Here is a 144,179-nt window from a genome sequence, read left to right on the forward strand (position 1 = left end):
ATGGCAAGCAAGATGCAAGCAAGACCGAGCCCCGCCCACCAACAATTCACTAAGCAGCCGACCATGGCACATGCACTACAGAGCAAACAATTCGTGCGAGAGCGAAAGTGTTTGCCAAGAATGTTTTCATTAATCAAGAACGAAAGTCGGAGGTTCGAAGAAGATCACATACCGTCGTAGTTCCGACCACAAACAATGCCGACTGGCGATCCCCATGACCCGCCGGGCAGCCATTACTCCCACTGGCATGCCTCCGCATAAAGTCAAACTTAAAATTGGTTCAGTCGTCATACTTCTCAGAAGCCTCAAGCCAGCAAGAAGTCTCTGTAAAGGCACTAGACTGACTGTTCTCAGCATTCACCGCAATGTACTGGAGGGTAAAACAACTGCAGCTCCTACCCAGGGCCGGATTTATATGAAAAGAGGCCCTAGGCTATTCCACTTATGAGGCCCTTTCACCTTCCATTTTTAAGTTTGTAAATTACATGAGAGATAATAAAATTTTGCTAACAATTTGAATGTAGGCCCCTCTTGATCTTGAGGCCCTAGGCTGAAGCCTAGTTAGCCTATAGGAAAATCTGGCCCTGCTCCTACCTCACAAACTGTCCATATTCCCCAGATTTCACTGACCCCATCAGATTCAAATTTGCCTTTTACTTTTACACGCAGACAATTTCCTGTTAGATTGGCCTTTGCAATGACAATTAATATGGTGCAGGGTCAAACTTTCAAAAAGATATGCCTGTATCTGCCAAAACCAGTTTTCAGTCACGGACAATTGTATGTTGCTCTCTCCAGAGTTCCATCTTTTCATTCACTTACAGCGCACAGGCACGCGCACGAGAGAGACACACAGACAGGCGCGCGCGAGAGAGATAGAGACACACACATACACACAGGCACGAGAGAGAGAGAATCCCTGACCCCATCAGATTCAAATTTGCTTTTTACGTTTACATGCAATTTCCTGTTAGATTGGCCTTTGCAATGACAATTAATAAGACACAGGGACACACTTTCAAAACGATATGCCTATCTGCCAAACCCAGTTTTCAGTCACGGACAATTGTATGTTGCTCTCTCCACAGTTCCATCTTTTCATTCAATTACAGTCATATCCTCAAACCCACCCCATTTGGACAACTGTGTTTTTCACGAAGTGTTCACCCATCAATACATAATTATGCGGCGTATGCTACGCCGCAGGTTGGCTAGTATATCTATATTATATACTGTATATACCACACACAATATTGAATACAACAAACATACTGCAGAAAAGTCTTGGCAAGCGGTCAATTCATGGTACACTTTTAGGTAAGTCTGAATATATGAAACCACTACCCTGTACTCAAATACACCCCAAATGTACAGTACAGACTACAACAGTTGAATTAATGTGAAATTAAAATGTGCAACAATGAGAATAAATGTGCTTAATGAAGGCCATTCTAGACAAAAAGCAAAAATTATGTATTAAAATATTTTTCTTAGATGGCATTAAGCTCAAGTAATGATGCAAGATCTTTTTATAGACTTAATGAGACCATGTTGAAAACCACTAAAAAATTAAGTTGCATTTTATTGAGGTATTCAAAAAACTGCCTCTTCTTTTTGACCTACCAATATGCAATAACTGCTAAACAGGTTATCAAGATTTAGCACAGTGAAAAATGTTAACTTGGAGCTTTAGAAGTAATATCAATGCCACATACCAAATATTTATTAATAAGCTATGAGATCGAGTTCAAAATGTATGCTGAAAGAAGCCCCTGGTTTTATCAAATTTGCAGAAATATTTACCGTAAAGTACAGTCAACTGACCTTTTGAGCTTGATTTCTTTTATTAAATTTTTTTTACCAAGGTATATTATAAAAACATTGCCATAAACAAATGTTTAATCATTTCTTTGTAAGGTGTGACCCAAGATTTACTCAAAGTCAAATGTCTCTTCTACAACAGAACCATCAGTGTTTCACATTACTCTATTTATTACTTTTTAACTATTCAAAAGTTTAGCGCATATAAAAACTCAATTTGGTTTTTCATGAAACAGGGGAACAGAGAACAGGATTAAACAGTTGTATCTGTTGGGCTGCTATTCAGGTTTTCAAAAAATGTGATTAAAAACAAAAACAGAAATTCAATGGCTGATAGCAAGATGGGGAAAAATATACCCACTATTTACACTGCAAGTTATTTATATCCTTGTGACCAGGATTTATGAAATACTTCCATTTCTCGACTGGATGCAGAGGATTCCAAGGGTCTGGTTGCCAAGCTATTCCATTCCGAAGAAAATCTGGAGAAATTTTCCCTGGGCAAAGCAGAAGGATTCTCATCTCTCCAAGAACCTGAAAAAAGGCTGCTTCTAGTGTAAGAGGAACTGGACAAAGAGGATGGCCTCTGTGAAAATTGCACATCTTTCATTAAATAATCACCATGGCCTATAATAAAACAGAAATATTAATTTTTCTTTTAAAATGTTTTTTTTTTTTTTAATATAAATTAAAACCAAAAGCAATGCTTTAAAGTGACCACCCTATTTATAAAAGACATGGAACAATTGTCCCAAAAATACTTAAATAATTTGTGTATGCAAATTGTTCTCTCATTGTTAATCCCTTTTCCAGATATTGTGTTTCAAGAGCAAAGGGCTTTTAAAACAGGCAGTCCACATTCTACTCATTTAACTAAGAAAAACAACTAATTGGTGAATTTGTATTCATTAGTGCACAACTCAAGACAATTGGTGATAGTAACGACAGACCCTAAACTGACCCACTAGGAGTAGAGTGTTCTGTCAATATACCCTGCAATGGATTGGCACCAAGCTGTATCAACTTGTACCCAGTGCTGTTCAGAAGAGCTCTGTCTACAGATTTCCCTGAAACATAAGTAGGTGTGAAAAATGGATGGATGGTAAAGGTTGTGTGGATTGCAGCAGATCAGTACCAACATTTTTACTTTGTAATTCCTGCTAAACATTTTATGATCAGCATCTTCATGATAGACAAAGTTGTTAAGTGGTATGACATTATCTTGTTAGATTTTGGCTGCCCACTGCTTATTAACCTCTAGGTAAGGAAAAATGAAAACAATGAAATTCCAAGAATAATATCCAAACAACCAAGTATGTGGAGATTCATTAGATTCTTCTGCAGTAGGATATAAATGATTCATCACTTGATTCTAAGCCAAGATTGATTTCATATGAATACTAAAATGAATAGAAAAACACTTGTTAAGATTTAATGTTTGGAAAGCTGTCAGAGTCCACTGGTCTGGTATGTAACCTCAAGCAAACTTTTGACATGACAGAGAAGGAAGGTTCAACATACCCTAAACCACACAAAAATGCTCTGAAAATGCAAATTTGAAACACAGCATTTTTGGGGGCAGATAACATATTGCCAGAAACCTCGAAGATAAACATACTTGAAGAAAGAATGCATGCTTTCCTTGCATATGAACTCGGATACAAAAACAGCATTAGAGCCGTGGACAGCTCCGGAATGCAAGTAGAAAAAATATGGCCAGAAACTGATCAACATAAATGTGTGTATACAATGTACAGTGATGGAAAAGAAATTGAAAACATAGGTCACAAAATGATAAATGCCACACTTACATTTTCGGAACATTTTAAAATGCCAGAACATTGCACCAGAACAACTGATAATGCCATTGGCCTGTCATGTTCCAGTGTTGCCAAACACTAAGTGTGGGAGCACTTCACCGAAAAAGAAAAAAAAGATGAATGCAGATTATGCAAAGCGGAGCTTTCTTTTCATGGCAGCACCACCGCGATGCATGAGAATCTGAAATGCAAGTATCCTGGAGCTGTGATGCTGCAGTCTCTTGAGAGGTAAGTTTTAGCGAGTAAAGTTAGTGTCACGTGTTAACGTTGATATTTGTACTATAATGTGCATATCAAGGTTTTGACAATGATAGTTAACCCTTAAACCAACACATACTTGGGGGTTAATGCACCCCTGGACACCAAATACTTTTTAGCTGCACTTTTTATGTAAACGTCGCAATTCACAAAGAAAATGTGAACTTTTAATGGAGCATATATTTTTTTTCATGCAAAGAGCATCACAATTACTGCAACACTGATCATTTTACACACTGCAAATAAACTGTAAAAACTATTCAAAAAACAAAAACAAACAAAAAAAAAACTACTGCAACAATCTATTATTATATGTTCAAGGTGCAACTGAAGTCATTGGTGAAATTCAGTAAATCACCGAGCCAACTGCACTTGAACTGGCTGCACGCAAACACACAGTGGTAAGCGCTGATGCTTGCAGGCTTGTCTAGGGCTGCAGTTCTGCTGGAGCCATCAGTGGTCGTGAGCTGGCTGCTCAACGAATATACGGCTTTGACTAATCACCTCCGGCGTGCTGGGAAATTGGTTTGTGAAACAAATATAGCTGGTTGCGGGGTTCAATGAATATACATTTCCGAATATACTCTGCTCCGGCATGCTGGCAAATTGAACTGAGAAACAACTTTAGCCGGTTCAGGTGGTTTAAGGGTTAAGTGAATATAATTTCAGTTATGTTTGCTAACATGTTTGGAACTATAGTAAACAAGTGAATAGGAGTACCTGAGCTGTCCTAGTTTTTTTTTTCTTCTTTTTTCATATATTATTTGAGTTCATATGAATAGTAAACCATCTCTAACTAACGTTAGGTAATTTGTGTTTTGGAGTATATCAGTAATTAGCTTGTTAAATATTTTAGTCTGTTATTTTTTTTTATTTTGGCATAATATAGTACATGATGTGATAAACTACAACACTTTTCCTTCAGAGTGTGATGATTAAAACATCTTTGTCTGCAAAATCATTCTTGTGTATTCCTGCTACCTCTACTCCCTCTGAGCGTCTCTTCTCAGCAGCTGGAAACATTGCCTCAAAGAAGAGAGCCAGCCTCACACCAGAGCATGTCGAAATGCTCACGTTCCTGCACTGCAATCAGGAATATATGAACTGAATCTTTTATAAACTGTACATTATTGTTTTATTTTATTTGAAGCTTTATTTAAACTTTTGGACTTTAAGACACACCAGTGGACATTTTTGGTTAAGTTAAATGTACTTTTTTGTTTAAAGGCTATGTGCACTTTAGTTTGTATTGTTTAATGTATTTCTTGTTTATTGTGATGGTCACACTAATATAAAACATCTGATTATTTTCAAATTCATGTATTTCACTGGTTGTTATTGTAATTTGATTATTATTAACTTTAATTGTGTTAATACAGAGACATCAGGGTGACATTCACAGGTGGACAGACGTGAGCAGATGAGGCAAGACATGCACTGGAGCCCAGAACAGGATGTGCAACTACAGGTCGCAGGCATCAAAATAATCAGGCATGAAATAAATCGTGACTAACCAAAAAAAAAAAAAAAAAAATTGAACGATTAGTTGACTACCAAAATAAGCATTAGTTGCAGCCCTAATGACCACGATGGCAACCTAAGATAACCAGTCTTACCCGTTTCTGGTTTGTCATAATCCAACCTTACTCGAACATATGGCCTAGAAGGAAAAGGTTCTGGAGAGACATGGTCACGCTAAAAGAAAAAACAAAAAATTTGTTATTAAAACTAAATGCTCCTTTCATTGCTCAAAGGGCATTCTCAGCTAAAACAAAATCGCCAGTTGACCAACTTTACTACTCACAACAGAAGTCTGAAAATATTTCAGGACATATGTCCTTTTTTAAAATTGAACTCATTTCAAATGATTTCTAAATTAAAGAACTATTAACAAAATAAACCCACACACATTTACGTGATTCAAACTTGATTTGTAACTACTTTCAAGCAAAGGCATCAATGCTGTTGGATGAGACATATATATACAAAAACTTTCACAGTAAAACTCTACAACAAAAAAATCCTCACTGTGAACTATGAAAAACATAAATGAAATTAGATAATGCTAAAGTGGACCAGAAAACAAAATAGCTGCTTTTAAATCATTACATAACTCACAGAACGGAAGCAAGCCAAACATTTTCAGATCTTTAATATTAAACCAACTTACTAAAACCATTTGGTTGGAGTTCTCTTCCATGAAAGCTTCTTGCTTGGATTTTACTTCATACTCTAAAAGTTTTTGGGCAAGTTTCTGTGCAACAGCCAGAACCACACTAGTATCAGGAGACTTAGTGCTTATACTAGGATTCTGGAGAGTAAAAAGAAAAAGCATTTTCCAAAAGAAGGAAACAATTTCAATGATGGAGAGGAGAAAAAAGAATCTTAATCGTTTTTCTTATGGGAAATAATGTATACATGGTCTCCAAACATTAAAAAATTGTTTTCTCTCTCCTGGGGCCTCATGTATAACGCCGTGCGTAGAACTCACACTATAACATGGCGTAAGCACAAAAGCGGGATTGTGCGTACGCACAGAAAAATCCAGATGCAGGAATCTGTGCGCACGCATACTTTCACGTTCTACTACTACATAAATCCCGATTTGCGTGAAAAGTAACGCACGTGCACGCGCCTTCTGTCCCGCCCCAACTCCTCCCAGAATTACGCCTCTTTGAATATGCAAATCAATATAAATAGCCTTCTGTGAAAAGACAATGGGAAAAGCACGGGAGAAAATATAAGAATTTCAGCGAATACCAAGTGGAGGCAAAGGAAAAACGTACTATTTGTTGGTTTAAACAGTGGTATAATCAACAAAAGGAAGCTGATCGAGTGACAGAGTGTCGGAGAAACTCGAAGGCTCAACTTCACAAAGTCGCACAGTGCCCGAAATAAAAAAGAAATCACATATCAAAGTCGCCGTGAAAAAGCGAGTCGTAGCCCACCGTCTGAGTGTCATATGAAAGCTTATTAGGGTACAGACAAAAAAAGGCACACAGTGGGGAAAAAAAGCACGAAATGTCAACTTTAATCTCAAAATTTCCACTTTAATCACGTAGTTTATTTTGCCATTAAAGTAGATCATAAACTTCATCTTAAAATCGTTTAATTTACTAGTTTCTCAAATCCCATTGTAACTAAAGTGGCATGTTAAATGCTTTGTTCTGTATTTGATCTTCTATGTGCTCTATGTGTATGAATCACTACCTGCTTTTTAAACGGGCTTTCTCTTTCTCCGACAGGACAAATAATCCATTACATTCGTGATATTACAGCTCTCTGAATAATTAAAATACTGAGATGTATACGTGATATCTTTTTCATGATGATAGGAATTAAAGCATGTTATTAAACATGGGAACACGGTGGCGCAGTGCTTGTTCATATCTCACGCAAGAGGCTTGCTGTGCCATGTGCAACCTTCAATGAAATAATTTATCACAGCAGTACTGTCTCTTTCAAACGTACTAACCTCCAATTCCTGTCCTTACTTTTCTTTCTCCAAAAACTCAATCGCCACACAATAAGCTATGTAATAGACGTGAAGCCATCTGTAAGCTTAGAACTTAGATTCTTCAAAACTTTTAAGGAACATTGAAATATCTTAGTAGTACGTGTTTAATTATTCTATCCGTCTATCTTTCCAGTGTCGCGTCAGCACCAGCAAGAATACAGCTCAAGGCAGGAACAATTACTGAACTAGCTAGCGCTGCGGCACCGTGTCCTCACATGTTTAATTATTAACAATACAGATTATTTAAATGAAGTTAAAGTTTTATCTGTATAATATAATCAATATGTTTTGCTGCATTTCGTCTTAGAAATTAATACCGTCATCACATGTAAATACGCGCTTTATAAAGTGGCGCAGGTTGTGCAATATTATAACTGTATTGCAAGTTTACAGTGGGGTAATTGTACTTATAAGTACAAACAGTTCTACAAGGAGCACTTGATGGACTGATTTAGTGCGTTTAGAGTTCTTGGGATGAAACGGTTTCTAAACCGCGAAGTCCGTACAGGGACTAAAGCGTTTGCTGTGGCTCAGGCAGCATCTGCTTCATGCTGTGTACCGATAATTCTCTTTCCAATCAGCTGCTGCTGTGATTTCCCACTCAGATACAGTGATATAAATACTCCGAGTGGTGCAGTGAGAGTAATGTGGGAAAAGATGATCTGCTGTGGCAACCCTTAACGGGATCAGCTGAAAGAAGATGCAGTGAGAGTTACAACGCTAAAGCAGTTATGGTATTTGGAATACTATGGCTATTCCCTGGACCATTATATTGCTACAGGTTAATTACAATCAGATGCATTACACTAATAAACAATATGCAGTTAATTTCAGTGTATTTATAAAGCCGCGCCAGGAATGTGGATTTAAGAAAGAAAGGGTGATCACACAGGAACAGTAGCACTGCTTTGACACTGGGTGCTGCCAGTCTGCAAAACCGGGCGGATAAATTGCGTACGCCAAGGAATGAGTTACCGTGGAAATGTGCGTGGCTTTACGCCAAGTTTAGGTTTTATAAATCGCGATTTGAGCGTGGAAAGGTTCGTACGCAACATTTCTGTGCGTATGCACCGTTTATACATGAGGCCCCTGGAGAGGGAGTCAAATTTAAAACAGTTTATTGTGGAAAAAACTTAAAAAAGATTTTTAAATTAATAAAAGCCATGAGATAAGAAAATTTAAGGGAAGGTAAATAAATCTGCATATTATCCACCTTGACAGCAAAGATAATACCAATGAGAAGACAAAAAGCCTTTGTACAAACTTACCATGACTGGCGATGTGTGATCAAGCAGTGGCCTTTTTCGGGATGGAACATTCAAGTCACTACAGTGAAGAAATAATTTAAAAGGAATGTGGTTTGTTAAAAAGTAAAAATATTAAAACAAAAAAATCTTAAAATATTGTTTCTATATTTGATCATCAACTGACCAAATGTACAAAAATTAGACTATTAAATGCAATTGGCCCCCATATCAAATGTTTACATATTTTTACTCTTAGAAAACTAGGAAGACCACTAAAAAGGGGACTGAAAAATTGGTTGGGTGCTGTGAACTACCTATGCAACCATTTCTTTTACTCAAATGATTTTTGTATCAGCTTGGCACTTGGTACAATGTTGAGGTTTGACCATTCTTCCAAAGTGTTTTACTCCAGGTTTTCAAATTAGGTAGATGAAACTGAACACGTCAATGGTCAAATATTAGAGAATGTCAGTCAGATCTAGATCAAGTCTTTAACTTGGTCATTAAAGGACATTAACTTTTTGTTCTTAATTCACTCCAATGTCATTTTAAACATTTTTTTTAGAAGCATTGCCTTGCTGAAAGATTAAACGTTTTCCCAAACTTCAGATTTTTACCAAACTTAAAAGATCTCTAGCTGTAATTTACATTGTCCATTTTTCCTCCTATGTTAACCAGATACCCAATCTGTGCCAATCATAATCAGCCTACAACATATTTCCACCATCATATCTCACTGTAGGTGTGGCCTTTTATGTAGTGTGGACAGTGTTACATTTGTGCCACATATTTCTATGAACTTTAGTTAAAAAGCTACTTATCGGTCTCACTGGACCACAAGACATTTTTCCACATCACAAATGGATCTGTTACATGCTTTTTTTTTTTTTGGAAAACACAAGAAGTGCTATCATGTGGCTCTTGTTGAATAATGACATCTGTCCAGCCACCTTCACAAACAAGCCTGTGTTATGCAGACTTCTGATATGGCTGACTGCAGCTACTATAGAACTCAGTAGCACAGACTGGAGTAAAGTGGCATCAAAGCAATAGTCTGCTTCTCTTCTTTGCTCATTTCTCACTGGTGGAAGCTATTTGTAAAACAGCTACATCATTATGCATTTTTTTTACATAACAGACAGAATACGTTCAAGCAGCACATTTGCTTTTTTCCAACTTAAATATCACATTAAAATGTACTATTTTGTGTTCCCTTTATTTTATAATTTGGATGAAGATTAAATTCCAAGTTAAACTTATGCAGACAATCAAAAAGAAATCTTAAGGGTTCACAAGTTTTCCAGCACCACTGTTAATAAAACATGCTGGTTTAGAAATGAGGAGAATGAACAAAAAGGAAGAACGTTAAAAAAAAAAAAAAAAAAAAAAAAATCTTCTGACTTGGCAGTCACAGTCAGGCATTATATGGGTGGTAAAATGTCAGAGAGGTTGGGCAGGATAGTTCATAATTAAAGGAATGTAGTTTCCCAAGAGAGGAGAAAAAAAAAAAAAAAAAAAAAAAAAAAAAAACCAACTCTGCTCTGCCCCTTTTTATATAGTTCTTCCGAGTTACAAGACCAGTCCAGTCTGTCGTTGATGTGGACATCCAAGTACAGTGGAACCTCGGTTCATGACCATAATTCGTTCCAAAACTCTGGTCGTAACCCGATTTGGTCATGAACCAAAGTAATTTCCCCCATAGGATTGTATGTAAATACAATTAATCTGTTCCAGACCATACGAACTGTATGTAAATATATTTTTTAAAGTTTTTAAGCACAAATATAGTTAATTATACCATAGACTGTACAGCGTAATAGTAAACTAAATGTAAAAACATTGAATAACACTGAGAAAACCTTGAAAAACAGAAAGCTTAACAAGAGTCCGCGCTATAGAGCTACAAACCGCTCGCTAAAAACACTTAACGAGTTTTAAGCATAGGGAAAAACATGAACATTTGAAAAATCCGTAATTTAAAAAACCACCAAGAAAAGTAACATTGCAACAATGTGAAAACAAAATCAAGGTGCATTCTTTAACTGCCTTCTCTGCCTTATGCGTCCAGCCCCCCCCGATGCGTGTGTGTCACTCTCGCGCTGGCTCGCTGCACAGGGAGAGACTGAACACGTGAGGAAATCATCAGCGCGCACAAACCAAAAGGGAAACTGGCTTGTTCGGATACTGAGTGTGTGGTCGTGAACAGATGCAAAAGTTTGGCGAACTTTTTGGTCATAAACCGATTTGTACGTGTTCCGAGACGTTCGTGAACCGAAGTTCCACTGTACTTATAACAACGACTGGAGATAGAGGCATTAGGTAAGGCAAAAGTCAGTAACCACTTCCTTGGTTTTGCTGGTGCTAAGGTGAAGACAATTCTTTCTGCAAAAGAGACAAAGTTCTCCATCTGACTCCTATATGTTGTCTTGTACACCTCACCAACAAAACCCATATGTAAAGAATCTTCTGAGAGTTTCTGCAAGTACCATGACCTAGTATATTTATAATCTGAGATGTGCAAAGTAAAGAGAAAATTAAACAGGACTTTCCTATGGGTGCTCTAGTGCTGTTCCCATTTGTATCAGAAACACATTCTTTGTAGTCTCATAAACTGATCTCCCCAAACAGTTATTCATTCCTGGATAATGGATTAAATTTATATAAAAACACAAAAAAATACTTGCCATATGAACATAAAATTATGAATCTGAAAAAAGTTCTGGCATACTTACTATCTTTGATTGCTACTTTCATATTGGCTCGATTTCCATCGGCTAGTGTAGTCAGTATATGTGCCTTCAGTGCTAAATGCCCAACGATCTGGAGATTCTTCATGAATCCGCCTTCTTTGCAAAGCAGCTGGATCATCATATAGCCTTTCTGTTGGATTCTCCTCATATAACCATCTTTCTCTGATGTAGGGATCTTCATCATTGTATCTCCTCTGTGCAATATTTTCATGTAAATGAGGTTGTCTCTGGTGTAATCTGCTTCCAGTAAGATCTGACTGATAATTCTCTTGGTATGTTCTGTCTGAAATGCCTTCTCTGAATTGTCCCCATGGGCTTGACTCACTGAATCTTGTTTTATCACTCAGACGTAGCCTTTCAAAATCTTCAGGAGTACTCTCACTGAATCTACCACCAGGATACAGGCTTACATTTTCAGCGTAATTACCTGGAAAAAAATCACTTAAACTCTCCTCAGGTAATGGCCTTAGACTATCCTCACTGTAAGAAAAATCTACAAAGGAGGGGAGAGAAAGAGTAAGGAAAAACACATTACTGTGTGTATGTATATTATATATACACATATCCTCTCTCCATCTATTTCATTCATGCTAAACCTACACACATATGCAATGTATTTAAAAAGGCTACCTATTCATGAGCTTGAAGGACGACAGTGGTGGCAGGTTACTATTTTAACAAAACTTTTTTTTATTCAAACTTTTATTTTGAATAAACATGCTGTGATTTCCCAGATAATACTTTTAATATAAGTGCTTAAGGGGCTCATCACTCTCAAGATGGTGGGAGCCATGTGCACTGCCAGTTAAGTGACAGGTAAGAGTGAGAGAAAATGCAGCCATACTGGATCTTGGTAAAAGAAATGGTTCTTGCAACATTTAACATTTTTTCAGATGGGGAAATTGTTATCAGTGTCATCACACTCGTATGCACCATCTTCCTCTTCAAAGGAGGTCTCTACTTTGGAGCCAGTCCAAAGGAGAGGCAACACACAAATGTGGGTTTACTCACAAGATCCAAGAAATACAGCTGAAAATTTTACTAGTGGAGAAGAAGGTCTTATTAATACAAGCTGCACAGAGAAAAAAAAAAGAGGGCTGTTTGCAGCCACTGACACTATACAGCTTCTAAAAACAGTGAATTAGGTACAGTATCTGGATGGATATTGACCACTAATTTTGTATTACTACTCAGTGACGACTTTGACAATTGCATGGTGAATGATGTAGAAATCTGGAAGGGCATGACAGAAACAAACAGCCTACATAACCTGAATTCAAGTAGTGAATTGTTATTGAATTTCTGAAGTATTCATGGATTGTTCATTTAGAGCATATTTAATGCAAAGTATCTTGGGGTAAAAGGTCAATGACAGCGTTTACAGTGGAACTTCACATTCTGAAAACTAGTGAAGAAAGATGCTGTGCCGTCATCTGGTCACAACTTATTGCCAAGATGGCTCAGGCTGTTCTGGAAACAATTAGTAAATGACTCTGGTTGGGAGAAGTTCAACCCTTCTAGAAGAGGCTAGAGAAAATTAGATTTGTTTTAGACATGTAGCACAGGAAGCTGGGGCCAAAATGTGGTTGATGCCTAAAACAACTGCTGAATACCAGTAGTAACAAAACCGTAAGATATTGAGACTATTACACACATGTAATATCGAGCTTCTGACATTGTGCGACCATGAGCAAATCACTTTATCTGCCTATGCTCCAGCTGGAAAAACAAAAGAAATGTTCCCAATTGTATCTCAAATGTTCCACACTACCTTGGACACCCTGGTGAAAAATACCATACTAAAATATTAATAATGTGTTACAACTTTAAAAAGTAACAAAAACATTTTCTTTAAGTGCATTTTTTTTCCCCCAAACACACTTCAACTGTAATTTTGCACACTTAAAAAAGTATATATTTTAAATAGAAATGAATTTTATTGTAATTAAGCACATTTGTTTGGAAGTATAGTTTTGTATTTTTTGTACATTATCAAAAATACACCAATGTAAATGACCTTTGGTGCACTTATGCATATTTTGTAACAAGTACATTTTGGTGTATTTTTGTATACTTTATAATAGTATACTATACTTGTGAATTTGCCTTAGCATACTTGTACATAAATATTCTTGTTCACAAGTACAGATGTATTTTTTGTATACTTTAAAATATTATAAATGTAAATTTCCTTTTCTGTAGTTAAGCATATTAGTTCATAAGTAAAGTGTACTGTATATTTTGTAGAAGATACATTTAAATATGTTAAGGTACATTTAGTAAGAATTATACCAGTTTCATTTTTGAAAAAAAGTTTAAAGATTCTTTTAAAAATAATTTTTTAAATGTTAAAGAAACCTTGGCACTTAAGGTATGATTAACAACTCTGCGTTACCTGCAGAAGCTGGCAGTAATGAAGATTCACTAGTGCAGAGGGCTGGGAGGAGAAGGCACTTAACTTCGTACAATTTCTACCAATTTTGGTAGCATTACACAATTTGAAAAGCCAGTTTTAACGTTTTTCTTCATACAAGAACGCTCATGACTACTTGATTCAGTCAGAAAAATGATCCAGCTTGGACACAGATCCAGGAAGCACAAGGAAGAGAGAACTGGAGATATAAAATTTTACTAAACTCTTATCAACTGGTCACCTGTGATATATTGTTGAGTGCTAACCAGAAAATTTTAGACCAAATTAGAAGTACCATGCTGCACTTTCATCAAGTGAAGATGATGACACCTACCAGCATCCCCACAACCGCCTAGATTTAATAAAAGATGTTTTGGCAGTTTTAAATATTAAGTACTAAATGGGGGTGGCATATGTGGGTAGCGCTGCTGCCTCGCAGTTAGGAGACCTGGGTTCTCCTTGCGTGGAGTTTGCATGTTCTCCCCGTATCTGCGTGGGTTTCCCTAGGGTGCTCTGGTTGCCTCCCACAGTCCAAAGACATGCAGGTTAGGTGCATTGGCGATCTTAAATTGTCCCTAGTGTGTACTTGGTGTGTGGGTGTGTGCCCTGTGGTGGGCTGGCACCCTGCCTGGGGTTTGTTTCTTGCCTTGCGCCCTGTGTTGGCTGGGATTGGCTCCAGCAGACCCCAGTGACCCTGTAGTTCAGATATAGTGGGTTGGATAATGGATGGATGAAGTACTGAATGGTTAACACGTGACATGCTTAACTCCCCCTCCTCCCCCCCCCTTTATATAAAAAAAAAAAACAGGATCCTACTAAATGTACAGTCCCACTGAAAGGTCAGCCTCTTTACAACATGCGAGTTCTATGGGGCCTACTCCTCAACCATATAATTGTTTTCCAACAAACTGCATATCAGTGTTTAATGAATAGACTGATAATGTGTAAAGTAAACATTTGACTTCCCAGTATTTCATTAAAGTAGTACGCATTTTGTTTTTCAGGTTTTGCGTTTTATGGACCACATCACCAAAAACGATTGTTCAAGTGAAGGGTAATTCTAAACTGATACATGCAAGCACCTATGGATATTATAATACTTTCATGTGCTGCGACAAAATTTTATTTATATAATTGCTTAACAAACACCACATCAGAAAACCCCTGCGAACAGGACAATTTGATAATTTCACATTTAGGGACAGAACCACTAGTGCTACCACGAACACAGGGTAAATAACTTATGACTGATGTTTCTCGAGACAAAGATATAATTGTGTTCTCTCTATGGAAACAAACTGATGAATGCATTTGGGAAATTTACATTCACTTTACTATAAATTTTCAATCAAAGTTTGTCATATTAATTTCTAAGTTATGTAATGTGGCTTTAATAGGTTGCAGTATGTCTGGACCATTAGGGATCTCAGCAGAACCTGCTTGATTAGAATGCTCTTGACAGCGAGTATTGTGTACCCATATCACATAGTAGATAGAGTAGCAATCCACTTGTGCTTTTACAATATTTGATATATTCCCTTTTTCCATTACAGATTACTTCAGAACAATGATGACAGTACAGGAGGCAAACTAACATCACACAGTAACTTTGCAACATAAAAATGTGCCAATCAAAATCAACAATGAACTATATTCCTGGAAAGAAGTGACATTTTTGTCCTGAGATGGTTTTTAGTTTAGTTGAGCTCTCTTTACAAATGAACACTTTTCAAGAAAAGGGTTAGACATGTTATCTTGACTTTTGATTAAATTTATATTGTTGTGATTTATATTGTTTTGGGGCTGAAGCCAAGTGCCCTCAGTTCATTATAAATAAATGCAGTAATTATAAAAGAAAAGGTTGACTTTCAATTTAAATTTGTGTATTTTTTCCCATATGTACTAATAACATGTAATTTTTTACCAAAATGAAATTATTAGTGTATTAATAATATAAAAATAATTGCATTAACAGATTACACTGTATATATTTTAGCATGTTTGGAACATAAAAGCTTAATTTTTAGCTATAATTTTAAGATACAAGCAAAGGTTATTTATAATGTATTAATTACAAATTATTTCAACATTATTCACTTAAAATATAATTATAGTGGTCATGTAATAGAAAAAAAAGTATAGAACTGATGATATTATAAGGTACAAGTTACATTTTAATATACTATTTTGCAAATTTAAATAAACTTAGAGTACCAAAATACCAAATACTAAAAATATTTTAAATGTATTTGTCAGCTATTTCACATACATTATTAAAATGAAATATAATAGTGCACTTGTAATAGATAAAAATTACATTTTAAATCTATTGTAAGCATGCAAAAGGTTTTTTTTTTTTTTTTTTATAAAGTATATACAGTATAAAGCAATACAATCATACTGCAATACACTTAAAATAGCCCCACTTTAATATGTTAAAGTATATTTACTGTAACACAAATAAAGTAGATCATGTACAATTTTGGTACAACTTAAAAATACATTTAGCAAAAAATTAGTTGTTCCGATGTAACACATTTGAAATATACTTATTAGTCCTGGCCAAAGTTTATTTTTCATACTTTAACACACGAGCATTTAGTACACTTCAGTGTATTTTTTTTTCTCCTGGGTAAAGGAATCAATACAATAAGTACAAATTATCAAGTCTTAAAAGTGATTAAAAAAAGACTAGAAAGAGAACTCACAAAAAAACATGCTTTTCAAACCAAATTCTCAATTTTATCTCCTTTTACCTCAGTTGTACCTCAAATTCCCAAGGAATTTTAGGAGGAACATCTGAGACAAAGTTGATTTTAAAATGAAACATAAATGACAATCTCTTTTAAGTCTCATGAGCCATCAAAGATAACCTTTGAGCAGTAAAATTATCTTACATGAAGTCATTTACCTGTAAACAATGTGCCATATTATCACCCCTTCATAATTAAACTTCTGCTTAACAATGCAACTGGATGAATGTACTGCCAGTACTCTCCTTCATTGTTCAAAGTGGCAGCGAGATGGTTCTAGCCATCACAGATACTCAAGTAGTGATTCTGCTAAACTTAGGAACTAAAACTTTCACTTTTTTTGCTTTATATAATACAATGCAAAGAGCTCTGATTTATTACCACCCTCATTTGGGTCCTGTTCTTCATTTAAATGTGATTATCACTTGTAAATTATACAGAAACAGTGAAGGTAGTTATTGCTTTAACCAAGATATTTTATATGTAAAAACTGATGAAAACCTCTAGTAAATTAACCATATTATAAACGTACTTGTTCATATTAAGCAGTAGAGACGTAGAGGAGGTTTGCTCTTACATTACTGTATTTTTATTCCATTAACGACAGCCGCGCACAGAGGGCTTGGACATGAATAAAGTAGTAAGCAAAGACAGCCGTGCACAGAGGGCTTGGACATGAATAAAGTAGTAAACATTTGCTAAAGTTTATTCTAACAGAAGAACCACCATAGAATAATTTTAATACTCTGCTATAATGCAGTTCTGAAATTCTGTACAGTGCAGGGCAAGTCTGTCCAACAGAAAATGATGTTCACTCTGTAGAATCATAAATTAATGATGTTCCACAACATCATACTTGTTCTGCATTTTATTCAAAAATCAGGCAGCATAAATTGAAAGTATTCACATACAGCATTTAAGTTATGTACTATAATTATAACTTTAGCTAATGTTTGTTATTTCATGTAACTCATCTCAAGATGTGTTATAACTGGAAAATAAAGCACATGTGTAGTAAAGGTGTTTTCCTGATAACTAGACATAATCAGCAATCATAGACAAAAATTTTGGCCTAGGATTAAACTTTAACAAGCCAAGTCTCTTAAAGTGCCCCTTATCCCTTTTTGAGCCATCACCCACAAGAAGGTCGACATGTTTATTACTGCACTAGTAATAAACATGCACTATCATCAAAAAATGTAATTACATTCCCAACTGTAGATTTCACTGTATACATTTGGCGGACGTTAGCTTGTGTATTTAGTAAAGAATATTTTCTCATTTCCCAAAAAAGTTGCCACATTACAATGAAACAGCACATAGGACGTCCATGCTGGCAGGAAATCAAGGAGTTAAAGTAATCTTACAGGTGATATCATTTAGGTTACATTAAGCTTCTACTCTTAACCATGGAAACATATCTAATTCACAAAACTCCAGGAGCACACTGTAACAGTAAAGCCTTATTAAAAAGTGAAAACACACATTAACAACCGAACAAATAAACAATGACAAGAAAAAAAAGCTTTCATTTTTGTTGTCATCTTTCATGCAAAAAGCCAGTAACACATACCATTTGGAGCACCTCTCCTCTTCCCAAGTGATGAAGGTTTTTCTATTTTCAGATCCATCAAAGAGTGCATGCTTTTAGGATTAACTGTTGTGGGGTTAAGAAAACGTGGACTGGTTTGCATTTGCTTAACCAGCTGACCAACAGAACCAATGCTTGGCATGGCAACAACACCTGCAACACAAATGGAGATCTCATACTATACACCATTTAAAAGATGCAAAGATAATCTATTTTCTATTAACCATCAATAGTTATTGAGGTAATGCTAAAAGGTATAAAATTGAGAGGATCAGCTCTACTACAGGAAAAAAAAAAAAACAACTTTTTGCTGACAAATGTAAAACTATACAAGGTTGCCAGAACAGCATTAATGATGTAATTTTTATTTTAATGTCTCAATTAGTCAAGCAGGAAAGTTAACCCTTATGGCACTTGTACACATGACACTAAAGAATTGAAATTAAAATATATTATCTAATTTACACATGATGAAGCAAATACTTGGATAATGTGCAATTGTTGTCGGTTCCACTTGCAAGAATTTACTTAAATATTACAGGTTAGGACAGGATATTTGAAATGCTTACGTTTTTCAGCAGAAGTGTCTTTACACTTAGTTTTTTCTTGAGGTTCTTCCTTTTTAACTTCACCTGGAAACAGTTCAGGTGAATTTAATTAAATTTATATTATTTAGTAAAATATAAGTTAGCTACATTGTATCATAAGGCTATCCCTTGTCTGAATTTCAAAAATGTCAATTTGTGTTAACAATTTGAATATTCAAATTACACTGAAAATTCAAAAATACTTTCCAATTTACACATGATGAAGCAAATACTTGGATAATGTGCAATTCTTGTCGGTTCCACTTGCAAGAATTTACTTAAATATTACAGGTTAGGACAGGATATTTGAAATGCTTACGTTTTTCAGCAGAAGTGTCTTTACACTTATTTTTTTCTTGAGGTTCTTCCTTTTTAACTTCACCTGGAAACAGTTCAGGTGAATTTAATTAAAATTTATATTATTTAGTAAAATATAAGTTAGCTACATTGTATCATAAGGCTATCCCTTGTCTGAATTTCAAAAATGTCTATTTGTGTTAACAATTTGAATATTCAAATTACACTGAAAATTCAAAAATACTTTCCAATTTATACATGATGAAGCAAATACTTGGATAATGTGCAATTCTTGTCGGTTCCACTTGCAAGAATTTACTTAAATATTACAGGTTAGGACAGGATATTTGAAATGCTTACGTTTTTCAGCAGAAGTGTCTTTACACTTAGTTTTTTCTTGAGGTTCTTCCTTTTTAACTTCACCTGGAAACAGTTCAGGTGAATTTAATTAAAATTTATATTATTTAGTAAAATATAAGTTAGCTACATTGTATCATAAGGCTATCCCTTGTCTGAATTTCAAAAATGTCAATTTGTGTTAACAATTTGAATATTCAAATTACACTGAAAATTCAAAAATACTTTCCATGTATCATGTTATCTCAGAACTGCTATGCATCGTCACTCGACTTTTCATATAGTAACCTGATACTTGCACAACATTTCTAGGAAAATCCTACATGCATTTTTTCTTAGATGGCTTCCAGGACTTCAAATCATAAAACCTACCTGTGCCAGTCAAGCTAGCTCTTGCCATAGGGACCAACCAATGGTTCATTAAAAAGAGTCTAATAGTGGATTAAGGGACAGGCTTGTGTTGTTTGATAAGGTCAAATTAGTTACATGTACTAGACACTGTGTAGCCCATCTACTTCTATACATTTTTATTTATTTTTTTTTAAATATACTTACTTGTATTTCCCGGTTTTCGTAAAAGTTCTTTGGGCTTCTCAAATATCTGCACCTGGGGAGAGAGAGTGTTTATATAATAAAGATTTCTGCTGAAAATTGAAAAATAAATATTGCCACAAAATCCTATAACCACTTATGTGTAGGATCAAAAATCTAAACTTAATATATAGCAGTGTACCATGATGTCAGCTGAAGTGACTGACTTGATTATTTCACCCTTGTTAAATATTTCTTTGCTAAACAACCTAGACATACTGTATATAAAATAGAATGTCTGTTCCCTATACAATTCTACACCCTTTGACTTACCTGGAACAGTTTAGCATAGTTGCTCTCTAGGACTATATGGACAAGACAGACTACTTTGTTACCCTACATTTTGACCCTGGGAGTCCCATTAAGTTTGTTCTTTTCTGTGTGTACCAGTTTGCACACCACTGCCACCTGCTTACTCAGCAAGTATTATAATCATATACCCTTTGACTGATGTGAACCAAATTTGGCACAGTTGCTCTCTAGGACCATGTGACATTTTTTTTGGCACAAAGCAAATGAAACAGCCAAATAAACTTAAGTCAGCCAAGCTGACAATGTAACCAGTATTTAACATTAGTGACCCAGGAAATACCACATGCTGCTTCTATCTAATGTAATATGAAAAGAAGTATCTTATGCTTTTGCAGGGGGGTATTGGGGGACTCTTGATCAAGAGTGGAAGTGGAGCGCGGCGCAACACAAGGCAAAAATCAAAGCTTGTTTTTTTAACTCCTGCTTTGTTGGCTTTTCTTTATTATTTATGAACAACTAATTGTCCACCTTGAACTAAGAGGACGAGTCAAACAGAGAGCGCTCATGGTTACAACTCAGCAAGGTGTTACTGGAATTCTGAACTCCAAATCGTACCGAATAAGAAATTCTTGACTTTTGAGAATAGGGACAGTGTTTGGATGATGAACAGGGCAGCCAACAGGGTCACCATTTTAAAACTGCATAAACCTTTGTTTTCTTTCCTTAACCCATTCTAAAAATTAGTAGGCAATAGTGGGTACTTTGACCAAGCAGTAAATAAAATGTACCTTCACTTCTCCACAACCCTCCTTGCATTCAATCATTTCTGCTTTTTCTTTCAACAACGAATGCATCTTCACAAGTCCAGCCTCTTGCTCTTCAAGGGGAATCAAATCTGGATGCATCTTTTTCTGTAGAAGCAGAAAAACAAAATTCTGGAAAAAACATCCATTTAACAAATGAAACAGTACAATTCACAACTAAATTTGAAATGCTAATCTAAAATCTAAACACTAAAACTTCAATCAATATGCAGGGGGCTCGTGTATAAAACCTTGCTTAGATTCCATACTAAAATGTTGTGTAAGAAAAGAAAAAAGTGCCCAAGCACAAAAATAATCAGGTTTATAAGACTGTACACCAGGTCTCATGCAAACTTAGTTTTACAAAACTATGTGATCATGCTTGCACTTTTAGCCATTCCTTATCACCTCTTACGATATAACCATGTATGGTTTAAACAAACCACACACACACCATGCTGTTTCAGAATACTCATGACCTAATCACAGTATAAATTGGGCCATGTTACTGAGTGATGTCCATTTTTAAATCAGGGGAGACACAGAAAACTCTGTTAATGTGAAGCTGACGTATCATTGACATTTGGTGGAGCTTAAGAAGTGGCAAGGGAGTCCTGGTCCATCCAACGGATGCACTACGTTACTAAACCAGGTCTCAAATAAAGGATTTTCTTCCAAACTTTTAAGGCCACAGTTAAGGAAAATATGTTAATAAATGAATTAGGTGCATGGTATGGCAGTGCTACTGTCTTGCAGGAAGGAGTATAAAGGTTACAATCTGAGAGCACCCTACATGGATTGTGCACATGGGTCCATGTGGGTTTTCTCCAGTTTCCTCTCACTGTCCAAACATAGGTTAGGTGAACTGGCGATGCTAAATCATCCAATGATGTATGCGCTCACCATGCAATATGCTGGCACCCTGTCCAGGTGTTGATCATGCCAGTGCACTTTGCTTACTAGGATAGGGTTAAGCTGCAACCTGCCCTGATAAGCAGTTTTAGAGGATGTATAGAAGGATGTATCAATACATACTACTGTATAATCTGCTGTGCTTATAGTGACTTTCACTTGCATGTCGCCAAACAGATAAATACTTTTCAGTTACTGGTTAGTCATGGCTTCAGCATTAGCTCGAGAGGTTATTTCAACTTGAATCTGTTGTATTCAGTACTTTTCTTCTATACAAAAGATGCTCCTGTCGGCAAAACAGTCAGTAGTCAGTACATGCAACTGAAACGGTAGTGCATGTGGCTGTGGCTGATGCTCGATTGTATAAACAGTGGCGTGGCGGTCTTGGTAAATCATGTGATCCCTGTTCCATTACATGTTTATAAGAACAGGGTTCAGGAAATGCATGGATGGACATAAGAATGTGACTAACGCATTATTAAAGGATCAAAGAAATTATATTTTCTGTTCACTTCACTGTTCTGCTGCCCGAAGTCGCTACAATGCTAACACTAAAAACGTTTGAGTTGGACTTAATGGATAATTGAAACCTTCCATAACGTTGACAATTTTCACAGAAAGGTGGCGTTTTATAAATACTAACTTTTGCGCAAGAAATTGCTTAGGCATGTTTCCATGTCTAACAAAGTTTTATACATCAGGCCCCAGGTGCTTTATTTAAAATTAAACGATTAAAAACTGTATCCAACCAAGAACTGGATAGGGCACATAACATGGAAGGATGGAGGTACAAAATCAAAGTGTACCAACGTGTTTAATTATAAACAAGTCATTGATAAAGTGTTTTAAGTGCCCAGAGAGGCTAACTATTAACTATACAAATGTGTATCTTTCCAAAAATACATGAATAATAGAAATTCTGTAGAGGCTGGTAGCCTGCAAATGTGCAATATTAAAATGGGGGGTTTGGGAAACACCTAGTAAAAGTGGTTGTAAAAGAAGAAATAAATGGAATGCCTCTGACAAAAGTAAAAGGCCTGGGTTTACAGATTTTAAAATGTAAGAGTCAGATTAACCCTCAGGCTCTCAATATACTGAATGTTAACAACAGTGAGTAGTCATAGACCAATAATTAAACAAAAAACAAGTTTCCAATCTGCTGCAATCAAAATTAAGACCTACTTCAAAAAGAAGTTTTCAGATGGACCACAAACGAATACACTAAAGTAAACTTCTTTATAATGGAGGCCAAATAGAAATACTTGCTTCAAGAAACAATATATTCTTGTTACTTTATTAATGTACTTTCTTCATTTAAACAGTGTATTAGAATAAAGATGAAATAAACATTGCCAAACTACCATAAAAATAATTTTCTTGTGTGACCAAAAACTTTATGAATATGTACGTATTGCACATAATAAACAATATCTTTTTGATGAAAGGTATAAGGAAGTTTTTCAAAAAATTCAGATATATTAAATCAACATACAAGTTTCATAAGGCACAAATACAAGGCACATTACATATATTAAATAAGATGTATTTTGGGGACATTTGAAATATAGGATTGTCTGGTAGTGTTGCAATTTATATTTCGACTTATACATTAATACTCATCTGTGTGTACCGTTTGTTTTTTTGTAAGTGCCGGACTATTGTGGAATCAAAAAAGAACTGCCTATAAAGGCCACAATGGTGAAAGTGTTGTACAATTTATCCGAAACTCAACATAAACATAGACAAAGCCGTATTAATATTTTGAAAGCAGTACCTAATGCATTTGGTCCTGACCTTCTAAAAGTTTTTGATGAAATTAAAAAGGGACGCCTTGTAATTATACTGTGAGTGCAGGTGCAAAGGTACAGAATTTGCTTAGGCACAGAAAATTACAGGATACTGAGGACTTCTTCCTCTTCTTTTGGCTGCTCCCATTGGGGGTTGCCACAGCGGATCGTCTTCTTCCGTATGTTTCTGTCCTCTGCATCTTGCTCTGTTACACCCATCACCTGCATGTCCTCTCTCACCACATCCATAAACCTACGCTTAGGCCTTGCTCTTTTCCTCTTCCCTGGCAGCTCTATCTTTAGCATCCTTCTCCCAATATACCTAGCATCTCTCCTCTGCACATGTCCAAACCAACGCAATCTCACCTCTCTGACTTTGTCTCCCAACTGTCCAAATTGAGCTGGCCCTCTAATGTACTCTTTTCAAATCCTATCCATCCTCGTCACACCCAGTACAAATCTTAGCATCTTTAACTCTGCTACCTCCAGCTTGGTCTCCTGCTTTCTGGTCAGTGCCACCATCTCCAACCCATATAACATAGCCAGTCTCACTACCGTCCTGTAGACCCTCCCTTTCACTCTCACTGATACCCGTCTGTCACAAATTACTCCTGACACTCTTCTCCACCCATTCCACCCTGCCTGCATTCTCTTTTTCACCTCTCTTCCACAATCCCCATTACTTTGTACTGTTGATCCCAAGTATTTAAACTCATCCACCTTTGCCAACTCTACTCCCTGCATGCATGCTCACCATTCCACTGACCTCCCCCTCATTTACACACATGTATTCTGTCTTGTTCCTACGGACCTTCATTCCCCTCCTCTCTAGAGCATATCTCCACCTCTCCAGGGTCTCCTCAACCTGCTCCCTACTCTCACTACAGATCACAATGTCATCAGCAAACATTAAAGTCCACGGGGACTCCTGTCTAATCTCATCTGTCAACCTGTCCATCACCATTGCAAACAAGAAAGGGCTCAGAGCCGATCCCTGATGTAATCCCACCTCCAACTGGAATGCATCCGTCACTCCTACCGCAGACCTCACCACTGTCACACTTCCCTCGTGCATATCCTGTACAACTTTTACATTCTTCTCTGCCACTTCCAACTTCCTCATACAATACCACAGCTCCTCTCAAGGCACCCTGTCATATGCTTTCTCCAGGTCCACAAAGACGCAATGCAACTCCTTCTGGCCCTCTCTAAACTTCTCCATCAACATCCTCAGAGCAACCATTGCATCTGTGGTGCTCTTTCTTGGCATGAAACCATACTGCTGCTCACTAATCATCACCTCACTTCTTAACCTAGTTTCCACTACTCTTTCCCATAACTTCATGCTGTGGCTCATCAATTTTATTCCACCGTAGTTACTGCAGTCCTGCACATCCCCCTTAAATATTGGCACCAGTACACTTCTCCACTCCTCAGGCATCCTCTCACTTTCCAAGATTCCATTAAACTTCCTGGTTAAAAACTCCACTGCCATCTCTCCTAAACACCTCCATGCTTCCATAGGTATGTCATCTGGACCAACGGCCTTTCCATTTTTCATCCTCTTCATAGCTGTCCTTACTTCCTCCTTGCTAATCCGTGGCACTTCCTGATTCACTATCTCCATATCATCCAACCTCTTCTCTCTCTCATTCTCTTCACTCATCAGCCTCTCAAAGTACTCTTCCATCTGCACAACACACTCTCCTCGCTTGCGAGTGCGTTTCCATCTTTATCCTTTATCACCCCAACCTGTTGCACATCTTTCCCAGCTCAGTCCCTCTGTCTTGCCAAACAGTACAAGTCCTTTTCTCCCTCCTTAGTATCCAATCACTCATACAACTCATCATACTCCTTTTCTTTAGCCTTCGCCACCTCTCTCTTTACCTTGCGCCTTATCTCCTTGATCTCCAACATCATCCTACAGACCACCACCCTATGCTGCTTAACTACACTTTCCCCTGCCACCACTTTGCAGTCTTCAATCTCCTTCAGATCAACTCTTCTGCATAGGATGTAATCTACCTGTGTGCATCTTCCTCCACTCTTCTACATAACCCTATGTTCCTTCCTCTTCTTAAAATGCGTATTTACCACAGTCCATACTTTTGGAAAAATCCACTATCCTCTGACCTTCTTCATTCCTCTCCTTGACACTATACCTACCCATCAATTCCTCGTCTCCACCGTTCTCTTCACCAACATGCCCATTGAAATCCGCTCTAATCACCACTTTCTGTCCCTTGGGTACACGGTTCATCACTTCATCCAACTCACTCCAAAAATCATCTCTCTCACCCATTGCACACCCAACTTGCGTTGCATATGCACTAACGACATTCATCATCACACCTCCAATTTCCAGCTTCATAATCATTACTCTGTCTGACACTCTTTTCACCTCCAAAACAGTCTTGACATACTGTTCCTTCAGAATAACTCCCACCCCATTTCTCCTCCCATCCACACCATGATAGAACAATTTGAATCCACCTCCGATCCAGCTGGCCTTACTCCCATTCCATTTAGTCTCTTGCACACACAATACACCAACCTTCCTTCTCTCCATCATATCTGCTAACTCTCTCCCCTTACCATTCATACTGCCCACATTCAAAGTTCCTACCCTCGGTTCCACTCACTTTACTTTCCTCCTCTCCTCCTGCCTCCGGACACGTCTCCCCCCTCTTCTTCTTCAGCCAACAGTAGCCCAATTTCTGCCAGCACCCTATTGGCTAGCAGTACTAGTGGCGGTTGTTGTTAACCCGGGGCTCGACCAATCCAGTATGGAAATTTGTATGGTTGTCCGCATATTGATTTGGCAAAATGTTACACCGGATGCCCTTCCTGATGTAACCCTCCCCATTTCTCTGGGCTTGGGACCGGCATGAAGAAACACACTGGTTTGTGCATCCCCTGCGGCTGGGTTCTTGATCTTTTTATTTTTATAAAAGACATCCTGCCATGCTCCGAAAATTGACACAGAACTTAAATTGATTAAAAATGTTTAATCAAAAATGAATCAATTGAGATACAAAAGTACCAGACTAGATAGTTTTAAATGCAAATTTAACTAAACTAGGTCAATCAGCCAAGAAAGCCAGGCAAACCAAATATAGGTAAATGTGACAAATGAAAGTTAAACTTAGTTTGGCGTTAAGTAAAAATGGAATAAAATATGCAAAACACACAAATCAAAAGATAAGCTGTAAAAGGGGTGTAAACAGATTGGAAATTTGTCTAGTAAAAGTACAACGGGAAGCAAAGTTGCATCTGACATACTTTTACCAACAAAAATGTACTTTGCAGAACTTTATCACTGACCAGATAATTATGCCGATGCTTTGCACCAGTGACATGAAAAATTATATCCAGGCATGAACGGACATCACAGAGTGTACACAGGTAGGAGGAATGTTGATTTCCAGGGCTCCGATATTCAGTTAGGTATTGTAGTCCTGAATAATAAAGAACATGAATTCTGGTAAATAATTCATAAAAGAAAAACACTGATATGATGTTTTTATCTTGCACATGGATGGAGGCAGAAAACAGACCTTGACAGGTCAGGACACCAGGGGCCTGATGCAGAACACTGTAGAATTCACACTAAAACATGTAGAACGAACAACACTGGAAATGTGTGCATGCACAAAAAAAAATTCAGATACATAACACTGTGCATACACCAAGTTCCACACACTTCCCCTTTATAAATCCCAATGAACTTGAAACTTGGGGCACGTGCACATGTGTACAGCCCCTCCCCAACTACTGCCAGAACTTTGCATATTTGAAAATGCAAATCAATATAAATAGCCCCTTCCATTAAGTGTTTTGTGGCTGCATACATTTTTGTCTGATACCACTGGGCGACCATCTGGCTGTGTGCCAACGGATGCTATTCTGGAGTCATAAAATGCAATAGTGGATGCTGTAAGAGATGTGGAAAATGAACTGAGGAATAAGGATTTACTATGTGACACTGAGTGAAAACAAATTAAATAAATAGGTTTAAAAAAAATAAACACTGTATATGATCACGGTTTTTACATTCTGCTAATTACATTAAAATGAAGTTGTAATGCTGTCTGATTAGGCTGATCATTTCGTAGGTCAGGGTCAGGTTCCACATACCTCATCTCTTCAGGTATGGGCAAGCCATGACCGTGTGCCACATTATGTAGCACACTACATTCTTAAACAATGCAACACTTTTTGTGCGCTACAGAGCAGCACATTAATAAGAGTAGAAATGCTTTTTATTTACATAAGCAAATTCATTCTCTGAAGGTGCCTTTATAGTGTTGCATCAGCGGAGAGCACCACAATGGATCAATTCTTTGCTCTTTACATGGCTTTTTGAAGTGATTTGTAATCCTTAAAAAGACTGCTTGCCTTTTGCTGCACTAGTTGGAAAAAACGCATGCTACTGTGCAGACTTGCCTCTTTTGTAAGCTTTCCTGGTATAAATAATGTGATGCCAGTTCATTCTTTTGGCAATGGAGTAATGCTTTGATGACATCACACATTTTATATGACTTTTGCCAACTAACATAATGAATATATCGTTTATAAATGTATAAAGAATCAAGACTAATCAGAAGTGCACCACTGCCAGCTGAAGATCATCAGGATGGGGATGAATGAGCTATAAAAATAAACCTTTGAGAAACCAGCTTTGATGCACAGTTGTATCCAATTGTAAATTGAAACTTCTATCACAACATATTAGTGAATTATGATCTTGTCCAATTAACCCTCACTGACCATAACCAAACAATCTTTTTACAAAATAACTTTTTCTAGATTGTATTCTATAATATTGCAGGTTTTCTGCCTATGGAATAAGTTAAGTGTCCTGCAATTACCAGGTTGACCATTTTTTACCATAACACAGGAGGAGACATTTTCTTTCACATGCTCATTCCAGAAAGTGGATTTGGTGAAATTAGGGGATGTTGGTGGTGGGATGATGGGAGTGCAATATAAGATATCAGGGTTTCACGAAACAGAATAACTGTACTTGCCAATTATAGGTTCAGTACGTTCAGGGTTCAAAACATACTCCTCCAAGGCTTTTCGGTTGGTCATTTCCTCTTCATTCGATGCTACAAACAAATTGTCATTTTAAAAGTCATTAAAAACTTGTATACTAGAACCTTGCAGTTACAATTCTGCACTCAAAGTAAAAAAAAAAAAAAAGTTTAAAAATGTGATACTAAAATATAATACATTAAAAAATTATCAAAAAAAATGTACAAAACCATAAACAGTAATATGTAAAATTACATTTTTAGAAATTGTGGACTAAAATAGAAAAAAAAATACTATGAAAGGATAAAAAAAAAAAAAAAAAACAATTAAAATGCAACAACTTCAAATTTAGAAATAAATGATATGTTGCTCAAATAACTTTCCCAGACGTTTGTAAACCAAGGCAATTCAATCACTGTTACAAGTTTATTAATACATTTGCATATATAAAAAAATATTAAATTTGCTTACATCAATTACCAATACATTAGAAGCAAGGCAATGGAGAATTAAGGGCATTTTAAAATAGGACAAGGAATCCAAAAATTACAAGTACTCAACATAAAAAAGAAAAAATGTGATGTATGCTGGACTTGGCAGCATTTACAAATTAAAATCTCAGGTGAGGGGATCTATGATACAAATGAACTTGAATTCAAGAAATAACTAACTAGAAAAATAGCAAACTTAATATTCAGACTATTTGACTTTGGTTTGGATGCATTTTACAAAAACCCTACACCAACCTGGAAAACTGTTACTAGGCCTCAACCTGTGAAATTGTCAAATTGACTTTCTGGGGTTCCTGACTCAGGTCTGTACACACAAGCATTTAACCCAGTAATTTACTGATAAATAATTGGTATAGCCTGCAGGTGCAAAAGAGATTTAAGTGAAACAAACCAAGCAAAATTTGTATAGTATACACATAAGGCACAATTTTAATTCATTTTGTTTAATAAAAAAAATATAGCAGTAAAATTAATATTTAATTTTTTTAGACAGGGCTGGGATTGGCTCCAGCAGACCCCTGTGACCCTGTAGTTAGGATATAGCGAGTTGGATAATGGATGGATATTGTGATTCTTCTCTAGTGCAATGATAATTATGGTGTACTTATTAAAACCTTTTCTGTTATAGTGAATTTCACAGCTTCCTAAGTTTGTTTTAGAACAAGCACACACATTTTTAGAAATGCTGCATGTTTTCGATCTCTACAGAAATTTTCAAAATTAAAATGGTTGCAGTCAGACTGTGACAGTTATTTCAAAGCCTTACTAATTTAGTTCTCGTTCTTGAATTTAACTCAAACTTTGGATTGTCGTCTTAGTAAATATTTAACGTCTATTCAAATTCAGTTTCTGCAGTAATTCAAAGACATTACTATTTCGATATTTTATCATCAATATTTTATTATAAAATTTGGAACAGTGAATTAAATGTACAAGTCTATGATGTAAAAGATGCCAAAAAAAAAAAAAAAAAAAAAAAAAACATCATAAGAAAGAGAACTTTGTGGATTCTGGCAGTCCCAATTCTGGTATGGATCAATTTAAAGAGTTTGTAATGAGAGGATGGGGTTACACTGAACCCACATAAACAGACGTAAACTTCAAATTGGCCCAGGTTGAGGATACGGAGAATTGGGGGAAATGAAGCCCTGCAGATAGGGTACTGAGACACAAAGTTAAAGGAATTAACCTTTTAATTACTCAAGACAGAGTTCAGAGACATGACATCACTAGGTTCAAAGCCCACATTTTCCTCCAGCGGGTTTAACTTTTTGTGTGTGCACATGCGTGTGTTCACTCATAACACCCAAGAGCTCCTGCACAGATTTAGTTGTGAACTCTAATACAGAACCACTTTCAGTTCTACACAATTAAAGAATACACAGCTATACTCACTAAAAAACCTACATGAAATAACAAAGATAATCTTTAAAATTTGGCTTATTATTATCTTTTAATAAAGAAAAACCATCAACCACCTTGGTTGGACTCCCTTAGACCCCAAGCACTGCACAAATGAGTGGAATAATATTCATTAATAGAGTTAATAAGATGAGTCAATTGAACTTAAAATAAAGGCAAATTTACATAAGGCATAGATTGAGGAATGAGTTGACATGGATGTGCAGCGCATTTATCCAATAAAATGCTCATACTGGCATCAGTGTTTGTTGCCAGAATTACTTCAAAACCCGAAAATGTCAAATGATGATTAGTAATAAAAAGACTAGAATAAAGTGATAGAGAGCTGGAATATTATTATTCTCTTGATTTCAGAAGGCATAACAGAATCTCCCTTCTGCATCAAAGCCCGTTTCAAGTGCTATTAGGCACTACAAACTTATGTTAGCTGGCTGAAGATGATGAAACCATCAAATAATGTTTATTACCAAAGCGAGAGACATCACCTTCTAAAGGTTTAGACTCTTTTATAAAAGGTGAGATCCGCCTTCCAGTGCCACAGGAAGTCAAGAAAGCTGTGCCTTACTGTACTCGACACCAGACATTTCTGGAAGAAATTACAGGTTGAGCATCCCTATTCCGAAATGCTGGGACCAAAGTATTTTGGATATTTTTGGATTTTTAAATATTTGCATACACATACCTGTAATAGATATCTGGGGTTTAACACTAGAATTACCAGAGCCTACGAAAAAACTCGTAGATCCGTCCCACCTTAAATCGCTTCTTAAATCCTTTTGCACCTCTCCGCCATCGTCTTTTGTCATCTAAATGTACAAGCTGCAAGCAGCTGGCTATTCCATCCCCCCACTGACTCAGAACGTGCACGAATTTCTCCCAGCTCATGCCTTGATTAATTATCTGGGAGTGAAGTGGAGTTTTAGAGTGGAAATAATAAATCGTTATTTGGAACACACGCATTTCATTTGTGTTCCGTTTCTACAGTAATCTGTGTAAACACATTTTTAAAACAGAAATTTTTCATATTCTAGTAGTAAATGACAAAATGTAGGCATAAACTATATAATGTATGAAGCCTGAAGTCCAAATATCAAAGAAACACTTTCACGAAAGGTACAAATATAACGGAACAAGTGCGTTTCAATTCAAAAATACAACTGCAGAAAAAAAAGCCGCCTTAGTGCGCGACATTGACAGTTATTTGCAACGACTGCTGCTGTGGCGCAACAGTATCAGTTGCTGACTGGCAATCAACAGGTCACGAGTTCGATCCTGCACGACTCCCTTTTGAGAAGTGAACTGCTCTTATTTTTACTATTTTAGAATAAAAAGATACATTTGATTTCAGTCTGTAACAGCCGGTGTAATTTATGATATTTGTAAAGGTTAGCTTTGTTTTTTTTTTTTTTATTCACTTTTCATTCTTCCTACCCCATTTGACACTGCTGTTTTCACATAAAGACGCGCTATAGCTCTGCAGTGTATCACGATACATACGACCGTGTGTTTCTTTTCCCCCAATCTTGCCCCACATGTTGCTGTATGCCGTTTCTTTTGTACTCCAGGACATGCAGAGGAAAGCATAGTAAAGAGCATTAACTTCAGCACTATATGCAATCATCAGACACTCCCCATCTGACACTGCTGTTTTCACATAAAGACACGCTATAGCTCGCCCAAGGAGCGCCCTTCCTACATTTACATGTGTACTTGTTGCAGTGTACACACCTCTCTGTGCTATGGTTTCTATTACACTGAGCAAGCACCTGTAATTCACAGCTCTATTCATTATCTCAAAACACCACACACATTCACAGTAATCACCAATTAAGTCCACCACTCACACCCACGCCCACAACCATACAGAACTGATTCCACATCAGAGAATTTCCAGTTCCAGCATAAATTCACAAACGATCTGATGCTGTTCGTTTTCAAATAATATTGCATTAGTGCGATGATGTTTTCACATATATTGTCTTTCTTTCAGGTGTGTAATAGAAACCACAGCATAGAGAGAAGTGAATACACTGTAACAGGTACACACGTTGTAAATGTAAGAAAGACGATCCTTGGGTGTGTGTGAACTGTGAACTGTTAACATTTGAATCTGATGACTGCATATAGCGCAGTCTTCTTCAGTGCGCTTATTCAGTGCGCGCAAGAATATGCAGTTCCAGTTGCTGTGTGCTACAACATGCTGGTGGTGATCAACGCACATTTTAAAAAAAGAAAGACACAAATAAGTGACGTTTTGAAGAAATCATTTTATGACGAAGCAAATAGTACCAATCAGAAAACATAATCGCACTAGTACAATATTATTTGAAAACGAACAGCGTCAGATTGGGTGTGAATTTATACTGTGGTGCTGTTAGAGTCAGATCAGAAGCTGAATAAGCTTCTGTTCTGACTCTAAGTAAAAATTATGAATTAATTAACAGAAATAACCGCGATCGACATTTTAAACTTAACGATTTATAGTGCATACCAATTTATAAATTTTATGTCCGTTTGAGGTTACAAAGAAAAAAAAAACACTTCCTCCACAGCGGGGAATCGAACTCGGGTCTGTAATGCACAGCAAGGCTGCTGTAGCGCTAAGTCAGCAAATCTTACTGCTACGCCACGGAAGGTGTTGTAGCATCGTTGAACCTTTTGTGAAAGTGTTTATTTGATATTTGGACGTCAGGCTTCACAAATGCTATAGTTTATGCCACATTTTGTAACATTTATTACTAAAATATGAAAAAATTTCTGTTTTAACAATGTGTTTACACAGATTACTGTAGAAATGGAACATGCATGAAATGCATGTGTTCCAAATAACGATCTATTATTTCCACTTGTGACAGACGACCGGCTATGGACTCCGGTCGTCACCCCCAGGCCGCTAGGAGGAGCCCTCCGGACAGCATATTTGCGCCCCGAGTTCCAGCAGGGCCTCATGGACTGTGTAGTGTTTTGACACAGCCCTGCTGGATACCTTGGGGGCCGCCAGGAGTCGCTGTAGGGGGGCTAGTGGGCTCTGGCATGCCCTATAACCCGGGAGTGCATCCCAGTCACGTGACTGGAAGAAGCGATGTGCTCCCGGGATGAAGAAAAGGACTGTTTGCCCTGACCCGGAAGGAAAATGGACTTGTGGGTTTGGCTTGGAGCCACTTCCGGGTCAGGGGCTATAAAAGGACTCTGGGTGAGCCCAGACACTGAGCTGAGCTGGGAGGTAGGGTGGCGACGTGTCTGGGAGTGGAGGATTGTGTTTATTAGAGAAGAGTATTGTGTTTATATGAGTGTGGAGTGGAGGGTGCTTTGTGCACATTATAATAACAAAATAAAAAGTTATTATTATACTTTCACCTGGTCGTCAGAGTGGTACCTGAGGGTTCGAGAGGTGGACACGAGCCTCAACTGCTACACACTCTAAAACTCTAGCAATTCAGTCACTCCCAGATAGTCAAACAAGGCATGAGCTGGGAAAACTTAGTGAACGTTCTGCGACGGTGGGGGATGGAATAGCCGGCTGCTTGCTGGCTCGTCTTAATCGGCTCATTTAGAAGACAAAAGAGAGGTGAGAACGGTTTTAAGGTGGGCCGGATCTACGAGTTTTTTCGTAGACTCTGGTAATTCTAGTGTTAAAGATGCACCGATTGAGATTTGAGGCCGGTTCCAATCATCACTATTTTTATTGGAAATTGGCCGATCTGAATCAGATTGTTGATTTTATGACGATCCCATTGCAGTGCGTCTCATGAACGGATTGGTTTCAAGTGGAGTCTGTAAACACTAAGATTTATTTAAGTTCAATTATAAATTTTTATATAACTTCTTGAAGCCCACAGTATTGTAGATATTTAAAAGTATAATTTATATAAAAGGCAAGATTACTTATAGGACATAAAAACCACCTCATAATACATATACAGCAATATACGAAATATTAAGTTACAACTTTGAAGTTTAATAAAGAAAGCATCTTCTTCAAACTCCATTGTATCTGGGAAAAAAAACCTTAAACTGACACACACACATATGCATTCTGCCACTAATTCACTTTTGATGCTGCATGTATTTAGTACAGATGTAAATTGAATGAAAAAAGAAAAAAAAAAAAAATCCACTCAATGTTTCCCTGCCTCTCATAATGAACCACATTTTTACATTTCAACAGCATTTCCAACAATCCAGCTGTAAAGGTGCGAATAACTGGGCAAAAGTTCCCTTATTAACTTCATCTTGCTGATCAGGTCTTTCAGAGCTCAGCCGTAATGTTGTCAGCCACAGCACATACTCACTCTTCTACTTCTATCAAGCTCTCTTGAACATGAGATCAGCGTCTAATAAAACGTATTCTGCAAAACTTTATTATCTCAAATAAACTGGATTTCTTTTTTAATTATTGAGACCTGGATTGTAAATGATGACTCTTCATGTTTTACCGACTTGGTACCATCAGGTTATTCATTTTTAAACTCTCCTCAGTTGACTTGTCAAGGTGGGGGCATTGGCACTGTTTTTAACAGTATGTTCTTTTGTCGGAGCCTTACAAGGGGTCCTTTTAGTAGCTTCAAACTGCAACTTTTCGAAATTTGCAGTTAAGGATATCTTCATTTCTGAATTCTCTGACCTCCTGGCTGATATTAACCTCTTCCATGACAAAGTATTTATTGTTGGTGATTTTAACATTCATGTTTGTTGTCAATCAAAACCTTTGGTTAATGACTTTTTATCACTATTGGACTCATTTGATTTTATCCAGCATATTAATATGCCAACTCACTCTCTTGGTCACACCCTTGATCTCGTTCTTACATATGATATTTCAGTTAATAATATTGATTTATGTGATGATTCTTTTACTGATCACTTTTCTATAATGATGGATTTGAATATTACTGTTGATGTTACTACAACTAGTTGTGCTCCACGCTGTTCTTGCTTTTAAAATTCTTCTATTATATCCGATTTTAAAACCATATTCTCTAGTCTTGATGTACATGTTCAATATGATGATATCGATAATTTCATTTTAGAATTTAATTCTTCTTGTAAAATGGTTTTAGACTCAATTGCTCCGCTCAAGATACGCTGTAATAAGGGAAGACCGGCTCCCTGGCTAAATGAAACTACGCGACTACCACGCCGTGGCCGTCAAACTGCGGAACGGCGTTGGAAAAAAGGATGGATTATTTCTAAACAGATTTTTAGGACTTCTCTATTCAACTTCCAGGTTGCAGTTAAGAAAGCTAAACATGATTTCTTCGCTGCTTTAGTATTCCGTCATTCTAAGAATCCTAGGGTCTTATTTAATTCAATTAATGCGGCCTTTCACCCTCATTTTGTGACGGGATTAAATAGTACTGTTCTTTCATGTGAGCAGTTTCTTTCATTCTTTGTCAGTAAAATTGATACAATCCGCTGTAGTATTGTTCCAACTGGCTATGAACTTCCTACTGTTAATCGTGGCATTGTCTTGGAATCTTTTGATCTTGTCTCACTTTCACAGTTAAAAAGTACTATTGACACCCTTAAACCTACTCTCAGTCCTCTTGATATTGTACCACCATGCCTCTTAGTGGAAGCCTTTGATGTTTTGGATCCACCTTTACTAGCCATTATCCTTGATTGGCTACTTCTGTGTGTTCTATTAGTGAGGGGGCTGTTCCCCCATATTTTTTTTTTTTTTTTTTTAATAAAAACAAGCTGCGGTGCGTCCCTGTCTAAAAAAGGCAGAATTAGATCCTGGAGTTTTAGCCAATTTTCGGAAGATTTCCCAATTGCCATTTCTGGCTGAAATATTAGAAAGAATTACTTATAAATCAATTGGTTGATCACCTTAACTCCAATAATTTATTTGAGATCTACCAATCTGGCTTTAGGCGTTATGGTGTTGAGACGGCTCTCCTGAAAGTATTCAATGACATCTCTATTATTACCGACTCAGGTGGCGCTGCAATCCATGTCCTCCTTGACCTGTCCACTGCCTTTGACACTATTGACCATGAGATGTTGCTGTTGCGGCTTGAACATCTTGTTGGGCTTAAAGGGACTGCTCTTAACTGGTTCAGGTCATATTTAATTGGTAGACACTTCAGCGACTTTATATTCCTCTTTTTCGTCTACTGCTCCTCTTAAATGTGGTGTTCCTCTGGGATCCATTCTGGGTCCTATTTTATTTTCTATATACCTTCACCTTATTGGAGCCATTTTTAGGAAGTTTAATAATTCTTTTCATTGCCATGCTGATGATACACAGGTTTATATTCCCATCTGCAACTCTGCAATGAATCAACTGCACAACTGTCTTTTTGAACTAAGATCCTGGATGGCTAATAATTTTCTCTGAATCAAAATAAAACTGAGGTGCTGATAGTAGGTCAGCTAAAGCCCAAATTGGTCTTGGACTTCTCGGCTTTCTCTGTCTTTTGCAAACAAGTCCGCAATCTTGGTGTTATTTTTGACAGTAACCTCTCTTTTGAGAAACAGATTAATTCTGTAGTCAAGAGTTGCTTTTTCCAGCTTTGTCTTTTAGGCAAGATCAAGGCTTTTCTTTTTATCTTCTAGGGATCTTGAGAAAGCTACTCATGCTTTTCTCGCCTTGATTACTGCAACTCGCTGTATTTTTGGATTAGCAAATCCCTGATACGCAGGTTACAGCTGGTCCAGAATGCTGCCGCTCGCTTTCTGGTTGGGGCAAGAAAGTCTGATTGCTGCATACAGCAATTCCCAAACGCGATTACCCTCCTCCTGCCACACACGCAAACTGTTTTACATGCTGCACACAGCGATTCCCAAATGCGACAAACTTTGATGGCTTGCCCACCTGCCTGCCTGTTACCAGCATTCACCACAATGTACTGTTAAACTATCGCAGCCGATACCTCACAAACTGTCCTTACCTTATTCCCCGGATATCCTTGACCCCATCAGATTCAAATTTGCCTTTTACACGCAGACAATTTCCTGTTAGATTGGCGTTTGCAATGACAATTACGTAATACGGTAAATCACAGGGACAAACTTTCAAAAACATATGCCTGTATCTGCCAAAACCAGTTTTCAATCCATTTAATGAATGCCTTTTCCAGGTTAGGGTGGTGAGCGTTTAAGCCTCTGTTCGCCCTCTTTACTTTTCGCATTTCTTTGATGGTACTTTCGGCTTTTCTCCATTTTCTGATTACGCATTCTGCTGGACCAAATTGCCGCTCAGCTGCCTGGTTCCTGTGTTCTTTCGCGTAATTGATCACTTCCAGTTTAAACTTTGCAGTATAGCTCTGTCGTGTTGTCTTCGCCATGTTGACTGGGTAATAATGAACAGCTACCTCTTTAAAACTATGCAATGGGATATTGGACTTTATGATTGTGTGCACATATGTCAGTGCCTCTCCTTCGCCTTCGATGGCTGTGTGACGGGGACAGAGAGGAGTGGTTTGAATCCAATTTGAATTATAAGGTTTGTTTTCAAGAGACAGTCGGTTAGCAGTGCTGCAATTGTAGCTACCGGGGTATGCCTCAGTCCGCGCACGATTAGCCGTTGCCCCCGCACTGGCATTTCACACCATTTCAAATTAAAGTATTTTTCAGGTGTAGCGTCGCTAATACTGTATCAATTTTGGAGAATGACACGGCGTTTGAAAGCTCATTTTACTATACATCCACCTGTATGCCTTATTATAACGTTTGGAAATTGTTTTACTTTGAATATTCACGTCACCGATACGTCATTTTTGCCGTCTAGTGCCGGTATGTTTCTCGCTCTTTGTTGTTGTTCAGAGATACTCCAGCCTAACACAAACACATGGATACAATCACTGGCGCTGGTGGCAGTGAAATACATTGCCTCTGCCAGCTTAACACTCTGGACAACATTCTGTTGGAACACCCTGGGTCATGTGGATATTACTTTGACACGTGCACCTAACTAAAGATTGTTACAGACCACATACAGTACACCCCTTCAGTAATCCATGAATTCAGTGGCCTCTTTCAGTAGGACAATCCATCTTGCCACACTACAAAAATTGTTCAGAAATGGTTTGTGGAACATGACAGAGTTCATGGTGTTGACCTGGCCTCCAAATTCCTCAGGTCTTGAACCAATCAAGCATCTGTGGGATGTGCTGGAAAAATAGTCTAAGCTATAGAGGTCCCACCTTGTAGCTTACAAGACGGATACCACAGGACACCTTCAGAGGTCTTGTGAAGTCCATGGTCGATGGGTGTGAGCTGTTGATTCTCTATTTTTCGAAGACCACTGTCAAGATGTTTTGGTGACCTGAGCAGACAAACGTGACTGAGGCCTTCACCTTTCTTTATTTTCAGGTTAGTTGCGGCCCACCAGGACACCCCAGGTTTAGAAGAAAAGCTCATCACTCTTCTCCTGTTTAAAATGTCTCTATTGTTGACTTACTGAACTCAGCAAAGCTACTAGATCATTGGAAAACATTTTCCATTTCTCTTTTACTTCAGAAGTAACCTGGTGGATTATATCAAAGTCTTGACAAAATTAGCGTCCTAAGGAGGCAATATTGTGAAAAATTATTTTTTTTTAATCTTTACTAAAAGCAGACAACTTGGAATCTTAGAGATCTTTAGCACACATGCATGAGAATTTCTTCAGAGGGCTAGCAATGTTGCCTCCAAATCTTTTATTCAAAGCTATAACAAGTAATGCAGGAATAAGCAGGTAAAGATGATGTAGAATCGAGTTAGGAAGGTTGCTCCATGTAAAAGGGAAAAGTTGAATATCCCTTAAGAGTCACACTCACTTGGTTCCCCAAACCATGGCTCACGTAGCTCCACCATTGTGCAGATTTTGTTATTATGTGGGTGGAAGAAAGAATTGATTCAACTATATATTTTCTTTGCCACTAGCAATCATACACAGCATAAACAGATCTATGTCAATGATAAATCTGTTTTCTTGTTTTTAGTTTTTATTATATCAACCCATGTTGATATACTTGTCAATTGAATCTTTCTGGCTCACCCAAGTATACTTCATTTCATTAGATATTTTACCCGACCATGTAGAAAGGTTTTCCTTCGGACAACTATTTCAAACAGATCTTTTATTTCCTCTTTCCACCTAGTTGGGTGTAATAAGAAGGGCCAGAAACATCCAAGATAGGTTGCTTCCAGCTTTCAGGGGCATGAAGGGAAACATCAGTTTCTTTCAGGATCCAACTTAAAAGGTACATAAGAAATAGACTGAGTGCATAGAAAGCTAACAATCTTGTACTTCCTTTTGCAGCCTGAAACACTCAAAACAACTGAAAGGCAACAATGACGCCAAAGCCATACACCCTAGCCCCACTACTTCTGGTCCCAGAAATGCTTCAAATGTCAGCTGCATAGCAGCAGTATTTCTTCAACCACAAAAAGCAAAAACAATGGTTGTGCTCTAAAGCATAATATGTCTACAAAAGGACAGGCTTTAAGCCTACTTAAGATTAAAAATATATATATATATAAATCCAGCATTAAATGGGATAACCATGAAGAGGATGCACATCAAATAAGGGACTTGGCATAGTAATGGAGGAGGAGAGGAATTTTACAGTTTGCACGTCTATTATGAAGCAAATCTAATCTTTAGTGAGACTACCTGCAACTTCATAGTTTGAGGGAGAGGGCGTGGGGGTGTTTGGTGGAGGGGTGAAGGGTGTAAGAAAAACACCCAAGTACATGAGAGTCTTAAAGACAAGCCATTTCAGAATAGAAAAAGTTGTACAAACTTCAGTGGATACTTTGAGCTGCAAAAGAGTAGGTTTTGCTGTCCAAAGCATTATATTTAACTCGGTAGTTGGTATGAGCACTGCTAAAAATATATAAATATACTTACCAAGCAACCCAAGTTCTCTCATTTTCTTTATAAGGACACCACACAAGCCATCCGTGAAAAATAAGCAAAAGGACTGAGTTAGTGACAGGCATTGGAGTTGATGAATACAAAATTAGTCGCACATGGAAATCATACAGCGTCCGACTGACAATACTGTAATCACTGTAGAAAAAAATAATGTGACTTTTGATGAAATTGTCAATAGTAAAGTTTACAAAATTCCCCCAGAGACATTCAAAATTAGACAAGCTGTAAAACTAAGATTGCTAACCAACACAGAAATAAAATAGAAGAAACAATATGTCATTGTTTCTGCTCAAAAGATTCTGTGTTTGGATTTGGGAAGGGAATGGCGAACTATTAGCAAATATTGAAACACTATTTGGTTATTTTAAACTTTCATCATTGATTTTGACTATGAAGAAACAGTGGACAAGGCCATTGATTTTCCCAGTTAAATAACTCCACCACTTAAAGGAAACTTCAAATTTGCATTTTGAAAATCCACACCTAAATACTACAGGGTGCAGCACACTGTATTTATGCAATGTATTAACTGCATGCTACAAAAGAATTTTACCACTTACCTTTCATCATTAGATTAATATCTTCTTACAAGACGACATGGATGACCAGGCAGCTCAGACCAAAGGCAGTTAAGTTTATAGCCCTAGCCAGGAAGGCCTACTCTTGTAAGCTACTTGTTGGCTGGCTATTTGTAGAGTATTCTATTTAAAATGATTATATTTTGAAGAAAGCAATTGGCCCTGCTTGTGATTATATTTTTGTGTGTGGGTTAAGTAAGCTCACATTATATAAGTGGTGTTAAGTACCCTGCCAGAAAGTGTCACTTTTAGGAGTGGGCTGAAAATCATCTAGTATACACTTCATAAACACTTTTACCAGTATACTGAAAAAAAAAAATGGGAAACTTGCTATGAATACATTTAACTCTTGTATACTACATACTAGGGCCTTTATTATATTTACAAATACACAAAGTTCAGATGGTATGAAAAATTTAAATAAAAAGTGATTCTTAAATTTACTTTGACTTTTATTTAATTGCAGGCAGTATGAACCCAAAATATTTCATGTTTTGGCTGGTCAGCTTCATTTCATTTGTAAATATACATCCATTCCTGCATTTCAGGCCTGCAACAGTCCAAAGAGTTGAGACAGGAGCACTCAGGCCCATTACTGAGATAAATTAATTAAATAGTGATGAGAGTTCAAACAGGTAATTGTAAACATGATTTGGTACAAAAGCATTACCCAGGAAAGGCTGATTCATTGAGGAGCAAAGATGGTCTCTGGTTTGGAGTTGTGCTGTGTGTTGTCATTTCTCCCCCCCGCAATGCAGCTCATATATTTTCCATATGAACTTAATCTTGACTGTCATCCACAATTGGTCTCCCTGACTTATAGTTTTTGCCAGTTGCTTGTAATTACTCAGCATCCTCGCTATATTCACTGGTCTAAAAGAGGTCCCTCGCAGATCTATGGCTCGGAAGAGTCAATTCCAAGTATACTGACATCTTACCGTGTTCACTGGCGTAACGCTAGGGCTGTCCAAGGAATAAACATGGGCCATCTTTGTCCTCTATAGGAAGTGTCTGCCCCCTACTCTCCCGGCTGTTCTAACTTTAGGCTTGCCCTTTAGAACACTCGCTCCATCACTAACAAGACCTCGCTGATTAATGACCTCATCTCCCAGAAGCAAGTGGACACGTTTCTTCTTACAGAAACTTGGCAACAACCTGGGGCCTCATGTATAAACGGTGCGTACGCACAGAAATGTTGTGTAAGAACGTTTCCACATTCAAGTCACGATGTATAAAACCTACACTTGGCGTAAAGCCACGCACTTTTCCACGGTACCTCATACCCTGTCATACGCAAGTTCTCCGCTCGGTTTTGCAGACTGGCGGCACCCAGCGTCAAAGCAGTGCTACTGTTCCTGTGTGGTTACCCTTTCTTAGATCCACATCCATTACGGTGGCTTTATCAAATACACTAAAATTAACCACATATCGTTCATAAATTTAATGCATCTGATTGTAATTAACCAGTAACAATATAATGGTCCACAGAATGGTCAAACTATTCTAAATACCATAACTGCTTTAGCGTTGTTACTCTCATTGCATCTTCTTCTTCTTCTGTCAGCTGCTCCCGTTAGGGGTTTCCACAGTGGATCATCTTTTTCCATATTACTCACACTGCACCACTCGGAGTAGTTATATCACTGTATCCGAGTGTGAATCACAGATCTACAGCGATTGGAAAGAGAATTATCGGTATACAGCATCAAGCACTCTGCCTCAGCCATTCGCTATTTGTACTGCTCTCATCCGACCAACGCTTCACAGCCTTTTCTGTTCGGACCTCGCGGTTCACAAACAGTTTCATCCCAAGAACTATAAAAACACTCAATCAGTCCATCAAGTGCTCCTTGTAGAACTGTTTGTACTTGCAAGTTACCGTGAGTTAATTGTACTTAGGATACAGTTCTAATATTGCATAACCTAAGAATCTTTATAAAGCGCGTACAGTATTTACATATGATGACGATATAATTTAAGATGAAATGCAGCAAAATATGTTGATTATATTATACAGATAAAACTAACTACATGGTGCCGCAGTGCTAGCAAGGAGCTAGCTCTCCGTTCACGGATTGTTCCTGCCTCGCGCTGTTTTCATGCTGTGGCTGGCGCGACACTGGAAGGATAGATGGATAGAATAATTAAACATTACTAAGATATTTCGATGTTCCTTAAAAGTTTTGAAAAATCAGCGTTCTAAGCTTACAGATGGCTGAACGTCTATTACAGAGCTGATTGTGTGGCGTTTGGGTATTTGGAAAAAGAAAAGGACGGACAGGAATTGGGGATTAGTACGTTTGAAAAAGACAGTACTTCTGTAATAAAGCATTTCATTGAAGGTCGCGCATGGTGCAGCAAGCATCTTGCTGTAAGACATGAACAATCACTGCGCCACCGTGTTCCCATGTTTAATAACATGCTTTAACTCATATCATCATGAAAATGATATCACGTATACCTCTCAGTATTTGAATTACTCCGAGAGCTGTAATATTATGAACGTAATGGATTCTGTGTCCTGTCAGAGGAAGAGCACGTAGTGATTCAGGCACATATAAGATCAAATACAGTACACAACAAAGCATTTAACGTGGTACTTTAGTTACGACGGGATTTGAGAAACTAGTAAATTAAACGATTTTAAGATGAAGTTTATGATGTTCTATGTTAATGACAAAATAAACTACGTGATTAAAGTGGAAATTTCGAGATTAAAGTTGACATTTCGTGCTTTTTTCACACTGTACCCTAATAAGCTTTCATATGACACTCAGACGGTAGGCTACGAGTCAACTTTGATATCTGACAACTTTTTTTACTTCGGGCACTGTGCGACTTTGTGAACTTGAGCTTACGAGTTTCTCCGACACGCTACGTCACTCGATCAACTTCCTTTTGTTGCTTATATTACTGTTTAAACCAACAAATAGTACGTTTTTCTTTGCCTCCATTTGGTATTCGCTGAATTTCGTCTATTTTTCCTCGTACTTTTGCCATTGCCTTTTCACAGAACGCTGGGCTTAAGGGCTATTTATATTGATTTGCATTTTCAAAGAGGCATAATTCTGGGAGGAGTTGGGGCGGGACAGCAAGCGCGAGCACGTGCATTTATTTCCAAGCTGAGCGGGATTTATGTAGCAGAAGAACGCGGAAGTTGGCGAACGCACAGATTCCTGCATCTGGATTTTTCTGTGCGTAAGCACATTTCGGCTTTTGTGCTTACGTCATGTTATAGTGCAAATTCTACGCACGGCGTTATGCATGAAGCCCCTGGTGACTACTTACATTTAATCTTGTTGTCTCCACCAAGCTATACCCACATATCTAAACTCGGGTTAACAGGTAAAGGGGGTGACCTGGCTGTGGTTTATATATCTAACTTGACAATGAAGAAGCTCTCCTTTTTTGAAGTCACATCTTTTGAATATATTGCTGTTAAAATGGTTTCCTTCCCTTCTGTACTGCTGTTAGTTTATCGCCCTCCCAAATCTGTGGTGAACTTTTTGTCTGAATTTAATGAACTTCTCACTGTAATCTCATCTCTTTGCCCTGCTGTAATTTTACTTGGTGATTTTAATATTCATGTTGATATCAACTGCTCTCTTACAGCTGAACTTACCACAACTTTGGATTGTTTTTGACTTGACACAGCATGTGGATTTCCCCACTCATACTCAGGGTCATATTCTTGACTTGCTGTGTTCAAATGGCTTGAATAATTTCTCTGTCTCAGGTTCACTCTCTGGTATTTCCGATCATAGGATTATTGAATGTAACTTTAGCATGATTACCACTACATCTGTCAAGAAAAAGTCTGTCTCCTATCACAACATTAGGTCTGTTAATTCTGATTTGTTTGCTGCTTCCCTTCAGTCTTCGTCTCTTTCTGAATTGCATAGTCTTCCCTCTTCTGAAAATATGGTTTCCCTTTATAACAGCTGTGTTTCCCAACTGTTAAATAACTTTGCTCCCTTAAGGACTAGGCATGTTCCAGCCTCCCACTCCTGTCCCTGGTACACCAATGAGACCAATGGTACACCTATGAAAGCCACTAGCCTTCGTCTTGAAGGGCATTATAAGAAAATGGGCCTCAGTTCATTCACAGCTTTACACTGACACTGCTCGTTCCAACTATTTTTCCTCTCTCATAAATGGTGCTAAGACTAGACCTAGAACTCTTTTTAGAACTGTTAATAAACTCCTCCAACCCCCTCTTCTAGCATGTCCCAATACAGCTGAACAGTGTCAGGCTTTCTTACATTTCTTTAATACCAAAATTGATCAAATCTATCACAGTTTCCCTTCCACACTGCAGTCACTCACTCATTCTGATCTGCCATCTCCATCATCAAGACTCGCTTGTTTCTCGCCTGTTGACTCTCCTGCTATCTCTGAACTTAGTAAGTCTAATGCCTCCTCCCGTCTGCTTGATCCTGCCCCCACTTTTCTGCTTAAGACATGCTCATCCATAATTAGTATTCCTATTGCCTCATTGGTAAATGCATGCTTCATCTCAGGTTCTGTCCCTACTGCTCTCAAAACTGCTGCAGTTACCCCAATCCTTAAAAAAACCTGACCTGGATTCTTCCTTTCTCTCCAGTTACAGGCCTATCTCTAATCTCCCTTTTTTGGCTAAGGTGATGGAACACGTGGTTGCTACACAACTCCATGCTTTTCTTCTAGATAATACACTCTGAGCCTTTTTAGTCTGGCTTCGTACACAGCACAGCACTGAGACAGCTCTTCTGCAGACCGGAGAAGTTCACAGACTACAAGGAGATCGCGGTTCCCTTAATATTCTCCTCCTTCTTGACTTAAGTGCAGCATTTGACACATTTAACCCTAAAATCCTCCTGTCATGTCTCTCTGCTGTAGGCATCTCTGACTTAGCCCTTCAATGGCTCACATCATATCATATCTTTCTAATAAACAGTATGTCACACTCTGCCGATATAAATCCTCCACCTCACCTGTGTCACATGGTGTCCCTCAGGGTTCAGTCCTTGGGCCATTACTTTTTCTACTTTATATCCTTCCTTTGGGTCAGATTATTCACAGACATGACCTTAACTTCCACTGTTATGCAGACGATATACAGTTATATCTTAGTACAGACTACCCTACAGATTCACCTTCCAGCACACTCACTGAATGCATCACTGATCTTAAGCTGGATGGAAGGATGGAAAAATAACTCTCTCAAACTTAATGCCAATAAAACTGAAATGTTACTGGTAGGTCCAAAATCCCAATTTTCTAAGGCATCTAATTTCTCTATTTCTGTTGATGGTACACTTGTCAAACCTGCTTCTGTTATCAGAAATCTTGGTGTTTTGTTTGATTCATCACTTAAGTTTGAGCTACACATTAGGTCGCTTTCCAAAATTTCATTCTATCATCTCTGTAACATTGCCCACCTCCGTCCATTTCTGTCCTTGTCTGATGCTCAAACTCTAGTTCATTGTTTCATAATGTCTCATATTGATTACTCTAATTCCCTCTTAATTGGCTTCCCTGCAAAATCTATACAGAAGCTACAGTACATTCAGAACTCCGCAGCTAGAGTCCTCACCCACACAAAGCATTTTGCTCACATCTCCCCTGTTCTCTCTTCCTCAGTCTCTCCGAGATTGCTCCTGTTTCTGCACTTTTTAAATCTAAACTGAAAACTTTCCTCTTTTACAAACTTTTGTCATCTGTGTAGTTTTTTTTTTTTTTGTTTTTTTTACTCTGTATGTAAAGCGACATTGGGTTTGTGAAAGGCACTCAATAAATGTAACATTATTATTATTATCAACAGTAACAACAATAATAATATAGTAATAATATTATATACAGTACACTAAAGTGGTAGAAAGGAACACCCTAGATGAGTCTACATGATTAAAAACCAAACTCAACTACAGCCGAATTTGGGGTGTCTAACTTAAGCACATGAATCTTGGCTAGTCAAAACAATTAAGTGGAAACTGACCAAAGTTTAACCATCCACTAAACCTTCTTAGCTCTCTAAATAATATGAATGAAAATAATGAGGAATATGAATTCCTGATAAAAGTTATGCATTTTGAATTTGAAATATTAAAGCAATCAGTTGTACACATCATCTTTTCAAAATAAGTGGTCTTTGAACTCCTCATTCTGAGATGGCATGGTTAGCACTAGAAGAAGTCTACTATATTTGCAAAGCTGGTTAATGAGCTGAACAAATTTAGTATATCAGTTATGTGCAAGAGAAGATGAAAAAAAAAATACAAGTGATTCTGTATGCTGGACTCAGGAATTAAAACTAACCTCTATATACACATGCTAGATATAGAGTTACTTCACACACACTGCATTGTGTAGGGGTCAAGGGAATTCATCCACAGGATTTACTATAATCTGAAAACTGCCTTTTGCAATTTAGATGCATACCGTTAAGCTACACAACAAGCACCATGTAAAGCAACTTCCCCATATCTACTATGTTAGAATATGGTTTTCTTCTTTCAAAGGGTGAAGAGTGACTAATCAGGGAATGAGCTGCTGTAATGAGTAAGACCAAAATAGGGAAGGGGCATGTAATAAGCAAAAATAAAGCAGTACAATTACAGTCTGTTTTCGGCTGTCCACAATAAACAATGCTGAGGTTTCATTTTCAGAAGTATATGGCACTGAAGAGTGTTTTCAAAAAAGTCTCAGTTTTGAAAATGTTGGGAGTTCTGCAGAAAAAAAAGCTCTGACCTTGGCATCATTGGGATTGCTCTCAGATTTCTGAGTCCTACATCTTTGGCAGATCCTACAGTGTGTCCTGGTGAGGAAAGTTGTCAAGGGCAAACTGGACATCCTCAGGTGAATCCTAAGGATCAGTGCTTGGTACTTTTCTTTCTGTGCACCAACAGGCTGGGCTCCATCATCCAATCCCATGGTTTCTCTTATCAGTGCTACATGGCCGTTCCCTCCGGAGGGCAACACATTATCAGCTAGAGTCTGTGCATGTCAGGTATATTAACCCAGATTAAGGACCACCATCAAAAACCAAGCTTCTTGTGATCCCAGCCAGCCAGTCTGCTCAACTCCCCATGTATGTACATCTTGGCTCACTGTTGCAAACACCTGCCAAGTCAGTATGAAACCTTGGGGTGGTGACTAGCTATCTTTTTCTGACCACACTTCTACTGTTTCTCGTTCATGCAGGTTTACACTGTACAACCTCCACGAGATCTTACCTGACAGTGTATATAGTACAATTTCTGGTCCAGGCTTTGATTTTGTCACTTCTGGACTACTGCAACTCTGCTCTGTGCTATCCAGCCGCTGCAGATGGTCCAGAATGCAATGTCCCATCTTGTATTTAACTGGCCAAGACGGGCACATGTCAATTCTCTTTTCTGGTCTCTACATTGGCTGCTGTAGCTGCATACATTAAGTTCAAATCCCTGATGCTTGCCTACAGAGTAGTTGAGTGCTAACCCATTGAGTACATGGAGACACTGGTGAAGCCCTATACTCCTCCTCACCCACTCCGGTCTGCCAGTGAACAGCATCTGGTGATGTCTCCTCTGTGGGGTATCAAGTCTCAATACAGACTTTTCCTGTGTAGCTCCTAGTTGGTGGAAGGGGCTATCGAAGAAGCAACTGAAAACCCATTTTTCTTTGGAATATCTGTCTAACTGATTGGATAAAACTTTGTTCTGCGATATTTTATATCGTTGATTAATTTGTTGTTAGATTAGGTTCAATTGCTTTATTGATTGCAGTCTATTCAATTTATTACAACATCTTTTTCACTTGTGAAAAAATTAACTTTGGTTACCTGTCCTACTAAATTTGCTGAACAAACAGGCTTAGTCTAATGTTACTCAATTATGTTTACCTCTTTTGAAAGTCAATTTGTTAAGAGTATGCAAAGCAAGAATACGTAAATTTAACCTATTAGTTGAATTTTTATTTTGTGCTTTTTTTTTTTTGCAAGTTTTAATTTTATTAATTAGTTTTTGCCACTTTGCATATATCTGTTGTGTCACAATAATCTATTTGGCCACTGAAATACATGGAATCGATGTTCCTGTCAGAGAAGGTCAGTGCTTTTCCAACATAGTTGTTGGGGAAAATCCAACAAAGTAGTACTTTAAACGAGGGCTTCAGGAAATGAAAAACCCATTCGCCTTTTACTAACGTTTGTTATCTTGTTCTCTATTTAGTATTGAAGATTATCTAATCTTTATTTATCAAGATTGATAGTTTTCATAACACACATCCATGGTCAATGTATCGTCTGCAGGGTTGTCAAAAGTATCAAAATATCAGTAAGTACCAACTAACATTTTTAAAATTGTTCAATACAGTAGACCCCCGCGAAGACGCAGTTCAGGGTTCGCGGACTTAGGTTCTAAGGAAAAATCCGTGAACGACCAACTATTAATTGTTAGCGGAAAGCACAAATATCCTTCGCAATTTCTTATGGCTTTTTTGTGGCAATACTGCGCTGTAGAGAGAACAGGAAACAATCGCTGAGGAAAACACGGTTTGGGATGGTGAAAGTAGCCAATCCGAGAGCGTTATTCATTTCACCTTGCTGCTGATTGACTGCTGCACTGTGACGCATCTCCAGCCGAGTGTCCTTGTGTTTTCCATTTTGTTATTGTATTCATTTCGTTATTCTTAAAACGCATAAGATGTCACCGAAACGCCCTGCACCTTCTAAGGCTTCTGGCACTGAGCCTAAGTGCCAGAAGAAGTTTAAAACTCTCCAGGAGAAGGTTGAACTACTGGATTTGCTCCGGGAACTAAAAAGTTATTCTGCAGTAGTGCACCACTATGGCATTAATGAAAGCACCGTGCGCTACATAAAGCAGCATGAGGCAGCGATCCGGAGTACCGTATATGCAAATGTCTGTGATAGTGCCAAAAAGGTAACGACTGTAAGGAATAAAAATATAGTCAGGATGGAATCTGCCTTGGCATTATGGATCACCGACTGCAGGAATAAGAACATCCCCTTGGATGGTAACATCATCCGTGAGAAAGCACGGAAACTGTACCAGCAGTTCGCTACAGGAGACAATGTAGAAGGTACTGAAGAACCGCAACCAGGACCATCAAGAGCACCGGAGCCTGAAGATTTTCAAGCTAGTAAGGGATGGTTTGATCGTTTTCAGAAACTATTTAATATTAAAAGCATTTCTATACATGGAGAGGCAACGTCTGCTGACAAAGCAGCCACGGAGAAGTACCCAGAGACATTTAGGCACATTATAGAGGAGGAGGGATACACGCCTGAACAAGTTTTTAACATGGATGAGACTGGCTTGCTCTGGAAGAACATGCCATCCAGAACTTACATCATGAAGGACAAAGCCAAAGCTCCAGGGTTTAAGGCACTGAAGGACAAAGTGACACTTATGTGTGGCAATGCTGCTGGCTACATGATGAAACCTGGCATCATCTACAAATCGGCGAACCCTAGGGCCCTTAAAAACAAAAATAAAAACCTGCTGCCTGTCTTCTGGATGCACAACCCTAAAGCCTGTATTACCAAAGTCCTTGCTTCAAACTGGTTTCACCAGTGCATCATCCCTCAAGTCAAGGAATACCTCCACGACTTAGGCATGGACTTCAAGGTGTTGCTTATGGATAATGCTGGCGGCCACCCGTTGGATTTGTATTACAAGGGTGTTCAGACTGAGTTCCTCCCTGCCAACACCACCTCCCTTATCCAACCTATGGATCAAGGCATAATCCGTGCCTTCAAGGCTCTTTATACCCGGATTTCTCTCCAATATCTTGTGGATGCGATGGACGCGGACAAGAATTTTACATTGAAGGATTACTGGCATAACTTTACAATCGCGACATGCCTGTCAGTCATCCAAGCTGCTCTTAAGGAGATGAAAAAGGAAACCCTCAACACCTACTGGAAGAAGCTGTGGCCAGAGTGTGTCCATGACAACAAGGGCTTATCACCCGAAAAAAATTTCGCATGATGCTGTCGACAAGGCTGTGGAACTGGCAAAGATACTGGGTGGCGAAGGTTTTGACGACATCACTCAAGATGAGGTGAACAACCTTATCGATGCCCACTCTGAATCCCTGATGGATGAGGATTTGTTGGAGTTTAAATAAAGTCTGCCAGCAAAGAGGAGAAGGAGGAGGAAGAAGAGACAGATCCAGTGCAAGAGGAGAAGGAGCAGAGCCCGACATTGGAATGTCTCTCCCAGATTATTCGGACATCAAAGGAGTTACAAGGGATGATTGAAGCATGGGATCCCTATATGGTTCGGGGTCTCAAAGTTAATAATGGCATCAATGCTGCCATTCAGACATATAAAACGCTCCTCGCCACCATGAAGAAACAATGACAGCAACTTCCCATCATAATGTTCCTGAAACCTATAAAGAAAAGCCAGCATGAAACCCCACCAGAAGACCCGTCCAAAGATACTACTCTTCCTGAAGCGCCTGAAGAACTGGTGGCACCCGATGAGCTTTAAATCCTCTGCATCATACTGCACTGCTACTTCATCATCATCAATATCATTCATCATTGGTGAGTACCTGTACATTTGCTGTATTTTAAATAAAATTATGTATTTACTCTACTTATAACAAAGAAAATTGACAGCGCATAGTAAAGAAAACGCACTTGCATGAATTACAGTACGTACAATGCATCCGGAAAGTATTCACAGCGCATCACTTTTTCCATATTTTGTTATGTTACAGCCTTATTCCAAAATGGATTAAATTCATTTTTTTCCTCAGAATTCTACACACAACACCAAATAATGACAACGTGAAAAAAGTTTACTTGAGGTTTTTGCAAATTTATTAAAAATAAAAAAATCACATGTACATAAGTATTCACAGCCTTTGCTCAATACTTTGTCGATGCACCTTTGGCAGCATTTACAGCCTCAAGTCTTTTTGAATATGATGCCATAAGTTTGGCACACAACCATGGCCAGTTTCGCCCATTCCTCTTTGCAGCACCTCTCAAGCTCCATCAGGTTGGATGGGAAGAGTTGGTGCACGGCCATTTTAAGATATCTCCAGAGATGTTCAATCGGATTCAAGTCTGGGCTCTGGCTGGGCCACTCAAGGACATTCACAGAGTTGTCCTGAAGCCACTCCTTTGATATCCTGGCTGTGTGCTTAGGGTCGTTGTCCTGCTGAAAGATGAACTGTCGCCCCAGTCGGAGGTCAAGAGCGCTCTGGAGCAGGTTTTCATCCAGGATGTCTCTGTACATTGCTGCAGTCATCTTTCCCTTTATCCTGACTAGTCTCCCAGTCCCTGCCACTGAAAAACATCCCCACAGCATGATGCTGCCACCACCATGCTTCACTGTAGGGATGGTATTGGCCTGGTGATGAGCGGTGCCTGGTTTCCTCCAAACGTGACGCCTGGCATTCACACCAAAGAGTTCAATCTTTGTCTCATCAGACCAGAGAATTTTCTCTCTCATGGTCTGAGAGTCCTTCAGGTGCCTTTTGGCAAACTCCAGGCAGGCTGCCATGTGCCTTTTACTTAAGGAGTGGCTTCCGTCTGGCCACTCTACCATACAGGCCTGATTGGTGGATTGCTGCATAGATGGTTGTCCTTCTGGAAGGTTCTCCTCTCTCCACAGAGGACCTCCGACAGAGTGACCATCAGGTTCTTGGTCACCTCCCCGACTAAGGCCCTTCTCCCCCGATTGCTCAGTTTAGATGGCCAGCCAGCTCTAGGAAGAGTCCTAGTGGTTTCGAACTTCTTCCACTTACGGATGATGGAGGCCACTGTGCTCATTGGGACCTTCAAAGCAGCAGAAATTTTTCTGTAACCTTCCTTAGATTTGTGCCTCGAGACAATCCTGTCTTGGAGGTCTACAGACAATTCCTTTGACTTCATGCTTGGTTTGTGCTCTGACATGAACTGTCAACTGTGGGACCTTATATAGATAGGTGTGTGCCTTTCCAAATCATGTCCAATCAACTGAATTTACCACAGGTGGGCTCCAATTAAGCTGCAGAAACATCTCAAGGATGATCAGGGGAAACAGGATGCATCTGAGCTCAATTTTCAGCTTCATGGCAAAGGCTGTGAATACTTATGTACATGTGATTTTTTTATTTTTAATAAATTTGCAAAAATCTCAAGTAAACTTTTTTCACGTCATTATGGGGTGTTGTGTGTAGAATTCTGAGGAAAAAAATGAATTTAATCCATTTTGGAATAAGGCTGTAACATGACAAAATGTGGAAAAAGTGATGCGCTGTGAATACTTTCCGGATGCACTGTATAGCGGTAACATTGGTATTTTACATTCTAGCACCATGGGAGACATAGCAGTATAGTACTGTACAGTATATGGGTTTACCTTTACATTCTGTTTTTAGGTAATGTATTAAGGTAATTTTTAGGTAATGTATTAATGTATTAAGCGAAGCTTGCAAAGAAATTAAAGTGCTTTGGGGGCATACTGTATTTAGGGTTTAAACTATAAAATTAGGCATTTAAAAGACATTTTTTAACCACATCCAAAAGTCAGTTTTTCACAATTTGCGGGTGCTCTAGGAATGTAACCCCCCCAAATTTTGGGGGTATACTGTATTCATTTTTCAAGGTATCGATTCTACAGCCTATATTACAAATGCACTTCTGGTTCGTCATGGCCAGAGTTATATCTCCATTTCCACCCATTCAAAGACCATAATAAGATGGCAACTTCAGCAGTGTCGAAGCCTTCACTGGTACACTTAATTACAAGACCAGATTAAGACCTGCACCAGCCCCTGGAGAACTTAATGAATAAAGCTCCTTAAAAAGAGTTAATTTTACTTTTAACAAGTAAGTGCACAGAAACCCAGTTGTTCCATACAATGCGGTAGTTCCCACTTTTGATTTTGGGGCACTCAGGCAAACTGTCTTTTCATTGGGGTGTCCTAGTCTGGTTTCCACATGGCAATTTTGGCATGCAGACACTTGATTACTTCATCAACTGGGGAAGCTAGAGGAATGTCCGAAGGGTAGATCAGCCTACAGTTCTGTGACTCTCGATTTTTTTAACCTTCACTGCGAATTGTGCTGAAAAACCATGTTACTATCTATGCAAGATTTTTAAAATACAGTAATCCCTCCTCCATCGCGGGGGTTGCGTTCCAGAACCCCCCGCGAAAGGTGAAAATCCGCGAAGTAGAAACCATATGTTTATATGGTTATTTTTATATTGTCATGCTTGGGTCACAGATTTGCACAGAAACACAGGAGGTTGTAGAGAGAGACAGGAACTTTATTCAAACACTGCAAACAAACATTTGTCTCTTTTTCAAAAGTTTAAACTGTGCTCCATGACAAGACAGAGATGACAGTTCCGTCTCACAATTTAAAGAATGCAAACATATCTTCGTCTTCAAAGGAGTGCATGTCAGGAGCACAGAATGTCAGAAAGAGAGAGAAAAGCAAACAAATCAATAGGCCTGTTTGGCTTGTAAGTATGCGAAGCACCGCTGGACAAAGCTGTTGAAGGCGGCAGCTCACACCCCCTCCGTCAGGAGCAGAGAAAGAGAGAGTGAGAGATAGAGAGAGACAGAGAAAAACAAACAATCAAAAATCAATACGTGTCCTTCGAGCTTTTAAGTATGCAAAGCACCGTGCAGCATGTCGCTTCACGAAGCAGCTGCACAGAAGGGAGCAACATGAAGATAATCTTTCAGCATTTTTAGACGAGCGTCCGTATCATCTAGGTGTGCGAACAGCCCCCCTGCTCACACCCCCTACGTCAGGATCAGAGAATGTCAGCGCAAGAGAGAGAGAAAAGTAAGTTGGGTAGCTTCTCAGCCATCTGCCAATAGCGTCCTTTGTATGAAATCAACTGGGCAAACCAACTGAGGAAGCATGTACCAGAAATTAAAAGACCCATTGTCCGCAGAAATCCGCGAACCAGCAAAAAATCCGCGATATATATTTAAATATGCTTACATATAAAATCCGCGATAGAGTGAAGCCGCGAAAGGCGAAGCGCGATACAGCGAGGGATTACTGTATATATTTTATCACATTTACTAAACAATGTAAGGCGCTATAACTTTTCGACGTTTTAGAGCATATATTCAGTATGTCAAACTAATTTGTAGCCCAAAAAGAACACGCCTTACAGAAGAGCACCTGAAGAAGCCGGCAGTGTGGTGCACTGGTTAAGGCTTTGAACTTCAAACCCTGAGGCTGTGGGTTCAAATCCCACAACAGACACTTTGTGACCATGAACAATTAACTTGACCTGCCTGTGGTCCACCTGGAAAACCAAAAGAAATGTAATAAATTGTATCATAAATGTTGTAAGTTGCCTTGGATAAAGGAGTCAGCCAATTAAGTAAATGCTGACATGCTTGCAAGACATTGTAGTCTATTTACAGAAAAATACAAACAGATGACTAGCACTTTTAAAGGGTATCGGTAAATGCAAACCATGCACATTGTATGTTACTTTTGTAAGCAACTGCACAAATATTGTTTTTATTAAAGGTATATTTACTGTTTACAAAAGACCACATACTTGAATGTTTATTTTCATATTTTAATGTATGCTTTTTACAAAAGATTGCACTACTTATGATACTGAGGTAGTACAATTAAAATGTTAAAACAGTTGGTTTTCATCAATGTACAAAAAAAGATGACTAGATTGAAACTGTTTTTTTATTGGTTATTATTTAACAAATAACTGCACAACTTGAAGTATTTGCATTTAAATATTAAAGTATCTTTTACTGGATTTCATTAATGTAAAGATCTGAATGCATACAGAATGTCAATTTAAATGTATTTTTATTTAGTTACATTATATAATGTACTGAATATTGTCATATGGTATAGAATTTTAATGGTCATATCAAAGTTGAAAATTTTGGTATTGTGACAGCCCTAATGCTCCGAATGTGCATCTTGATCATATATCAAACAAAAAATGCCTATTAAACCAGTTTATATTGATTTCGCTGTGATTACTCCTTGAGCAGAGAAATTTCCTTCCATGCACCTCTTATGACAATAAAGTTTTACAGACCATAATGAATTAACTTACACAACTACTGTTAACTGACTATGACTGTTTTATGGACAGATTTGTTTTTTTATGCTAAGGAAAACACACCCAAGGTATCTTGTTTCACTCTTTGAGAGTGATCAATAGCTTAAATGTAGTAAACTACTTCATTTTTACTCTTGCAGGAACACATGTATTAGTTTCAAAAGAAAAGATCTGCTAGATCTTGTTTAAATGACTGACACACTGTTTCTTGATCTTTTCAAGGAAGTATGAAGTAAAAAGGGGATTCTGAAATTACTTACCATCTAAGGTGAAAATGTCCTTTTCACTAGGTTCCATGCCATCCATTATGAACACAGAGAAATAGGTGCCAAACTACTAGCATATGGCAACCTATTTTCTTACATCTGATCAATCAAGTAGTGTATTACACAGACACGCCAGTTACAAATTAAGGTTTTTTCTCACAATACATTTAATTTTGCAAAAGCTGTGGAGCTTCTCTTACTAAGTTGGTAGAAAGATGGGGATCAATTGTTAATACCAAAATGTGAAGTCCGCAGATGAGATTTATTCCTTAACCAAATTTTAAAATTCTCAATACAGTTTTTACCCATTTGGTTAGAATAATATCTGCATTTTCTTCCAAAATGATAAAAGACTTGTCTCTATGAATTAAAAAAAAAAAATCCTTTAAATATGAATAATGTATGCTTTTTTCAGATATAAAGCTACTAGTATGTTTTTTTGAAAAATGCTCTCCCATTATTTTTTTCACTAAACCAAAACATTTTTCTTACCTCCCTAGATGCAGAGGTTGGATGGGGTTAACTATTATTAATATGACTTCAAATGTAAAGATTTGAGTAAATCTAATACACAAATCCTGTGTTTATGTAGCCTCAGCATTTATAAATACTTATGTCAGTTTTCAAGACTTCTGTCACACAGACAAGGATATCCAAAGTCATCCCTAATATCTGCTGTCACACGTGACATACAGTATTTACTTCTCCTTGAGATAAAAAATTTAAGGGCAGTATTTCAGAGAAACAAAGCACAAAATTTTTTATCCATGTAGATAACTTTCTCAAACCTACTTAATAAAGTACACCTGGGGTGTAATAGCCCCTCGGAGTCCCATAGGGCTATATGGGACTTGGTATTGGTCGGCTCAGGCCAGTTGGGTACCAGGACTTCTGCCACACCTGGGAGTAATTCCAGACCTCACCAACAAGCCACCTGGAACGGTCCTGGGTGCAGCTTATATGAAGCCAGCTGCTTCAAAGGCAGGAGCCAGAGCTGGGAGAAAGCTTGCCAGCTGAGGCGGAGAGGAAGAGAAAGTGCGTTTATGGTACTGTGCAGCAGGGAGAACGAAAGACAAGCAATTCCCCTGGAAAAATAAATTGTGTGTGTGTGTGTTGCAAAGACTTGTGTCTAGAGTTTGTGTGTGTCAGGGTTGGGTGGCTAATATGCATCCTGGTGGCCACAACAAAACACACACACAAACATTACATAAGTATTAAAAAAAAAAAAAAAAAAAATCTGGAATGAGCATTTCAGTTGCGTTATTTTTACAAAAAAACACACCCAACACGGCAGATAAAGCTACCAAAAAAGAATGGTTTCCCAAAAATGAAATCCTAAATGCACTGAAGATAATGCATCAGATTTAATGGTGGAATAATGGAGGATTTCTTACCTTTCTGTGCTTCTGTCCCATCATATGACATATATACTGGGTTTCATTAGAGCATGATATATTACAATGCTGCAACAAGGGGGGAAAAAAAACCATGAACACCACGTACATATATTTTTTTTTTTTTTTTAAATCTCAGAATCATACTTTTTAGCATTCTAAGTTGCATCACTATAAATCTTCAGTGCATAAAATCAAAAGCCACCATGTTTCAATTTCAGCAATACCTCGAAAGTAAATTTACTATTATACAAATAGTTCTGGACAGCACTAGGTACAGTGGTGTGAAAAACTATTTGCCCCCTTCCTGATTTCTTATTCTTTTGCATGTTTGTCACACAAAATGTTTCTGATCATCAAACACATTTAACCATTAGTCAAATATAACACAAGTAAACACAAAATGCAGTTTTAAAATGATGGTGTTTATTATTTAGGGAGAAAAAAAATCAAAACCTACATGGCCCTGTGTGGAAAAGTAATTGCCCCCTTGTTAAAAAATAACCTAACTGTGGTGTATCACACCTGAGTTCAATTTCCGTAGCCACCCCCAGGCCTGATTACTGCCACACCTGTTTCAATCAAGAAATCACTTAAATAGGAGCTGCCTGACACAGAGAAGTAGACCAAAAGCACCTCAAAAGCTAGACATCATGCCAAGATCCAAAGAAATTCAGGAACAAATGAGAACAGAAGTAATTGAGATCTATCAGTCTGGTAAAGGTCATAAAGCCATTTCTAAAGCTTTGGGACTCCAGCAAACCACAGTGAGAGCCATTATCCACAAATGGCAAAAACATGGAACAGTGGTGAACCTTCCCAGGAGTGGGCCGGCCGACCAAAATTACCCCAAGAGCGCAGAGACGACTCATCCGAGAGGTCACAAAAGACCCCAGGACAACGTCTAAAGAACTGCAGGCCTCACTTGCCTCAATTAAGGTCAGTGTTCACGACTCCACCATAAGAAAGAGACTGGGCAAAAACGGCCTGCATGGCAGATTTCCAAGACGCAAACCACTGTTAAGCAAAAAGAACATTAGGGCTTGTCTCAGTTTTGCTGAGAAACATCTCAATGATTGCCAAGACTTTTGGGAAAATACCTTGTGGACTGATGAGTCAAAAGTTGAACTTTTTGGAAGGCAAATGTCCCGTTACATCTGGCGTAAAAGGAACACAGCATTTCAGAAAAAGAACATCATACCAACAGTAAAATATGGTGTTTGTAGTGTGATGGTCTGGGGTTGTTTTGCTGCTTCAGGACCTGGAAGGCTTGCTATGATAGATGGAACCATGAATTCTACTGTCTACCAAAAAATCCTGAAGGAGAATGTCCGGCCATCTGTTCATCAACTCAAGCTGAAGCGATCTTGGGTGCTGCAACAGGACAATGACCCAAAACACACCAGCAAATCCACCTCTGAATGGCTGAAGAAAAACAAAATGAAGACTTTGGAGTGGCCTAGTCAAAGTCCTGACCTGAATCCAATTGAGATGCTATGGCATGACCTTAAAAAGGCGGTTCATGCTAAGAAAACCCTCAAATAAAGCTGAATTACAACAATTTTACAAAGATGAATGGGCCAAAATTCCTCCAGAGCGCTGTAAAAGACTCATTGCAAGTTATCGCAAACGCTTGATTGCAGTTATTGCTGCTAAGGGTGGCCCAACCAGTTATTAGGTTCAGGGGGCAATTACTTTTTCACACAGGGCCATGTAGGTTTGGATTTTTTTTTCTCCCTAAATAATAAAAACCACCATTTACAAACTGCATTTTGTGTTTACTTGTGTTATATTTGACTAATGGTTAAATGTGTTTGATGATCAGAAACATTTTGTGTGACAAACATGCAAAAGAATAAGAAATCAGGAAGGGGGCAAATAGTTTTTCACACCACTGTATGCTCTGGTTGATTGGCTGCCCGAGTGACCCTTTTTTTTTTCTAGCAAAAGACTATCAGTGATCAGAAATTGGCCAATCACAAAAACAGATCTTTTCAGCCCCTGCTTTTCTAAGCTTTATGGTAATTTAGTTGTAATGTTCCTTTACAGGAGGTATTATGGTAGTTAAGCCAGCACATATTTTTTTGCAGCAAACTTCCTGCAACATAAACAAAGAGCAGCAAGTGAAGCCTTGTTTTAGCAGAGAGCTTTCCCTTTAAGTTAAAGAAACTGGAATAATACTCTGAAAAAGGAATCGGAGAAGTCATCCTGTGCAGTTAGACAAAACTGCAATAAAAGCCACTTTAATAAATATAGACTATTTTATTTTGTTCTTTAATTAAAACTGACACTGTTTCAGCAAGCCTACATTTTTAAATGGAAAAAGACAGACAACATTGAAATTGCTACCTAGTAAACAATAGGCTTGTTAGCTTAACAGCAAAATGAACCTTTAACTTACAAACCTGTTAAGCATGTTAAATTTGTGTCTTTGCGATGAACAGCTTATGAACATTTGATACATTTGTGGCTTTTTTAAAAAAGATTTGTACTGTGTGTCACACAGCATATGTTTTGGCAAAAAACAACTGTTACAAGAAATGGTAATCAATAGTTAAATTATACCTTGAGAATTACAAATGTCTAGCTGATTCACTGAAGAAACAAAAAACACATGTATACATTTAGTAAATATTTTAACAGCAGAAAAAAAAAGCTTAAGTACAATTATTGACCAAATTAAAAATTATTAATTAGTATTTTTCCATTTAAGTAGTGTTTGTCAATATTAACTGATTGTGCGCGAGAAGTTTTTTTATATATATGTACAGATATTACTTAATGTATGTATTTTAAGGGAAGTTAAAGTATTTTTATGGTCACTGAACAAAAAGACTATAGAATTTTGTTTCGTTAATACAACATGAACATGTAAGACCTGTGATCAATAGTTTACTTATAAAAATACATTTTAATATAGGACACAAATCTTCCATGCAACTGGTTATACTGGGGCTTAGTATATAAAGTTGTTAACGGGAAAAGGGGGTGGGTAGGATATATCAGAATTGGCTGATCAAACAACATGAAATCGATGATTGGTATTGGCCTAAAAAAAACAAACAAACAAACAAAAAAAACAAAAAACCCTGATTGTTTTAGATACAGTGCTGTCTAGGGATACTCCAAACACTTTCAAATTAAAAATACTTTTCACCTTTAAATAAAAGGAAGTGCTGCATTTAAAAATAAATGGATAGTCATTTCATCCCCAGCTCACTTAACCTACATTACTTTGAACATGCAAACACAGGAAGAACATGCATACTCCAACACGACATGGGATAGCAGCTTTATCACGGTACCACTATGCCACCCATGTAGCAAGTGGTATGTATGTAAAAAAAATACTGCAGTCTCTCTCTTGGGTTGCTAACATTAACGTCGAGGTCTATGTTGATTGCAACCCATAGACAGGTAGCGCAGTTATAGTTATTTTATATACACACACACGTACACACATACGTACAGTTGGGGTGTGTTATATTGGCAAAAAGATATTGATTTTTCTGGGAGTTAGACAATAACGATAATTAGATATTTTGCATACTTTAAAATCGTGTTTGTAAAAGTCTTACTGATCTAGCTTGGTGTTCTTAATGGGATATTAATTGTAGCTTACTAATGAGATGAATGGAAACCGTTAAGGAAAACGGGTCTTATTTGTTTACTTAAAACTGAAGTAAAATAACGCAAAAACATTAAAATCACCAGTCAAAGTATTACTGAGATCAAACAGTACAATTACAAGTAAACCATTTCAAAGTGGATATCAGGATTTACACAAAACATTGCACGAAGACCAACAAAACTATTATAATGAGAACATTTAAACAGACACTTACCCTTAATGTAAACAATATATGAATCCAAAGGGAATACAATACTAATCATAACTGAACTACAGGTCCTGAAAATTACAGTTTGAATAAAGAAAATGCTCTGCTGCAAGGTGAATTATGCAGCACACAAGCAAGAACAAAAATCTAACATGCTGTATTTGTGCTATAATGTAAAAATCCAAAGTTCTATCAAATACTGCACAGAATAAAAAAAAAACTATAGCATTTGTAATTATGTTCTGCCATATACTGCACAAAGTTATAAAAACACACACACACACACACACACGTGCGCTTTAAGGCTTAAAAATCATTTTTACTAACTTCAAGTTCTGTCCTATAATATACAAAAATATCTGAAAACAGCCCAACTGTAAAATTCTACTGAGCAAACTTCAAGTTGTACGACAGAAACATCAGTCTGCCCAGAGAATCTGGCTTTAGAGCAGCACAGCTACATATTAACATTTCGTCCAGTGCTTAAAGCTTTCTCAGAAGGGCTGCTTGATTCAGGGATACACATGTACGTTTTAGCAAGGTTTTCCCCATTTGGAGAAACATACTTCCTACATTTTCCACTGCTGAAGTGAATTTACATCACTGTCCACCTCAAGTATCACGTAGTTCTTGATCTCTTTTTTAAAAGCAGCGTGCAGAGACTTGCCTCCTATGAATTCCTGCATTTTTTAATAGCTGCTAAAAGACTTCCTTTTTTGCTCCCTCCCTTGTGTCATCACTCGCTCCAGATTCTGTGGCCATCGGTGGGACTGGAGCAGGGCTGAGGAATCTGTGCGTTAGTGCTGGGCGGTATAACGGTTCATACCGAAAACCGTTTATTTTTGTTATGATATGGATTTTTCTTATACCACAACACCGGTTTAAATTGCCTAAACAACATTCGGAACGTGGCGCTGCGGGAAACTGTTTAAGGGGGACATTTTTCACTGCTACACCGGTGTTGTGCAGGGACTCTTTTTCACTGCTACACCGCTAAACAGGCGTGCAACGGAGTACATGTGTTAGTGGAGGAATTGCGCAATGAAAATGGACAGAGAACATTCCGAAACTGAAGCTGTAGCAGACAATAAAGTTGAAAATGTCACAGAAGAACTTTTGCTGGAAAAAGGAGTCACGTCTGTTGCCTGGAGATACTCTGGATTTAAATGGTCGGATGTGGACCATTATGTTCAAATGTGTGAATACTGTTTCTATACTACTGGATAATACTGCAAGCCAAGTTGTACTTGTTTTATTTTTTTCCAATACTGTGTAATGTACCTGGGTACTGTGTAATAGTGTGATGACATGTTAACTTTATTCTCAACATTTCCACTTTAATCTCAACACTTATGATGAGAATGAAGTCAACATGTTGACTTTATTCTTGTAATTTTTATTAAAGTAGAGCATCGTAAACTAAACATCTTAAAATGAATATTTAATTTTTTAGATATTCTCAAACCCTGTCATAAGTTATGTAGCACATTAAATGCTTTGTTTTAAGGGTCTTAAACTGACTTCCTCTTGCACTAAGAGGAGGTGCAGGCAGCAGACAGAATACATTAATTTCATGATATTCCTGCTCCCTGAACATTTAGAATGCTAAGATAAATACTTGCTTTAATGCATTTCATCATGAAAATTATATCATGTATTAATCATGTGGGGGCACAGTGGCGTGGAGGTTGCACTGCGGCTTCACAGCAATAGGGTCCCTGTTCCTTGCTTGGAATTTGCAGGTTTTTCTGGTGCGTTTACTAGGCATGCTTGTTTCCTTTCAAAGTCATGTAAGACGTGGGGTTCTGTTCTGCTATATTAACCATGCTAGTATATGTATTGCTCGTATTCACCCTGTGATGTGCAAGCGCCACGTTCAGGTTTTGGTTCTGCCTCGCATACAATGCATACTGGGATGGGTGCAACCCTGAATGGATGGCATAATTTAAAAAAAAAAAAAAAAAAAATCGTTATACATATGTTTAAGTTCTGAACACTCCGTGGTCTAATTTTATAACCACGTTATATTTCACAAAGACGTTTATCGTGTGGTGATTGGTTATGTGGAGAAAGAAAAACGAAAGATAGGTACTGCAGGTTTGATACATCAGACAGACAGCACGCATGCAATAAAGAAAGTCCGCTCAGAAGAACATGCATTGAATTCTGTGTTTGTGTCTCCGACCACCAGATCACAAACCCGATATTTACACAATATTTACGTTAAATCTGTGCGATACCCATTCATACATCCAGTTTTTTGGAGCCTCGTCACACCTGCCATAAAGTTCTCTACACTGAATGTACACCTGGGGACCCCTTACTGCGAGGGAGCAGCACTACCGTGCATGTATAATACCTGCTTTAATGTATTTCATCATGAAAATTTATCTTAGCATTCTACATTTTCAGAGAGCAGGAATATCATGAAGTGAATGTATTCTGTGCAGCGATCACTGCCGGCGCCTCCTCTTAGTGCAGAGAAAGTCAGTTTAAGATGCGCATAGCGATTAACTGGGTCAGGGAACACAACACAAAGCATTTAATGTGCTACATTAACTTATGACGGGATTTGAGAAAATTCTGTAAATTAAACATTGATTTTAGGTTAAAGTTTAGTTTACGACATTCTACTTTAATGACAAAACAAACTATGAGAATAAAGTGGAAATGTCAACTTTAATCTCGACAGTTTTTTTTTTTTCTTCACTGTGGCCCTAATACGCTTCTGTAGGGCTATACCACAAATAGCATTATAAATGTAAGTTGCAGTTTTATTATTTATGTATATAGCTTAGCTTGAAGCAAGGTCCACATTAATGCAGTTTGCCTTAATGATGGTTCAGTTGGTAAAGATGTCATCACCAAGTTGCACTTGTTTTATTTTATTTTAATTTGGTGAATACTGTGTAATGCACCTGGGCTTTGAAGTCTTGGAAGTAATAGTATTATTACTAGAAGTTGCACTATTATTTGTTGTATTATTATTTATTAGTTTAAATATTATGCAGTTTAATGATGGTAAAGTTGTTTAAAAAGTCACTTTAACGTGATTGTTAACATTAAAGTGTAGTTGGTTTACAAAAAATATTTACTATTTATTCCTTTTCTAAGACATGTTTAGTGCAATACAACTTTTGACAAGCACCTCTGGATATTTTACTAAGTCTAAATGCCTCTTTAGGTGGTTGAAAATATGTTGTCAAAATTTTAGTTTAAGTTGTTTGCAAACATTGTTCAATACAAAAGGTTCTACAGTGCATCCGGAAAGTATTCACAGCGCATCACTTTTTCCACATTTTGTCATGTTACAGCCTTATTCCAAAATGGATTAAATTCATTTTTTTCCTCAGAATTCTACACACAACACCCCATAATGACAACGTGAAAAAAGTTTACTTGAGATTTTTGCAAATTTATTAAAAATAAAAAAATTGAGAAAGCACATGTACATAAGTATTCACAGCCTTTGCCATGAAGCTCAAAACTGAGCTCAGGTGCATCCTGTTTCCCCTGATCATCCTTGAGATGTTTCTGCAGCTTAATTGGAGTCCACCTGTGGTAAATTCAGTTGATTGGACATGATTTGGAAAGGCACACACCTGTCTATATAAGGTCCCACAGTTGACAGTTCATGTCAGAGCACAAACCAAGCATGAGGTCAAAGGAATTGTCTGTAGACCTCCGAGACAGGACTATCTCAAGACACAAATCTGGGGAAGGTTACAGAAAAACTTCTGCTGCTTTGAAGGTCCCAATGAGCACAGTGGCCTCCATCATCCGTAAGTGGAAGAAGTTCAAAACCACCAGGACTCTTCCTAGAGCTAGCCGGCCATCTAAACTGAGCGATCAGGGGAGAAGGGCCTTAGTCAGAAAGGTGACCAAGAACCCAATGGTCACTCTGTCAGAGCTCCAGAGGTCCTTTGTGGAGAGAGGAGAACCATCCAGAAGGACAACCATCTCTGCAGCAATCCACCAATCAGGCCTGTATGGTAGAGTGGCCAGATGGAAGCCACTCCTTAACTCTTTTAGGGTGGATGTCGACTTGAGGGGTTGAGGGCGAATGTCGACAAAAGTCGACATCCAGGGATAGAGGGCGACAATCAGCTGTTAATGGCGACAAAACTCACTGTCACGTCGCAGGCATTCCCTCTGTGCTTGGAGGAATGCTAGACTTGTTGACTCGGCAACTAATCCTTGCGTGTGCGTGAGTTGAGAAATGTAAACAATGGCAAGATGGCATCAACATGTCACAAGGGAGCGAAGCGAGTGCAGAAAAGAAAACACTCGGCAGACAATGTTTTGCGCATTATCGCGGAGTCGGACTCTGATTTTTCAGAATCGGATTTTATTGACAGTTATCAGGAGATCGAACAAGAGAGTGAGAAGCTGGCATCAGCTGATCGGACACCAGCCGATGCCGCGCCAGCTGATCCGCTGCCAGATGAGTGCATTCACGCAGCCGATGCATCTATGGCAAGGTTCGCGTGGAAGTAATACACAGACATTGATCCGTAGGAGCCGAACTGGCTACCAGACTTCACAAGACGGTATGGCTTTCTGTTGGACACAACAGATCACCAGCTGCTGAACTACTTCAGGCTGCTCTCTCATGATGCTGCTTTTCAGGTACTGTCAGATGAGACAAACAGGTAGGCAGAGAAATTTTTTGAATCGCGGGCTGTGCTTGCATCGCATTCTCGTTTTTCAAAGTGGGAACCCACAACAAAAGACGAGATGAAGCGCGCTGTGGCATTACAAATAGAGATGGGACAGAACTGGTGATATAACTTCAGGGAGCATTGGTCCAAACGTGCTTTGTCCCCTGGTGGCTTTGGACAGGTTATGCAGTGTGATGATAGGTACGTGATGCCGCAAAGTTTTATTCACTTCTGTAATAAACAGAAGCAAATCCCATGGGGTGAGCCAGGCTATAACGCCATGCATAAAGTTCAGCCCCTGCTTGACATTGTGGAACCAACATAGAAACAATTTTATCAGCCTGGCTGTGATTCGTCTGTGCATGAATCTATGATAAAATAAAAGGGACACCTTTTTTTCTGCAAATATATGCCAGACAAGCCCACAAAGTATGGCATAAAGGATTTTGTACTGGCAGAAGCAAACACTGGTTTCTGCCTGAAAGTAATCACATATACAGGAAAGTATTTCTTTCAAAGACAGAACTGTCTCTTGACAAGTCAGGTTGTGCTGGAGCTGCTTCAGGGCTATGAACATTTGGGTCATGTTGTGTACATTTGAACAATTTTTATACATGCCCAGAACTGTTCATGGAGGTACAGAGCAGAGGAATTGGAGCTTGTGGCACAGTGAGGGTGAACAGGATACACATGGCTTCACAGTTGAAGCCAGACAGGCTGAAGATGAAAAGAGGTGACAATACGGTTTTCATGCGGGCAGAAAACTTGGTGGCAGTGGCATGGCACGATAGCAAACGGGTGACTTGTCTCTACAGTACACACTAACAATATATGTAAGAAAGTGCAGCAACAGACAATTGAAAAGTAGGCACCAAAGCAACACATATTGTAAGCAGTGCAATGTGGCAATGACTGAAATTGGCTGCTTTGAGCAAGATCAGACTTTGTAGGACTTTGCTGTGTAAAATGTATGAGATATGTATGTGAAATCATAGAGTATGCAGGCTCATACAACATGCAAGACAGTAACATTTGTCAAAAGTAAATATTTTTTGTTGATTTCAATTGCTTTGTGTTCTTTTTTTAAAAAAAGTTAAGTTTTTGGAAAAATATTCAGCCCTGGGAGAAAAGAAACAAAAAAAAAAATTAGCCTTAAAAAAGTTAAGTAAAAGGCACATGGCAGCCCGCCTGGAGTTTGCCAAAAGGCACCTGAAGGACTCTCAGACCATGAGAAAGAAAATTTTCTGGTCTGATGAGACAAAGATTGAACTCTTTGGTGTGAATGCCAGGTGTCACGTTTGGAGGAAACCAGGCACCGCTCATCACCAGGCCAATACCATCCCTAAAGTGAAGCATGGTGGTGGCAGCATCATGCTGTGGGGATGTTTTTCAGCGGCAGGAACTGTGAGACTAGCCAGGATAAAGAGAAAGATGACTGCAGCAATGTACAGAGACATCCTGGATGAAAACCTGCTCCAGAGCGCTCTTGACCTCAGACTGGGGCGACGGTTCATCTTTCAGCAGGACAACAACCCTAAGCACACAGCTAAGATATCAAAGGAGTGGCTTCAGGACAACTCTGTGAATGTCCTTGAGTGGCCCAGCCAGAGCCCAGACTTGAATCCGATTGAACATCTCTGGAGAGATCTTAAAATGGCTGTGCACTGACGCTTCCCATCCAACCTGATGAAGCTTGAGAGGTGCTGCAAAGAGGAATGGGCAAAACTGGCCAAGGATAGGTGTGTCAAGCTTGTGGCATCATATTCAAAAAGACTTGAGGCTGTAATTGCTGCCAAAGGTGCATCGACAAAGTATTAAGCAAAGGCTGTGAATACTTATGTACATGCGATTTCTCAGTTTTTTTGTTTTTAATAAATTTGCAAAAACCTCAAGTAAACTTTTTTCACGTTGTTATTATGGGGTGTTGTGTGCAGAATTCTGAGGAAAAAAATGAATTTAATCCATTTTGGAATAAGGCTGTGTAACATAACAAAATGTGGAAAAAGTGATGCGCTGTGAATACTTTTTGGATGCACTGTATATTCCTTCCCTTCATTAGTGCCACCCCCTTGAAAACTATCACTTTATGGGGCCATGCAAACCTGTATTAATACTTGTGTGCACATTAAAATGTTTTTTTGTACAATGTACAATTCTCATGACAGTGGAATAAGTTATTGTTAGCCATTAATTGCAGTGGAGAATGTGGTTAACATCTACTCATGCATGGGGAAAAAAAAAATACGTCCAATACCGTGAAACCGGTATAATTTTGAAAAATACAGTGATATAGAATTGGTCATACCGCCTAGAACTACTGTGGGTGAATTTAAAATATGGGAGGTGGGGGTTAAAAAAAAAAAAAAAAAATGCTTTGGAATCAATGCCCCCCATTTTTTTTAAATCATATTTCCAGCTATACCCTCAGGGGTTGGTGGCATGATTGGCACTCCAGCCACTATTAAAAAAAAAAAACCTCACGCTGCTCCATTTAAACTAGTGTGGTGGCAAGGTGCCACAAATTGCACAGACGCACTCAAAACCTAATTTGGAATACTGAGATGGTTTGTCATGTGGTGGGAGCGGCAACGCACTGCATCAGTGAATGCTTCCAACTTCTGTCTCTTTCTCCCTTGCTATCCTTTTCATGTCTTTGGGGAGGGTAAAAAAAAAAAGCTTTCCAATGTTCAAAAATTTGGAAACATTTGGTCTGTTTTAATACTGCACTGATATAAACCTGATCAATTTTCAAATACCAATTAATCTTACTTCAACATGTTCAGGATGCACAATGCTCATGGAGAAATGAACAAACTTCACAGAAACAGTAAATGGGCCATGTCCAGTAAGGCAACTACGCTAATCAGGCAGTCAGCAGGTAATTTTTAAACAAATATTCTCTCTAACAAATAATCTTTCAAATGCCAAAATACATTGTCTTTGCAATTCAATCAGTGTTTTGCACAAAACACTTACCTCACACCGAGGCCTATTTTCCTTGGCTGGCACTGTTGGAGACACAGACTCCAAATTACTAGCAAAGTCAGATTCTTCAACATCTTTAGTATATGCATCTCCAGCATCTTTGTATGTGCTTTTTTCACCCAGTAAATCCAGGTTCTCTATTGCAGCAACCTCCTCTACTTTAAGTTTCTTTTGCTGCTCACTGTCCTCTTCCAGAGCAGATTCACTGCAAAGAAAAATGTATTTAGACAAATTAACATAACTCTTAGAGGGAGGAAAAATAATGTAACTGCAGTGGGAAAGCACTGTGAATACTGAAGGTGAAAACTGTACATGTTTTGAGAAAAAAAAAAAAAAAATCCTGACTGCTAAACAGAACACTTTCCACAAGTGGAGTGGAAACTAAAAGGACATACAGAAAGTTTAAAATTATTAAAAGATAATCAAGTTACTCATCAATGCAACTGAAGGCACGGATTCATTTGAAGAACCTTTAGATCTCTACAACATTATCATGGACATACTTGTTCTGGGTAATAAATTTGCTGCAGTCTACAATTTTCCTTTGAAAGCAGAATACAGGGGCCACTTCAGTTATCTCCACAGCAAAGCAAAACAAGATGCTAACATCTGCAAATATTCTGCTCCAAGAAGATGGTGAAACACTGATACAAGCAGTGCGTTGAGTGCGTTTATAGTTCTTGGGATGAAACTGTTCCTGAAACGCAAGGTCCATACAGGAAAGGCTTTGACGCATTTTGCCGTGGCTGAGGCAGCGTGTGCTTGAAACTGTATACCGATAATTCTCTTTCCGATCAGCTGCTGCTGTGATTCCCCACTCAGATACAGTGATATAAATACTCCGAGTGGTGCAGTGAGAGTAATATGGAAAAAGATGATCTGCTGTGGCAACCCTTAACGGGAGCAGCTGAAAGAAGAAGATGCAGTGAGAGTAACAACGCTAAAGCAGTTATGGTATTTGGAATACTATGGCTATTCCCTGGCCCATTAAATTGCTACAGGTCAATTACAATCAGATGCATTACACTAATAAACAATATGCAGTTAATTTCAGTGTATTTATAAAGCCGCGTCAGGAATGTGGGTCTAAGAAAGTAAGGGTAACCACACAGGAACAGTAGCACTGCTTTGACACTGGGTGCCGCCAGTCTGCAAAACCGAGCGAAGAAATACCCCATGGAAAGGTATGAGTTACCGTGGAAATGTGCGTGGCTTTACGCCAAGTTTAGGTTTTATACATCGCGATTTGAGCGTGGAAACGTTCGTACACAACATTTCTGTGCATACGCACCGTTTATACATGAGGGTCCCTGCTGAGGTTGCTACAATGTCCTTCGCTGCCAGCCAATGTCACTGCGGTTCTTTTCCTGACAGACATGCCATGTGCTAGCTCGTCCATTATTTTTGTGGCAGAGGAAGACAAGAGCTTAAAATCTTTGGCCATGTATGACTTTCTTTTGTAATCGGAGTGAATAACTTCAGTTTACGATGAAAATCTGACAATGAAACAATGTTCAGTCGGCCAGTGAAATGTGCTTCACTGTGAACAGAGATTGGCATGGCTGCTTTCCAATCAGCAGAGCTGCATACCTATTTCACCATGGTTTTCCTGTCAGCTAGAACATGTGTCTGTGTCATTGCCCAAAGCCCAATTTTGTGAGTGAAGGAGACCACTCCAATTCTTGGGTCACATTGTGTGTTATGTCAGAAGAGCTTGAATAAGACCAAGATCAAGACCCTGTCATTTATGAGCTTTTGTGCAACAGACGGACAACACTTACTTTTGTTATTTAATAAACATATAGCACACAGCAAAATATATCTCCAATTCCAGCTAGCAGGAGGGTTTAGAGACGGATTTATGCAGTGCCACAGCAAGCAAACCTAAGATAATCCAATAAGATGATGTTAACCAGTATGTTAAGTATACATCTGACACATTATTAACTCATGAACTTCTTGGCAAAATGCCTTCACTGCTAAGTACTGTATGCAAAGACATGCACCTAATCAGCAATGTATGATAAAGGATGTAATTTTAAAACTCCACTTCAGTTTGAATATTTAAAATTGAATAATAACTTTCAGATGTCTCCAAATACTTTCTATTACCTCACTTGCTGCTATCCAGCACTGCTAAATTTTTCAGGCTGCAAATTCATATTCACAAAGTTCTACGTAAAGTGTAAATTCTCAAGAATGAAAAGGGGGGGGGGGGGGGGGGGGGGAGGACAAAGTCCTCAGAGAGAAGGAAAAAAAAAAAATCCACAAAATATTCTTTTACCATGATTAAATAATATTGACAGTATAAAGAAAAATGGGCTGGTTCATAATGTTTGTGAAAAATACATGTTAACAATAGTCATCAATAATATGAGCCTAACCCCCACAACAAAACACTCTGGGTGAGCTCTCTGAAGAGGCAAGTGGAACAACTTGAGCCCCTGTTTAGCTTGGGTACGTGCACTGTGATGGGTTATTTAAAAAAAATATATTTACATGGAATCCAAATACAGAACATAGGGCCTGAAAATTACAGTCTGGATAAAGAAAATGCTCTGTTATAAGGTGAATTGTGCAGCACACAAGCAAGAACAAAAATCTAACATGCTGTACTTGTACTATGGTGTAAAAATCCAAAGTTCTATGAATACTGCACAGAAAAATAATATTCCAATTTCAAAATTATGTTTGAATCATGTCCAAAAATATAATAATTTACAATTTAAGAACGTATTGCAGTCAGCAAAGTGATGTTTGAATACATAGTTTTGACAACTTGCTGTTCAAATCTTTGCCCTTGACAAACATCATGAAGGAATGGTCCATACAGTTCTTCCATGTAAATTTCACTTTAGTGATACTGTAGGGAATTATTCAACGGAAGATTTTACAATAACAGAATATATTGTGCAATTAACAATCACGTGCAAAATAAACTGAATGAACAACTTATTTAACTTGAAACTACACATTAGGACAACTGAAGAAAACAGGTTGCATGTAACAGATTGGTACAAGGGTGGCTTTATGCCCCTGTGCACGGCGACCTTTACACAGCTATCGTGGTGTATGTGTATAAATTTATTTTTCTTCATCACCCAGCCTGCGCTCTGTTCGGGAAAACAAGCAGTCCATGTGCGGAAATGTACTGTATATGTAAATAAACTAGTGGAAAATTTTTGCAAACCAGTAGGCCTCGTTCTGTAACTATACGGAGCCAACTGAAGAAGAAGGAATAAAAAAAACTTAAATAGAACAATTTCTACTGCAGTTATGGTTTAACATACTGTAAATCAAACTGATTTCGAAGGCTATGGTGATAAAAAACTGGACCAAAAATCAATCAGCTTGGAGCCTGTAACAATACAGGCACGATGCAACCTGTTTGAAAAATCTGTCCGTGTGTGTCCGTGGACGCCACGTTAAAATCAACTATTCTCGACGTTATTTAATATCGTGGAATCAGAACTTAACCCGATAGCTAATTTTTGATCCCGTCACCTAACTTCCATTTACACTAAATTAATATTACAGCTTCGGTGGTTGCAGCCCTTTTGCGCACTTTTCAGAAACTCCAGTTTGTTATTTATGATTCAACATTAGTGAACGTGGGTGAACAATTACCATGTCCTCTTGATATATGCGCCGGACCATAACCCTGACATTTTTGTGGCATTCAACAAGAAAGTCTGTCAGGATTACAATGTAATAAAAGGGTGTCGTACCGTGTTAGCCATTATGGATGTAGTGAGAATTCGTGCAAAATGACACCTTTAATTGGCGAACTAAAAATAGTACAATATGCAAGCTTTCGAGGCAATTCAGGCCCCTTCTTCAGGCAAAATGTAATGATGCACTCCCAAACATATGATGCCTCCATACAGAACAAACCACTGTATATGTATTGCACATCAGCTACGGTGCAGTCTTTAATATGAAAACGTTTACTACAATAACTTTTTTATATAACTAATAAGTTATAAATACAAATAATAAAGCCAGACACCAAAAATCAGTAACTTGGAATTAAAGCGGCAAGTACACAGCGATCTTGGCCAAACGTTACACCACAGGCTCACATTTATCCGGCGTACATGCGCTTCCCTCTCTTGTTTACGCGGTTAGTATACAACAACAACAACCGTCACGTTATTTGGGGCAGCCTGTCGTACCGTTAAAGCTTTTATCGGAGAGACATTCATCGCCTTGAAGCATGTTATTCATTTTATTTTCGCTTTTACTTACTTAGTAGTAGCCATGTTATTTGGGGCAGCCTGTCGTACGGTTAAAGCTTCTAACGGAGAAACACTCATCCCATAGAAGCATGTTATTCATTTTATTTTCGCTTTTACTTACTTAGTAGTATTCTCTTGCTCGCTCACATCCGCCATTGTAGTTCACGCTCCAACTGCGGTTTCGACTCCTACAACAATAATCGTTTTCTTCAGGTTGTTAGTTTCAATTAAACATGAAGATACATCTGTTAGTAATGAGTACGCATTTAATAAGCAAAATATCACACCTTCTACTTTAGCAGTCATACAACACTTAGATGTCGATCTAAAAGTAACCCTCCGCTGGGCAACCAATCAAACTGCGTATTTATGTCATATGAATTTTTTTTTTTTTACGGAAACACTCCATCCGGAAGGGCGCTGCGGAGGTGGGCATTTGTTTTGGTCACGTGATTTGGACATGGCGAAAAGGTTTAGTTTGTACGGCGGCAGTCAAGTACAATGAAACGAATATAAGATTTACGAGATACGGTTAAGTTTCTTTGCAGCGCAATGTAAAGCTCACCAATTTAGCGCACAGAATTCTTAACACAAACACGCCTATTTTGGTTATACTGTAATGCAGCGTCTCAGGTTTATACTTCACGCGACGCATACTCCAGCGGACGCTCCTGCTAAGCAAGCGTTTTACTGTTTATACTTGCGCGCGTACTTTACGTAAATCTGGTAGAATCCATCAGTTTACAGTGCGAGATATGATCACGGCAAGTACAGGTTCGGCTTCGCTGTGTTGTGAATTGCCTGGAACACCCATTAAATTCCGATGATACCTTACCGAAAATATCTCTGAAAAGGATGTTTAATGATTAAATCCATCAATCCAGGGATGTTTCCATTCCAGCAGGCATATTGGGCACAAGGCAGAAACAATCCCTGAATGGGGCATCAGCTCATCGCAAGGTGAATACAAGCACTCACACACACTAGCGTCATTATTGTGTCACCAAATCTGCATATCTTTGGAAGGAAACGGGAGAACACTGGAAACCCAGCAGGAAAACGTGAACTCCATGCATGAACACCGGCGACGTGACTCATTGCGAGACATCAGTGCTACCGCTTCGCCACCGTATCACCCCATGTGTGTAATCATTAACAATATTCATTATTTAAACGAAATTAACGATTTGTCTGTAAAATGTAACATACATACTTTAATGCATTTCATCATGAAAGTGATATCAAGTATAAATCTAAGGATTCTAAATGCGCAGAGAGTTGGAATATCATACATTTAATGTGTTCCGTGTGGTGATCTATTGCTGTTTGCCGCTGCTGTGTGGTCAGGAGGAAGCCCCAGAAAAAAAGACGGCACAAAAGATGGTATGTGAGACTTTTAAAATGTATCATGTCATTAGATAGATACTTTATTAATCCCAAGGGGAAATTCACATACTCCAGCAGCAGCATACTAATAAAGAAAAAATTAAATTAAAGAGTGATAACAATGCAGGTATACAGACAGACAATAACTTTGAATAATGTTAACGTTTACACAGGAAAGAGACAGCAGTCTGTCGCTGAAGCTGCTCCTCTGTCTGGAGATGATACTGTTCAGTGGATGCATTGGATTCTCCATGATTGACAGGAGCCTGTTCAGTGCCCATCCAGCTCCATGCCTACAATAGAGCCTGCCTTCCTCACCAGTTTGTCCAGGCATGAGGCATCCCTCTTCTTAATGCTGCCTCCCCAGCACACCACCACGTAGAAGAGGGCGCTCGCCACAACTGTCTGATAGAACATCTGCAGCATCTTATTGCAGATGTTGAAAGATGCCAGCCTTCTAAGGAAGTATAGTCGGCTCTGTCCCTTCTTGCACAGAGCATCAGTATTGGCAGTCCAGTCCAATTTATCATCCAGCTGCACTCCCAGGTATTTATAGGTCTGCACCCTCTACACACAAGTCACCTCTGATGATCATGAGTGTCCATGAGGGGCCTGGTCCTCCTAAAATCCACCACCAGCTCCTTGGTTTTGCTGGTGTTCAGGTGTAGGTGGTTTGAGTCGCACCATTTAACAAAGTCCTTGATTAGGTTCCTATACTCCTCCTCCTGCCCACACCTGATGCAGCCCACGATAGCAGTGTCGTCAGCAAACTTTTGCACGCGGAAGGACTCCCGAGTTTTATTGGAAGTCCGATGTATATTGGCTGAACAGCACCGGAGAAAGTACAGTCCCCTGCGGCGCTCCTGTGTTGCTGACCATAATGTCAGACCTGCAGTTCCCGAGACGCACATACTGAGGTCTGTCTTTCATACTGTCTTTCATTTCATACTGAGGTATGAATCTACTCCCATCTCTGTCAGCTTGTCCCTAAGGAGCAGAGGTTGGATGGTGTTGAAGGCACTAGAGAAGTCCAGAAACATAATTGTTACATACCACTGCCTCTGTCCAAGTGGGAGAGGGATCGGTGTAGCATGTAGATGATGGCATCCTCCTCTCCCACCTTCTCCTGGTATGCGAACTGCAGAGGGTCAAGGGCGTGGTGGACCTGTGGCCTCAGGTGGTGAAGCAGCAGCTGCTCCATGGTTTTCATCACATGCGTCATCATTATGATCGGGAATATGCGATGCTTAAAAAAAAAAGCACCATGAATGCATCTGTATGCAGGCATTTTGCTTCACCACATGGAACCATTCATCAAACATCGAAGCACACACATCGTAGGATCGGCATAGCGGCATTCTGTCACATGTAGATAGTAAACAGAGACTCTGACATTACATTCCAACTTTTATGACACTGCGCCCCCCCAACACGACTTTTTACTGGTACTGCAACTCGCACACTAACGCGTTATCATAACTTAGTTACCTAACTACAGGGTAAAAAAAAAAAAATGAAATCTAAGCAACTGAAAAACGGTTATATCGGGCTATTAAATATTGTTATCCCTATTTTAAGATTTATTAACGTAACAAGAAATTTGTATTTAAGATTATTTAGGTTATTTTAAGAAATCTTGACAAGTACATTCCCCATTGGCAGATTTTGTTTTCTATACAAAAGCAAAATAACACCATTAATTTCTCATTTATTCTTTTTTAATGTAATATAACTTCAACCAAATGAATAACCCCCTTCAATATAGATACATTTCTGATTTGTGTTTTATTATCCATAGCTCACTTTATTTCAGTTACTTGACGTATATAATCAAGGTAAAGCTAAATAGCAGATTTAACGTTGTTTTAATAGTGTGTGGACTCCGATTTGTTTAACTGCTGCAGTGCAATCTGATTTATGGGGAGTAGTCAGTCATCCTAACACAGGGTCATGGGGGTCTGCTGGAGCCAATCCCAGCCAGCACAGGGCACAAGGCAGGAACAAACCCTGGGCAGGGTGCCTATAGGGAGTAGTAGTTGTGTCAAAAGTCGATGTGACGTTAAACCATACAAGATGCACAATTCTACCCTTCAGGCTGGACAAAAATCAAAGCTGAGCCAGTGCTCAAAATATTGCAGTCATTGATACTCGTGTTCGTGTCTAGTTGGCAAACAGACACCAGCAAACCTTCTGCAAGCACAGCTACTTTTTAAGGGGCACATTAAAAAAGCAATCTTCCACATAAGATGGTACATTTTTACATTAATACAGGTAAAAAAATATATTTTCTGTGCAATATAGTACTGATTATTGATTTGTTTCCAGATCTTCAAATACAGTATGTATAAGCAGGTTGGATTGCAGAAATGAACACCACTATCATTATTTTTCTACAGGCATTCATCTGATGATGTGACTTCATTAAATTACAAGCATGTATATCCTAATGACCCAAAAGCCCTGGAATATTAAAAACCTACCAAAGTAGTGGGTTAGCGGTTATTTTTTGTTCCCACCTGTAGCTTAATATTACCTAAGAAACATAGTATACTAGTATACACACATAAATGAGACATGCCACTTGCAGTGCTTGTGGTTACAAAAGAAGGGTTGTTTACATGCACAGTACAGTTTAAGTGGTAAAACATAAAAAGGTAGAACATGTCATTTTCTCTCTCAGCATTACATGCCAGTACTTTCAAAATAGGAAAGTGAGAAATATTGTGCAATTGGAAGTGATTCTGATGGCCTTTTCCTCTATCTCAGTATACGAGAAAGTCAAGGGGAGCACACTCCCAATTTTTACTTAACTATACCAGTAGTGGGCATGCCCAACAAAATGCCTAGTTTTTAAATGCATGCATTTGTTTTTTTTAAACATCTTACCTCAGTACCTTACTGCAAGTAACCTGACATCTTAACTGAACAATAAAATCAAGTTTCAAGCTTAAATCAAGTTCAAAGTCAGTTATTACTTGCATGTTTGAAGAATATGTAACACATTGCCAGTGTCAAGCATCATCGTCAGCAGGTTCTTAGCGGAATCTGAAAAAAGTAGCCTGCAAATCATGATGATGACCTTTATGACACATCTATCTGTTTTGATAAATGCCACATCGACTCGAGGAAATCTTTCAATATGATCTACCGTCAAGGATATGGGTGGAAGGGTTGTTTGTTTTCAGTGCAGTGTTCAGAAAGCTGATATTACTCCGCTTTTTCACCAGTTCCTGAATTGAGCATTTTTCAAGTGTATTTGCAACAAGATTTCATTCCACAAATTCCTCATGTGTCTTCTTGAAGAAGCTTGCAAAAACATGCAACTCCACAATGGAAATACACTGTTCAAATAAAAACGGCAAGGCTTCTTACAGCACCTACACAGATAATAGAATTAATAAAATGACACAAAGCATCTGTGGGTACAGCGGATCCTTGCACTCTATGGGGATACTTGTGTTTTTCACCATCCTGTATTAGTAGACACAGGCCTTACCTTCAACCACAGTTATTCCCACACTAGGTACATTTAAAGTTACCTAAAGGCCATGCCACATTAAATGATTTTTCCAGAGCATTTCAGTCATTGCTTTCATTTGCACAATCTTAGTGAGTCTGTGGCAGTCACCAGCACACGTCCATGAATGTGAAATGTGAAATTGCCAGCAACTCAGTACAACTGCTCCATTACTCACTCTGAAATATAATATCAGACTTAGTTGTAGAGACAGTCTAGATAGATAGATAGATAGATAGATAGATAGATAGATAGATAGATAGATAGATAGATAGATAGATAGATAGATAGATAGATAGATAGATAGATAGATAGATAGATACTTTATTAATCCCAAGGGGAAATTGTCTATGTGTCCATGAGAGCTAACAACCAATGAATGCTCTTCTGGAAGCATAATGCATACAATGAAGAGGTGTGGTATAACGAATGCAGGTGGTTTGGACCTCACAAACGCAAGAGAAGCTTGTCTATCTGTTGTCTTGTGTTTTACTTACCACAACATAATTGAAAAAATAAAGAAAAAAGGCAAGAGATTGCAGCTGAAATAATATACTTGTTAACCCTTCATGCGGCATAGGCTCTGTCAGACAACAAGCTGTTGGCTGTCACAAAAGGGGCAAGCAAGACTGAGCTGAAAGTTCAGCACACATTTGTTAATTTAGCAGTGGTGTAAGTTGACATGGTCTGGCAACGAGATCAGCAACTGCAGTCGGCAAGTCTCATTTACCCAATGACTAGATATTGTGTAATTTGATATCTTCTTTTAACAGGCCAGCACCTCCCCAGGATGTTGGTTTTAGATTAAGGACTTCTTGAAAAGCCACAAGTACTTGAGGAGAACATGCGAAAATACAAATTGTGTTGCAAGACTTATATTTGAACCCATATGATGGCTATTTATATCCTGCTTAAAGGTTTAATTTCAGTATATTCATGTTTGGGTCCAGATCCTGATGTATTGACTTCTAAAGTCCTAGAAAGCCACGGCATTCTCAAGTTCTTTTAAATTCTGCTGTACTTTCTTTGCAGCCTTTGTTGATTTTCGAAAAAACGTTCAACTCAGTTAAACGAGCTGCCCTGTGGGACATCCTGAGGGTTCGCGGGATCCCCTCGAGGTTGCTGGATATCATGGCTGGACCTCTGTGTTTTTCCCAGTTGATTCTGTGGTTCATCAGGGGTGTGTTCTTGCTCCTACTCTGTTCAATGCTTGTATGGACTGGGTGTTGAGCAAGGTCGTGGGGTCCTGCTGCTGTGGGGCATCTGTTGGTGAAGAAAGATTCATGGAACTTGACTTTGCTGACGATGCTGTGATCATCGTGGAGTCAATGGAAGCTCTGATTGGGGTGCTCGAGAGACTGAGCGAGGAGTCTGAGTGTCTGGGCTTGCGAGTGTCCTGGATAAAAATCAAGATCCGGGCCTTTAATGACCTCTTGGGCACAGCCATCAGATGTGTATATGTTTGCGGAGAGAGTGTCGACCTTGTCGAGAAGTTTACTTACCTTGGCAGTGACGTTCATGTCTTTGATGACTCTTCCTATGAAGTCAGTAGACGGATTGGGAGAGCATGGGGGGTCATGAGGTCGCTGGAAAGGGGTGTGTGGCGCTCCCGATATCTATGCAAAAGGACAAAGGTCCAAGTCTTTAGAGTCCTGGTGCTTCCTGTCTTGCTATATGGTTGCGTGACATGGATGCTATCCAGTGACCCGAGATGAAGACTGGAATCCTTTGGTACTGTGTATTTCCTGAAAATCCTTGCATACTGTTGGTTTGACTTTCTGTCGAATGAGCGGTTGCTCATGGAGTCCCGAATGAGGCACATTACCTGCATTGTGTGAAAGCATCAGTTACGGCACTAAAGCCATGTGGTGCATTTCCCTGAGGGTGATCCAGCTCGTAAGATCCTCATTGTTGGGGACCCGAATTGCTGGACCTGGCCAAGGGGTTGCCCACGTAACACCTGGCTGCGGCAGATAGAGGGTCATTTCCGGAGGGTGGGACTGGACCACGTGACTGCCTGGGGATTGCCAACCAGGGTCCCGAGTTGTTTCGTTGTGTAGTGGGTGTGGCAACGCACTGTACCAGTGCATGCTCCCCAACTTGACTTGTACTTCTGTGCACTGCTTTTTTAAAATATCTTTCTCAGATCTATGGATTCTGACAAATAGGGTATATTGAGTAATATTTCTCAGCACTTCTCTTAACATAGCAACATTCATAAGGAATCTGTTTTGGGATATCCACTATCCACTTCACCTAGTGTTCTTTGAATCCCACTATGGTATCTGGACTTCTCAGTAGTAGTAGTATTGCCATGTGTATATTGCAGATCTGCTTTAAATAGTTAAAATTATAATTATTGACTAAATAATTACAGAGTAATACAGTATAAGCCTCTGTTTAATTTTACATTTTTAATTGTAAGATACAAGAATGAAAAGCTCACATGTTTTTAGTTCATAATCAACACAATGAATTGTACTGTATACTTAAGGCTGAAATCAAAGGTTATTTTATTTCAACTATATGACATTCAGACACACAGAAAGGAGAATATGTGGTACAGCAAAGCTGAAAAAGAAAATCTGACTGCAACGATGGGTAAATGATGAAGTTATTTTTATATGACAAAGTACTCAAAATCTACCAATCTTGTCTTTTAGTTGTCCATCTCCTTTTTCACCCAAAATATACTTTTCTGTCCTCCAGTACCATAACATACATGACAACAAAAATGCCCCCATGTGTATTCCAAAATGAAAGACCTCCTCTCAAAAGAAATGTAACAAAAGCAACAGTATACAAAGTGAAAATGTTGTGGGCTAATGATGTTTACATTCTTGACTTCTTGCTGCTGGATTTTTACTGTACCTTAATTAAACAGGGTTCTGCTATAGTATCTGTTTCTTACAAATAAGTATCTGTTTTTCTAATTTTCAGATTGCTATACTCTATGGGTGGATATCAGTATTTTATGCATATGATTTGCAGTGTGGCTTCACTGGGACAGCATAAACCTCTACTTCAGCAAGGACCAGAAGAGATTTTCTTTTTGGGATATACACATTGACATAGCGACCCTCCATCTCGTGGCAGTTGTAGCTGAATGAAACCCTGGCAGGAATCGAAGTTATAGTTGCACATCTGAAAAAACAAGAAGATAAGTTAAAGCATTTTATTTTTGTATTTTATATGCTATTATTTGTAACGTGAACATTATAAGGAAGCTGTGCCTTTTTATTAATAGGTTCTTTGAGAGTAAATAATTGCATCTGCAAGCTACGGTCATGGACAGGCTGTCTAATTCAATGCAGAATTACGATGCTTACTGGTTTCAGTATTGACAATGGCAGAACTTGGATGTTATTATCCTTTTGTTTTAGGGACATGGGTTCACATGTTTTACTAGTGCTAGAAACTTCAGAAACTATAATGTTCCTTTTGGACTGACAATGTTGCCCAAACAAACAGATTTTTTTAAAAGAGTACAGCAGAAACATGTACATGATTTGCTCAAAAGAGAGTAGAAATAGTCAAAAAACAAATAGGGATCTATTACATGTGAAGTTACAGGATTAATTGTCAAAATCAAAGTGCCAACTAGAATTCCAAGACAGAAAACAAAGTAAAGTTTTAACCAGAGGATTTCCCTTAAAACCTCATAGTAACAATAAGTGGTGTTAAAGTTTGGACACATGCTGCTACTGTACATGGTAACATATTTTACATCATGGCTGCCATGATGCTACAGATCACATGGCATGTGAATCACAGCCTAGCAATCACACATTATTCAGAATACACAGAAAAATAAAAGGACAAAATGGTTAATGTGCTAATCTACTCTATATACAGTTTATAAAATCCTAAGCCTAAAAGTCACACTTTAAATCGGGCTTATTTTAAAACCTACATATATATATGTTTGGTATCATTCTTTTCAGAATGTATCAAACTTTAATGGGATGTTGTTAGATTTTTAGATTCTTATTCCATTTTTAAATTAGAAACTAGAAAATATCAAGAACTCACGTCCTGTGAGACGAGACTTTGTGCCAAGAGATTTAACCACACCCAGGGCCGGAAATAAAAGACAAAGAGTAGATGACAAAGACAGCTGCTGTACATGCGTTCGAAGCACTGCACGAGATGCAGATCACGCTGCATGGCAGCAGCAGCAACAAGCCAGCAGCAATCCAGCAGCTGATCGAGCAAAGAGGAGGTAAAAAAAAGTATTTGTTTCCCATTGTATCACCATTTAAGAGGGGGTTTCGGAGGAGCGACCCCATCTCCTTGGGGTGCGTTCAGCCCCCCTCTTCACAACACGAGTGCCAGAGACGCGAAGTGGCTGGCGAGCAAAGTGCACAGGGGGTAACCCCCTAGTATAAAATAAAGAGATTAAAAAATAAAAAGTAATAACGTTCAAAATGTAGAATTAAAAGAACATTTGACAGTCTAAGATGTTCCTACCAGAAAAATAATAATTTCTGAAAATACAGTACATTGCAGAGACAACTTGGGAAAAAAAACAATAAAAACCAACAAATTCTCACTATCTGAAGATTCCATTCCCACAGATTCATTTATCCACTTCTGTTAAAGTGTAATGCATTTGGTGGTCAACTTGCACCTGTTCACAGCTATGCGCAGTAGAAAAAGCAGAAAAAGTAGAAAATTTTGAGAGTCCAATCGCACAGCCATGACACTTGAGATTGTCTACTAAATGCTGAGAGGTGTGGGTAAGTCGTTGAACTTTATTCATGATGGGGATGGGGCCTTGCAATTGTTCCACATGAATGAGGAGTTCCCAGTTAGTGTGGGTCATTGGTTTGTACTGATCAAGTCCCTTCCTTTTGAACATGCTGCCTTACGCAGAACGCCAAGAAGATGACTGATTATAGAGGAAGTAAAAGTTATAACACGGTTTCCATGGGTGAGCCTGCAGAAGTTTCATTACCAACACATCTGTCTGACCCTGGCTCCCCCTGCTGGTACTTCCCTAGTAAGGGAGGGGACATCCAGAACAGGACTCAAGCTGGTGTCTGGTCTGACCCCTGCCTATTCACCACACCCAACTCTGTGAATCCTGCCCACTCTTCCCACTTGAGCCAGAATAGTGTCCTCCCTCTTTCTGTTTTCAGTGCAGAGGCCCAAGTGCCTACTTCTCAACTTTGGCAACATGGTTTAATAACTTCATTCTTGCAACTTCTGTTGTGTTAATAAGTCTCCAAATTCTGATAATATTCTATGTGTTCTTAATGGTTTATGCTGTTTTTCAGGTAAATTTATTAAATTTCAATGATGGGAGTGAAGTGTTGCGCTGCTAAAAATGTTTTGCTACTCCGAAGCACAAATGGACTGTGATGAGCTTAGCTGATTTTCAGTACACAAAATTATGTGTTTGTGGTAACAGGTAGCAAAAGTATGTAATGAATAGGGTCCACCAGAATCAGAAACTGTTTTTTCCATTGGCTCAATTCTTCAGTGTCTGTGATTTCCATTGCCTTGGATAATGAAAATTGGTTGTACTCTTTATGTGTGTTGATGTACAGATTCCACCATTTTGGATTTTGTAGTTAAAATAATTTACCTTACCTTAATATAGAAAGAAGAAATACTTACTACATTGAATTCACCATAATATTTCTATTGACTGTTTAGTTTTATCAGTTCCTTATGCTAAATTACCTTGGGTTGCTGTTGCCCTCATTCTCCAAAGAGTTTCCTATTCGGATCTCAGCCCCATTGATACTTTCTGTGCAGCAGTCGCCTCGGCCAGTAATGACCACCTGATGGACTTTATATTTTTCTAGGAGGTCCACACGCCACCAAGGTGAGTCATGTTCGTTTGAGTGAGAACAGGAGCCATGAACACAGTTTGAGTTCCGGTTTCCATCAATAGCATTGGCAGCATATGAAAAGGTACCCCAATGCCCAGGATGCATCTGTGACTGGGTGGCGGTGCCTCGAAGAGCTACATTTTCAACTGTGAGTTAGAGAAAGAGAAGGAAGAAAAAACTGAAAAGTAAGAATACTCCGGGGAGAAAGACAATAGCAATTAAGAAATGTACGGGAACATCTCTTTTACTGGTGCAAAGTAAGGCTTCATCTTTATTTAAAGATAAGATGAATTTTGTGAGTGTCAAGAACGGATGATGTATGGACTCATAATTTGGAGAGGGAGCAATATCTTACATTAAAATCTTTCAAAACTTTAAAAAGTCATCTGAAGTAAAATAAACATTTGCTTTACATTTTGCACTGAAGTGCATATTTAATGCAAGTAATAGGAGTGTAGGACCCTCAAACAAATCTTCCACTCTGGAAGCTTTCATTCACTTCTCAAGACTTAAGGTGAAATCTTTCGAGGTAAGACCAATTTTTTCTGCCCTTCACCTTTTCTTTCTTTATTCTCTATCTTTACCAGATTTCTCAATGCCACAAACCTTCTGTCTTATTTCAGACAACTTAATTCACACCAATTCTCTACCTCTTCTCCTTCTAATCTAAAGTCATGTTTGGATTATTTTGCTACATCTAAGCATGTGAATACTAACAGAATTAAAGTATTTAGTCTAGAGCAAAGACTGCTACATAGGGACTAAATCCAGGTTTTCAAAATTCTTAAAAGACATTCATTAGAGTAATCCAGTGAATTCTAAATTATGAATCACTTAATCGAGCATAGTGATGCAAATTAAAATCTGCATTTAAGACTGAGAATGTTGTTCTGCCACTATACAGTGAAGTGCAGAGGAATTTTGGAAGGAAAGGACAATGAAATGTAAAATTAGCCAAAAAAATGAACAGGGATCAAAAATCAGTAATTCAAGCCTATTTTTTTGTTAGTACCAAAACGTTAACCAAAAAACAATCTTAGAGTGTTAGCTCTGAAAACGTATAGACACTCTCTCACTAATTATCCACAAACTTGGACGACAGGTAACCATCATAAATACTGTGGTGTCGATGACCACATTACTTCTAGGAACATGCCTCTAGTAACCCTTAAGTTATCATGTTTCTACGATCTCTCAATCTTGTAGATTCACTCTATACACTATCGGCAAGATCAGACCATATCTGACAGAGTATGCAGCACAAGCCCTGGTCCATGCTTTGGTCTTGTCACATCTGGACTACTGCAACTCCCTGCTGACAGCAATACCAGCATGTGCCACCAAGCCGCTGCAGATGATTCAAAATGCAGCGGCACAGCTGGTGTTCAACCAGACGAGGCTGGTTACAAATCTCTCCTCTTTTCAAATCACTACATTGGCTTCTTATAGAAGCAGATATTAAGGTCAAATCGTGGATGCTTGCCTACAAAATAGTCAATAGGCCAGCACCTATGTTAATGTAGACACTTTTGAGGTCCTTTGTTCCTTTCTCAGTCTCTCATATCTACTGATGAATGGCATCTGGTATTGCCACTTTTACGTAGAAGTCCAGATTCTTTTCATTTGTAGCCCACCACCATTCTGAATTCTCAATGTGCTTAAGAAACAGTTGAAGACTGTTTTGTTGGTGAATTTTCGTCTAACTGATATTATCTATTAGGTTATGTAACCTAAGACTGTAGTTATTTTGTATTTTTTTCTGAGCTTTTCACTTGAGGTGATCAATTTTGTAGCCTTGTCTAGTAATACTTGTTTCCAACCAGTTCCCAAGATTGATGTTTATTTGATTATAATTTACCTTTTTGTAAGTCGCGTAGGATAAAAGCATCTGCTAGGCAAATAAATGTAAACATAAAAACTCATGACGAAGAACAACTAAGTGCATTCAAAAGCAAAACTGTGAGAAAGCAGACCAGAGATTAGACAAAGAGTGTTTTGGGGCAATTAAAGTAGGATAACTATCAATTAAGTCCACATTTAGAGACAGTAAAGTGCATCCACGCAACCGTTAGAATGTATTTCCCGTGATTACCTTCACCACAGTAGTCTTGAGCCTGACACAGGAGCAGGAGTCCAGTCAGCAGAGCCAAGTGGGCCAGTACCATTCTGAAAAAAAAGACCCAAGAAAAGATGTCTTTACAAAATTATTGCCAGTTTAAGATATTTTTTGTGTGGTAACAATTTAATGAATCTGTTGCCCTGCTATTTATTTACTTTACTGTAATGTTTACACTGCAGTATTAACATTAATGGCAAAGTGATTGAGAAACCAAATGATAAGTACCATGATGGCAGAAAGAAAAATAAGAGCCACAACATTAGCTAAGCAGCAAGCACATCACTGAAGGCGATTATGTGACAAAGAACAAGAAAGAATAAGAAAATAAGATGGTGAAACACACAAACAAGAAAGAATCCTGAATATAAAATTGTATTTAGCAGCAACTTGGTGGCCATAAAGGAGGGCAATATGGTTGTGTGTTTACAGCAAAGTGATTGATAAACCAAATTATAACCATCACAGTAGCAGAAATAAAAAGAACAGCAGCAGCATCAGCTTAGTGTGAAGCACATTGCAGAAGGTGATTAAGTGATGAAAAACAAGAAAAAATAAGCAGACAAGATGCTGAAGCACACACACAACCAAGAAGTAGTCCTGAATATAGCTTCATACGTTCTGGAAACTAAAAAACATGTAGGGTGTGGCAACCTTGTACCCATCAAAGTTTATTGTAATAAAACCATGTTCCTTGATAATCTTCCAGGACTCTGTACATACGGGTTCAGAATTCATAATTGTTATAATATGCTTTGTTATTAACTTTAATGTCACTGTTCTCTGTGCCCACTGTTATGGACTCATTCATACAGGCAGACCAAGTATGGTACACAGGGGCACAGCATCTTCATTTAGAATTGCCGAGCCAAGCACAGGACTGGAGAGCCAAAGACAACTGGAGAATTGACTAGTCAGCCTAAAGACAGACTAGTATATTTCTGTCTTCTGTCAGCACACCATCCTCTTTCCTTGTTGGGAGAATGAGAACTGTATGTAGGCATTGTGCTATTCCTGTATTTTTGAAGGTGGGGTTTGAGTTGTTTGGATCCAAGAGAAGGAGCCTGCACATGGAGCAACCAGAATATAAGGATGGACCTACAGCCAACACTTTGAAGCTGCCGGGCGGAAGATTATGTCTTCTGTCCGGTGAAAATCCTTTCAGCGTGGCAAACGAAAGATGGCAGACTGCGTAGGTCAAGACACCCACATGCTTGAGAGTCTGCCATAAGCTTCCCGTTTGTGATATCCACGTGAAATCGTCAGTAAAGAGCTAAATTATCCTCTATACTTCTCGTGTAATCTTGTAACCGTCATATTGCATGCTGGGGGGGGGGGGGGGAATACCTTTTTTATTTATAATTTTTTAATTCAGGTTAATTAAAACGCAGCAATTGAAAAGAACACATTTCCAGAGAGCTAATGCCTCTTAAGGAAACAATAATAAAGTGTAAATTTTGTGTTTATTGGTCATCAAACATCAAACATAAATAAAAGACAGCAAAGTGACCAGTGGTCAAATGTTTACAGCAAAGAGATTGCAAAATCAAGTGATAACCACCACAATGGCAGAAAGGAAAAGAAGATCAGCGACATCTGCTGAACATCAAGCAAATTGCAAAAAGCAATTATATGATGACAAATGACACAGAATAACAAAAGAAGATAGTTAACCACAATGACAAGCAAGAAGATTGCTTTTAAATTCTTTTATTGATGTTCCTTTGAAGAACACTACTTAGCAAAGTGACATCGGCAATGTGATCAATATTATGCTGTATTTTTTGTGTTGAAGACAAAAGAATGTGTTGCCAAAGCAGAAATGGCTTCCTTCCCACACAGGAGCCACCAAAAGTAATAAATTACATTTTGACTTCTGTAGGTGCTGAAAGATGTGACTATTTAGAAAACAAAAGAAGTGTCAACAGCTCCTTATTTATAACTTGGTTTTTATTTGAATTTTATTTATGGGCAGTAGGTCTGTGTGTTTCACTAGAATGTAGATAAAGTAGAAATCTTTAAATGTCTAATATGTTTCCTAGCAGAAAACTAACAGATCAAGAAAACCTGAACATACCCTGTGTTATTGTATGCAGCAAGATTCTTTTTAAAATCAGGAACCAATTTGTATTTCACAAATCTGTTATCTATTTATGTATAGTTATGGAGCCCAAATAAATAAAGGTTTGTTCTGGAACCTTCATGTTAATAGTTCTTTTGGGAACCAAATACAGTTACCATATGGTATCACTATGAAGAAATACTCTTTAGCTTTGAGATTGTAGACTCTACTAATATATAATTTTCATTTTGCCTCTTGGCTCCGATTCCAGATTGCTGTGTTGCAGGTGCAGCATTGAAAATATGAAAAGGTTCAAGGAATGTGCAAAGTGCAGTTCAGGGTCATCCTGCACACTAGGTGGCATCAGAGAGTAAGAGAAATTCTTTGAGTAATAGCAAAGTAAGGCAATCCAGAGTCTATTCAGTCATCTTCAGTCTTAATATATTATTGATGCTCTGGGCATAATAACATGATAATACATAATAACATGAATGTCTTTATAAATCTTTTTATTTGATATGCAAATAAAGTAAACAGCAGATTTCTAAGATTTCAGGTGATGTAGAAACATGAAGTTTAAAGAATATGCAGCAGCAGAAAGAAATGAGAGGGTAATTAATTCTAGAGGAGCTACAGTGCATACTTGACTGTTAGTCAAAAGTGAAAAAGTTCTCTAAAAAAATCAGTAAGGAATGGTTCATACAGTACATCTGTGTAAATTATACTTTAATAATACTGAAGGAACACAATCCAGTACAGTGCAACAGATTGTTCTGTATAATATAGTCTCAAGTATATTATGTTATATAACTTTATTATGCACACAATTAAATGTAAATTGAAATGAACAGAAAATGAAATCAAATGAACAACTTAACTCATATTTAATTTGACACTAAAAACACATTGGATCAAATGAAGTAAACAACCCGCAGAGATAGACAGACTGGTACAGTGATGCTGTGTAGTAATGGCTCTGCGCACTTTCACCTTTACAGATCTATTGTGTTATTTGTGTTCATTTCTTATTCTTTATCATCAAGTATAAGTTCTACCAGACCAAGCCAATTGTCAGTTATTTTCACTTATAAATTTCTTTGACTGTATGCATGCTTGTGCTCATTTGTTTATGCCTCTGTGTGTATGAACATGTACATTTAAATACATTTTGAATATCAAAAATGAGGGCGGCACGGTGGCGCAGTGGGTAGCGCTGCTGCCTCGCAGTTGGGACACCTGGGGACCTGGGTTCGATTCCCGGGTCCTCCCTGCGTGGAGTTTGCATGTTCTCCCCGTGTCTGCGTGGGTTTCCTCCGGGCGCTCCGGTTTCCTCCCACAGTCCAAAGACATGCAGGTTAGGTGGATTGGCGATTCTAAATTGGCCCTAGTGTGTGCTTGGTGTGTGGGTGTGTTTGTGTGTGTCCTGCGGTGGGTTGGCACCCTGCCCAGGATTGGTTCCCTGCCTTGTGCCCTGTGTTGGCTGGGATTGGCTCCAGCAGACCCCCGTGACCCTGTGTTCGGATTCAGCGGGTTGGAAAATGGATGGATGGATATCAAAAATGAATTGTGCAAATCAGTAGGCCTGGTGCCATGATTAAGTGGAGCAGACTGCAAAATCCTTGTTAAATTAAACAAATCCCTCACTGGGCTACATGTTTTGGGCATGCACCAAATTAAGATCAAATCTTTGAATGCCTATCAGATACTGTAGCCTTGGTGTCACAATCACTCCTAATCCATTAACAGCTATGTTTGGTGGGCTCTCAGATGAGCTTAAAATAGAGAAAGACAAGCAAATTATAATTGCCTTTGCCTCACTACTAGCATGTAGACTTATCTTGCTTAACTGGAAGAATCCCACCCACCACTTTTAAGTCATTGGGTAACTGATATCCTATACTATTTGACATTTGAACAAAAATGAAATTCTCTCTCAGAGGATCTGTTCAAAACCTTTTTAAAATATGGTAGGATCTACTCAATAACATTTTAGAATGAGCTTCTATTTTGGAGGAGAAGGATACTCTTCCTTCCTGGCTGCTTTTAAAGACTGGCTTTTTTGGCTGGCAATACTCTCTTTATTTTGGGTGGGGATTGAATTTTGGTTTTGTTAAGTTTGATTTGACAGTATGAATTGCTATTTGCTTTTAATTAAAATCAATACAAAAAAAATTAAACAAATTCTATGGCAGTCATCGCTGCACATACAGTAGGTCAAATTGTTTTTGAAGAATATGGGGATGGACCAAACTGGACCAAAAACAATAGGCCTGAAGTCAAACAAAGAGCAACCATAATGACTCTTGTTTGAAGAAGAAAGGTCAGTTTTTTGGAGGTTATCATTGTACATAGGTCTGTACAGTCAAGGCAGATGTCTTGTAAACTGCTTGATCTATAATATTCTATCATTGCTGGGATGTAGTCATCCTGGCACTGTACACAACACATAAAAGATGTATCATTTTCTAACAGAAATTGTAGTTTTAAGAAATGAAAATCAATCTTCAGTTTCCACAGACACACCTATATATACAGTAGACATTATGATGAAATCGACTTTTCGCGAAATTTGAACGTCATACACTTCTAAAAACAAAAGGTACCAGAATGGTTCTTCAGAGCAATACCATAGGAAACCAATTTTGGTTTCCAAAAGGCCCATCCACATGAAGGTTCCTGAAAGAAACTTTATTTATTTAGATCTGCAACAGGCTCAATACTGTAAATAACTAGGAATAGACAGAGGTAAATGATTTATGAAATACCAATGGGTCATGATTTTAAAAGGACTCTTGCTGCATACAATATCAAAGGCTAAGTCTAAATTTTATTAATCTGTTTGTGTCCTGCTAGGTAGCTTACCATATATTAAAGATTTAATTTTTTTGTTTAGAATGTTTTTCAAAGCAGAATCGACCAATTTTATATACAAAGAACCCTTCCAACCATGAAATGGTGCTTTGTCAAGCAATGGTTCTATGAAGAATCACATAACCCAGTAAAGAAACATAAAGTGCCTTTAAATAAACTTTATTTTTAAGAGTGTAGAATCCAATTTTTGACTCCATCAACATTTTTCAATTTATATAGAAGTATAAAATCAACCATTTACATATAGATTTCTTCTTGGTGTTCTGTTTTTCTCCAATGGTCCAAAGACATGCAGGGTGGGTGTATTGGAGATAGTAATATTTTAATACTTTTAATTTTAATATTTCTTGCTGTTTTCTGTTTGTTTCTGAGCTTTTATACTAGTTACTAGTTAAGATTATATTTGATCTGGCTTCTGGCATGTCGCTGATACTAGCTAATAGAAATCAGATATCTGAATTTTAAATTGATTTTAAATTTAATGACAAATTCTGCAGTACACTCAAACCCTTTCCCCTTGGGATTAATAAAGTATCTATCTATCTATCTATCTATCTATCTATCTATCTATCTATCTATCTATCTATCTATCTATCTATCTATCTATCTATCTATCTATCTATCTATCTATCTATCTATCTATCTATCTATCTAACTAATCCAGGCACCAGCTTTCTTGACCTCACTTCAGGGCCCAATGGTTGCATATTTCTGCAACACCTGGAATGCAAACTGAAAAGGTAAAAGTGGGGTGTATTAAATACTCCTGTAATCAGACACCTAAGCAGCTCAGTTTCACTTTTGCACAGAAGTTGTTTGTCCAAAGACGGAGAAGGTGACATGCTGCAACAAAAGTAAAAACAAGGTGAAATGTTTTTAGAACTGCGCTACCATTCACTGTAATGGGCAGTCTTCAATCTTTGTCTTAGATAAGATGGATGAAATATCAAGTACATTTTAACCCAATGTGGTGTGGAAAAAGACAGGAGGCTTGGTCATCTATGTGAATGAGGAATGGTGTTAAAGGGAGCATATTACAGTTAAAACTATAGTTCGTAAGTCACACATTGAAAATTTGGCTGCTGGAATTTGTCTACATTATTTGCTCATGGAGATAAATTACATAATCTCTATTAATATTTATATGAATACATCTGCAAATGGGGAATCAGCAATGGAAATGATTCACTCTGTCAACAACAATTTAATGATGACTCATTCTGATCCTACAGTTATAATGTGGTGACTTCAATCATGTAACTTTTGAAGGAACAAGAACAATTTTTTCACTTGTTTGTGTCTTGTTCCAGCTGAACCTGCTCTATTCAAATATTAAATATGCTTTTAAGAGTACTGGAACTGTTGGTCAGATCTGACCACAATCTGATTAATCTTACTTCAGCTACAAGCCTGTTATTAGATGGCCAGATGACCAGGTGGAGTCAATCCTTGCTGCCTATGCTGCCCAAGTTTGTTGTATCATCTGTCACCTGTTCAGTCTGTCCCTAAGGCTCCAGAAAGTGCCTATGTAGTGGAAAACTTTTCATTTTCATACATGTTCATACTGTTCATGTTCCAACAAATGACTAAAAACCATTGGCACTTATTTCTTACATCATGAACAACTTTGAGAGGCTGGTCCTGGACTATATTGTGGTAGACCACCTGGACCCATTGCAGTTTGCCTATCGAACAAAGATTGGATTGGAGGATACAAAACTGGCAGCACTGTGAGGATTATATTTTTGATTTCTCCAATGCCTTCAATACCATGCAGCCATCTCGGTTAAGGGGTAAACTCAGAGATATGGATTATGTGTCAGACAGACCGCAGGTTGTGAGACTCAAAGAATGTGTCTCTGGTTTATATGTGAATAACACTTTAGTACCACGAAAGCAAAGTTCTGTCTCCCTTTCCCTTCACTTTGTACACCTTCAACTATAAATATAACACCAGGTCATGTCACTTGCAGAAAGTCTAAGATGATTGTGCACTTATGGGATGTATTGATAAGGGGATGAGATGGAGTATAGGAGTCAGGTGGAGAATTTTGTTTCTTGGTGTGGAATGAATTGTCTGGAAACTTAACATCCACATAACCAGGGAACTGGTTATTGACCTTTTCAGCACCAAATACCCTCTAAAGGATCTATTAGGATACTGCGTTCTTTTAATGTGATTCGAGATGTCCTTCACATCTTCTAGAATTCTGTGATGACCAGTGCAATTTTCTATGCTGTGGTGTGCTGGGCTGGTAACAGCACTTCAAGAGAGGCCCGCCGAATAAACAATCTAATTAAAAGGGCAGACTCAGTTATGGGACTCTGGACCACCTCAAGGTAGGAGCAAAGAGTTAAAACAAAACTGAATGCCACTGAGAGCAATGCTGCACATCCTCTCTCTAACACACTAATACTGAGGAACTTTCAGCTAAAGAATTATTCAGCAGAAATGCATCAGGAAATGCTTCTTTATACAATGTACTAACAGCAATATACCTGCATAATTCTTCACTGTGACTGCCAAGTAGATGTTTTCCATCCATCATCCAACCCACTATATCCTAACTACAGGGTCACAGGGCTCTTCTGGAGCCAATCCCAGCCAACACAGGGCGCAAGGCAGGAAACAAACCCCAGGCAGGCCACCAGCCCACCGCAGGGTGCGCACACACACACACACACCAAGTACACACACTAGGGACAATTTAGAATCGCCAATGTACCTAACCTGCATGTCTTTGGACTGTGGGAGGAAACCGGAGCACCCGGAGGAAACCCACGCAGACACGGGGAGAACATGCAAACTCCATGCAGGGAGGACCCGGGAAGCAAACCCAGGCCTCCTAACTGTGAGGCAGCAGCACTACCCACTGCGCCACCGTGCCGCCCCAGATGTTTTCTTTCTTTTTAATTTTCTTCCTTTTTAGTCATTTAGGTGTGTGTTCAGATTATAGTGTATTTTTATAAATATATTTTATCTATCTATTTAATTATATAAATAGCCAAATTTTTCCCATGGGGACAATCTATCTATCTATCTAATCATTATCACATTACACAGGATATTAGCAGATGTCTGGTTATAATTAAAGTTAAATATTTGACTTACTTTTTATTGAAAGGAGCCTAAATCTAACAAACAGAAACAGCGTAGAAAAGAAAACATGTTATACTCACGTTGATGTTTATTGTCTATTAAAAGTAGTTCATTCTCCGCTGCCAGTCAGAACAGATCTTCAGGAGAACGACAGAAGAGATGAAATGTTAAGTCTGAAGAGATCTTGTTTATAAAGCAGTTTTGAATCATGAAATTTGGAAAGCTGCCAAAGTTGTTGTCTTTAGTCCATCCATGACCTTGTTTACTTTAGATATTTAATTTGAAGGAGGTTTTATAAATATATGCTATCACTAGTGATAAGCAATTCCCAGAAATCCATGTATGCACAGTATAATAAAATTTATTGCTGTGAAATTCACAGCCACCATAAGGAATGAGACAAGTAATAGTGTTTAGTGACTGCAAGACAGATGTTCACTAGCAAAACTTAGAGAACAATTTATGAAAAATAGCTTCCTTCAAGTATTGGTAACTGTCAGTGCTCAAATTTTAAAGTCATAGTAGCTGTAGGTATGATTACTATTCTATTAGGATGTTTTAAAAAATAAACAAGGCAATTAAATTCATTTAGCAAAAACAATTAAATTTTGGAAAACTGCAGTGATCAGAATTAGGGAACTGTTACAACTGTTTTGCAAAAGAAGCCTGCAAATAAATTTTGTAATGCTTTTTGATGATGACAGCTTTTAAAATTTAGTAGGAAGTGCAGATGCCCTTGTTTTCAAAATGGAACATCTGTATCCACAGGACATGACCATTTGTTGCATTTCTCTGGCTTGATTTTGTTTCACTTCTTCTAGCTACTTCCACAATTTGGTAACTATAGCAAGTTTCTTTATCATAACTTTGTTGCCAATTAACTTCCAGAAATTCTCAGTCTGGTTCAGATTAGGACTCTGGGCTGGCCATTTTATCACTTTGATATTTTCCACTTCTAAATATCGCTTCACCCATTTTGCGATATGGCAAGGAGCATTTTCATGCTTAAAAATGTTCGGTTGATTGGATGATACTCGCAGGGATGAAATCGCAGGTTGGTGAAGGAGGTTCTGAAACACATTAGCATTTATCTTGCCATGTAGCTGTATGAGAGGTGCAATGCGACTCCTTCTGCAGAGAACATCTCCCACATCATGATGCTTCCTCCTCCAAACTTTGCTAACTTCTTCACACATTTTGGATTCAGTCTTTCCTCACTTCAACAACTGAACATGTTTACCTCCTGAACCAACTAAATTAAACTTGATTTTGTCACTGAAATGAACTTTGGACCAATTCTTCTTAGTCCTCACAACATGCTCCACAGCGAAGGCTAGACTAGCTTTTTCCTTCTTTTTGCTTATGAGAGGCTTGATCACTAGGGAGTGGGCTGTCAGTCCCAATTCTCTCAGACAACAAGACTCTGTATATTCAGACAGATTCTTGCTCTGTTCAGCACTGAATTGGTGAGCAATTCCAGCTGTGATGTTGAACCCCTCCCCTCCCCCCACTGAGAGCATCTGTATCACGTTGCTTTCTCGTACACTCGTGTTATGTTGGCAACCTGCCTGTTTTTGGGACTTGAATGACTTTGTTTCTTTGTACAGCTTCAGTATTCAAGAAATTACACAATTGAAATGATCAACTTCTCTTCCAATCATGGAGAGGGTCATTCCATCAGCCTTCATCTGAACAACCTGACGTCACAGCATTTCAGTAACCCTAGAGCAGCTCACCGTCATGCAAAGTGCCTATCAGTGTTGACTGGTATTTCAAGATATTGCCAGATTAGAACCAGCTGTTAACTAGTACAACTAGTACGTCTCTAATTTTGATTGCTGACCTTCTTCAGTTATTGTGTTTAAATCTTTTATTTTGTGATGTAGTTTTCACTGTTGAAATATGATTACAATATGCCTCTTCTATTCATGTTGAGATAACATTCTGATAAGTAGTGAATTTGTAAATTACAAAAGTGTAATTTGTTCTCTAATTTTGATCATTGCTGTAAATCAAAGTAAAGGGTCAATAACATGGGCAGAGTGTAAGGGATGACTGGGGTGATGCACTATGTTACCAAAATAAATCTTTGATAAAGGGTTCCTTTTTTCTTTTAAATGTTTTTTTAAGGCCACAACTAATGTGAATATGTTCATAATCGATGAATATGATAAATTAAGTCCATCTTGTCCTAAACAACTCTCTCTTGCATGTTACTTTATTTTAAAACAACAGAGAAACATTCTGAACAACTTCAAATATAGATTAGTTTACTGTTTCATATTTAGCTTAAGAGAGGCCAGTTTTATTTGAACGTTTTGCATACAATACATGTCAGATAGCCACTGCTGTCAGCAAACTGCAAAATTAAAATGGTTTCAATGTTCTGTCCACGTGCCCATGGCTTGTGCCTCAATATCCTGCCTGTACAACCAGTGATGCGGTGGTCTGAGCAAATCCTCACATACATGCCACTTTTAAAAGTTAAAATAAAAATATCTCTTTAATGAAATTAAAATGCTCTATCAAAACAGTTAACATAAACCCCAAAAGCACCCAAATGTTACACCATACATACATTGTTTAACTTGTTTAAAAAAAATAAGAAAGCGCTTATTTTGCCACGATTAAAAAATGCAGACAAACTAAAAAAAGTGTTCTGTCATTTATATAATGATAATATTTTAATGATACTTAATATCCAATGATAACATGATATTATCATAATAACATCCAGCCATCCATCCATTTTCCAACCCGCTGAATCCTAACTACAGGGTCACGGGGGTCTGCTGGAGCCAATCCCAGCCAACACAGGGCGCAAGGCAGGAACCAATCCCGGGTAGGGCGCCAACCCACCGCAGGACACACACAAACACACCCACACACCAAGCACACACTAGGGACAATTTAGAATCGCCAATCCACCTAACCTGCATGTCTGGACTGTGGGAGGAAACTGGAGCGCCTGGAGGAAACCCACGCAGACACGGGGAGAACATGCAAACTCCACGCAGGGAGGACCCGGGAAGCGAACCCAGGTCTCCTTACTGCGAAGTAGCAGCGCTACCACTGCGCCACCATGCCGCCTCTCATAACAACATCATATTATTATAATATTTTTAATGATATACTTGTGTACTCTATTGTAATTTCAAAGCTTTAAATATGGTAATGTAAATGAGATTTAGTTTATATGGTAAATTTATATTACAGACAATTTAGATGTTTGATGTAAATATGTAGCAGTAAGCTTATATTTATTTTTATGGTTTGTCTAATCCCCCTAAACAAATCAAATGTCAAGCTCCGCCCATTTGGTCAGTTCTACTTTCACCTAAGTTTGAAACACTAACCAAGTACTTGAAATCAAAAGCAACATTAGTTAGAAGTTGAAAACCAAATGTAATCATTTAAGAATTTGCTTGCCAATAAAATGAGGTTTTCCTTTTATCTATTCATAATCTTTGATGCTTTCAAGTAGAAATGTGCAGGAAGGGTGGCTGCTGTGGCTGAAGCTCCTGTCCTTAACCCTCTCATTAGCCATTCCTTTTCTCAGGAAGGTGACCCTTGTTTTTGTTGTAGGAAACTGAGAAAAAGCAGCAATAAGTAACAAGTCCTGTTAAAGCTTGGTGGGCTACTGTTTTTTATCTATAGCACACAAATATACTAATTTGCTATGAATGGTGTGAGTTCCCCCTCGGGGGATCAGAACAGAAGATGCCAGTACACAACCAATAACTGCCAGTACTGAATTTCCATAATGCTGCTATAGTACTATTTTAAAAATTTGGTAGTTTGATACTTTTCTAGTACCAGTATACCACACATCACTAAGAACTTCTAGGAACAGAATTAGTGTCCTGTATCATACTTTATATATCCTAATGTTGATGCATTTAACACACTTACCTTTCAAATGACTACACATAGACACACATTCCTCATAATCATTGTGTAATTGGCAAAGAGTACTTACTCTGTCATCTTGCACACTCTGAGCAGTTGCAAACTGACTGTTAAAACAGGTCTTGGGTGTTATCGCACCGTTGTTATTAGCCTGTGCAGTCTTGCTTTTCCAGGTTCCATGAAAGTAAAAACCCATCACCTTCACACATCACCACAGGTATAGTAGTATACAGATACTGCATTAGGTGCTAGAAACACCATTTCTCTTCATACGGCAATTGGGCAGTATACATTTCTCAAGACCAACACATAATAATGTAGAATTGAATTTTGTTTAATAAATCTCCCCATAGATAGATAGATAGATAGATAGATAGATAGATAGATAGATAGATAGATAGATAGATAGATAGATAGATAGATAGGACAAGTAAAGTACTATCTATTATATAGTGCCTTTCATAATCTATCTATCTATCTATCTATCTATCCTTTCTCATTAACATAAAAATAGTTGTTTATAATGAGAGAAACAGCAGTCTGTATATTGTGAAATTTAATGTGATACCTAAAGATGTATATTCAGCAAAGACAGTAAAATATGAAAATTTTCTAATAGTGTACAGTAGGTAGCTTAACAGATGTTTCTTGTTTTGATGATAAAGGTACAGAACATAAATGACAACCTACTACACACTATGCTTGGCTTGCGAGTAGCATTGTGGTTAATGCAGTTCCCTTACAGCTCCTAGGATCCACATTCAGCTCACTCTAGCTGTCATGTTAACCATATCTCCACATGAATGGTGCCCATTTTAGGACATTCTCTTTCCACCAACAATATGCCCGGCAGAGTTTTACTGCAGGGGTTAGGGAATTTTTGTTGGAGGATTGATGTCATTTTAGCAGATGTAGGAAGAAGGACAGAGTTTTGTCAGAGGAAGAATGACATTTTGTTGAAGGGAGTAGGATGTCCTAAAATGGACACCCGTACACATGGGTTTCTTCCTACAACCCAAAGGTTAACTGGTGACTCAAAATTGACCTGGTATGTGAAGCAATTTTGAGAATCACTTCTGTCAGGTACTAAATTAATTCCAATGAAAATATGCAGTAATTTGCATATTTTTATTTCAATGGAGCTCAACAAGTGAGATAAAAGAAAGAAACAATGCCTTGTACACTCAGCAATGATAACACAAAAAGTGAGATATTAATGACTGGCCAAGCCTAAAGTCTAAATGTTCAGTATAACGAAGGTCAGTGGTTAGTGAAGACAAAATAAAATGAGATGATCCCCAGCACTGAAATATTTTTTTCTCTAACTATACTGTATTTCACTACTTTAGATTTTTTAACTTAATTATTTTTTGATAACAGTTTTTTTTTTTTTTTTACTATTTTAGACTCAACAAATATGTGCATGCCATCATGTTTCTGCCTTAGCTGTAAAAATTGCACTACAATTATTTTAAAGTGAACCTGGAGATGAACAAAATAGAAATTTTGGTCAGATGGGAAAAACAGATCAAAACCGAAAGAGAAATGCACCATCATTATCCTGGCCAAATCACAAAACCAAAGAGTTCGAAAGAAAAGAAAAGATCTAAAGCCCTGAGTCAAACAAAAGGTGAATTTCACCATGCATACATTTTTCTTAGCAATCAAGAATCAGGGACATCTTCTGAACAGCAATGTCAACTTAAATACTGTCGAACCCATGACATCAGGTGATGTGATTCCCAAGGTCATGCTCCCAGCATTGGGGCATTGTGCTACAGCAAGAATTCTGAAAATGGCAGTAGTCATTAAAATAACACAAGACCGCCATAAAAATGAATAGGCCCACAATAAAATGTATTAAGTTCTCACAAAATTACAAAGTAATGATGTACAAATACTTTTATCTGAAAATTGATTGATGGAATAGCAAGTCTGCAAGATAAACTCAGGTAAGCAGGTACATTCAAATATTTATGGAACTGTGTAAAAGACCAGGCCCCAGGCACAGACAGACAGACACCGTATGTCTTAAAAACACGCTTCTTTATTTTATCTTCAGCCGTGGGGCACGCCTTCCCCGTGTCCCACTGGCCCAACACAGTCCCACAAGCACTTAAATTGCACTTAAATTACACACAACTAACCGCACTTCTTCTCAGCACCACCACTCCTCCTCAGGCTTCGTTCTCCTTCCTCCCAACTCTGGCTCTCTCTCGAGTGGTGGTGGTTGGCCTTTTTATACCCCACCCGGTTGTAGTCCAGGTGCTTGGTCACCTGGGCCTAATTGCATTTCCGAATGGGGCTGAGGAATTGACCAGCCAGGCTGGTAAGTCCACGCAGCTCCCCCTGGCGGCCATCTGAGCCCCCAACCAGGCTGTGGAGGACTCCATCTCCCATGGAGCCATGCGCTGGGCTGGGGAATCATTGGCTGCCAGGGAGGCTGCCACCAAGCGTCCCGGGGGAGGTATTGAACAGTCCATGGCTGCTCCCCCGGAACAGATGTAGCAGAGGCGTCCCTGCCGGGCATGGGACCCGGCTGTCCTTTACAACTGTTTTAGGACTTACTGAAAAGTACTGAGCAGCTGTTTTATTGCTAATTTATTGAACTATTGCAACTCATTTTAAGTTTCTAAAGAAAGTGCTACATTTAATGATAGGCACTCTGAGTTTATGAAAACAGTTTAAATTGATCTTTACACTCTGAAATATGAAACTTTAATGTCATTAAATGTTCAGCAATAAAATATTTATCAGTCTATATGATAGAATTAAAAAAATGTGACCAGGAATAACAGTTTAACTTATCTCAACATGCATTGTGAATTATGGGACTGATATACACAGGGGTGTATTGTTCTGTCCAATCAATTCAGTTTGTCACAGGTGAACTATAATCAAGTTCTAGACACATCTCAAGGATAATTAAAACAAAAATATGTTGCACTTGACCACAATTTTGGAGTTTCACAGCAAAGGGTCTGAATACTTATAGAAATAGGAGATTTCAGTTTTAGGGTTTTAATAAATTTGCAAACCTTTCTGAAGACATGTTTTCACTTTGTTATTGAATGTAGATTGTTGAGCAAAAGTGGCAAATGTATCCAGTTAAAATGAAATATGTAACAGAAGAAAGTAAAGGAGTCCAAACACTTTCTGAAACCACAGTGGATAGTATTTTTTAAAAATATATTTTACTTGTAATTCCCATCTCTACGCAACCCCATACAGGATAGGTGGATTTGGAAATCGATGGATGGATGTCTTTACATTTTGTAAGTGAAAGGCAAAACTGATCAATTGACTGATTACCATTGGTCAATTTCTTTTGTTATCCTACCCTGATTCTACAATACAGTAATCCCTCCTCCATCGCGGGGGTTGCGTTCCAGAGCCACCCGCGAAATAAGAAAATCCGCGAAGTAGAAACTATATGTTTATATGGTTATTTTTATATTGTCATGCTTGGGTCACAGATTTGCGCAGAAAACACAGGAGGTTGTAGAGAGACAGGAACATTATTCAAACACTGCAAACAAACATTTGTCTCTTTTTCAAAAGTTTAAACTGTGCTCCATGACAAGACAGAGATGACAGTTCCGTCTCACAATTAAAAGAATGCAAACATATCTTCCTCTTCAAAGGAGTGCGTGTCAGGAGCAGATCATGTTACAGAGATAGAGAGAGACAAAAGCAAACAAATCAATAGGGCTGTTTTCCTTTTAAGTATGCGAAGAACCGCGGCACAAAGCTGTTGAAGGCGGCAGCTCACACCCCCTCCGTCAGAAGCAGGGAGAGAGAGAGAGAGAGAGAGAGAGAGAGAGAGAGAGAGAGAGAGAGAGAGTTTGTTTTTCAATCAAAAATCAATACGTGCCCTTCGAGCTTTTAAGTATGCGAAGCACCCTGCAGCATGTCGTTTCAGGAAGCAGCTGCACAAAAGATAGCAACGTGAAGATAATCTTTCAGCATTTTTAGACGAGCGTCCGTATCGTCTAGGTGTGCGAACAGCCCCCCTGCTCACACCCCCTACGTCAGGATCAGAGAAACTCGGCGCAAGAGAGGGAGAAAAGTAAGCTGGGTAGCTTCTCAGCCATTTGCCAATAGCGTCCCTTGTATGAAATCAAGTGGGCAAACCAACTGAGGAAGCATGTACCAGAAATTAAAAGACCCATTGTCTGCAGAAACCTGCGAAGCAGCGAAAAATCCGCGATATATATTTAAATATGCTTACATATAAAATCCGCGATGGAGTGAAGCCGCAAAAGGCAAAGCGCGATATAGCGAGGGATTACTGTACTCTGTTTCTTTAAACCCTAAATTGGTATAAGCATGCTAAGAAAGAAGCAGTGGACGTTGAGAAGCGACAGATGAGGAGACAGCTGCTGGTTTAGTAATTGTTTTATTGAGTGTAACTGTAGCCTATTTAATTAAACAAAAAAGATAAAAAAGATAAAGGGCATGGTAGAAACAGAGGAGACTCCCTGGATCAATATTTATTTAATAGTATATGATACAATGTAAATTCTCCCATTTTGTGGAATTACTTTACATTACTTCTTATTGAGGATATAAAAATGCCATAAAACAGCTGTTTAGGGGAGTAGAATTATTTATGATTAAAATGCTAGCTGTTCTTTCCCCTTAGTTAGGCTAAGAATGAAGCCTACTGTATATCTCTGCCTTAAATATTCAAATTCACTAAGGAACTTTTCAAATTTGTTACAACCTGCAGTGTTCCCTTCAGTAAGCATATTGCCAGTTGTGTGAGACAAAATGGCATTGCCCTCTTTCCTTTGCCATGGCATATGAGACTGTGCTTCTGCACAAACAATACAAACAAATATTGCAATTAAAATGATCTTCCCTATTTGTCAAGATATTTCTGACAGCCCCCCATGCACTACCAAATATAGAAAGGTAATTCAGCCATTAAGATAGTTTTGGCCCTTATGAAACCATTTATTGACTAACACCTTATCAAACTGCTACTTTCAAAACCTATCCATTGACCTAAGTTTAGTTTCAGACTTGAAATGTTTTGTAATTGCATTATTAGTATATTCAAGTTCAAAAGCAACAAGATACCAGCCCTGCAGACTTTGATCCCATAGACCCCACCTGTTTTGAGTCCTCCCATATCCCATCTCACTACTGCTTTATAAAGGGAATTCTCCCACATCGTGTGCCTTGTGTCGTTTATTTTTTCCTTTCTCAGGAGGGACTGCTGAGGCTGGCAGCATTGCTTAAGTTGCTTAGCAATCATCTACAGTATGTGAGTACACTGTGTATTCTTATGTCTTTGCTTTAATGAGAATGTAGCAGATCTTAGATTTCCATTGCCTTCCAGAATACTGGAGGTGTTTTTTTTATTTCCTTTTTTACTACAATAATCCATGCATATTAAGTCATGCTGATAAAATATGTCCAGCATTATATGACAAGAAGGACAATGCAGAAATGAGGGTCAATCCTTTGCTCAGTTAAAGCTGGGATAGTTGCATCAATTATTGAGACTCATTGCCAGAACCCACTTGTAAAAATGCCTGGGTCACCCCTTCCATTCCCAGCAACAGCATCTTGCATACAGTTCATAAACTGTCACGAATATTGGAAGGCTTAAATACATAACACAGGGACTCCAATGTGCACACAATGGTGGCCAGTTAACCTTAGCCTTAGGTCAAGTGCTGTGTATTTTGTATAGCTATATAAGGCCCTCTATCCACACACTGACATAGGGAAAATACAAAATGTCTTTATATTACTGTTATTTCATTAATTATTATTATTATTAATAATAATAATAATATTATTATTATTCTTTTGGCTGCTCCTGTTAGGGGATGCCACAGCAGATCATCTTCTTCCATACCTTTCTGTCCTCTGCATCTTGTTCTGTTATTATTATTGTTATTATTGCTACTGCTACTACTACTACTATACATGTGCATAGTTCTGGCTTGAGACCTTATGTACAAGTTTGCACTTAGTTATTGTTTGCATTATGTTTTAATGTTCTATTGTATATTATAGCTGCTGAAGAAAGTTAATTTTCTGCTGTGGATCAATAAAGTAATATCTATCTATCTATCTATCTATCTATCTATCTATCTATCTATCTATCTATCTATCTATCTATCTATCTATCTATCTGTACTGTAGTACAAACATGGTCCAAAAGTAACTGATGAATGTCAAACACCTAATACTACAAAAAAAAGATAAAATGTTAATAGATTTGTACAACAGCTATTATGTTACATTTTTTTTTCTTCAGAATGGCTCTGGCTCCTCTAATCCTCTTGGCTGGACTTGCGCTCCTCGGCCATGCTCATAAAGACTGCCTTCAAGGTAACAAGACATGAACTGCATCCACTGTTAGACTGTTATAGCACCTCTTTTACTAACATGGTCAGCACCGGTTCTGTGCCGTGTCTTGTAGTAGCAGTGCTTACATAAACGACATGAAAAATTAATTTATTTGCATTGTGAGTTTCACTTTATCCTCAAAAGCCTCAATTCAATTGAGTACAAAAATATCTAGAGGTGAACAATGTTGAAAGTTTCAGGGCTTTTTACACCGTTCATCAGAAAAATACTCAGGATTAATGTGTGTTGGCATCTTTGCAAAGTAACTGTACCTGAAATGTTTGACAACTTTTCATTGTTGTTTGAATGTCTTTATTACAGCTAGGTTCACTTATTAAAAAAAAAAAAACTCCATCCAGTCAGTTATCCGTTTCCAAACCTGCTTAATCTGGTAGCCTGCTTAGATTCAGATGGGTCATAGCCTAGCTTGTCAGAGCAAAGGTTCAATCGGCAATAGCAAAGGACAGTTAATTGAAAGCCAAGGAAAACAAGTACAGAAAAAGCATCAGATATTTGGCTCGTACAGAACAGCAGATTTTAAAACCATGAGGTTATTAACTCAGTTTTCATCCATGACCCCCGGTGAGTCACTTTATTTGGCTATTTTCTAATTGCAGACAAAATACAGCAACAATGTTTAATTTAAAACAAAAACATACATAGGGCCAAGAAAAGTATTTGTCCCCTTCCCGATTTCTTTTTTTTTTAATTGCTGAGTTTTGACATTGAGCTAGTTTGGCATCCACAATAACTTTGTCTTTGTTCATTCAATAAATGACAATACATCATTCAAGAAATGATATAAGTAAAAATAACATTATTTTTTCATTGTGAGAAAAATAGGAAGGAGACAAAATTTATTCACATCACTGTATATGGTAAATTCTGTAGACTAGATTATTGTTATTCAGAGCGGCCAAAAAATGTTATAATGCAGTATATACAAGTAGGTGGTTCAGTGATTTGCACTGTTTCTTCACTTCCTCACAGTCCTTGACAGCAACAGCAATTTTCAGAAAGGGATCCTAAAATTAACTAACTGCTCACTGTCTCAATCTGTGCTTCACTTTCTCTCTCTTTCTTCCAGCTAAAAATGTTGCCCTGCGAGGTAGGGCAACCCTATCCCAACTGCACCCAGGGGTATTGGGAGCCATGTCTACAGCAGTCAATGCCATTGATGGAAACCGTGACTCTAACTATCATCACGGCTCCTGTGCTTGCACAAATGTTCACAACACTCCCTGGTGGCGTGTAGACCTGTTAGCAAATCATAAAATCAACATGGTGGTTATCACCAACCGAGGTGACTGCTGTCCTGAACAGATCAATGAAGCGGAGATCCGCATTGGTAACTCCCTGGAGAATGAAGGCAACAACAACCCCAGGTAACTGTGAATTACTGGATATCTGAACACCAGAAAGCCATTGGTTAAATTCCCCATCATTTGGTGATTATAACATTTTTCTATATCTGAAACTCTGCCCAAAGGAGGTTCTCTGTCTACTGTGTAGGCATTAAGCTTTTATGTACAGGACAGGAGGGGGTTAAAGATGTTCCAGATTAAACCATCCAAAATACTTTGAGACATCATAGTTTCCACACACACACAGATCTTTTCTAATCTTTCTTCACACACTTTGCTGTGTGTGTCTGGGTAGAAAGTTATCTGGCTAGTGACAAGCAAGAAGAACCAAAAACTTGACAGGGTGTCTCCAGCAGGTGGCACATACTCCCTGGGAAAGCGTTCTTTTGAAATTGTAGTCATACTTCAGACATTATATCCCTCCCAATAGCCACAGTTGAGATATTAAGAGAAGAAAATGGTATAAAAGTAAGGATATATTTAACTTTTAGCATTCAAATGTTGTGTTAACCTCTAATAACAAAACACTGAGGAAGCCTACAGGACAGTACAATTGCATTATGATATTTCAGTGGGATCTTCAACAATTGCCTGCCCATTTTCAGAGAAGTTGCAAGGCATGGTCATTTGAGGTGCAAAATTAAAACTGCATTACCTCTGCAAACAGGTTCAGAGGATGGAAAGGAAGGCATTTTGTTAATATTTGGCTCTGCTTACAGCGATTCTGTGCTTACAGTCTGCTTATCAGTGATTCAATGGAAATGGCTGGTTTGTGGTGTGATGGGAGACCACAACAAAATCTGTTTTCATTTCATTCAAAAATGGTGCTCTTTACTTTCATTCAATTTTGTATTCACATTATTGTTCATGCAATTTAAAGAACAGACTTTCAAGAATTTCATTGTACAGCACCAACACCAAAAAACTACACATTATTCCAAAACAGCTGAATGGTTGTTCATGAAATTTTACATTTATTTTACAGTTTACACAACTTAATTTCTATAGTTTATGAAGTTTAAAATGTTCATCATGAATAGGGGTTCAATAGAGAGAACAATACAGTTTATATAACCTTTCAATGATTTATCCAATTTATTCATGTGAGATGATGCTTCTGTTTGCAAAACAACAATAAACCAGGAAGTAGAAAGGGAGCAACTGAGGATGGCATTACTAACTACTGTATACTGTTTTTTTGATGGTAGATTTTTACTCAAGACCATTTTATGATGAGGCACTTATAATTTTATGATTTGAGTTATCTTTATAACATTACTGAATACCTCTTCAGGTGCTGTCTCCTGTAATAATATGCAGCAATGTCTGTGACTCCCAAAATCCCTCCTGCTCAACTTTGTAGATGCATTTTGCAGTCCATGGATTCAATTACGCAACAAGCCATTGTTTATTAATGTATGATTTAACACTTCTTCATAAAACCACACTAGACTAAGAAACACAAAGAAGTAGCATTAACTGTTCCAACCTAGCAAGGAGTTACCTCATTTATGGAACCCAATTATACACAAAAAAAAAACAAATTCTCAACTCATAAGAGCAGTGAAATTAGTAGAGAGGTAGTGTAGATGACAGATAGTCCGCTAGGAGCTTAGCCAGCAATGACAAAAGGGTCAACATTTAAAAAACACATAAATATTATATATCCACTATGCAAATAATAAATTAATAAAATATCTATCTATCTCTAAATACACACTTTGGCAAGGTTTTGCAATGGATGTGGATGTGAACCAGCAATAATTTAATATTAGATACAACTCAGTGGTTCTGAGGCTAGGGATCTGTGCTGGCAATCGGAAGGTTGCCAATTCGAATCCTTTAAATGCCAAAAGTGACTCTACTCCATTGGGCCCTTGAGCAAGGCCCTTAACCTGCAATTACACCTCCTGGGTATGACATTAATCTGCATCCAGCCCGGCAAGCAGGCCCTCCAACTTACAGGAAAACTTGGGGGTTGGTGGCAGGATTGGCAATCTAGTCACCATAAAACTCCTAACCTGTTGCACTCGGGTCCCAATCTGGATGGTTTGTCGTGTGGTGGGTGCAGCAATGCGCTGTATCTGCACATGGTCCCAACCCCTCTCTCTCTAGTAATTCTGGTAAGAAAGCCAAGTATGACATATGGATAGAAATAGAAAGTACTCCAATATTTATCTGGTAGACACCACAGACACTGAGATCTGGAGCTTGACAGCAGACACTCCAAAGTTAAAAGCAAGATAATAAAGAATCAGATCTATCTGAACCAGAAAGAATGATCTGCATTTTGGTGAATGCATATTTGGACACTAGGGGGACATTCATGATATGATGGGACTTGACTAAATTGTCAGGAGTGAACTTTTTATCTTTTTATTTCAGATGTGCAACTATCACTTCCATTCCATTGGGGGTTTCAACAAGCTATAATTGCCAAGGGATGGAAGGGCGCTATGTCAACGTGGTCATTCCTGGAAAAACCCAGCACTTAACGCTCTGTGAGGTGGAAGTCTATGGTGTTCCAATAGATCAGTACTGTTAGCTGGAAAAGCTAAGAAAATTATATTTAATGCAGAATATTGTTCACGAGTTCAAAATATGTTTATAAACTGGAAGCAGACACAAAGATCACTGGGCCAGTCCTGAATATGCCTCCAATACTAATTGTTTTTCATTGTATTCTCTCCTCTCATTTATTTTTCTGATTTTAATGACTTCTGTAGACCAATAAGCAGAAACGTAAAATTTAAGTTAAATCCCATTGACATGCAGTAAATTTAGTATACTATTATTGGTATTATTTGACACAACTGAATAAAATGACTTTTGAGATTAGTCTTTTAGACTTTTGTATGGTATTGACACACAGATTTGCATTCTGAAAATTGGTACCTGCTCCCAATTGTAAAATGATGTTATTATTGCCCTTTACAGTGGTAGTTATTTGTATATTAACCTCTTTCATGTCTTAATATTCATTCATCCTCAAGTAGGTTATTTTCAGGTAATAAGATAGTATAGTATAATGATTGAATTGTGATTTTACAGGTTTAAACTCAACATTAGATGTTTACAGAACTTACTAAATGGGAAAACTCTCCATTTGCTAGATACTGTTATAGCAACATACGATTTTTTGGATGTTCATTACAGGCAACCCCAAATAGCAGACCATATTTCTTTTTACTCAATAGGTGTTGCTATTTTACTTAATTTGTATGGGAAATTCTTGAAAGTTGTTTATCAGAAGATGGCCCATGAACAGTGTGTTTTGAAATGTATTAATTTAATTTTCACTTTGGCCACATGTTCACAGCTCAGTCTAAGGCAGTACTAACATTTATTTTCTAAATTACAGCTTTTACAAAAGAAGGATAAAGATGCTTTTTTAATTATTAAAGGTTTTAGTAATTTCATTGTGTAAACTCAATGGAAAGAAATTATATATATTGTTGTTTTTCTAAACATTTTTATCAATCTTTTTCTATCAAAATATACTTCTACCGCAATATTTAAATCCACTATGTTTTTATGTGGCCATTTTATTCCTTTTGATGTCTGACATTTTATGTACTCAAACAAAGTCATACTTACAATAATAAGTTGTTAAAGTTTGATTTCTTGGATATTTTAGAACACCGATTTGAGCAGATTGCTTGTGGGCCACTTTTACTTTTCATGGGGAGGCTGGAGCAACAATGAGTGACTGCCTATGCAGAGTTAAAACACACACATGTTAGAGACCCAATTTAACATCACCAATTCACCTAATCTGCATGTCTTTAGACTTTGAGAGAAAAGCAGAGTACCCTGAAGGAAGCCATGTGGACATAAGGAGAACATGCAATCTCTTTTCTGGGAACACCTGAGACATGAATCCTGGTCTCCTTGTTGATAGATAGATAGATAGATAGATAGATAGATAGATAGATAGATAGATAGATAGATAGATAGATAGATAGATAGATAGATAGATAGATAGATAGATAGATAGATAGATAGATAGATAGATAGATAGATAGATACTTTATTAATCCAAATGGGAAATTCACATTCTCCAGCAGCAGCATACTGATACAATAAATAATATTAAATTAAAGAATGATAATAATGCAGGTGAAAAACAAACAATAACTTTGTATAATGTTAAATGTTAACGTTTACCCCCCCGGGTGGAATTGAAGAGTCGCATAGTTTGGGGGAGGAACGATCTCCTCAGTCTGTCAGTGGCAAGGCAACAGCACTTTCACTCTGCTCCCATTTTATATATAGTCAAAATAAAAGTTCTTGCAAACTTAAAATAATTCAGACAATATTGTTTTGAGTGTGATTTATTTTATTTGACGGAGCCTCTGATTCTGGAAAGCTCTTATGTTCCTTTGTCACATTACTCTGAATGTCAGAAAAATTCTGAAAATCTATGTCTTTTCATGGCAGTTTTTATTTTTGGGACAGTCAGAATCCACAAGTCAGGTAAGGCTAAGGTTTGAAGGTGACCCCTGACTCTGATGACTCATCTATTCTGCATGTGATAAATGCTCCCTGAGAAATGGCTCTTTTATAGTACTCATACCTGCAGCCAACATACCACATACTTTTACTCACCACACATACATTACTGACTGATCTGCACCAGCCAAAATCCTTTGAGACCAGGCATGGCTAATCACCTACCGACTGTAATATCACCCCTATGGTGAAGTATGGTGGTGGTAGCATCATTCAGTGGGGTCACTGCTCAGCAGCCAGGACAGGGGGACTAGTTAGAATTTAGGAACGGATGAATGCAGTCAAATGCAGAGAGCCCCTTGAAGAAAAACCTGCTCCAGAGTGCATTCAGTTTCAGACTGGGGCAACGGTTCACATTTCAGCATGACAATGATCTGAAGCAAACAGCTAATATGACACTGGAGTGTCTTAGGGACAAGTTTCTGACTGTCATTGAGTGGCCAAACCAAAGCCCAGACCTAAACACTATAGAACATCTGTGGAGAGACCTAAAGATGGCAGTTTACAGACACTTCCCATCCAATCAAATGGAACATGAGAGGATCTGCCAGGAAAAATGGGACAAACCGCCCAAATCCAGGTTTGCAAAGCTTGTAGAGAGAATTCCTCAAGAAGACACAAAGCTGGAATTTCTGCCAAAGAGGCTCTTCCAAAGTATTGAATTAAGGGTCTGAATACTTCTATGAATAAGTGATTTCAGTTTTTGCTTTTTAATTAATTTGCAAACTGTTCTGAAAACATGTTTTCAATTTGTTGCTATGGGTTATTGAGTGTAGATTTATGGGCAAAAATTATAAATTTACCCATTTCAAAGTGAAATCTGCAATACAATAACATCTGCAGAAAGTGAAAGGGATTGAATACTTTTTCTGATCTACTGTATAAATTCTAAAAGTGAAACAAAACATTTATTTGAAATTTGTATACTATTGCAAAGGATTATTTAAAAAAAAACAGCTTTCAAAAGGCATGAGCATCCACAACAAGAAAATACATTACAGTCTGTTTGTTTGCTAAGCACTGAAGGAAGAATCCAATACTGCTGAACTATTATCATGAATTGTCCGAAATTAACCAAAGATAAACAGTGCATTGTAAAGACATGCATTTGGAATCCATAAAAGGAGGTGAATTGATTATATGTCTCAACTGAGCCTTTAGCAAGCATTTAAAATTTTGATTAATTAAATATTTGTCATCGTTATCATATTTGAACAAAATGTAACCTGTGTGCCAGGGTAACTTATCATGTGAGACTCCCAGAGTTACACCTAATGGTAAATAAACTGTGGTAAATAAAAGTAAAATCTCGACACTATTCATAACCACAATGGTTGTCACTGCCTTTAGTGGCTTCACACAACTTCTCACACTCTGTCAGGTTACATGGCCATCATGAGTGAACAGCCTTAGTCAAGTCCAGCCACACAATCTCAGTTGGGTTGAGATCTGGACTCTGGCACGGCCATTCCGGGACATTAATATTGATGTTTTTAAGCCATTCTTGTGTAGTTGTGGCTTTATGCTTGTAGTTGTTGTCTTTCTGCAATAAATCTTCAGGCAAGGTGCAGGTTTCTTACAGACTGCATTGCATTTTCTTTCAGGATTTTCCCACAACCATTTTGCCTTCACAAGTCTTCCAGGACCTGCTTCAGAAAAGTATCCCCAGAGCATGATGGTACTATCATCATGCTTCATGGTAGGAATGTTGTGATTTTGATAATGTGCAGTGTTCAAACATTTAGTCTGATGGCAAACAGCTCAGTTTTGACCACAGAACCTTCTTTCATTTGACTTCAGAGGCTCCTATGTGCTCTTACGCTCTCCTGTCTTCTTCTTGCTGATCAGTAAGTTTTTGTGGACAGTCTGATCTAAGCAGATTTACAGCTCTACCATACTCTTTCCCTTTCTTAATGAATAATTTAACTGGACTCCTAGGGGATTCAGTGACTTGGATATTTTTTTTGTCTCCGTTGCCTGACTTGTGTCTTTCAATCCCCTTTTCAATGAGTTTCTTGGAGTGATCTTTTGCCTTTATTATGTTACTGGCTCAGCACAAGTTGGACTTTATATTACAATCAACTGAAACAACGTAGTCCAACAAAGACTACGGCTCTCACAAAGGGGGCTTTTTATATCCCGAGAGATAGAAAGGACTCACAAGTAGCACCTCATCATGTTTAATTATGACCGTTAAAAGACTGCCACCTTTGTAATTAATTTGTCATTGGTATAAAGATGGAGCTTCCAAAGCACAGAGGTTTAAATACCCATGCAAACATTAACTTTGGAGTTCTTCTTCAGTTAAATGTCTACAGAAAATGATTTATTTTGACTTTGGAAATGTTTTGTCACAGCATAAGAAAAATTACTGAATGAATAAATATGCGTACAAATCTTTTGTTTTGTAGAAAATTATGATGACTTCCAAGGGGATTGAAAAATTTTGCATGCCACTGTATGTTTGTGAAAGGGCTTGGTGGTCATTATTTTTAACATCTGAAATGATCACGGGACTGAAGTTAGGTACACATTCAGCAGGCTTTTTATTCACTCCTAGATACTGTACATATACGTATGCATGCAGACAACTACTTATTCACAAACCAGTTTCTTCTTCAATGTTAATAGCAAGGCAAAATATTGTACAGCATGTACATTAATTGGAAAACTGATGCATTATTTGAAACAATAAATATTCCAGATTTTGGAATTGAACGGGTTGAAAATGTTAAACTCAACTTTAACAAAGTAATCTGTCCTGGACAAGTTTATATTGTGTGAAATAATATACACGTTGTAGATGTGCAAGCATTGGGGCATTGTGGTTACGGTTTTGCCCTATTAATTCTGCATTTGTCGGTTCAAGCCCTGATACTGACACTGTGTGACCATGAGCAAGTTACTTCACCTGTCTGTGCGGCACGGTGCGGGATTGCGGGGCATAAAAAATGTAACCATCCATCCATCCATCCATCCATCCTCTTCCGCTTATCCGAGGTCGGGTTGCAGGGGCAGCAGCATGAGCAGAGATGCCCAGACTTCCCTCTCCCCGGCCACTTCTTCTAGCTGTTCCAGGGGAATCCCAAGGCATTCCTAGGCCAGTCGAGAGACATAGTCCCTCCAGCGTGTCCTGGGTCTTCCCCGGGGCCTCTTCCCGGTTAGACGTGCCCGGAACACCTCACCAGGGAGGCGTCCAGGAGGCACCCTGATCAGATGCCCGAGCCACCTCATCTGACTCCTCTCAATGTGGAGGAGCAGCGGCTCTATTCTGAGCCCCTCCCAGATGACTGAGCTTCTCACCCTATCTTTAAGGGAAAGCCCAGACACCCTGCGGAGGAAACTCATTTCAGCTGCTTGTATTCGCGATCTCGTGCTTTTGGTCACTACCCATAGCTCATGACCATAGGTGAGGGTAGGAACATAGATCGACTTGTAAATTGAGAGCTTGCCTTGCAGCTCAGCTCCTTTTTCACCACGACAGACCGATGCAGAGCCTTCATCACTGCAGATGCCGCACCATTCCACCTGTCGATTTCATGCTCCATTCTTCCCTCACTCGTGAACAAGATCCCGAGATATTTGAACTCCTCCACTTGGGGCAGGATCTCACTCCCAACCCTGAGAGGGCACTCCACCCTTTTCCAGCTAAGGATCATGGTCTCGGATTTGGAGTTGCTGATTCCCATCCCAGCCGCTTCACACTCAGCTGCGAACCGATCCAGAGAGAGCTGAAGATCACAGCCTGATGAAGCAAACAGGACAACGTCATCTGCAAAAAGCAGTGACCCAATCCTGAGTCCACCAAACCGGACCCCCCTCAACGCCCTGGCTGCGCCTAGAACTTCTGTCCATAAAAGTTATGAACAGAATCGGTGACAAAGGGCAGCCCTGGTGGAGTCCAACTCTCACTTGAAACGGGTTCGACTTACTGTCGGCAATGCGGACCAAGCTCTGACACCGATTGTACAGGGGACCGAACAGCCCTTATCAGTGGGTCCAGTACCCCATACTCTCGGAGTACCCCTTTTGTACCCTCGAATTCCTTTTCCAAGTCCACAAAACACATGTAGACTGGTTGGGCAAACCTCCCATGCACCCTCCAAGGCCCTGCTAAGGGTGTAGAGCTGGTCCACTGTTCTGCAACCAGGACAAAAACCACACTGTTCCTCCTGAATCCGAGGTTCGACTATCCGATGGACCCTCCTCTCCAGGACACCCGAATAGACTTTTCCAGGGAGGCTGAGGAGTGTGATCCCTCTGTAGTTGGAACACACCCTCCGGGCCCCTTTCTTAAAGAGGGGGACCACCACCCCGGTCTGCCAATCCAAAGGCACTGTCCCTGATGTCCATGTGATGTTGCAGAGGCGTGTCAACCAAGACAGCCCTACAACATCCAGAGCCTTGAGGAACTCCGGGGTGTATCTCATCCACCCCTGGGGCCCTGCCACCGAGGAGTTTTTTGACCACCTTGGTGATCTCAGTCTCAGAGATGGGGGAGCCCACCTCCGAGTCCCCAGGCTCTGCTTTCTCATTAAAAGGCATGTTAGTGGGATTGAGGAAGTCTTCGAAGTACTCCCCCCCACCGACCCACAACGTCCCGAGTCGAGGTCAGCAGCGCACCATCCCCCACCATATACAGTGTTGACACTGAACTGCTTCCCCCCTCCTGAGACGCCGGATGGTGGACTAGAATCTCCTTGAAGCTGTCCGAAAGTCGTTCTCCATGGCCTCCCCAAACTCCTCCCATGCCCGAGTTTTTGCCTCAGCAACCACCAAAGTCACATTCCGCTTGGCCTACCAGTACCTATCAGCTGCCTCCAGAGTCCCACAGGACAAAAGGGACTGGTAGGACTCCTTCAGCTTGATGGCATCCCCCACTGCCGGTGTCCACTAACGGGTTCGGGGATTGCCACCACGATAGGCACCGACCACCTTACGGCCACAGCTCCGGTCAGCTGCATCAACAATAGAGGCACGGAACATGGCCCATTCGGACTCAATATCCCCCACCTCCCTCGGGACGTGGTCGAAGTTCTGCCGGAAATGAGAGTTGAAGCTACTTCTGACAGGGGACTCTGCCTGACGTTCCCAGCAGACCCTCACAACACGTTTGGGCATGACATGTGGCCGCAGGTCCAATGATACGACCACAAAGTTGATCATCGAACTGAGGCCTAGGGTGTCCTGGTGCCAAGTGCACATATGAACACCCCTATGCTTGAACATGGTGTTCGTTATGGACAATCCGTGACAAGCACAGAAGTCCAATAACAAAACATCACTCGGGTTCAGATCGGGGGGGCCATTCCTCCCAATCACACCCTTCCAGGTCTCACTGTCATTGCCCACATGAGCATTAAAGTCTCCCAGCAGAATATATGCCCTCTAGCACACCCTCCAGGGACTCCAAAAAAGGTGGGTACTCCAAACTGCTGTTCGGCGCATATGCACAAACAACAGTTAGGACCCGTTCCCCCCACCTGAAGGTGGAGGGAGGCTACCCTCTCGTCCACCGGGGTAAACCCCAATGAACAGGCTCCAAGTCGGGGGGCAATAAGTATGCCCACACCCGCTCGGCGCCCCTCATCAGGGGCAACTCCAGAGTGGTTGAGAGTCCAGCCCCTCTCAAGGAGATTGGTTCCAGAGTCCAAGCTGTGCGTCGAGGTGAGTCCGACTATATCTAGCCGGAACCTCTCGACCTTGCGCACAAGCTCAGGCTCCTTCCCCTTCAGAGAGGTGACATTCCACGTCCCAAGAGCCAGCTTCTGTAGCCGAGGATCGGACCACCAAGGTCCCCGCCTTCGGCCACCACCCAACTCACACTGCACCCGACCTCCTTGGCCCCTCCCATAGGTGGTGAGCCCATGAAAAGGGGGACCCATGTTACCTCTTCGGGCTGTGCCCGGCCGAGCACCATGGGTGCAGACCCGGCCACCAGGTGAGGGAAAACGCCATCCAAAGTTTTCATTCATCATAGAAGGTTTGTTGAACCGCTCTTTGTCTCATCCCTCACCTAGGACCAGTTTGCCTTGGGTGGCCCTACCAGGGGCATAAAGCCCTGGACAACAGAGCTCCTAGGATCATTGGGACACGCAAACCCCTCCACCACGATAAGGTGGCAGTTCAAGGAGGGGGAAATATAACCAGTGTGACGATACGAGTTCTGCTCCATGCTCCCATCCTCTGTTAGAGAGTCCCCGGGTCCCTACACCATTGATAATGTTACTGAGATGAGCTAGACAGTGAGGCAACATAGCAAAAGGGATGGTACAAATGTGCAAAAGTGCTTTTATTTAAAATTCAACAATCAAAACAAAAGTGTTCAAATAAAGTGCAGCGTTTCAAAATCTTCTTCATTAAATAAATAATCCATAAAAGAAATGTGGAGGTTTAAAATAATTACAAAAACAAATCCTTTAAAAATCGAGGTTAAAACAATGCTGGAAGCAGTCCTTTAAAACAATTAAAAGCTCAGTGCTTCTTTTACATTAGCGTCTCACCTGCTTCTCCCATTTGGGCCGTGCAGCAGGCGAGACGCTCTCTCTGTAGCTGATCTTTCTCTCAATCACTCCGGTCTGGAGGCCTCCCGATCCTAGCTTCGGTCTCGCTCTAATCCCAGACCGGGACTTAGCTTCTCTCCAACGGCCAGGACTCCCACACTGGAGATTATAAACCTAAGTCTCCCGCTCTTCTCCCAAATGCCCAGCGGGAGCGACTACAATCAACTGCCCTAGGTGTTAGCTACACACCTCGCTAGGTCCCACAGTCCAGCTGCACTCGAGCATGCTCTCGCTCATTGGCCTTCGCGCTCTCTCTCTCACACACCGGCTTTCTCCTCCCTTCCAGCAAGCTCCGGCTCTCTCTCTCTTCCTGTTCATCTTTCTTTGTCATTTTTCTTGTTTCCTTCCCTCCTAGCCGGCTCGTGCTTCTATTTATGTTGACAGGGCATAGCAGCTGCAGCACATTAGCATCCCCAGGAACAATCACAGATGTGGGCCATCTCTTACCTGTGCACTTAAGTGAGAAACGCCCACACCGCAGATCGTCCTGAGACCCGCTTTAGCCACAACTACCATGCCCCCCTCGCTAAGCCGCGAGCACGGTGATTATTTATTTAAAACGGCCTTTGCTAAGAGAGCTGTGGACCAACAACACCACAACCAGTAGATACTAAATGTTATGTTGGATAAAGGTGTCAGTCGTAAATGTACAATATTTTGCCTTTAGAATAAGTAACTAGTTTGCAAAAGTACAGTCACTGGTTGCAAGCAAACATGTAGCTGGGAGCGAATGAAAAGACGACCGAATACGTACCTAACTTCAAGTCTTGTGTTCATTACAGACTCAAAGGTAGATTCTGTTAAATAGTAATAATTACCACCAAGTCCTTTCACAAACGTGCAAAAAAAAAAAAATAATAATATGCTGTTAAAACGCAGATCCCTCTCCTACCAACTTCTCTTGACACTACATGACTCTACTGGCCCTTGAGTTTCTGGTTCTTGCCCCTCCCATTTCCTCTGAAGATCACATGAACAACCAATACAGTTCGCACACAGAACCGATAGAGTTCATCCACAAAATTGCGATAGGGTGCGCACGCATAACCAGTATGTTTCGTACAAGAAACTGACATAGTACAGAAATACAACCAATAGCATTTAAGTGCAAAACCAACATGTTACCCACATGAAACCAGTGTAAGGCGTGCATGAAACCAATCTAGTGCATACACAAATCCATTGTTAGTTCAGCACAGAACGCAAACCAATATAGTTTATATGGAAACCGATAACATGCGAGCGTAAACCGATGCAGTTCACTCACAAATCAATAATAAAAGTACCTGTGATATACACATGCAAATCAGTATAGCTCATATGCCAACCAGTGGTATGCACATACAAACGGACATAGATCACGCACAAACCGATAACATACGGACACAAACCAATATAGTTTATACGGAAACCGATAACATGCAAGCGTAAACCGATGCAGTTCACTCACAAATCAATAATAAACGTACCTGTGATATACACATGCAAATCAGTATAGCTCATATGCCAACCAGTGGTATGCACATACAAACGGACATAGTTCACGCACAAACCGATAACATACGGACACAAACCAATATAGTTTATATGAATGAAACCAGTATTGTTCACACGCAAACCAATTAAGTATGCACGCAAACGATAGTAAAAATTCATAAACCAATAGTGTTCACATGTAAACCAATAGATTATGCACAGGAATATATGATTTATGGCCTGTTTGGCCCCTCATATATTCCACCACTCTGAGTCTGTATTTAGTGTTCAGTGAAGACCACTACAAAAAATAAGATGACAACACACACACAGTAGAAAAATAAAGCTTTGGTCATTGCAGAATTGTATTGTATTTCTGAGGTGACCATCTAGCTCTGCGAAGAAGATTACTGGTGTTCTGTTTTGTGTGTTGTATTTAACTCATTTTTTCATACACATTGCATATACCTTCACCCTATTGGAGCCATTTTTAGGAAATTTAACATTTCTTTTCACTGCTATGCTGATGATACACAGGTTTATATTCCTGTCTGCAATTCTGCAATAAATCAACTGCACAACTGTCTTTCTGAACTAAGATCCTGGATGGCTAATAATTTTTGTTGATCTGAATCAAAATAAAACGGAGGTGCTGATAGTGGGTCAATCAGCTAAAGCCCAAATTGGTCTTGGACTTCTCGGCTCTTTCTCTGTCTTCCGCAATCTTGGTGTTATTTTTGATAAACAGATTAATTTCTGTGGTCAAGAGTTGCTTTTTCCACCTTTGTCTTTTAGGTAAGATCAAGCCTTTTGTTATCTTCTAGAGATCTTGAGAAAGCTACTCATGCTTTTATTGCCTTGATTACTGCAACTCGCTGTATTCTGAGATTAGCAAATCCCTGATAGATAGATAGATAGATAGATAGATAGATAGATAGATAGATAGATAGATAGATAGATAGATAGATAGATAGATAGATAGATAGATAGATAGATACTTTATTAATCCCAATGGGAAATTCACAGGTTAAAGTTGGTCCAGAATGCTGCCGCTCGCTTTCTGGTTGGAGCAAGAAAGTCTGATTCTGTTTCTCCTATTTTAGCTTCTTTACACTGGCTGCCTGTCAGTTTTCGAATTGATTTTAAAATCTTGCTGCTAGTTTTTAAATATTTTCATGGGCTTGCTCCTGCCTATTTATCTGAACTGTGTGTTTTACATCAGCCATACAGAGTGCTTAGATCTTCTGGTCAGTTGTCTCTTGTCCCTCGTACCAAGTGTCAAACTAAGGGCGGCAGACAGGGCTTGTGCTGCTGCTCCTGCCTGTGGAACTCTTTACCTCATTACATAAAGGAGTCGTCTGCAACTGAACTGTTCAAAACAAGATTAAAGACTCATTTCTATTCACTTGCTTTCAGTGACCTTCAGTAATACTGATGGTTTCGTCTTTGTGATTATGTAATATTACTTCAATTTATTATTTATGTTCATTTATTTTATTTCTATTTATGTTATTCATGTTAATTGTATGTTTTTCTTTTATTCTATTATTGTAAAGCATTTTGGCCACAGCATTCCTATGTTGTTTTAAATGTGCTATATAAATAAAGTTGACATTGACATACCCAACCTACCTGGAAGGGAATCTCTCTCACTCTCTGAATTGCCTTTTCCAAGATTTCTTCTATTTTTTTTCCTACAAAGGTTTTTTTTTTGGGAGTTTTTTCTGGTCTTCTTGGGAAATCAAGGTTTGGGGGCTGTCAAATAGCAGGGTCTATTAAAGCCAACTTATTCATTCCTGATGTGATTTTGGGTTATACAAAAACTAAATTGTTGTTTTGTTGTTGGACAGAAAAATAGCCATCTTGAAATCGATTAAGCAGATTTGAGAATGTTAGGTTATTTTTTCCTTTATGACATCTAAGAGAAGATTTTTAATGAGTGAGAAGGGAGAAGAAGTAGAATTAAGTGGATTTTAGTGTAAAAGAGAAGAGGGATGCTAGATTCTCTGAGCACTGACTGAAATTGTAGGCAAAATAAAATAATGAACAGAGAAGAGCAAAATGAGATCTAAGGGATTGAAACATCAGGGAACAAAGTCGTTACTCGGGTTGTGCTGATTCTAGTACATTACAAGACAGGAAAAACACAACAAAACAAATGAGAATTTAAACCAGCAAATGTATTTAATCAACCCAATAACTGATTGAAGTGATTATAAACTCATATATTTTTAAACAAATTCTCACTGTATTAATGTAAGCTTAATTTTGGCTGGGTGAAATGTATTTACGGGAGGCACGGTGGCGCAGTGGGTAGCGCTGCTGCCTCGCAGTTAGGAGACCTGGGTTCGCTTCCCGGGTCCTCCCTGCGTGGAGTTTGCATGTTCTCCCCGTGTCTGTGTGGGTTTCCTCCCACAGTCCAAAGACATGCAGTTTAGGTGGATTGGCGATTCTAAATTGGCCCTAGTGTGTGCTTGGTGTGTGGGTGTGTTTGTGTGTGTCCTGCGGTGGGTTGGCACCCTGCCCGGGATTGGTTCCTGCCTTGTGCCCTGTGTTGGCTGGGATTGGCTCCAGCAGACCCCCGTGACCCTGTGTTCGGATTCAGCGGGTTGCATAATGGATGGATGAAATGTATTTGCATCACCAAAAGCGCAGCAGCATACATTGAAAATTACAACACTTCTGTTTCAAAGTTCATGGGTGTTTACTTTAGTATGCCAGAAAGAGGAGGAACATCTTGCGGTTTTGTTCAGAAGGTTACATCCGCTCTGAAGCAGCATTTCTTCGGGAAGCTGAAGAAACAAGCCACCCACCTTATTGACACTTCTCTTTTTTAATAAGTAATTTTTATCCATGTTACTCACACGTCCAAGTTTTTATTGACAGAGCCCTCAGTCTTGTGATCACCACACATTGCTCAAATATTTTTACTTGGACCTTTGTCTGCAAATAAACTGCCTACCAACAAAAAGATTTTATTACCAGGGTGTCAATGTGAAACTGGATATAAACAAATTAAAACCTGTTTTGTGATTCTAAAAAGCTTGCCGGATTTGAAAATTTGTTTTTTTCATTTCCACATTTATTGTACATACTGTCCAGTGTATATATCAATGTGGTGCTTCGACTAAATATTGCTGTTAGATGGTATACAGTGTTTTTTGTGTTATTGCTCATATCACATTGCATTAGAAGTTGACTTAAAGATATAAGCCATGCACTAATCCTCTTTTTAGAGAACTGAAAAATGAGCATTTGTTCAATAGGTGTTGACCTGCTAAACAACCTTACAGACTACACACAGGGGTGTCAAATACCACCTGTTTTTGCCAGCTCTGTATATACTAATAATCACCTCATTAACTTTGTTAGAAAGTCCATCTACTGAACATTAAAAATGTGTTTTCTTTCTTAGAGGGCTGTAAAATTCCCTATATGTGGAAATTAGAACTTAGAACCAAGATACAACAGAACTTCTGGAGCAGGACTTAAGGAGACATCTGATGCCCATGTGATTCTCTGTATTACTGTGCACTGACAACAGACTTGCACTGCTGAGAAGTGCTGACTTCACTCTCCAGCTCACATGGTTCTGAATAAGGGTAATAATACACTTCAGAGGTCTTTATGCATTATTTTTATAGTTTCTCAAGTGCACCGCTAAATGTGATAATCTAACGCCAGCGGGTCTTAGTTGACTGCTCTTACATTGGACATGGTGGGCTCCTTAACTTCAGCTGGCTGATAGCAAATATCTGAAGGCATGTTAACTTCTCCAAATCCTTGGTGATTAAAAACTGGAAAAAAACACACAGGCATAGATTAAACAGAATATGCAGAGTGACACAATGTCAGGCTCTATAGTTTACCATCGTTATAGAATAAAACACAACTTATTTTTGTACAGTGTTCTTCACTAAGTGCAGGCACAGAGCACTGTGAACAATTCTCACTGAAAATACAAGCGCAGATTATACTAACTACAAAATGCAGAACTGGTACACTTATACATGTGGATTTATTAAAACACACAAAGAAAAAGGCAGAACTGATTAAACATAAATGGAACCCAACAATATCTGTCCATTGATTAACTGATGAACTATGACCAGCTGACAATGGTGGAGATTAAAGTCATACAAGAGAAAGACAAAAATAAAGTCACAGTCCAGGAGACCTTGGCCAACTGAGTTTTCTATAGTGGAGTCTGTGCTGGCTTCCCAATCTGATGAGAAAATCTTTTCATTTTGTTATGTCAGCGTACTGGTAGATAAATGTTTGAGCAAAAACCAAGACAGGCACACAAAAACCAAAACGAAACAAATTAAAGTATAGAGCAAAATGAAATCAAAGCCCAATACAAGAGACAATAATCATGGTCGAGAGAAGAAAAGGGTCAAAACCGAAAGTCCCCACGAGAAAAGAACACAAAGAAAAGCTAAGCAAAGATGTGCAGTTTAGATGGATTGGCGATGTTAAATTATACTGCACCTAGTGTGTGTAGGTGTGTGTGTGTGTGTGTGAGGGGATTGTTCCTGTGATAGGCTCCAGCTGGACCATGATCATGCTCAGTGCATTTAGAAAATGGATGGATGGCTGGAAATCTATAAATAATTTAGACCACTTTGCAGAAACCTGTTCTCCCTTTGACATTAAAAAATCTTTTTCTGTTAATTAATGTAAAAAAAACCCAGAAAAAAAAACAAAAATACTGTACATTCAGGCACTGTACTGTATAATCCTAAAGGATTTAGTACATTGTTTTTAACACACACACACTGCAGTAATGACTCAGCTGACAGGCTGCAATTACTTCCGCCTACAAGACTTATAAAAACAGGACTGTCTTCAGTCACACATTTCATCACTCATATCTTGCCCAAGAATATTGTTTGCAGCTGGCAGGACTGGACAGCACTACTTTAAACTGCCCTTAAAGTGAGTATAATGCAGTATGAATTATTTGACTTATGCATCAATAATAGGAGCTTTGAGAACCTAAAAATGAATGTCTATATATATATATGAATACTTGCATTATTGTTTGTGTGGTGTTTTTCTCTTTTATTCCATTTATTTTAACTATATTATATCTTTAAATGTGTCTGACAGCACTGAGGTAGAGACTGGGAAGTGTAAAATGAACCAAATCTCTGCGCTTTAGGATTGTCTCAGGCTACAGTCTGTTTTGCACTTTATACATGTATACACACAATTAATTCTGTCCCTTTCAGATGGCAACATTTGATGATATTTTTCATTAATAAACCTTTACAAAGCTTTGGGTTTAGATTAGGTAGTCTATAAAGATTTACAACTAACAAATGAGTAATTTGTAAAGATTGAAAGAATATCCATAAAAAGTTTAACAGTATATTAATAAGATTCACTGTAAAGCATTGACAATAATTCATGTATTCATTTAATGACATTTATAGCTGTTGTATTTGAGAGTACATGAACTTTCCATCTATCTATTCATCCTTTATTTATTTATTTGAATGAAGAAACTTGCACTGCACTTTGTTTGGGCATCTGTATGAGCACATCTTTTCGTCCGGCTCATCGTCGGACATGACTATCGAAGGGCCCGACTCAAAGGGGTATGCGAGTTGCAGACACCCCTGGCTGTCACAGCGGTTTAAACAATTCCTTACAATACTAATACAGCCCATGCTGAACAGAATTACTAAATCTTCATTAAATGACATGGTTCCCAGTTATATCAAAGTGGCTATTGTAAGACTTGTGTCTACAGCATGCTACTTTTAAATACAAATGAGAAACGCTGGTAAGTAAGTTTTACTTTATTGTAGTCTCAGATTCTTTTGATTTAGAGGGAGCTTTTCTATCAATGTGAATACAGTCATATCACAATTAACAGTATGAGCTTAACCGAAAGAAAATCAATTAACGTAATACACAGTATAACAAAGACAATTATTAAAATAATTAGATTTAGATCTTTAATGTTCTAAAATAATTACAAAAATGTTTTAAAAATTGAGGAAAAAAAATAAAGTACATAAAACTTTTTAAGCTGACTTTGCCCACTCATCCATATTACTAACCGAGAATGCTAAACCGGATGGACGCAGGGACATCCGGCCATGGGCCGTAGCCGCAAAAAGACGTACTGCGCAGGCGCAAAAAGAGTCCGCGAGAGGCGGATGAGGAGCTTCGAGAGGGGGACAAAAGAGGCCGCGAGAGGCGGATGAGGGGCCGCGAGAGGCGGACAAGACCACAGAAAAAAGGAGTGAGCACAGAAAAAAGAGAAAAAAGGAGTCAAACAAATGAAGCGCAACGAGCACCGAAAAAAGGAAAAGGCACATAAAAAAGTAGTCAAACGCAGGCAAAGCACGAAACACATTGCACACGAAACTAGACCCAAAAAAAAAAAAAAAAGAAGAGGCTCGCGCACAACAGCAAGGCACCCCCCCCCCTACAGGCACCGGACGGGACACACACCAAGAGGGGGATTCAACAAGCCCATGGAACACAAAAAAAAAGAACACAAAACCACCCCACAGACCCTACAAGCAAGGGACGGGACACACACAAAGAGGGGGATTCAACAAGACACAGGAACACAAAAAGAAAGAAGACGCTCGCGCAACAACAATCCTCCCCCCCCCCCCCCCCCCCCCACACACACATCCATAAGAAGTGACACCCAAAGCCACATATTCTAAAGTGAACGTCAACACCTTCACACTAGGCAGCATAGGTGTCAGCATTGGTGGATCTCCTTACAATAAAGCACTATTAACCGTTCAACTGCAGAAAAGGAAACATATTAACAGTGAGTGCGATCCTCCTTATTACTTATCCATATTTCGCATGCTGAGAAAGTAACAAGTCATGAATACACGGTCACGGGTACAAAACGAAAAGGAAAGGATAACAGGAACAAACACACGAACACGAAAGAAACAACAAAATAGACGGCTATGCAGCATAGGTGGATCTCATTACAATAAGGCACTATTAACCGTTCAACCGCAGAAAAGGCTCCATATTAACAGTGAGTGCAATACTCCTTATTACTTATCCATATTTCTAAAAGAAAAAATGTCTCGACTCCAAAAACGCAAAGCTCAACTAAAGCTTCTAACTAACGATGTACCTAAAAGTAAAAACTTTATGAACTGCATTAGATCCTACAATAGTTCATTTGCTTTTGCATCTACCGGAGTAAATATCAGGCCACCAAAAGGCAATGGCCCATACTGCTTTCCCATATGTGCACAAATACTGCATCGCATTGGAACAGTGCACCCTGAAACAAATCAACAACGCAAATATGCACAAATCTACATCCTAGATCCACATGACGCAATCTATCAATCAAAGTGCTGCATCGCAACAGGCACGGATTCAAAACGAAACACCTCCCGTCTCAGACATACGTTAACGGCAAGGAAGGCTACAACGGGCTTCTCACACAGCACAGGCAAATCGATTACAGCTCCAAAACAACACGTCCCAAATACTACACATGCAACAACGCGCCTCTCAAACGGCACAAGCAAAACATAAAATCTTTATCAACTGCATTAGATCCTACAAATCGGTATCCACTATGAACATTAACGGTGGCACTGCACGTGACATCCGTCTTGAAAAAATGTTAATTATTGATGAATGTACAATGGCATGAAGTCACTTACTCAACACCATTCATAAACTTCTACAAACGTTTATGAATAATAATATTCGCTTTGGAGGAAAGGTACTTTTATGAGGAGGAGATTTTAGACAGTGATTAGCTATTCTTCCAGATGCCATGCGCTCAGCTATTGTTCAGTGCACCTTAAAATACGCAGACAATTGGCATTGCTTTCAAAAGATACAGTTAGTAAAAAAGATACGATGTCCAGAACCAGATCATAACAATTGCTTATTACAACTGAAAGATTGTACACTCACCAATACAGATGGACTTCAGCCACATATTATTACAATTCCTCAAGCCTTTATCTGCGACGACTTAGTTACAGAGAGATTTGGAACAGCAATCTCATTACACCAAATGCCCCTTTTAACACAACGCACTATATTATGTCCAAAAAATATTAATGTGGAAAACATAAATACCCAAGTCATTCCATTACTTCCTGGAGAGACACAACTCTTTCTAAGCTCTGACAAACTTGACTCTGATCACAACAATAACCATCTTCATTGACCTTACAAGTTCTGAGCTGGAATTACCTTTTACACTTAAACGGCGTGTACAAAGAAATTTTCAAATAAACCTTTACACTGTGCCACACACTTTATTGTTTGCTTTCTATTTGCATCATCTACACCGTCACACTATTCTATATCTCATTCATACATCACGCTCTTTGTCATTCCCAACACCAGGGGTTGGCGAGCGAAGCGAGCAGGGGGCGGAGCCCCCTAGTTGTTCAGAAACAAGCAACATGCCCCCTGTACAAATGGGGAATCCATGCAAAATGTGGCAGAGAGAAGATTTCACCTAACGGGGCCGTTATACAGACCAGAACTGGCCGAATAGACCCTGCCTCAGGTTCACTACCATTCACTAACAAAACTCTGAATAAAAACATTATGAATGGGTATTCTGTAGTATTTCAAGTCAAAGAGAGAACATTGCCAATTCTTACTTTTTAAATTCCAAGCCAAATGCAAAAGATTATCAGCACATATTTTGCAACATTGCCAAACAAATACAACAAAATATCCTTTTAATATCATGTAAAACCAAATCAAATAAAAGATTATCAGTGCGTATTGTGTAACATTGCAAAACAATAAAATAACATTTAAACATCATGTAATAAAAAATGAGTAAATAACAGGTCCTATCCTACTCCATTTTCTGCAGAATCCAAGCTTTTGCAATTGTGAAGTGATTATTAACTTTTACAAAATTCACTTAAGAAGCAAGCTCACAATCGATGGACAGGATCTCAAGACTCAATTACATGGTTTCAATTCATTAAATCAACAGTCTACCTGTGGACGAAGACTCAGACAAGACCGCAGGTGGGGTTATATAGCAGCTTTTATTCTTCAGAGTCACAGTGAGCAGAGTTTCAGAAAAGCAGGCAATCAATATTACATGACAGCATCAGGGCTCATCTGAACCCCGTCTGTTGGGTGGGGCAAAGTTTTTATACCCCTAGAATGCGTGATTTAATATCATTATGAAATGCAACAGTCAACACTTTTATTATACACAATCCTTGAGCCCCTTCAACGCCCCTTGTGCAACTTGATTTCTTGGCCCCTTTGTTATGGCGTTCAGATGTAAACTAAGGGAAAACGTGATAAGGCAGTCTCATGTATGGAATGCTTAGACCTTGAGTCCTTTGGACAAATATTTTTCTGTTTGCTCAGCAAAGCATGCTTTTACATAATGTATGGTTTCCTTCTCAGATATGGATTAGTACAAGGGAACGAAGAGAACATTCATCTTCCACATTCCCCCCTTTTGAGCAAACAAAAAATACTTGATCAGGGGAGAGTTGAGCGGGAAAGGGTAGGAGAGGGGGATGGAGTGGAGTGGGCAGAGGAGTGTGGCATGGCTGTGCTGATCTGAAGCATTTTTTCTTCGTGTAAAAATTAAGCCTTTGCCATTGAGGCAGTAAAATACTTGGATACAATGTATCTTATCAAGGGAACAATACAGCAAGCTACAAGCAGGAGAACAATAAAAGCAACTGTAAGAGAAATGAAAACTGACTTAAGCCATTGGCCCCAGGACCCAAAAGTGGACATAAACCATTGGTTTTCGGCACATTCATGAGGGGCATGTCCTTTTATAATAGAAAACCGATATTTCAGACCATACTTTTGGGCCTTATAGGGTTGATAACCCCAGTCATCAGTTCCAGTATTAGCAAAAACCCATTTCCACTCGTCACAGTTACTTCTTTATCCAGAGTTTGTAACAGTTACACACACATATTTGTCAGACCAGGTCCACTGGACTTGTCGACCAGTCCCACAGTTGATAATAGAACAGAAATCAACCTGAACTGATGTGGTGATTCCTAAAGGGAAAGTCAAGGTGACCAGGGCAGTCGACAAGAGAAAGGAAAGACATAGTAGTACCACAATCAAGGGTGCCATCTTTTGCAATGTGAGACATGAATCCAGGCAGGCAGTCCCTCAACTTTAACAGCGTGTGGTGTCGACAGCAAAACTTGGAACGGTCCTCTCCACTGAGGGTGATGCCAATGTTTCCTTCGAGTATCTCTAACCACAGGTTATCTTCTTTAGCTGACACTCAAAGGCTGTTATCGCATCACCAGTTATTGTTACTATTTGGTGTGTTACAAAAACAATGAATTTGTACACAGACTGTACTGGACCCCCACAAGAAAAGGATCTGGGACAAATGTTCTCAACACTCCTCCTCTTCGTACAAATTGGTGCCCTTAAGTTCAACAGGTTGGATTTTTACACTAGGCAAACACACAAACACAAACAGTATTCAGTTTTATATGCTAGATACTATTTTGTAAAATTTTATTACTTTACGGAATTCTGTTAAGGTGTCTGTCACATGCACAAATTCAGTTAAATGACTTGTGTCTGCACTTCATATGTTTTAATGTTAAAAAGGGCATCTTTTAGCTTGCAGAACAATTTGATACCACCAAGCAATTTACAAAAGTCTGCAGGATGAGCAAAACGTCAGAGTTTCATTTCACATTGAATTTTTCAATCACAAAACTCAGTAAAAACATACATTTGGGTCAAACAAAGGTATTAAAGAATGTAAACACTTTTAATTTTTTAAAGCCTATTTTTTGTATTTTTTCTTTATTTCACAATTTTTAGTCTAAAAATATTATAGATTATTTATTTTAATGTATTTCTCATTCTGTCCATTATTCCAAGGATGAACTTTATCATGGGAATATTGTATTGTGAAGCCTGTATTGAAATAGGTTTATAAGTTTCCTGGTTTGTACATATGACTATAACGTACAGTATCTGTAGAGTATAGTAAAATTCTAACATGCTTGTACTAATTAACATCCAACAATTCATTTCCAGGGCCATGATTAGTTAGTTAGTGTAACAACCTTACCACATATCTGAAAAATCTCAAATAAGATGTATCATGACCAAGCAACATCAAAGTACATACCAAGTGTAGTAATACAATTGATTACCTTTTCCCTCTCAGTATACAGTATAAATTGTACAGTATGTGACTTAAGTGGAATGTTTCATACCCGAACAGTATATTTATTGAAAGGCGTAAAATTGTGCCTTGTCTCTGGCAACATTATTTAACATGCCTGCCTTGCTACTGGAGAGGACTTTCAAAAACTTTTCCATATAACTTAACAATTTAAAGTTCTGTTGGAAATTAATATGTGTGAAAAAATATCAAAAATACCAAGCTTAACTTTTAACGATATATTTTGTTTCAATTTTTAGATGTATTAAGAAACCAATTTATATTTGCAATCTTCGCATAAATAGTGTGACTGTGTTTTTCACATATTATGTGGTATGTTTTATGTGAAACTATGCTATTTAAGAATTAAGAATTGAATTACACAGAAGAGTTTAAATGTCCTTAAATTATGCCGGGGTATTTTTGTCTTCTGTTTTTCCTAGGATGGCTCTGACTCCAGTGCTTGTAATGGCTGGACTTCTGCTCTTATGTGGTGCTGAAGACAACTGCCCAGAAAGTAAGCAAAGTGGTAGTAATAATAATAATTCATTACATTTATATAGCGCTTTTTTCAGTACTCAAAGTGCTACCCATACAGGGAGGAACCGAACCCACAATCTTCCACAGTCTTCTTACTGCAAAGCAGCAGCACTACCACTGCGCCACTTGTGAGGACGGTGGGGTGGTATTGTTGTTCATACAGTCAATAGGATTCAGCTCTTTAAGCTGATGTCGTATTACATGACTTGTAATTGGAGGGGATGTCAAACTTGGCGACTATGGTCACTTATGTATGTATGTCAAATAAGAAGACTGTGTGACGACTTGAGATCACAGTTTCACATTTCCAAAGTATCGCAAGCTTGTCCCTTTCTCTGACAGCCAAATACGTGTTCTCTGACAGAAGCGGAGTCCGTTCAAAAGCTTTACAGGTACAGTGTGTTCAGCTGCAATATCTCGTTTATTGTTTCTTTTGTCCATTATATCGTGGTATGTAAAATCAGACAGACACTCCTTTTTTCTCTTTGAGACGTCCTAAACACCCACATTCATTATTCCTTGCCACTGCATTATACTTTTTTGTGAGTGCTAGTCAGTTGTCAACTCTAATGCAAACAGATCCTGCACTTAGGATTTAAGACAAAATCAAAGCTTCTTGATTTAGTTGGGGTGAGTTTCAGAGAAGCTGGACTAAATCACTTTGTAAAAGTCATGTAATGTGATAGGGCCTTTAGTTGTTATTGCAGTTTGTCCCAAAATCACAATTCAAAACAAATAAATTGTTTGAACAATTTTCCATATGAATTTTTCTATCAGAATATAAAGGTTGTGGCACCCGGATGGGGGTGGTACCCAGCCGGGACACCCAGGAAGACCGGAGGAGGGCTTGTACCTCCTCCAGACCACGAGGGGGCGACCACCCTGGTTCCTTTGGGGGCCACGGTTATGGAGCTGGGAAGCTCAACCCTGTAGGGGCCCGTGGCCACCGCCAGGGGGTGCCCCAATGCCTTAGGGACCCTGGACCTCAGCACTTCCGCCACACCCGGAAGTGCTGGGGGGAAGAGGAGCAGGGACACCCGGAGTGCTTCCGGGGATGCAGCCGGCACTTCCGCCACACTGGGGCGTGTCGGTGGGAGATTGCCGGAACACACCTGGAGCACATCCGGGGATTGATAAAAGGGGCCGCCTCCCTTCATACAATGACTTGAGTCAGGAGAGAAGAGAGGACGAGGTCTCTGGAGGAGAGAAGGAAGCGCCCTGAAGAAAAGGCATTATGTGTTGGCCAGGACTTTGGTGTATTGGGGTTTGTGAGCGTAATTGTAAATATGGAAGACCTCAATAAACGTGTGTGGGGTGATTCAAACGTGTCTGCCTGTCTGTTTCCGGGTCAAGTTCCACAAGGTAAAATCTAAAAATGCAGGTGTAAAGATTAATACAGTATCTCACAAAATGCAAAAATCTCAGAATTTCTAGAAAACTTTAACAAGGGACAGGAAACAAAATGATCAACTGAAGACCTTCAGTCAGCCCTCATTTTTATTTCCGTTGCTCCTCTACATGACTAACATGTGATTAATGCTGCAGGACAACCAACACTGATAAGAGATGACTGGGGGCCAACTGAAGGCAAAAGGAGTGGACAGTGCTGGAGCCCAAGTCAAAGGCGGACAGTCAGAAGTGTATTATAGAACTGATTTCACAACATTGTTGATCACCCTAAACCTTACATTCATCATTTTTAAGCAATACCTCTAAGATTTTTTAACCTCTATTTTATTTTTTTTTAAGATTAACAAAACCGTATCAAGATCACTTTCTTTCTCATAATACTTATGATCTCTCTGTCTTATCTTTTCTAGTTGAAAATGTGGCTTTGAGAGGCAAGGCCACCCAATCACAGATATTAGGAGGTCAGTGGGGTTATCTTGGTGATCCTGGGAATGCAATTGACGGAAACCGCAACTCCAACGCCTATCAAGGCTCCTGCAGCCATACAGAATCTCACAACTCCCCCTGGTGGCGGGTAGACCTGCTGGAGAAACACAAAGTCCATCAGGTGGTCATCGCCAACCGTGGTGACTGCTGTCCTGAAAGGATTAACGGAGCCGAGATTCGCATTGGTGACTCTTTACAGAATGAGGGCAACAGCAACCCAAGGTAATGGGAATGAAGAAGGGATGGATGGGTATGGGGTGAAGTGAATGCCATGCTAATGTCTTGATAATTACTCTTCTGGTTAATTGTAACGCAGGAACAATCATTAAAACGTGGAGAAAAAAAGCTTAACTTTATCAAAAGTGGTTGTTTTTATGAGGTAGTTATACATAATCTGTTGATGACTAAATAGGACAGGCTAACCACATCCCCATCTAAATGACACTAGCAATCTGACAAAACAGATAGAGGTCTCCTCTTTAGAATGGCTGAGAAACTGCTGATATCACAGCCATATAAAATTACAAGTGGTTTAGCAACAGCAACTGGTCTAGCGATGTGAAAAGGAAGCATCCACTGGCAGTGGTGTGGCGCTACAATATTTAAGACAGCAAAACAGTACAACTAAAGTATTTACAAATCCTCCTTAGATGTGTTTTGTCTTGGTATATATTGCTCTACTTTCCCCTATTGTATTATTAATATGTAGCCTTAGAATGCCTAATCTCACAGACTTACCACTGTTTACAAGGTATTATTGTATATAACTTATCCCCACCTTCCCTTCTATATCTATAACCTCAGGCAATTAGATGTAGTAAAAAGACAAGCAGAAGTTAAGTTACACATGAAATAATGTATTACTGATAATATTCATAAATAATCACAAAATGCAAAGTACATTTGAATATTGGCAACCATACAACCTGATTAAATGATGATATGTAGTTCAGGCAGCACACAGACTTGTAGTTACTTAAATGTCTCTAGTTAAGGCATCATTGGTGCTCAGCTTTCAGCCACATGTCTGTTCAAAATGGCTGCTGAGCTGTGCTCTTCATTGTGTCGTCTTCATCATCACCAGGTTAGTAAGAGAGAGATTGTGAGCTTAAACACATACATTTATAGATGTTCTGTCCAACCCCTACAGCCAATAGGACATCATGGTACTTAAAGGCCTCTGAGACAAGCCAATTCCAAACAGCCATACCTCAGACCAGTGGGGGAATAGAACATCTTAACACCTGCCCCCAAACAATATGTTAAAGTACACCTTAGCCCATTTGCGGGGTAGAAATGACTTTAGCAAAGAAACACTTGCCAAACTGGTTTAAAACACACATCCCCCAAATCCTGTTGTAAAATTCAAACTGACCCATTCCTAAGGGGGGTGGGGGGGATAAACACTAAATTACATTGCTTTGCCCAAATTAGAAATAAAGACATACAAAATATTTATCAAATTATATGTAAAATATATTATAAAATATAAAATAATAATATATAAATAAATATATAAATATATAATATATAAATATATATAAAATATGTTATATGTAAAATCTCACATCACAACAGATGTTACTCCAAAATAAAAAAAAAATACGAATGTCTGATAACAAACTGTTTATAGTTCTGACACAAAAACTGTCAAATTTGTCAATGATGAATTATAGAAAGGACGGCAGCAGCAGCTGTCAAAATTTGATTTAAATCTGATGAAGTATTAAACACCTGTGTGTCAAATTGTATTTGTATGAGTGCAAGGCACATTTAATCTATAATGTGCAGCGTATGTAACTGGTGAATATGTGCTCACGTTTCTTGTTCTCTCTCTCCTTTTGAAAGGGGGCTTTCTAATTAAGTTATACCTCTTCCTACACTATTTTTTTTTTGTCCCGTCCCCCCCCCCAGTTTCAAACTGTAACAGCTGATTTACGTCACCAGAAAGACCGTCAGTTCTCACGTATTCAATTCAAGACAGTGTTACAATAACAGAACCGATAAAAAAAAGGACACAGGCACTCATACCTTGTACCATTAACTACCTGTTTAATTTAAAATTGTGGCCTGATGCACTTAAGAATGAACAAAAAAATTAAAATAATTAATTTTATTAATTATAAAAATGTAAATAAAAACATTCTGGTTTTCAAACATTAAAATTCCACAAAGAGAAAATAAAATAGAATAGAAAATGAAATGGCTAGAGAGATGCATTCTGACAATATTGTGCTGCACTGTAACAGGGGCTTTATGAGGAAATGGGTGGTGCGGATGCGAGAGTCGTTTGGTTGCTGGCAACAGTCCATCCCACCCAAATGACAGGACCTAGGCACATCCAGCATATGTCTAATGCCTCAAGACAACATGCTTTCTGAACGCAGAACAAATAGCCCACACATTCAATGAAGGATACTGTGTATCTGAATGGAACCAATTATCACCTTATGTCTCTGTTTCAGGTGTGCAACTATAACGTCTATTCCCGCTGGCATTTCAAGCAGCTACAACTGTAATGGGATGGAGGGCCGATATGTCAATGTGGTGATTCCAGAAAAAAAAGAATACCTAACTTTGTGTGAAGTGGAGGTCTACGCTGTTCCTGTGAAGAACCGCTGCTCATCATATGCTTAATGATAGCAATCAGAGGCCACTGGCATTAATAAGAAAAATTCCAGTTCATTATTCCCTCTACTCTAATCTAATCAGATGCAATGACAGCAGAGAGCCACTAGAGGGAAACTGTACTAATACACGATATTGCTAAGGCACACAACTCATCCCTAACAGAGGTGATTACACTGTGTATGACACAAATATCCACTGCTTGTCTCTTTACTTTAATTCTCTTTTTCCTATCCTCATTTTTACTTAATGATACCTTGCATTTGAAATAAAACAAACATTTGCAAATACATTTGATTTGATTTTCCATTTATTGAGTAAACCTATGCATTGTTATAACTAAAATGCAGCCTGTGCATCAGCTGCCTCCCGTTCAGCCATGAGGATGGCATCTGAACTGTGAGGATGACTGAGACTGGGATTTTTGAATCGCCAAAGTCCAACTCCGACTTGATCTGTGGCAAGGTGTAGTTGGACTGACTTTGTAGATGACCAGGGGTTAAACATCAGGTCAGGTCAGGTTGGGGTGCATGCACTGGTACAGCGCATTGCCGCATTCATCACATGACGAAACAGCTCAGGATCTCAGTTGGCAACCCCATAGGTAAACACACGGTCCAGTCCCAATCTCCAGAAATGACCATGTATCTACTGCAGCCAGGTGTTATGTGGGCGTCAACCTTGGCCTGGTCCAGCCGCTTGGGTCCTCAAGAGTGAGGATCCTGCGAGTCAGAACATCCTCTGGGAATCACGCCACATGGCTATAGTGCCGTAAGTGAGACTCCCTCACAATGCACGTAATGTGCCTTATTCAGGACACTGTGAGCAACCGCTCGTTCGACTCCAAGTGAATCCAGCGGTACTCAAGGTTTCTCCAAAGATTCACTGTACCGAAGGAGTACAGTCTTCATCTCAGGTCACTGGATAGCATTCATGTCTTGCAACCATATACTAAAACAGGAAGCACCAGGAATCTAAAGACTTGGACATTCATCCATTTGCATATCACAAGCACCACACACCCTGTTTCAGCGACCTCATGACCCCCTCATTCTCTCTCAATCTGTCTACTGACTTCATAGGAAGAGTCACCAGAGACATGAATGTCACTGCTAAGTATAAATCTTGACACAGTCGACACTCTCTCTGCAAACAGATACACTTCTAATGGCTGTGCCCAAGAGGTCATTAAAGGCCTGGATCTTGATTTTTATCCAGGACACTCACAAGCCCAGATACTCAGACTCCTCACTCAGTCTCTCGGGAGCCCCAACCAGAGCCTCCAATGACTCCGTGAAGATCACAGCATCGTCAGTAAAGTCAAGATCAGTGAATCTTTCTTCACCAACAGATGCCTCACAGCTGCCGAACCCAACAATCCTACACAACACCCAGTCCATACAAGCACTGAACAGAGTAGGAGCAGAACACACCCCTGATGAACCCCAGAGTCAACTGGGAAAAACGCAGAGGTCCTGCCTTCACTCTGCACAGCACCCACAGTACCAGTGTACAGGCTAGCCATGACATCCAGCAACTTTGGGGGGATTCCACGAAGTTTCAGGAGATCCTACAGGGCAGCTTGATCAACTGAGTCGAATGCAGCCTTTGTCGATAAAGCAAAGAAACTGGCTGCAAACAAACTCAGCCGATATTTACTTTTGTGCTCGATGAGAACCCTCAGTGCCAGGATACGGTCGATGGTAGACTTTTTAGGTGTAAAATCACACTGCTCCAGTTTTTTGTATGTGAGCAAGTGATCATAGATTCTATTAAGGATGACTATATCAAGGACCTTACCCAGCACCAATAGCATTGTTATCCCCCTGTAGTTGCCGCAGTCCAGGCGATCACCATTCCCTTTCCAAGACAGAGACAATAAGTCCCTTTTTCTAGTCATTTAGGACGATGCCTGTCTCTCACATGTTGCCTGGAGAAGTTCATCCCAGATACCACAGATCCCTGCAGGCTACCCTACCCTCAGCTGGTTCACCACCTCTCATGCCAATCTCAGTGAGATTGGGTGGTTCACATTTAATTGGAAGATCAGCCTTAAGAACCGTGGACCCATAGATGTCCAATGTCTCTGCCAGAGAATTGGCTTTAAACAGCTGCTCAAAGTAGCCAACCCAGCTGGTCACAACTCCAGCATCATCAGTAAGAATTGTTCCATCAATGGTCCCGACTGCAACTCTCAGAGGAACAGATTTGGATGTGCAAAATGCTTTGATTCCTCTGAAATCAGATGTGGGTCTCTAAACCATAGATGATGTGTTATTTCATCACATATTCCTCTCTAACAGATGCCTCTTTATCTGCCCTCAGAGCCCTTTCTGCCGTCCTTCTTGGTTTCTGGTATAGGCTGGGAGTTGCCACCGACCCATACACTGTGACTACTCTTGATAACATCCAGAGTGCCCTGTGAGATGAAACACCTCCTTCTGGGAATTCTGAAACCACCAACACAATCCTCAGCAACTTTCAGTGTCTTGGCATGGAATGTCTCCCATATCACATTAGGACTGGCAGTTGCACCCAAGTCTGTAAGTTCCTCACAAAAACTGCATGAAAACTCATTAGAAATGTCTTTGGTATGACATTAAACTGCATTAGACCTTGCAAGAGGTCCTCCAACTTGCTTGGAAAACTTGGGGGCTGGTGGCAGGATTGGCACTATAAAAACTTCATGCAGCTCCAAAAAGGCAGACAGGACTCCCTTTCTTATCTCTGTGGGAATAGAACGGCTGCAAGCATTCGCTTGATTTCAAGTTCCACCTCATCTTTGCCTCCGGGAGTCTATAGGGCCGCTCACAGACAACCACCTCCGGCTCAGTCAATATGCCATGCGCAACCAGATTCAAATGGAGAGAAACCCTTAGAGGCTTGTGGGTCTTCCTGATAGGCAAAGAGAATGAGGGGGAGGAGTTGATCCCTATTCCTCCCATCCTCGCTAAACACCTTGCGAAGCATCTGCTTGAGAGTTTGATTGAACACCTCTACTAAACTGTTGGTTTGAGGATGGCACACCGCGGTCCTTAAGTGTTTTATTTTTAGTAACGTACGTACATACACACACACTATATATATATATATAAATATGATATGTATATATACACACACACATATATATATATACACGCACATACATACATACATAAACACACACACACACACAGGTGATGATGAGTACAGTGAGTAGGCCTATATGGAAAATTATGAGATCTTTCTTGCTCAAGTAAAATAATCAGTTTGACTGCAGAGTCGTCAATATTGCAGACACACATACCAATAAAACTAACATGTAAGTTTTAAATTCAGTGCTTGTTTGTAGTGTTACACCAGCAATGTTTCACATTATGAAGCAGTGGTGAAGCACAGCACCGATTCTATTCTGTTGTGTTCTATCAGAAAACAGATGTATCATATACTGTGTTTTGCACAGAAACATACTCTTCATTGTCTATAAAAAATAAATGTACTTGTAATTTGATCAGCTAAAATTACTTCTTAGCGTTTCATTTCTTTGACTAAAACACAAAGTCACAACCAAGCACTTATCATGTCTGAAACAACCTCAATTACAAAGAGTTTAGAAGGTAACGAAATGTTTCCAAATTAGTAAAATATGTGAAAAAAAGTGTCATTTAAATAGTAAAATTCATTTTTGGTTTTTGTATGCGACTTGGAAAATCGAAAAGTGACAAGTCCAGATGTGCAGCTTTTAACTGAAGTGCATCACATAGCCTATTAAATGGGCATAACTTGGATCGAGTAGAGTGGTGATACTAACCGGGAGTGTGCTAAGGAGGACTGCTTAAAATTTCCTATTTTACACCCAACTATTACAGGATCTGGAACACTACGCTGTGTAAAAACTGCTACTGCCACTGCCAACTGGAGTGTATGATCAACAGAGGAAATGCTTGGGACTCCAGAATCATCAATGGCTTTTATCATATTTTTGGCATCGTGGTGGACTACAACTTGCACATAACTTTTTGGCATGGCCAAAGTACCAAGAATTTCCTGAAATGCATCTGCTATTTCTTGGCCTGTATGGGTACCTTAAAACTGCTTTGCATGTACCCCACTGGAGAGCAAAATTGTCATCTATCCATTGTATTTAAGCTGATGATGGACATTGGACAAACATCACTGCTCCAAATGTCAGTGGTAAAGTGCACAAATGTTATGTGTGCAATAAGCTGCCAACATGCTTTTTTACATACTTTTGTATCCTTGGCAAAATGACTGCTGTGAAGTTATTACAACTTGGAATGTTCTGCCTGGGTTCTAACATATTCAAGAGGCACCAAAATTGCATGTTATCAACAACCAACAGTGGATGAGCGTCAAAAACAATATACTTGGCAAGTGCTTCTGTTATTTTTCTCTGCCCATGGATTATCGTTTGACGTTTTTTCACTCTTTGCAATAGTCTGCTGCAACGTCGGTTGATGCTGCGTGCCCCCCGGAGGCAATTTCACTGTACTCATTCTTAGGTTTATTTTTCAGATGTTTAACAAGGTGACTTGTGTGTATTAAACCTGTTTTCAAAACTCCTTCGTCACACTTAAGTTGCACAGGTTGAAGACACCAGAGACATTTTGTGTTTGTTTTTTTTGCTTTTTAATGTTCATACAATCACATTTGCATGTCAATAGTATCAGTCATAGGCATTGGTGCATTTTCACAAGTACATGACCATTGTATCAGACCAAAACCCAATACCAGTATCAGTATCGATACATGCCTAATATAGCTATTTTCAATTGTGATCTCAACTTATTTTGCTCACACAGTGATGTTTAATTATAGTTCGCAGTTTCTCAATGTTGGCCCCTGCTGAAGCCTGTTTTATCATAAATATATAAAGATATCCTTTATGAACAAAGAAAACTATACTTTAATAATCATTAAATCTATTTTATAAAGTCATCCAGTAATCAATGTTCAAATTCAATTAACCTTTTTCCCTCCCTGTAGTGCCATTGCAAACTTAGGCCAAGGTATGTTTGTAATATGTTGGTACTTTTGCGCTCGACACAGTAGAATGCTATTTGTACTGAATAGAGGAAGATATGAAAACAATGCCCCATATCAAGTTAATTAAATCCATGTGGCCAGGAGCTTGATGCTGATGAACTCCCAAGTGAGATGTTGGAAGCATGATCTCCTGTAAGGTTTAATGAACTATCCCATTTGACGGTGGATTTACTGAGAGGGCTTGCAGAGTCCATGCTATGAGATGTCTCTGAACATTCAGCAGGAGATATTGCAGAGCTTGAAGAATAAGAAAAACTGTGAGCATAAGGAATTCGCTCAGAATACCAAGGTATAGTCCTAGTCTGTTCACTGCCATCTGTGAAGGGAATCAAAAATTTTTTTATTATAAATTCAGTCATGGAATTTATTTTACAGTCTGTTTACTCCAGTGATCTCTGCAAAATGTACAGCTCATTGATAATTTTGTGGAAAAACAAAACACTACATGTAACCTTAAATGGTGCCTTTCAAAGTCTTTTTGCTTCAGACATTTCATATCCTGTACTACAGTCATTAACCTCCATGACCTTAACAGACTCTCAGCCATCTCCAGTTTAGAAACAGACATCTTGCATTCTTAGCAAAGGGCTTTTATTCTAAACAACTTCTTACCTGTCTTTGGAGGACCCGGACCCAACCGGACTCGGACATAACTTCTTGAACTGGAAGTTTCAGATGTTCTGAATTCAAACTGGCAAAAACAAAACAAAACAAAACACACTAAAATATGAAATAAATGTTTCATGAGCAGTATATATAAAAACATAGCAGTGAGAATAAACTGCTTGAAAGGTGTGAGTTGACAAATTAAGTGGTTCATTTTAAACATTTAATTTGGAGGTTTTAAATGGTTCACAGCAACAATGCTAAATTGACCATTCATTTGGCAATACATAAAGTTGTTAAGTAATTTAAAAGGATAAATATTTTTAAGTCTATTTTATTTTTTCACAGTGATGGTGTACATTAATTTGCCACTTGGAAACTATATTCTGAAGTGAAACATTTTTAAAATACATTTTAAAAAATACCATGCCTGTTTCTGCAGTTTAAAATGGTTTCTAAAGTGCATGAATCCAAGCATAAAACAAAAGCCTTTAAATTTACTGAAAATGTGCACTTTGAGGTGGCAAACGTTTTGAAATCAGAAAACATGCACTGAGCATCTCTGACATACTGAATGTTTATAACAAGAAAGGATATTGGAAATAATATATATTATAAAAATATCAAACCTATACAGTCATATGAAAAAGTTTGGGAACCCCTCTCAGCCTGCCTAATAATTTACTCTACTTTCAACAAAAAAAGATAACAGTGGTATGTCTTTCATTTCCTAGGAACATCTGAGTACTGAGGTGTTTTCCAAACAAAAAGATTTTTTAGCGAAGCAGTATTTAGTTGTATGAAATTAAATCAAATGTGAAAAACTGGCTGTGCAAATATTTGTGTCCCCTTGTAATTTTGCTGATTTGAATGCATGTAGCTGCTCAGTGCTGATTACTTGCAACACCAAATTGGTTGGATTAGCTCGTTACGCCTTGAACTTCATAGATAGGTGTGTCCAATCACGAGAAAAGGTATTTAAGGTGGTCAATTTCAAGTTGTGCTTTCCTTTGACCCTCCTCTGAAGAGTGACAGCATGGGATCCTCAAAGCAACTCTAAAAAGATCTGAAAACAAACATTGTTAAGTCTCATGGTTTAGGGGAAGGATACAAAAAGCTCTCTCAGAGGTTTAAATTGTCAGTTTCAACTGTAAGGAATGTAATCAGGAAATGGAAGGCCACAGGCACAGTTGCTGTTAAACCCAGCAGGTCTGGCAGGCCAAGAAAAATACAGGAGTGGCATATGCGCAGGATTGTGAGAATGGTTACAACAACCCACAGATCACCTCCAAAGACCTGCAAGAACATCTTGCTGCAGATGGTGTATCTGTACATCATTCTACAAGTCAGCGCAATTTGTACAAACAACATCTGTGTGGCAGGGTGATGAGAAAGAAGCCCTTTCTGCACTCAAGCCACAAACAGAGTCACTTGTTGTATGCAAATGCTCATATAGACAAGCCAGATTCATTTTGGAACAAAGTGCTTTGGAGTGATGAGACAAAAATTGAGTTATTTGGTCATAACAAAAAGCGCTTTGATTGGAGGAAGAAGAACACCGCATTCCAAGAAAAACACCTGCTACCTACTGTCAAATTTGGTGGAGGTTCCATCATGCTGTGGGGCTGTGTGGCTAGTTTAGGGACTGGGGCCCTTGTTAAAGTCGAGGGGCGGATGAATTCAATCCAATATCAACAAATTCTTCAGGATAATGTTCAAGCATCAGTCACAAAATTGAAGTTATGGAGGGGTTGTATATTCCAACAAGACAATGACCCAAAACATAGTTTGAAATCTACAAAGGCATTCATGCAGAGGGAAAAGTACAATGTTCTTGAATGGCCGTCACAGTCCCCTGACTTGAAAATCATCGAAAATCTATGGGATGATTTGAAGCAGGCTGTCCATGCTCGGCAGCCATCAAATTGAACTGAATTGGAGAGATTTTGTGTGGAAGAATGGTCAAAAATACCTCCATCCAGAATCCAGACACTCATCAAAGGCTATAGGAGGCGTCTAGAGGCTGTTGTATTTGCAAAAGGAGGCTCAACTAAGTATTGATGTAATATCTCTGTTGGGGGGCCCAAATGTATGCACCTGTCTAATTTTGTTATGATGCATATTGCATATTTTCTGTTAATCCAATAAACTTAATGTCACTGCTGAAATTCTACTATTTCCATAAGGCATGCCATATATTAAAAGGAAGTTGAAAGCTCAGCCATTGATAAACAAAAATCCAAAGAATTAAGAGGGGTCCTAAACGTTTTCATATGACATGTATAACCTAAGTGGGTTACATTATTACCCAAGATGAATTACCTGTCAATAAACAGTGATCTTGTGTAACTTAAAATAGGGTCCTAAAACAATAAATTCTCATAATTTGTAAACCAGTATTCAACAATCATCCATTATTTTTTAACAGAATTGTTTAGGTTAGCATCATCTCCAAGAATTACAGTAAATTTAAAACAGAACATTCCAGATGTACTGTGTAAATTTACCAATAAATGAACGATCCATTCAATGAATCAATCTTCATTTTATTAGTGACATTTAATATTGTCACCTAATCTCATGATTAAGGATTGCTGGTTAACAGCAGTAAAATAAGTGTTCCTTTCAAAGTGCAGTAATTACAGAATTCTATTCATGTACCCATTCATTAATTTTCCAATCATTTTTCCTTCCTGGAGTCACAAACTATGGCTGAGGGGTGGGAAATTGTGCCTTTAAAGAACTGCTACTGTAATAACACCTTGTGAACACTGCTGCTCTAGGACAAACGTGGAAAGAATGTCTTAAACACAAACACCTTTGCAAATCATTCCCACAATGTTCAGGAGTTCTAACCCTCCAATTTTCTCCTCGATTTATGGCTGTATTGATCCTGGCAGCTGCCAACTTGCTGACAACTGGTTATAATGCTAGTTTTAATCCAGCCACAGGACTAACTGTAATCCTAATCTTCTTGTGCTTTCCTTTAAAAATGTAAATTTCTATTGTTTGTTATATTTATAGTCTTACATAGATTATTTTAAAAATTTATTTTGATATTTTGTAGGAATGCTTCAATCAGATATTTTTAGTGCCAATACTGATCACCCATTTCATGTTACTGAATTGGCCAGTTCTTTGGTGTTTTTATAATTAAACTAGAGACCACAGGTGTTACCTTTCATTTTTTATTAACAAAATTATGTACGCTTGTTGATAAGTGACCTAAAAATAATAAAATAAATACAATTCCCTTAAATACATACTTTAACGAATACAATATTTATAGAAAATATTTATCCATAAACAAAAACCTTATTATTACAAACTGTATTTTTTTCCATTTGCTCTGTAATGTACTTATATGAAACATGTTTAACAATTTAAAAAATAAAATAAGACAAATTTGCCGTTAAAGCAACAAACCTATTATTTACTAAGTAGCAATTTCAAATTCTTTTTTTTTCTGTACTTTTTCTAAAACAAAATGTGATCTGTTGTACTTGACATAAGCTTGCTCACTATCCAAATTTAGAAAAGCAATGTCTGTTTTAATTAAAGGACAAAATAAAAATGTTTAAATTCATTAAAGTAGATTTTCTTGA

The 144,179-nt window shown here is 38.7% G+C and overlaps 4 protein-coding genes across 19 annotated transcripts in view; 1 reads left to right on the forward strand and 3 right to left on the reverse strand.

Annotated features, from left to right (window-relative positions):
* Positions 1 to 1,298: 1,298 nt before the first annotated feature.
* Positions 1,299 to 73,957, reverse strand: LOC114663542 (uncharacterized). 7 transcript variants are annotated; one of them, XM_028817347.2, is made up of 17 exons: positions 73,728 to 73,957; positions 69,360 to 69,573; positions 57,884 to 57,952; positions 40,569 to 40,593; positions 28,787 to 28,867; positions 27,081 to 27,214; positions 21,043 to 21,165; positions 19,967 to 20,018; positions 19,415 to 19,477; positions 19,077 to 19,139; positions 18,740 to 18,802; positions 18,153 to 18,323; positions 11,396 to 11,906; positions 8,685 to 8,742; positions 6,070 to 6,210; positions 5,516 to 5,594; positions 1,299 to 2,448 (listed from the first exon to the last, which is right to left on the reverse strand). In XM_028817347.2, exons 1-17 carry the CDS (start codon positions 73,760 to 73,762, stop codon positions 2,198 to 2,200), a joined length of 2,133 nt encoding a protein of 710 aa, XP_028673180.1. In that variant the 5' UTR covers positions 73,763 to 73,957; the 3' UTR covers positions 1,299 to 2,197. The 7 variants fall into 7 exon arrangements, with proteins under 7 accessions (XP_028673180.1, XP_051791496.1, XP_028673182.1 ...); XM_051935536.1 differs by lacking the exon at positions 19,415 to 19,477; XM_028817349.2 differs by lacking the exon at positions 19,077 to 19,139 and having other exon boundaries at positions 73,728 to 73,956.
* A 7,048-nt stretch (positions 73,958 to 81,005) lies between these two features.
* On the reverse strand, positions 81,006 to 94,738 carry LOC114664014 (fucolectin-like). 2 transcript variants are annotated; one of them, XM_028817987.2, is made up of 4 exons: positions 94,579 to 94,738; positions 86,442 to 86,515; positions 84,198 to 84,495; positions 81,006 to 81,653 (listed from the first exon to the last, which is right to left on the reverse strand). In XM_028817987.2, the coding sequence occupies exons 2-4, from the start codon at positions 86,512 to 86,514 to the stop codon at positions 81,482 to 81,484; spliced, it is 543 nt and encodes a 180-aa protein (XP_028673820.1). In that variant the 5' UTR covers position 86,515; positions 94,579 to 94,738; the 3' UTR covers positions 81,006 to 81,481. The 2 variants fall into 2 exon arrangements, with proteins under 2 accessions (XP_028673820.1, XP_051791657.1); XM_051935697.1 differs by lacking the exon at positions 94,579 to 94,738 and adding an exon at positions 88,704 to 88,823.
* Positions 94,739 to 103,536: 8,798 nt separating this feature from the next.
* On the forward strand, positions 103,537 to 135,214 carry si:ch211-215k15.4 (uncharacterized). Its single transcript, XM_051935562.1, has 8 exons — positions 103,537 to 103,679; positions 104,685 to 104,758; positions 105,864 to 106,161; positions 108,526 to 108,675; positions 123,528 to 123,629; positions 130,302 to 130,375; positions 132,219 to 132,516; positions 134,760 to 135,214. Exons 2-8 carry the CDS (start codon positions 104,686 to 104,688, stop codon positions 134,929 to 134,931), a joined length of 1,167 nt encoding a protein of 388 aa, XP_051791522.1. The 5' UTR covers positions 103,537 to 103,679; position 104,685; the 3' UTR covers positions 134,932 to 135,214.
* A 4,320-nt stretch (positions 135,215 to 139,534) lies between these two features.
* The window catches only part of LOC114663544 (uncharacterized), a 314,220-nt gene continuing 309,575 nt past the window's right edge, over positions 139,535 to 144,179 (reverse strand). For all 9 annotated transcript variants that reach the window (XM_051935945.1, XM_051935942.1, XM_051935943.1 and 6 more), the window contains 2 exons: positions 140,581 to 140,659; positions 139,535 to 140,284 (listed from right to left, as the gene is read on the reverse strand). In XM_051935945.1, coding sequence (XP_051791905.1) covers positions 140,028 to 140,284; positions 140,581 to 140,659 — 336 coding nt within the window. In that variant the 3' untranslated portion in view covers positions 139,535 to 140,027. The remainder of the gene's footprint in view (positions 140,285 to 140,580; positions 140,660 to 144,179) is intronic.

This window comes from Erpetoichthys calabaricus, chromosome 13 (genome assembly GCF_900747795.2).
Source record: "Erpetoichthys calabaricus chromosome 13, fErpCal1.3, whole genome shotgun sequence".
In the NCBI taxonomy this organism is placed as follows: domain Eukaryota; kingdom Metazoa; phylum Chordata; class Cladistia; order Polypteriformes; family Polypteridae; genus Erpetoichthys; species Erpetoichthys calabaricus.

Coding starts and splice junctions, on each gene's coding strand:
- LOC114664014 (XM_028817987.2), bottom strand. CDS start 86,514: ATGGTACTGGCCCACTTGGCTCTGCTGACTGGACTCCTGCTCCTGTGT. Junction 84,496..86,441: donor TCAAGACTACTGTGGTGAAG/GTAATCACGGGA, acceptor TCTAACTCACAG/TTGAAAATGTAGCTCTTCGA. Junction 81,654..84,197: donor GAGGGCAACAGCAACCCAAG/GTAATTTAGCAT, acceptor TTGTTTTTTCAG/ATGTGCAACTATAACTTCGA.
- si:ch211-215k15.4 (XM_051935562.1), top strand. CDS start 104,686: ATGGCTCTGGCTCCTCTAATCCTCTTGGCTGGACTTGCGCTCCTCGGC. Junction 104,759..105,863: donor TCATAAAGACTGCCTTCAAG/GTAACAAGACAT, acceptor TCTTTCTTCCAG/CTAAAAATGTTGCCCTGCGA. Junction 132,517..134,759: donor GAGGGCAACAGCAACCCAAG/GTAATGGGAATG, acceptor TCTCTGTTTCAG/GTGTGCAACTATAACGTCTA.
- LOC114663542 (XM_028817347.2), bottom strand. CDS start 73,762: ATGGCGGATGTGAGCGAGCAAGAGAATACTACTAA. Junction 20,019..21,042: donor AGGGTTGTGGAGAAGTGAAG/GTACATTTTATT, acceptor CTCTCTCCCCAG/GTGCAGATATTTGAGAAGCC. Junction 6,211..8,684: donor ATCACACATCGCCAGTCATG/GTAAGTTTGTAC, acceptor TTTACTCTCCAG/AATCCTAGTATAAGCACTAA.